This window comes from Battus philenor, unplaced genomic scaffold (genome assembly GCF_028537555.1).
Source record: "Battus philenor isolate CCGP_79_NKW_IND1 unplaced genomic scaffold, ilBatPhil1.0.hap1 SCAF_6, whole genome shotgun sequence".
NCBI classification, from domain to species: domain Eukaryota; kingdom Metazoa; phylum Arthropoda; class Insecta; order Lepidoptera; family Papilionidae; genus Battus; species Battus philenor.
In genome coordinates this window covers 1,547,648-1,669,543 of record NW_027181726.1, presented here as the reverse complement: position 1 = coordinate 1,669,543, position 121,896 = coordinate 1,547,648, and the positions used below count along the sequence as shown (strand labels likewise).

Genomic DNA, 121,896 nt, shown 5'->3' with positions numbered 1-121,896 from the left:
TAAAGGGCTAAATATATATTATTATTATATTATACTAGCTGATCCCGCAAACGTTGTTTTGCAAAAAAAATTAAAGTTTTTAATTAACAAATGTTAGATAAGGGTTAATCGTAGAGGGGTGAAAATTTAGGTTTGTATGTATTTTTGTATGCTGTATCATAATAAAATAAAAACCAAAAAATTGTCTAAAAAATCAAAAATAAAATTTAGGGGAGGACCACCCTTATCACTTAGGGGTATGGAAAATAGATAGTAGCCGATTCTCAGACATACTGAATACGCATGTAAAATTTGGTAAAAATCGGTCAAGCCGTTTCGGAGGAGTTCAAGTTCGAACACCGTGACACGAGAATTTTATATATTAGATATGTTCCTTGTAAATTTTTACTAATGGTAACTTTTGGGATTTTGATGTCTTAAGACTTGGGATGCAGAAACAATATCTGTTAGTACATTTATTTTACAAATAGAATGCATTATATATGGTCAAATGGTACGTGGTTGTCTGCGTGTAGTCTTTTTAATTTTTAAGTTATGTTTTATACATGGCTTTCATTTTGTGCGCTGCGTGGCAGCTGCGCTCGCACGTGGCGGTCGGAAGTTGCATGCGACGGGTCCTTTAGCCATTGTTTAGGCTTTTGGCCCACCTAAGTTCCCCTATCTTTAAATAAAGACTTAAAATATAACAATCCCATAAATATACAAACCCATATATGCAAGATATTTCTTTTGTGCATGAATTTTATGTTAACAATTGAAAAAGCAGAGAATATACAAAATACTTTAAAAAAACTACTATCAATGTTATGTTAAGTCAAAAAATATTTAATTTTGTTAATAATTTACTTCAGTTTTAAAAAGAATTCATATATAACAAATGACATTTAAAATGTTTAAAATTATTTAACATTTATCGAAATTTTAATACTTAATAATAAAATTATAATTACCCTTACCTAAACCAAAAAAAAAACTTTTCATAGGTAACCATCAACTGTATATCTATATAAACATTAAGATATCATTATTACTCATAAAATCAATTCATAATAAGAGGAACTTGAAAAATCACATATGCATTTGAAAACTAAAACATTGTGCATTATTTACTTAATTTTGGTTCCAAATACAAAAAATAACGTAATTATTATCAATTTTTATCTCTGGAACCCCAAAATTTGTTGTCATTATTAATTTTAGTACTTTTTTGTTATGCGATACAAAAACTTAAAAATTATTTAAAAAATCTTCCGATATACATTAAAGTATCATATGAATATTTATAAAAAAAGATGATTTTAAATCTCTTGACATTTTCTTTAACTTCAGAATAACATATTAATTGTTGATTAAAATTACATTTATATTAACATGTCTTAGAATATAAATGTATACATGTATATAAAATATTTTCTATTTATTTCGAAATTACAAAGATCTCGTAACAAAAGATTGTCGTGAAGCGCACTTGAAATTGGAACATTGCAAAATAAACAATAAATGCTCCAACTGCATAACAACTTTTACCAAAATCGCTTGTATCGCTGTCGCCCCATGCATAAACAAAAGATCCGGACCCTACGGGTTCCCAGCTCGGCACCCGTCCGCCGCACACATTGAACTAACCTACGTAGCCATATGTAATTAAGCGACGCACACACGCGTATAAACAGCTCAAGTCGCAACTTGCACAGTTTTGTTTGGTTCAGCGCGCATTCGTCCGCCGACCGCCGTGGAGAGTGCATGTATCGTGCGCTCGTATCTGTGTTGAGTGAACGTGTTTTGTGCATATGAACACAAGATGGTGCGTAGCCTGTCGCAGTGGACGAAGACGCTGAGCTTCCCCGCGAGGCTGTCTCCCAACCGCACTTCCAAGGAGAGCGTGGTGAACGTACAGCCGAGTTCCCCTGGCGTGTCCCCTACACCCAGCGCCTCTTCACTCCCGCAGGGCTCCGATAAGACCATCACGCCGATCCCCATTACCGAGATCAGTCAAATCGTAAGTACAATTTTCCGACCGGGGTGGTGCAATATTCAAGTATTGTAACCCCACTGTAGGGCATTGACATTTTCGTTTCGGAATTTGAAAGGGTCTTTATTGATGCATTCTAATTATTCGCATAATTGAGATTGTTGGTATATATGTTTTCTGTTTTTTCTCGTTAATTCTTGTTTTACAAAAAATAAACCTGTACTTTTTAATTTGCCGTATTATATTTTGATAATACTTCTGGTGCTATATCATAGATATTCAGATAGAAATAAATTTTAAAACTTATGCAATAACCGACAAAAAATTTCATTATTTATTTTTAAGCAATTGCAACGACAACTTCGTGTTTACAAATTTAAATTTTAAAAACAACTCTGACCCTTTTTCATGAACGATGTCACAGTTATTTTGTAACTGCTTACTCCATAAAGAACACCCAAATACGTGTCTAAAATGCGAACCATCCACATACCATATTAGTAAAGCTTAGTACTGAAAGGAAATGAAACAAACGTGTCTTATTTCTACAATATATATTTTTAACGTCAATTTATGACACCTCGACATTCATTGACGTTTTCGTTTCATGTTGCATCAAAATACAACGGTTTCGGCAGTCGTTGGATCAGTAACGAGGCGACGATGTCTCAAGTGGTCAATGACAGTGGTGTGCGAAGCCGGTGTCGCCTCACGTAGTTACCGTTATGTCCCTCTTGCAGTCACCTTGGCAAGGCCGCAACGAGATGCCAGTTTTTGCAAAGCGAGATGGTACCACATGACTTTCACCTTTTGATATGCCTTTCTAAACATTGTTACTTGCTTTTAAACTTATTTAGGCTAGAACTTAAAAGTAAATACTAGTAAACGGTTTACGAAAAGTTTCGCTTTGTTTCTATAAGTAGTTTATTGCATTCATTGTCTCTAATGGGCGTGGGAACGAAGACATTGTCTTGTATATGATACTTACATTTAATAGTAGAGATAAAACTTTTTTTTAACAAACTAAATTATGTTCCTTGCTTTCTCAATAATGGTTGGACATTAGCTTAAGTTTAACTCACGTGAAAAACAATACATAACAACTGTCAATAATGGGGTGATTAAAAAATATTTGATTACAGATAATAGATTAAAAATATCTTTCGTAATGCATAGTGATTTAAATCTGTATATTAAATATTACTGCGAAATGATGTATTATGTATTCAACATAATTAACGAAGTTAAAAATTTTTTAATATAATTTATTTTTAATTGTATCTGTTAAAATTTTATTAGGTAATATTGTGTCCTAATACTTTATGTATTACTTTGATAATTTTTTTAATATCCAAAAATAAATGTAAGATGTAAGAAGAATATATATTAATTTAGACTTTTGTAGTTCTATATTTAAATTTTTAGCATCAAATGAATTTACATGTTGTTTATGTCGTCATTAAAGTTTTTTGCGCGTAAATATCTGGACATGTTATAAACCTTTGTATAATTTTATATCCGTACATGTCAAAGGGCCGTATACTCAGCGGGTTGTAAATTAAGCGACTCGTAATAAAGTTTCATTGTAATCGTAAAAAGAAAGCCATCAATATTGCGGCCATTTTGAATTTATAGCGCGCGTCGGTGTCCATTTTGACGTATTCATAAAAGTTATTTGTCATTTATTGGCGGTAAATTATGTTTTGGCGAATAAGTTTTTTTTTAATGTAGATTTATTGTGGAATTTTGAATTTATTTTGCACAATGTAATGTGTGTTGTGAGGTTTATGTTTTAAGTGAATCTGCAAATCGATGTTCGTTGTTGGGAAGCGCATTCCAGGGATGCGTGGCATTAAACAAACGGTTCGTACTTTAAAATGATATTTCGAATCGTCGTACGACGTTACCATATGCATCGTAACTCACGCACGAATACGCTAATGGGTGTCGCAGCTTTTGTATCTTATTTTGTTATGTTAGAAATTTTAAACATCTAAATGCCTTTTCGTTCTTCTCTTAATCTTATATTTAGTGCACGTCAGTCTATTTACAGATTATATATTTTATTCAAGTTCTTTTATTCATATGTGTTTTTCTATTAGCGCTATAGTTTCCGCTATTGACTTTATTTTTCCGGACTTTTATCATAACGTTTGTGATCGTCGGTATCTTTGATGGTTTTAAATCCAAGTTTGTTATCACATACTATTCTCAGTGACAGTTAAATGAGTCTGCGTGTTTTATTACATAAAATCTTTCTTGTTTAATATAATTAACTTTATCTACATATGTTAATAAAACTAAAAAGTATAATTTAGACTATAGCTATGTATTTAGCAAATGTTGAATGATATGTTTTTATTAGGCATTATATAGTGTCCGAAGCGGAACGAACATCTGCGTGTCAAATTCCTCGATGCCATGTGCGAGCTACTGGTGGGAAGCGAGCCGTGCACACATGACCGATGAAAAAAAAAGTAGTGTACGTTTGAATATGGAATAGTTTGCGCCATGTTGTTATTAGCTTCGCTTTTGACGTTTCTAGAAAAATGGCCTAGTTTGGCGCCAAATGTTTTTATAAATTTCTATCTTATGTATTATAAAAATTATTATTAGTTATTACCATAGTTAAGATCTCGACATTTTGAATATTACGACTCAACAAATCCACGCTTTACGACTGATAAGACAGCAATTCATTTTTAATATTTATTAGAGATATGTTCTTACTTTCTTAGGATAACTTTAACACGATTTTATAGTTCTGACTGACTGAAAAAGGTTTGCATTTAAAGACCGCTGTGTCTCCAAACATTAGACAGTGAAGAGATATTTAATGTCTCCATGTTTAAATTTAATTTAATACTCTTTACTGTACACACTAGAATACATATAAAAAGTTTTATAACAATAAACTAAAAAGTACAATGCGGTCTTATCACACGAGGCAATCTCTTATAGACAACCATAGTATGGAAACAATATTATAAATAAAGTTTTACCTTTTGCCTAACTGTTGACAACACTTATTTTCTGTTGATGTTAGCCTGAAGGCTTTTACAGCTACATAAGAGCTAAGTTCACAGTGCGTAAGGGTCTGTGAACTTAAAAGTTGACAACAAAGTAGTATTTTATAACAATGTTATTCCTTTAATAAAGACTCGAGTTACCGTCGTGACATACACGTAATAGGCGAACACCGGTGAAATCCTTTGATAAAGGAAGAGGGGTTGTTTTTTTTTTTGTCGTCAGCTGTTTCGTAATGTGTTGCGGAATTCGAATCGGGGGGTTCCCTTATAAAGCTGCCCTGAAATTAAATGTATACGCATTTAGCGGATGAAGTAAGCACCCGTGTCCCTTCTTGATGGCGACGAAAATGATAGCCAGGTGTTATCCTGGTGGTGTATTTATATAAATACAGAGTCAATTTACAATTTTGACCCGTGAACATTGGTAGCGGTATAATTCACTAATAGGATTCTAATTCAAATCGGCGTTCGAATTTGAATTCGAATTTTTGCGCAAGAATAATTTAACTTAAAAAAGTATTATGGTCTTAGTGGCCAGCGTTACGGAGTGTTTTGGTATCGAATGACATTTTTGAAAAACTTTCATTAGTTATTTATTTTCATTGTTTTTATTTTTATCTATGTACACATTTCAACTAAAGGTAATAAAATTATTTTTGAAATATGGAACATAAAACTACATCTTTTTATTTTATTATTGAAATCTAATACGAAATAAATTATATTATTATATTGTTCAAACGATGGAAACTATATCAAGTGGATTCGATGTTATTCTTGAACTAGAGATTTTGTCAATTAAAAATATATGTTAATGTTATAAAAGGTCCCTTATTTTCATTATGTTTGACCATCAACATATATATTTACAATATACATACACTTTGTGCATTAATTGCATAAGATTGCTATTGCTCACAAACAATATTTGCAGAGGATGGGCACCAGCGTTCTCTGCATATCATAAAACCACACTGCGATCGCCAACCCTGTTACCAAGAGTGGCGATTATGGTAATCTATATCTCCCAATGTTATCTTTGACGCCTATGCTTTGAAGTGAACGTTTCTCGGTTGAAACGATATTTTTATATATATCTATTTGTATCTAGATATTTTTCGTCTTTTTACTTACTTTTATTTGTCTTTTCGTATTTTTATACGTCAATTTTTTTTATTTTCCAGTTAGAATCAATTACAGTTATCACTTTAGTTAAAACTAAGCAACCACTGCTCCAGTTATATACAGTCTCTTTTATATGTTTATAATCAATTACTTATGTTTAAAGTAAAAAACAAAATTTATTTTTCAGTTAGAATCAATTACAGTTATTACTTTAGCTAAGGCTTAACAACCACTGCTACAGTAATACATCTAAGCTACTGTTATGTTGTCTCTATTATATGATTATAATAAATTACTTATGTTTAAAGTAAACAAAAGTTACATTTGTCTTAACGACTGATATAAGATTGTGTAGGTGAACATTCAATCTTATCAAATAAGATGGAGGACAACACTTCAGATTGTATATATTTAGATCATTGTAAATGTTTTATATTATACGTCATTCACAGGATAAGTGTTTAGCTTATTTGCTGTGTGGGACAGAGATAGTGCTCTACGAAGCCGATTGTCTCTTTCCAAAGGTCTATGTGTAATATATATCGCCCGATACTGTTATGTATGGTATACCTTATTTAAAAACTAATGTTTACATAAATAAAAATTAACGTAACATAGTATTTTTTTTAAATTAGAATTAATACAAATTAAAATTGATTTTAGTTAAATATCTGTCCCTTGAAAGCTTTGTACTGGAAGAAGTTATTGCGTGTCGCATTTGAATTGTTTCAGAGTGATTACTTTATATAAAGTAATATATAGCTTTTAAACCTAAAACCAAGCACATTAATTATTTAATTATTTTTTAATTAAATTTTTCTTTTAATTTACGAAAATTATTCTAGTAATTAGTCTAGTCTTAATATTAAAGAAGAAACTAATTTATTATGCCTAAATGAATCACAGATTATTAATATTATGTATGGTGATGTGTCGCACAGATTAAAAATTGATTTTGACATTTATGCATTTCGATATTCGCTGTGGTTTATGTAAAAACACGTCCTAAATAAACGAAGGCCGTTCGCCTAGATAAACGATTCGGTGTCTTGCGAAATAAGCAAACACGGATTTGTACATAGAATATCTGCTATCACACAGGCGATTTGTCACGCATTTTTATTTACAACGTAAATACTTCAATGTTAAAGTATTAAATAAATTAATTATTGTAATATCAAATATATATAAAAAAACTATGAATTATTGTAACAAATATATATATATATATATATATATATATATATATATATATATATATATTCGGGTGTAAAAGCTAGCGTCTGAAGTGAAATCTACATTCTCATTCGAGTATTTTAAAAGTTTAGTTATATACAAACTCATAACAATATTACAATAAAGTGTCAAGATTTTTAATACATAATAAGTTAGTAATAGAGTTTGGTGATGAATTGTTCCATAACTTACTGTTCTGAGGTGATTCAATTGAGAAAACTATGCTCGGAGGTTCACTGAGAAGTCGTATCAGAAATTAGGAGGTCCGCAGAAGAACCAAGATCACGTAGACGTAGACGTAGTTGAAGAATTACGTGTCTGAAGTGGCAGGGGGCGCTCATCGCTCATGTAACCTGTGGGCGTTTTGTCCAAAAGGTTCTATAGTGTCGACCACGAGCCGTTAGACGCGGCATATGTCGATCTCCCAGTAAGTTGACCGACGACATTTAACTTGTGGCGGTCTTTGACAGAAGGCTTTTCCAGTGGGCGTGCATTGGCTGAAAAAAGGAGACGAAAAGGATGTAATTGCTTTTAATATGATTATTAAATCATATGAAAACTTTTTTAATATTCATTATCACCATTATTACGCTATAAATCTTACTAAATTGTCTTTCCTGTTGTTATAATAAAATTATTATGAATAAAATTTTCTAAATATTGCAAATTATCACTTCGTCTATGTTTGTCAGGTATCTGTCGATAAAATATATTAGAACTTCTAAGAGAACAATATAAAAAGGTTTATAGTAATCTGTTCTAAATAAAATTGAACAGTAACGATGTCAACATTAAAAAAATAAGTGATACACATACATTTATTATTCCAATACCACATATACAGTTATATATGTGCCTATATACGTGTATATAAATAAAAAAGTCTCTATGCTCTACTTCGCAGTTAGCGCGCGGGAGTTCCTATTATTTCGTATCAAATATCCGTGAATGGCAACTAAGCGGATATGATATCCGATACCAAGTAACATCCTTGTCAGTGGATAATATCAAAGCACATCTCAAGGCGAACGGATGCGCGAAAAAAAAAAGTTATCAAACTGATAAAGCCAGTGCTATAAGAAACTTATTTTTTGGATTTTCCTTTGTAAGGCTACATGCTTTTAACGTTTTTGTCTACTTGACAGTTAAAAAAAAACATAAACGAACCAAGATATCCAAAAGTATATATGTTCTGCTTAAATTGTATTTAAAATAATGTTAATTACTCCAGCATTAGTTCTTTAATGATTCTTACACGGTAAGGTATCTATTCTGCGAAAAATACTTTCGTGTAATATAAAAATCATTATTACAGTGTAAAGGCTTAAAAGGTTATCCTGTAAAAAGAATATCTGTGAAAATTATCACAGATAATATTTGTGTAAATCACGGGTAATTTTTTTAATCTGCATTAAAAAAATTAAGTATTATAATTAACATGTTTACAGTACCCGGCGGTACATATTACACATCGACCTTTGGAAAGAGACGATCGGCTAATTTCGGCTTCATAAAGCTTTGTCTCTGTCCCACACTACTTAGGTGACGTTTTGTCAGACGTGCAACAGAGATAACGCTATACGAAGCCAAAATTAGCCGATTGTCTCTTTCCAAAGGTCGATGCTCAATATTTTTCGCCGGGTATTGTTTATTCTATATCTTTATGCATCTGCCTCTAAGTTTTATTGTATCACTTTAAACACGATGATAGTGTTAAATTTAACCTAAAAAATAAATTAACCGAATCGAAGTCAATGTTAATAATAATTTAATAACTTTCATGTGTTTATTTACGCGCATCTCAGATATGCATGGACACGGTTGTAGGCTTTTGAGTATTTCTTGGAGAGCATTAATTATTTATAATTATCGTATGCTCTGTTAATCTAGAAGGTATATTATAAAAGTGAACGGTGTATTTAAGTTTCCGAAAATGATGCTAATATTCCTGTTATTCTCAAAACGAAAGCAGGTGATTGGGTGAAAAAAAACACATTCCAACGTGGCACCTGCCCGAACAGATGTGTTATAATGACAAGACAACCTTCGAGAGATTTTGAACGCGTGTTGCCAGTAAATGCAACAGCTGTTACTTCAGCCAAAAAAATCTTACCTGAACACGAATTATTCACATACGATATACGTTATACTATTTTGATTTAACACAGCTGACGATGGCAGATGGGTTCGAATTACCTTTGTTAGGTTATGTTTAAAGAAATAAACCATAGAAAAGCTTACTCTTTTGATATTTATTGCATTCAATTACATGTACAGTATACGGCGATAAATATTGTACATCGACGATGTAGTACCTTTCCCACGTAAATATATATATATATATATATACGTAGGAAAAGTACAACATAATTTCGAATAATTAAAAGATGATATGTAACATCTTATTATAAAGGCGAAGGCTTTATTTTATTCTATTTCTAGATATTTTTTTATCCTAGTGTACAAGGATCAATAGTTTAAGTAAGTCAAAGAGCAGTACTTATGTTTTATTTACAAAATCTCCAAACAAAGGGCGTCCTCCCTTTTTCGTTGCGCGTCTGTTTTGTATCCAGTGCCGTGTTTATTAGTGTTTTATCGGGAGCCCTTGTTCTCTACACAGACAACAACCTAACCTTTGATATTGTATATAGAGTGAACTATTTCTGTCTGTTACATTTTCCTACATATCCTCCATAATGTACTCATTAAAAATATGTAAACAATAACATGATATTTAAAACTGTGTATTTTGTCTTCCGTTGTTATGATAATGTTATGTAGCCTGAAATAAAAGGATACGAGGTGATAAAATTGTGATAAAACAAATTTATATGGTAATACCTTAAAGCTAAAGCAGGTAGCCAAGAGGTATAGGACAGTTTTTCTATTCTCGAGACACGATTCTATATAATTTACACTTAGTTCATTAATTACATAGGATTGCATTAAATCCTGAATTGCATAAACCTTTCATTGTGTGGACCAGTGATTCCCAAAGTGTCTATATCGACCCCTAGGTCTATGGCAACCTGCAAAGGATCTACGTCAGCGAAAAAAAATTTTGGGGGTCCACGAAATGAAAATGGGAGTCCACGATAGTGGATCTCAACACATACACTGATACTGAATATCGGTTTTTAACGGACAAAAATCCTCCGGAATTCCGGAATCTCGGTATTGTAAGCCATACCTACAGTAAATACGTGTTTAAATATTATTCTGTTACAAGAAACTTAATAACAGCGTTAAATTTAAACAAATTTGAAAATAATTATATCCAAGCTAACAATTTGAAAACGGATCATTTTCCGTTTCGTCTTATTTTAATTCGGCAATCAAATTAGACGGACAACATCGGGCTAAAACCCTAACCCATAAAACCCTCTATACGCAACCGATCCGTTATTACCAACCAATCCGTTATTACCAACCAATAAACCATTCTGACAGCGTATCATTTTGTAACCATCCTTCTGAATACATGACTAAATTAATGGTAGATTTGATTCGATCATCTAATACCTGAGACGGGAAAGATTTAAACAAACCTTTTCATTTATATAGACTATTATATATATTTATTTTTTACGTCACGTGGAAGACACTGTTGAAAACTTTTTTTTGGCTGTTAATATGAATTAAACGTTTTTTGAACAGTAGCGTTGTTAACCTACCAAAACAAGGCTTTATTTGACGGGTATTATCGACGAGTGGTAGTCCAAACCTAGATCTCCTCTTATGAACCTATGCACCAGGTCTATGGAACGCCTTCTTAAACTATTTAAGAGAATACTCGCCTCCAAATTCCTAATATTTAGTAATAGCTTTAGTCGTGTTTCCAGATCAGTATTAGCTTCTCTGAATTTTTTTTTATTAATTCTAATTTGTATCGCTAGTGTTTTCTTTTACAATATTTATCTTTCGCTTTAACTAAACGCAGACAGTTGGGAGAGGGTTGCCGCTATTTGATACGGATCTTTCTTCTCCCAGCTGCGAGGCACGACAGCGTTTTCTCTGAAATTACCAAAGTAATTTTGGTGATTCATGTACCAAAACAACGCTCTTCTGTCTACATTTTTAGCCGATAGACGCCCATTGTAAGGCATTGACCACACTTGGCAGAGGAATATGGTACGCAGAGGACGCTGCTATCCTCTAGAAACTTGTAAGCAGAGGCAAATCTATGTAATTAATGCACTTTGTGTGAATTATATAAGAATACATCCTTGAAATCGAACACGTGACCTATGATCGCATGTCTCAATTGTCTACTGCTTAAAATAACACAGTTGCTATTATCTTCTTAAATTCACCTATTAGCGTAGCAAGTTCTTGAAGCCAGCGGTTCAAGCGACAATTATTTTTTAACTGTGCCGCCGGCTCTTACCTGCAAGGATAAAATTTTATTGATATTATTTTCAACGCAGTTTCGTTGACATGTAGTTATTAAAAGTAAAAGTAAAAAAAAAATACAATCTTATCAAAGTCGCCAATCGAAAGCTTAGTAAAGAAAAGACGGTTATTATTTAATAAATAGCCTGTCATATATCACATAAATTTAAATTGTAATTCGAATGCCGATCGTCTTTTTTCAATGACTGTCAGTTTCGTGGAGCCGTGAAAGAGTATTAACAAGGTCCGTTCACGTGAGAACTGTAATTGTGATAATTAAACAATAATTGACCTTTGATTGACCGCTAAATAGATTTATGATTCGTTAACACTTTACGGAATATCGGAGTTGCTTCCGTTTCGTTTTTAATAGTATTTTTTTAATTTAATTTACTACTATTGTAACAAGAATTAATACTATTAAAGTTAGTGATGACTTTAACATTAGTTTGATCAGTTCTTGACACTTCGTGTGGTGGTGGTGTTGTATTTTTTCTGAACGCAACTATTGCATTGTACACGCAACCCTGAGGTATGTCAGATTCAGTGTAACATAACTCCTTAGGATGCCCCGTAGAGGGGTGAAACACGTGTTGAGTGGTTTGGTGGTGGCGGTTGTGTGATTCGTATTGTTTGCCGCGTGCGCATTTATCGGCGGGCTAGCGGGCGGTGCATTTGTTGCACGACGAAGTGGCTAAATATCTAGGTCCATTTCTTACTTAGATTTTTAGTTCCTTTTTTGATCACGTCTGGATTGGACAATTTTCTGTAGTAACGCTCTGTATTAATTATCGTGTACTTATTAACATAATAATTAAAGCAAATCAAAGTGCTCGTTTTATTCCAGGGATAATCCTTCAAGATTACTTGGGACACATAAATGCCCAAAGTACCAGCAAGAGATGAGATCTTTGAACTTAAAATAAATTACGTGAATTTCAAATGTTTCCTAATACAAGAGTATACAACGAACACATGAGATTTTTTTGATATCATTTTCAAACATTTCCGTAATACAGTAGATTGGAGTAATTTAGATGGTGTGCCCCCCAAAAGGTTGACTGACGACATCTTTGAAGACTATGCTCTGCTCTGCAATGAACGTCCACTGGCTGAAAAGAAAGTTGAAGTTAATTTTTTTTCAGCCTGTAACAGATGTAATAGTTTTGGGATCGCCTATTTAAATTCTCACGGTATAGTAGATTGCATGAGATAATACTCAACATTAAGTCCGCCCTCTTGATATAGGCTTTAGTAAATAAGGCTGTTATATAAAGGCGTTATAGTTATGACCACATGTCACGGAATTATTTAATATTGTTAATTGATTTATCATAGAATCTTTCGACCCTCCACTTGCTGAGGGGTCGTTGAGTTTTTAATTTACTCCTGGGAAATAAATCGACAGAATTATAAAAGCCAAAAGTGTTTTGTTTACCGAAGAAAAAATTGTTTACAGTTAATAGAGTAAGTACTTATTTATATTTGTATTTTCGTAATAACATGTGAAATCTGTTACATTAAGAATTTTAAATCAAGATAATATCTCAAATATTATTTTGTAAAAATAAAATCTATACAGTGGTGTATGTTTCACGTTTGTTCGACAAAATGGCGACCAAAAAACTTTTCTATCATTATTTTTAATATTAATTTCGATAGCAAAAATGTATACACCGCCCGAGCCTAGATTCCTGTAGAGGTCCGTACAGAGTGAATTGAAAAAGCCTTTGCGCTTTGCAAGCTAAAGGTTTTTGTAACGTTTCAGCACTATCAAAGTAGCGATATCTTAATTAAAAGAAAAATGTTATTATTTTATTAATATGAAAAAGAAAATTACTTTGTTTAAATTTAGACATTTATTTTTTGATAGTTGTGGGTATACAGATGACTGTGGAATTTCAGATATAGTTTTAGAAGTAAATCGTTAGATTTAAGCGAAGATAAAACATTCTTTGGTAAAACGTACTAGCATAGTAATAGACAAGAAGGTAGATGACCTAAGATACGTGTGTGATTCATCAACGATTGTAGAAATTGCGACGATTTAAATATTTTGAAGTGTTAGTGAAAGATGTAATAATTTAAATTTATCTAAATGTGTTTCTTGCCTGATTGAACTTGATTCTATAAAAACGACGAAACAAATTTAATAAATGTTGCCAGAATACATTATTTATTATATATTAATAGTTATATGTAATTATTTATTGTATAATATTTATAAATGTATTTCGCAAAGTCGCGATTTGTGTAATCTCACATGTATATACATACATACATATAAATATATATATAATTATATATATATGTGTGTGTGTGTGTGAAACTATTTATACTAGTACGTATATACCAGGATTACGTTATTAATATTCACAAAATAATTTGTTTGTCATACAGGCGATATCCAAACAGTCTTACTGGATATCTAAGTAAGCCTATGTCCAACAGTGGACATCCTTCGATCCAAATTATATGATAATTATGAAATTACTGGCAAAATACGGTCATTATCTTTATTATAATCTATCTCCTTCTGTCAGATTTTTTGCAGATAATCGAAGTTATTTTACTAAATGTTTTCTAGTCTTTTATGCATTTAACATTACGCTGCAAATCTAAAACGTTGCACTTGAACTATAAAAGCCCTATATTAAACCAGCGTATCTAAATCAACCGTGTTATGAGGCGCTAAAGTTGTACAGAGTGATTTAATCCAGCATACTTCACATAGTTTCCTGACCAATCTCAACGTAAGGCTTATGGGAGTATTTATACTAAATATAACCCGACAATCTGACTCACCGCACTCTGGAATGGGGAAGGATTGATATCCTTTTGTACACAAAAGAAATTCGTACTAAAAGCCATTCACACTATTATTTAGTGGTCACAAGAGATGAGACCGAAAAGTAATCATTTTGATGGTAAATACAATCAAATTGAGGTCATCTCTAATAAGATTCTTTAACTTAAAACTAAGTTACGTCAGTTTTAAATGCGGAACTGAAGAACTGAGTCTGGATTCCGCAGGAATGCAATGAAGATACCACAACAAACTCAGTTCCGTTTTTGTGATCACCTAGTGTGACATCACGACTAGTATTTCTTATTGTTGCCTTTGTAATGTTCCAACTGCTATAGCATAAAACTGACTAACCTGAATGTTACTACATAGAAGCTTTCTGGAGTTTCTTTTACTACTTCTTCTCCCAGCGGAAACGCTTTCCGGAGTGGTAGCAGTGATATTATCCAGGCAATAGCAACCGGTTAAGCCGAGCTTCAGCCCTCTCGGATTCCCTTTCTTGGAACGCTAAGCGGTTTTCGAGGAGTGACAGTCCAAGCCGACGTCTCGTGAGTTCTCTTGACCTTAGTCACTCCATGTTAAGAAGCAGCTATCTAAAAGCTCAGGGGTCTCACAATCCTGTAAAAAAATAATAAGTTGCGGCCCGAGCAAGATACCCTCGCAAGGCCTGATTTGCTTCTTTAAAAGAGGTTAGGATAGGCGCGTTTTGCACCCTGCAAGGTTATTACCGCGGAATCTAAAAATGCCATTTGGGCAGCAGTGAGCGTCATAAAAACCTGGACTTAGTGGAGGTTGTATATGTTACCTGGTCTTCAATTCTCATTTGTAAACTAGCAATGTTATAATAATCACAACAATCGATCACGCGACTCATGAGAAGTGTTGAAGTCTTTAAACACAGCTATCGCTAACAGTGGATACAAGATAAATATACTTAACTTATCTCATTACTTAGCAATAATAAGCCGAGGATGCGTTTACATGCTGGTGAAATGTCAGTCTGCATCTGTCATTTGCAGGGTGTAGACGTGTTTTTTTGGTTCTCATTTTTGTTTATATTACTGTTTATTTTGTACTGTATTCTACTTGTGATTTGAAGTGGTTTTGCATTAGTTGTTATTTAATTTGATAAATATGGCAACAAATAAGGTTAGAATTTCTCGTCAACGGACAACAAGTTGACGCATGTGTATGCATGTTTACATTATTATATAATTGTTGGCAAACAATTATCTGTCCCTTTCATTTTCTTAAGTTCGATTGAAAAAGTGATATATCCACTTTAAACCGACTACTGAACTTGTTAACCACAATTATATTTAAAGAATTTATTACAAATAGTTAAGAAGAACTTGTACATTGTTTTGCTTTGAGACATTCAAATCGTCGCATTTCCAAGTCAACACGGGCGGTCGTACCTCGGGAATAGCGATTGAGTTCGTTCATCAAACCAAATACACGCTGAGGTAACACATTGCCATCCGTGAGCGGAATCCGAAAGTCGGATTGACTCACCGAGGCGTTTGCATCGACAATTTTTTATGTATTTCATCTACAAGCTGTTTCTGCAAACAGTTTAGGCAACATTAAATAATCTAGACGTTATATAGTTTCTGTTTCGACGTGTGAACGGAAAAGCACGCGGAATTTGTATTTGTTCGACATCGAAACGAAAGTGACATTTTATAAATAACATTTCCTAACCAAAACGCAATTTTTACTTGAAGGCATTGCCTTTGCATATTTGTCCTTGAAACATTATATTGTATTTGTTAAAACTACTCCAATGTTTCTGCATGACCTTTGACACATCATCGACAACTCTCCCCTCCTCCTCCTGGAGACGTGACGAATTTTTTTTAACCCCGGATATGGACTCCCCTAAGCTCGTCACTCAGAGACAGCCAACTTCTCTACCACAGATACACAGACACCGCGGTGCAACTCCGCTTCGTTGTGGGAGACAGAGATAGCAGCGCGTTGTCATACTCCTCATTCTCCACAACTTCGTGAACATTGGAAAAAGAAACATTCGCACCTATCTCTTTCACGCAACCCACTTGCAGTTCTGAAGTAGGGTTACTATACTTCAGTTGCAATGCCGTCCATGTAAGTTGCTTCAGCGTGGGTGATGCCAGGCCTGCTGAGTCTGCGAGGTAAAACAAACCTGACTTTTGAGCTTTTAAAACCTATATATCTATAACACATATTACCCAGAGGGTTTAGTAAATAAAAATAGATGTGAATAGTGAAATGTAAATAAAACTGAAAAATTAAGCTACACGATAATGTATCAAACTGTCTAGGAACGAAGGTGAGGGAAGAAAAGTTAGTCATGGGAGATGATTTGAACGTAAAAAAAGATAGAGATTATGACAGAAGGAAATTGTAATATAAGAGAATGAGAAGGATAGAAGAAAGTGAAAAAAAGTATATAATGAAAAATTATTTACCCCTGTAACGTCCATATCCCATGCAGAGGAGAACGAGGCGTCCCCAAAAAGGGGAGAACCAGAAAACCCTGTATAAATAATGTAACTTCAAATAAGTCGTATAAATTCATCGTTTTATAATCTCAAAAATCATTTTATTACTTAACATTGCAAATACCAATAATGACTCCATTTAAAAAAGCAACATTTTAAATCAGGCAACATTAAAAGATTATAAATATATTTGACATTTTCCATGTGTACGTTACAAAAAAACACGAGTCGAGATCGAAGCTTAACCTCAACCGGTTTCAAATTTTTTAAATGTATCCTTTATTGTGTTTAAAATTCACAGCGTATTAATTATTTATGTCCGAATCTTTCTTAGAACAATTTAACTTTTTTTTTGCAAATACCTGTGTCGTGAATCTGTTCTACTTGACGTAAATATACGTTTACTTGCTAAACATTCACCCATTTACATCTTCCACATTTATAACTAATCATCCTGTACATATACGTTATCTTAAAAGTATATATATATATATATATATATATATATATATTGTTTTATATAGATAATAGATTAGTATATATTATGTTACAATATATTATGTGATATTTGTTAATGTGTTTTTTCTATTGCACATCTTAATACGATAAGTTATTAACTACAGTTGTGCCGTGAATATATGTTAATAATTCTCTTACTATATTATATTGATATTAAAAAAAAAACTGTTTCTAATTAGTAAAATCGATGGTCAATTGACCGGATGCGCGGCCATATTTAAACTACCGACCGCTATACGAATAATTTGACCATACTTAACATCCGGCGTCTTTACTATTCAATACAATTATAAGCTATAAAACTTGACACTTAAGATTTACAATTGAACTGGGGATACGGTAATAACTTTATAAGAATCCAACGCAATCGATATTAACCTTTATGTAATTGATATAACGTATGTTATCGCGTATTTGTTTTAATAATTGTTTTACATTTGTTTGCTTCTGTGGGAAAGACATTTGTGGCAGAATGTATGTTTGACGTTTGCCATTGTAGTGACTTATAAGTGGTATTATGTATCTTGAGGACCTATTTATATCAATTAAAGTAAATTACACTGTCGTTTATCCCGTATTATGGGTTATTCTAAACCTGGTATTCCTAAAAGTGGTTAATATTGGGTCGGAATCCGATTGCGATTGGTTTGAATGAAATCGTTTTTTGAGTTGACGTTATTCAAAGCGTTCTCTATTATTTATATATTTTTCGTCTTGTTTTTTGATAATTTTTAAATTAAAATTACAGTTTAATTTTTTTCTGAAAAAATATATTTTATTTTCCTATCTGTGATTAGCATTTCCTAATTAAGACTTACGTAATGTACGTCGATAAGTATTTCATATTCATGACACATTAACACTATATGTAGTATAGGAGTGAGAGTATATATATATATACATTTATATATATATATACATATATTTATTCATATATATATATTTATATATATATACTCTCAACTTTTTAACATTATTTTAAATATGAATTCAAAATTGCACAAAAGAATTATTCTCATATTACATAAGCATGGAGTCATGTGAAAAAATATTCTAATATTTCGATACGTTAAAAACAGACAGTAACTACGTGGAAGGAACAATAGACAATTGACAAATATAAAACTGACTGTCATTGCTTATATCCGCCTTTTTTATTGCCGGCGAAAAGCTCGTAGCATTCGCAAACACCTTTGTGTCAAAGACCCGCGAATTCTTTGACATAACGATAAACGAAACGAAAGAAAAATATTACATATAAAGATAATATATCAAAATAATAAGTAAAGGAACTTTTTATTTGTAGCTGTCCCTACAAACTGTTATTGTCAAAAATTATGTCTTATTGTAGTTTAAAAAAATACTTGTCATACACAAAGTGACAACATTTATTAATTAAATGTGAAATAAATACATTACTTGTAATCGAAAACTGAACAGTCGTGCAGTTGTTAAAGGACTATATAATTTTGCGATGCGTGGAACTGACACGCAAAAATTTTTTTTTTCCGGAAAACATAATGGGGGGGGGGGAGAAGTAATGTCGCTTATAAGTTAAGTTTAAGTTAAAGTTCACACGACTACATTTATAACAAGCTTTTATTTCTAATCAACAATATATTCACCTTCGTTATCAACAATCTTTTCCACAAAAATCTTGTACACAAATTTTCAATGTCGGGGCAGTAAAAATCGATCGGTTTTTCTGTAAAATATGTAGACAGAAACAACATTTTTTTCCGATCCCCCTCATATAAGAAAACTTACTAAAACTATTCCTTTAATTTTCAACATTAACTTTTTTATTATCCTGCCAAATTGCGTTATCAAAATAAACAGATTATTATTTTATTTTACAATTATCACGTCATATTCTTTGTGTTAAAAAAACTGCGTCGTGCTGCGAAAAATGCGAAAACTGCGAAAAAATCGTCTATAACTAAATACAAAGAGGTTACACATTTTTGTAAATATAAAGAAAAATGTGAATGGCTTTTATATGATATCACGAAAAGCATGACTAGACAAAATTCATCATATAATGTGTACGAAACGTTATTGTCCAACCAATAATTTTTTTTTAAACAATTTTAAGATATTGAACAAAAACTTTTCTGCGAGATCAACAAATTACCACTGTTGGGCCTTTAGTTAATGTGGAGTGGGGATCAACACAGCAAGCGCTACGCAGGATGTCTGCCCACAATTCTAGCACAAGACATTAAAAAGGGAGTCTGAAAACGAAAATTAGATAAATTTCTAATGCATAAAACACGTATTTTAACCACCATTTACACAAAAAAATATTAAAATTGTCTCAAATCTCGAATATGAATTTAATGATAAATTATCATCGTCATAATAAAAGACATTGATGTGTTTTTATTTTACTTTTAAAAAATGAGGCAGAGATCTCTTGCATCTGGGTCCGATTAAATATCCTTTTTATTGTTCCGTCGTTCCCACGGACCGCCATACATGCGAACGCGACTTTTTTTTATTCTTTTTATTTCTAATAAAACGAATAAACATCCGCGCCCGAGGCGCTAAGAAGCGGAGAAATAAAGCCCGTGGTTTCGTTTGATAGTAATTTGATGGCCAGTGTTTTTTTTACTCTGTCATTATGGTTTTGATTATCTGTGGTCGGTAACACTATCGATTTGCCAACTCTCTTTGACGTATAAAATGGCGGGAATTACCTGTAATTACTTTCACACTTTAGACTTATTGGATTGCTTTATAATTATGTTTGATATATGGTATTCTATTTTCTTCCGTTGTTCTCGATACGTATGTATATCATTGTTTACAATTTATTCACATTGTCAAATGGACTGACTAAACTTACCTATGTAATATATTGTCTATGTATATATTTGTGGTCGTAATATATGTACAATATTAAACAAATTTATTTTGTTATGTATGTATTTAGAATATTTGGAAGTAAAGTATAAATTAAAATTTAGATAGACAGATAGTACTTAAAAAAAAAGCAAGTAGTTGTAGCCTAGCGGTTAAGGTTGAGTATTGCGGTCGCACATCACGGGTTCGATTCTTCGGATAAATCTTTAAAAAATGACATTTTGTGTGTTAATAATGTAGAATTGCAACTACCCGCATAAAAGTTTTCATAGGATGGGCAGCATCGTCCTCTGTGTACCATAATATCAGATTGCGATCGCCAACTCGCCTGCCATACTTGGCGATTATGGTATATCCCTTATAGATATCTTGGAGGTCTATGCCTTACAGTGGGTATTTATGATCTGAAGCGACGACGATAGAAAAAGCAGACGTACAACATACAATGCCGTGTTGGAAATTTTATTTTTGTTACTGTAAGAATCTTCTAGAAGTATTAGGAAGTTCAATGAATGAAAGTCAATATATATATTTATAGGTATATAATATATAATTTTTTTTTAAATTCTAGGAAAAAGAATAATTATTGTTTTTTTTTTAAATAAGGCATGTAAGATGTTCATCATTATTTCCCGTTTGAAAATCATTTTTATACAATTTATATGAGGCTTTTGTGAGTAAATTGTTTTTAAACAGTACTATATATGAATTTATTTACTTGTACGCGTTTTGCGGGTTAAGGTGAATTATGACCCGAGCACCTATCTTACCTTAAACGAAATTATTAGTACACACAATTGTCGGCCGAATTTTTGTTTCTCAAATTCAACCGAAATGCAATGACACATCCCTGACGGCTTCCAAATTCAAATTCTCATTCGAATTTTTTGTATTCGCTCAAAAATGATTTAAAAAAAAAGTATTGTTATCGTGGTGGCCTGCAATAATACTTATTACGTGAACGCTACATACTTTTTACAATGTAACATCTGTATTCATGAAAGAAGGTTATATATATTTTGTAAACATCTGTGATGCGGCCATATTGCTTACGCTGTAGGAAGTGTTTCGCAAGTATCAAGACCGGTTGTGACCGAGAGGGGAGCCGATTCGCCGGACTGTACCCCGACGATGTGAAATCTCCTGACCCTTCATATATATTCCAATTATATGTAATTATATATATTTACTAGCTGATCCCGCAAACGTTGTTTGCAAAAAAAAAAGTTTTTAATTTACAAATAAAAAATAAGGGTTGATTGTAGAGAGGTGAAAATTTAGATTTGTATGTATTTTTGTATGCTATATCATAAAAAAAATAAAAACAAAAAATTTTGTCGAAAAATTAAAAAAAATTTTTTTTAGGGTGAACAACCCTTATCACTTAGGGGTATGGAAAATAGATAGTAGCCGATTCTCAGACCTACTGAATACGAATATAAAATTTGGTAAAAATCAGTCAAGCCGTTTCGGAGGAGTTCAATTTCGAACACCGTGACACGAGAATTTTATATATTAGATATATTATATTTGTATTTTGATTTCTATTTTCCACCGCTAGTCATTTAAAAAAGATATATTTTGAAAGATGGAGCTATTGCCTTTTATCTTTATCTACTTTCAATTACCTCGTGACGCCTTCAAATTATCACGATGCAGTAGTTGTAGCGAACTGAGAATTGCGATCATAGGTCGTCTGTTCGATTTCCGGGATATAATTTTACATGATTCATATTTTGTGGAGTAATGATATAGGATTGCCACTGCTTATAAACAAGTTTCCAGAGGATGATCAGTAGCAATTTCTGCGTTGCATTATCACACCGGGACTGCCAAGCGTGATTATTACGGTATACTTTTGCAGTGAAGAGAAACTCTTTGGGAGATATATGCCTTTTTTTATGGCCCGCGCTATTGGGAGCCTCTCGTACCCCCTATCTTGTGTGGGACAGGGACTATTCAACATTATTTAATTTTTTTCACATTTTTTTTCGTCTTTCATACATCGTATGAACTTTTGTTCTTTTCATTCTTGCCACAATTCTTCTGTCTTTCCCTTTCGCTTTGTAACGCCTTTCATGCATCCCTCATTACTCTTTAACATTTTTATTATTTTATTTCTATATAGGATTATTACAATATCACTTGGTTTTACATTTTTTTTCTTTTTTTTTTCTCTATATTTTCCTTACGGTGGACACCTATAGGCTGAAACTACCACGACTGTGTATTATGTTCATCAAAAATAACTACTAAAAGATATCTATTGTAAAGATAAGTTACTAGTCACTTGCTTTCGAATGAATTGCCATCACGTGGGCTTTGTTTAGATCATAACGCATTTGAAACGCGCGTAATTTTAGGTTGGATAATCATGCAAGTATCAAAAATGTTTCCGAAATTCAATATTGTGTTACAACATGAAATAAAGATGAAATGTGTTACGTCTATAACAGCGAAGGCAAATATGGTGTTACGATAAAATTTGTTTTGCATAATCAGTGTGGCATAATGGTATAGTTTTAAAAGATTTAAGGCTTTTATACTTATAATCAACATGTATTAAGTGTTTAATGGAATCAGGCGTTATTTTGCGAAAGTCCATCCTAAGTAAGAAAAGGACCAATATTTAGTCACTTCCGCACATGCAGTGGTAGTCGTGCAACAAAGTGCACCGCCCGCCAGACCGCTGATAAATGCGCATGTGGCAAACAATGCGTATTACACAACCACCGTTAAATCACTCAACACGTGTTTCATCATCTCTGTGTTAGGCACTAATCGGCGTAACATAACTCCTGAAGATGCCCCGTGGAGGGGTGAAGTGGCTAAATATTGGTCCTTTTCTTACTTATGTATTAAGTTATTATTATGAAATATGTAGCATTTTTTTTCTTATTATAATGTGACAGGGTCATTGCATCTGGCAGTATAGTCGGCAGGGACAGACAATAAAAAATAATTTAAATTTTAATACGTAATACACGTCTTACATTACTGGACAGCAATGGTGCTATATGACCCGCTTTTAAGGGCCCCTCGTACCCCTATCTTTGGGAACGACAGGGTCGATTTATTTCATTTAATATTTTTTTCACAGTACTTTTATTTGCACGCTATTTTTTCATTCTCTTTTCTCATTTCTTCTGCATTTCTCTTTCATTCCATATCATTCATTCCTCACCTCATTCCTTGGTTTTACATTTATTTATTTTATGCATTTTGTTCTTTATACATTTCATTTTTATTTTGCTTTATATACGATCCCTTTAAAGCACCTGTTTCTAATCGCCTTGTATATTACACAGATAAGATTTAGCTATTTCATCAAAATTTATGCCTAAGTTATTGAAAATTTTGTGTGTGGGTGATAATACGTTTTAAATGTTAGTTCCCGGAGACAAGGTGTTAATGGCAACACTAATGATCGGTTGTCATTAGGATTCCATATTTGAAGCCAGGTCATCTGGCAACACGCGTAGGCGCAAAGGTGCGGCGTAGCCTCTAAAATCAAAGCGGATAATATTGCCACTTTGAGACGGTGCCAAGTTCAGTTCGGTGGTTTCGTGTTGATATAATCTGTGTGTGGTAAATCGTTATCAATGATGGGCTATGTGGATTTCCTTTATGATCTGTTCGAGGTTAGTTATTTTTTTTTATTATCTTAAACAGGATGTTCTTTCGCCATAGTTGCGTTGATTATGTTCTTATCTATTCTGTGTTTTATCTGATTTTTTTTTATAAAACTACCCATATTAATATATCTTAAAATTGGTTCTTTTCATATGATTTTTTTTCATGTTTTTTAAGGTTATTTAATTTATAATTGATTTTAAAGTTTGACGGAATATTTAACATTTGTTACTCAATCAGAGTATAAATGATTATGATTTCTAACATTTAAAGTATTGTATTTTTGGGGTAAAACACAATATATATATATAATAAATTTAAATAATATTGTCCAGATGTGCAAAATTAAAATATAATACGAGTATAATCAAAACAAAATAATTGAAATCGAGGAACACACTATTATATCCTATTTATAATAAAAATGAATACAGTTATTACAATTTTTAAAAATTTGTTACATATTTTTTAGTTTTTTTTTTAATTACAATACACTTTAAATTTATATATATATATATATATATATATATATATATATATATATATTGTATATAGTATTTATATTGAATATGGTAAAGTATTATACAGTTTAAAGTTTCAAAACAACACTATTAATTACGGTCATTATATAATCTGTACTAATTTCATATTTCTTAAAATCCATTTATGAGTGACTTACCATAAAATAACACATTCACCTTAGCCTAGTTCTGAATAGTTTCCATTAAAAAATTAATTCATTATTGTGAGGTAACCACACCGTCCTAGTTGTCCGTCCGTCTGTGGAATTCTATTGACCGAAATAAGTTAAAACTAATTGATATAATTTTAATTCAGATACTTCGTTGCTTTATATGGCATGATAACTTATATCTCGAAGATACATTAATGGAGTTTGTGCAATATCAATTTGGTGCTAATTCATCAGGTATATATAACTAATATATATCTTTATATATTTGTAAGAATCAATTGTTATTTTTCGCCATTGATGCTTAACGGGCCAAAAAATCCTTCATTGAAACATCGGTAAATTGTAATCTTTAGCGCGTTTAATAATTAAGACTGTTGTTTTAACATATATATGTTTCGTCATTTCAGCCCATAGACAAGACAACCCACTGTAAGGTATAGGCCTCCCCCAAAGATATATATGACTTGATATATCATAATCGCAACGCTTGGCAGGTGGTTTGGCGATCGCAGTGTGATATTATGATACGCAGAGGACGATGCTGTACATCCTCTTGAAACTTGTATGAGCAGTGATAATCCTATATAATTAATGCAAGTGTGAATTATACAAGATTGTATTCCGGGAATCGAATGTGACACACGATCGCAAGTGTCAGTTCTCTACCGCTGTGCTACCACTGTTCTATTCAGACCATAGGCCTTCTCAAAAGAGTCAGCGTATGCCGCGATCTTTACTATATTGTCGGTAGTGGGGGCAATCTACCCACGCGGCATCTTCGGCTAATGTGGTATCTGTGAGGTTCTGACCTCATCGGAACTGGGCACGGTGCTGCAGTCCTGATCCTCTTGGTTTCTGATGTCAGCGTTCATCCACTTTTTCCGTAATCAAAAGATATAATAACAATTTATTATTACATATCTACATTTTATCTGAACGGTATTATCTAATATATAAAATTCTCGTGTCACGGTGTTCGAACTTGAACTCCTCTGAAACGGCTTGACCGATTTTTACCAAATTTTATATGCGTATTTAGTAGGTCTGAGAATCGGCTACTATCTATTTTTCATACCCTAAGTGATAAGGGTTGTTCACCTTTAAAAATTTTTTTTTATTTTTTTGACGAAATTTTTTGTTTTTATTTTTTTATGATACAACATACAAAAATACATACAACCCTAAATTTTCACCAATCTACGGTCAACCCTTATTTTTAAATTGAAAATTAAAAATATTTTTTTTGCAAAACAACGTTTGCGGGATCAGCTAGTTTATAATATATTTTTTTAATTATTAAATTACAGTTACAACTTGCCAGTGTGTACCAAATGATCTATACCGAAACATGTTCATTCTTGTCTATGGTTATTTTTTTTTAAAGACAATAACCAGTTAGTTCCAAGTTTTTTTTTTAAATTCACCTGCTTACGTTTAGCCGGATCGCGAAGCATGTCGAAACATGCTTCCCGACAACCGTCTCGACAACGACAGGAATCTCTAATGAGATAAAACTATTTAGTATACATGGATGTCCAAGTTTAAACAACGGAGGCTTTACAAAAGGCGTTTTGAGGTAAATTAAATCGATGGATAGTTTACATGTTTTGAACGACGATTTGTAATTGCACATTTTTGTTAATTTATCCAATGATTTTACTTACCTTGTTCTTCTAGATAATTATAATCCATGGAGCCTTTACTGAAGCGATCTAAGGGCTCGGCGGCATCTCAATCATGTAACATAATAGTATGTGGCGACCCAAGCCAAAGTTTCCTTAGGAACCCTCGAGCTTGCTAGGTTAAGATGTCACAAGTCTAGGCGCACTCAGTGCCCTGTTACCTCAAACCCGCGGACTCTAAGTGCCACTTGGAAGGCAGTAAGAGTCCGACTCAAAATATAAAAGCGATTTTTAACATCTTTAAATCGGTGAATGTACATCCTCATTTGCTGTCAACATATGTCACAGATTATACTAAAATTTATAGTTATAATTATGTTCTAAATTCGGATTACTGTATATTAAAATTAATTATTATTATTTCTGCTTACTTTGTCTACATATGTACTATAAATTCTCACGTTTAATGCACACCTATAACCAAACATCCTGTACAACTTGTCTCGAAAAATTTCTGAATTAATTACACTGCATCTGTCGATATCTGTAAAATATTTGACAAAAATAAAAAAAGGCGTGTTACATTACATATACACTTTTATTGGTAGCAAATATATTACGGTATATTCACTACGTGTTGTATATAAGAGTACTATGTGAATAAGAAAGCTGCGAATGTATCTGTTCTTAATGACACCTCGGAACCTATTTGTCAATGATTACTTTTATCTATCGCATGCAAATAACTAAGATCGGTTATTTGCTTCGAAGAAACGATAGCGTAGTCTGTCTGATGTCTTCATCGCGTTTTTCTAGTTTGATCGTTGATACACCTTGCTCTTAATTTAAACTAGCGGGCGTAGATTTTAACCTTTAAATGTATGACTTTTATTTATACTTAAAAATATATATCTTGCAGATAGGTACACTAAAATGCAGGGAAAAATAGAAAAATACATATATATGTAATATTTTTCATACAATATGTTACAAATATACAACACTATGCATTTACTTTTACAGCACCCGGCGATAAACATTGCAAATCGACCTTAAGAAAGAGACAATCGGTTAATGAATCGGCTTAGTACAACGTTATCTTTGTCGCACGAAATACGACTGACAAAACGTTACGTAGGTAGTGTGGGACAGAGATAGTGCTCTACGAAGCCAAAATTAGCCGATTATCTCTTTCCAAAGGTCGATGTGCAATGTTTATCGCCGGGTTATGTAACACTAGCTTTGCCGGCGACTTCGTCCGCTTGGAATTTAAAAAAAAAAAGAATTACTATTTTAGTTTTTATTTTTCGTTTAAGAAAAATCTCTTTATAACATCAGCTACCTACCAATATATGGTCCTTCAAAATAGGTCTAGCCATTTCAGATATACGCTAGAACAAACAGACAGACAAAGATTTTAAAAAATGTAATTTTGGTATCAGTATTATACATGCGAATGTATACTACATCGGGGTTATTTTAATACTACAAACATGCAATTCAGTTTCATTTATTTGCGTGTACAGGTAAACAGATTAAAAAAATTAAAATGCCATAAAAAAAGTAAGTGAAGTAAAAAGGCAAATACGAAATGTATTTATAACCTGTTGACGTCGTATTATACAGGTTTACAGAAGTGTTGTTTTGTCGTCTGATTTAAATGTGCACACACATCTATATTTCTGCTTGCGATGCATATTTGCTCGAACTAGGAATGGAATGCGTAATATTATAACTGATTTTAATCATTTCCAGATAAACAAGTCTTTCTTTTACTTACATTTATGATTAATCAACAATTTATATTTTAAATATATAAAAGTTGATTAGTTTTAGGTGTCAAAGCTATATAGGGTTGCCCTAAACAAAAATAAATGGTTACTGAAATATCGTAATGATATTATAGTAAAAAAAAGCATTTTCAAAATTCGAACTTTTAACTTTTTTATTTACAATCTGCCCTTGTCGACTTTATACTGCCAGAAGTTATTGGTCTATCAAATTAAAATAGAAAAAAAAAATTATACATATTTCAGAGTATATGTTAAAACTTTAAAGCTATTTGCTAACAAAATATAAAGATTTTAGAAGTATAATCTATCTATGAATGATCATAACAAAAAAGGTTTTATACATTTTAAGTTTTGACAATGAAATATTGAACATTGAAAATTCTTTAAACTCTTTCTTATTTATGATTTATATAAAACGCTACTACAAATTACTGAAATACAATCCTCCCAATATATATACTATGTAAAATTCTCTTCCTTAAGAGATGAGTCTAATTAAGGTTAAGTTTTTTAGATTTACTTTTGTCCATATAAACAACAAAAAAGTAACTTAAAAAAAACACAAGACAATTATCTTGATTGTTACATTTTCCTCGTCATGTATAAATAAATAAGAAACAATAAGTAATCTTGACACTGAATTAATAAATCAAACGCTGACATGATAATAACAGTGACCTGACGCGTTGGCATGACGATAAGATGGCGCCACTTCCGCTCGTACGCGGCGGTGCGATATCCGGTCAATAAACTTACTTTTATATTATCTGATATATGATTTTTTTACTGATTTATTTTTTATTTATTATTCTAAATGTGTGAATATCATAGCCTCTTTTCGTCGTAATTTTTATAGAAGTTTAAAAAATCGAGTAATCAGTTTTTATGTTTATAAGATTAAATCAGTGAAAATATTAATTATTATTCGTATTTTGCGTTGTCTATCTCTATTGAGCATAATGACGCTTTTTGGAAACTTCGCGAATTATGTTACATTATCTGTGCCGCTTTGACGGTGTGTATTGTTTTGCCTACTGTGGTGCCAGAGCATGAGGAGGCAGTCTTGTGGTCACCATCTATCTACCGTTCAAATCAAAAGTTTTAATATGTTGTCACCGTCTTTCTTTGCTTTCTTTGTCTATACAGCGTGGACAATCTGAGTTCTATAAGTATTGTTACGTGCTTTTAAATGCAATTACTACTAACTACAGTTACATTAAAATAAAAATAACTAATTACTAAATGGTAAAAAGAGGTGTCGTTCACTGATTAAGAGTTAGAAAGGGAGGTCAATAACTTAGTGGCTCGTTGAAAATATAACGATTTGTTGAATAACGACTCAACAACATCGTAAGTGAACCCGTTAAAAGACTTAACGTGCGTTCTATGTTATGGATAACTCATTTCTCGTGGTTTAACTTTTATTTGGCTTTAACTGGCTACATTAAAATGGCTTATAGACGTACGGAAGGGATATTTGTTTATATTACACAGACGATAAAGAGAAATATGGCGGGAAGCAAGTGTCATTGAACTTTTTTTTTTAATTTTAGGCAAAAGAATTTCATTATTACCGATCGTTATGAAAAATATTTATTTATTTCTTTTAAATAACTATTGACGTTTATTTATATAAATAAATTGTTATTGTTAAAATCAATAACGTAAATCTGTAGTTAACAAAATTGCTGTTTGAACTTTCGTTTGAATATACAGAAGACTTTATGCGAGCATTAGTAAAAACAATTTAGCAAGCATAGATAAGACTAAAAATATAATTGTATTGTTATTAAAAAGTTTCCACAGATAAAAAATGTTATTCTGACAACGACGATATTATAATTAGAGGCATAACTAAGGGCATAGATTATTCTTTTGTTGATGGTATGATAATCGTGAGTAAGGCACTTAACATTTGACATGTCGGTTTCCGGTGCATTCGGAACGTGATCCCAATTGATTTAAAATAACATTTCAATGGAAATGAATCAACATTGTTTGCGTTGATAAGAGAGATGAATAACTTTATGTGTAAATTACATCTAGTCGCGTTACTTCAATGATAGTACGGGGTGATTGTAAATATGTGTATAAGATTTAAAGAGATGAATGTACAGCTTAGCTGCTGGTAATTAATAGTACAATATATCCTTAAATCAGTTTCAGAAATAATAAATAACGTAATGATAAAGTTAAATAAAGCGTTTTAAAAATTCACTACATATTAAACTTAATTATTGTTTTCTATATGTCCCTGCTGGCGTTGCACTGCCAGAAGGTATTAGCCTGTCGCATTCTAAATTTAAATTAATGTAACTTGAGTGATTTATACAGGATGATTGGAAATATGTGTAAAATCATTAAATGTAAAACTTTTACTATCTATAATCATCATGTATATTAAAGTGATTCTTCACATATTTATTCACATGTCAATTTTGTATGACTTTAAACTGTCTGTCGATAATAATCCTTTGATATCAACCGATTGGGATTTGGTTCGGTTCTCACGGATTGTAAAGGCAAAGGAATCCTTTCCAAATATAATTGAAGATATAAATCAGCTAACGCAGTAGTATTTAATATTTCGCTTCCGTTGCCGTCTAACTTGTCTACTAAATTTAAACCGTGGTAATATTTGTTACTTTATTAAATTACCGGAATCATTATTATTTAAGCTGTATAAAGTCCACCGCTGGACGTGGGAATTTTCATAGATTTCCAATAGAACCAGTTGGATGTGGCCTGCAACCAGCGTTTTCTAAAAACCTTATCAAGGACATCTGTTCTTCAGCGCCGTTGCCTCCGCGTTGGCATCTGTTCTGCGTGCTATGTGGTCTGTGCACTGTCACTTAAACCTAAGTGATGTCGGTTACATATATACTTCTACGCATCTCATGTCGAACATAGCTGTCTGTTTTTTTAAATAAATAAATAGATTTCATATATTGGTATGACAATGATAGGGCGAAACTTCTGACCTCTGTCTCGCCTGATGTTAAGCGATGAAGAGATCTACAATCGTACTTGTGGGCCTAGAAGTAATCTATTCACTCTTATCTTGAAGAATTCTAAGTTATAATTGTCTGGAAACAATGATGCCATTGGCTGGTCGAACTATAAAAGTAATAGCGAAACGCTTAGTGTGGGTGGAAGTCTTTTTGTCTGATAGAAGAAAGGAGATGGTGGAATTATTTGGTGTATAGAATACGGATAAACTGAAAATTTTGCCGATGCTTCAAGTTTCGAACCTTAATTTTTAAAACAAACCTTTTGTTTTAAAAATATAAACAATTTAAATTGTAACAATGTACGTACATAGAAGAATGATTAACGTTCACCATACAGTAAATAATCAACGACAGAATGCCGTCGGTGGACCGGTCAGTTACGGGTAAAGTGAATAAACCTCGGTGAATCATACGGAATGCTATTTGGACCAGAAATGCCAAGAATTCCAAATACATTTAATTTTAAATCCGTGATGTGATATGCAACTTTCTTTTTTACTCATGTACAATATTGTACATGTTTTTTTGTCTTTCATTATTTTATCATGACATACTTTTCTGACCGTTATTTTTGAATTTGGAACTCTTTTTTTTTCTTTTAATCGAATACCTTACTAATGTCAACTCTGCATCACTTGTTCTCTTTTGTCTTATATGTATTAACGGTAAGTAAATTAATATTTTGTGGCCAAATTTCTCAAAGGAAAATCTCGGCTTCGTAGAGAATTAATATACTTACATATTTATTAATTAATATTACCAATGTGATATGTTTTGACTTTAATGCGGTGATCACCGTATCATCTTTTCAGGCATAGGCTGCACTCAAAGATCCTTAAGATGACCAGTCCTTACCTTAACTTTGTCGTCCGTTCATCAAGAGGCAGATCTACCCATGTCGCGTCTACTAGCTGGTATTCGCTACTCGTGAAACTTTCGGCCCCGGCGGCCAAAGGTTGCACGAGCGAGGTGTCCCGCCCTTTGTCACTTCAGACCAGCAAGTCTTACGAGATATGTTGGTAATCTTAGTTCTACTGCGGATCTCATCATTTCTGATTTGATCTCGCAGCTCTCTTCATTGCTGCCTGGGTGACCTTGTGCCTTCTTCTGGTATTTTAACACATCTTCCTCTTTGCCACCGTTAAGTCGAAATGCTAAACCTTTCCTCTAGAGAGCCTATGCAGCTGGGTTACTCAACAGAGAGCACGTCGAAGCAATCATTGAACTTGATTGCCACCCGGTTAGGTCATACTGTATATGGATGTAACGATCTGGAGTTTCCAAGGGAGTCCCCGAAAGTATGTTACGTAATCGAGGTCCAAGCGAAGTTTATTCCACGCTCTACTCCATCAAGTCCACGGAATCCAAAAATTCGTGCCCAAAAGTTACTTTGGATACATTTTAAAATAATTTTTTTCACTACATATGTGTATTACGTTGTTGTTATTTTTGATTGGTGTACTACTGTAATCAAAAAGGTAATGTGAAATTTCTAGTTTCGTAGAACTGTCTATAACATTTGCCAAGCGTCTGTTTATCAAAATTTGAATTATCATTTTGTTCAGCTCAAAGCATTTTAAAGAATGTTTTGTGTCTCAAACGCATCAAGTTTCGATTGGTAGATGTCATACTGCATTGGTTCATCGCTACTTTGTTTTGACAAAAACTCGACACATATGTGCAACTTTTGGCAATTAAGTAAACTCAAAAGAACAAAGCGGAGACGCCGAAATGTAGAAGGTTTTTAAGGCTTTACCGGATAAAGATTATTCCAGCTGTTTCGAGAACTAGACGAAGCGTTGGCAAAAGTGCGTTTTATCCACCGGAGATTACTTAAGAGTCTGAAATTAATTTGAAAGAATAAATAAAAAAAATCAACTTGCACAGTATTATATAAAGATAATGGATTCATTTTGAAATCAAATTGATATTTTGTTTTAATATTACCAATATGATTTTTCGTACTAAAAAAATCTCAATTGTATTTTGTACACATATATACACACACATATATGACTATTGATACATTTTATAGCCTCACTTAAGTTAATAAAACGGGTGTAAGTTTCTTTTTAAAAATCACAAGCGTTTATTAAATATGTCTAACACAACAGTTGCGGCAAGAATCTACGAGCGTGAATACCGGAGATTCGTTCTGTTAATTTTTTTAAGACAATATCTTCACGCTTGCACAATATTTAGTGTATTTCAGACGTTGCATGTTTTTGTACAATTATATCATTTATACTAGACTAGACTATGTGTTTGGCACTCATCGGTGTAACATAAATCCTGAAGATGCCCCGTGGAGGGGTGAAACACGTGTTGAGTAATTTAGCGGTGGCGGTTGTGTGATTCGCATTGTTTGCCGCATACGCATTTATCAGCGGATTGGCGGGCGGTGCACTTTGTTGCACGACTACCACTGCATGTGCGGAAGTGGCTAAATACTAGTCCTTTTCTTACTTAGGATGGACTTTCGCAAGGTAACACCTGATTCCATTAAATATATCATATATACATATACATAGGACCTATACCTTGAAATGACCCCGAGTGATAAGAGCTAAGAACTAACTTGCTATCGTAGATTGTGAGTTCGATTACCGGGATACAATCACACTTTGTGCATTAATTATATAGGATTGCCACTGCTCACAAATAAGTTACCAGAGGATGGGCAGCAGCGTCTTCTGTGTGCCATATATAGCATAAGTTTTATCCCACACAGTTAACCAAATGGTTACTATGTCATAACTATGTTTGCATACAAAAATGGAATTAATAAATATAACTTAAAAAACTTCAACGACAACATAGTAACTGGCCAGTGAGAATTACTCTGTGATTATTTTGACCTCCCAATAAAAGGAAATTCCAATTCCGCCAGCAATAATGGCGGCTTCCGGTGATCGATCAATCTGCGCGGGATCATCGCGGTTACTTCGTTCAGGGTTGCTACTAGTAAAAAAAATTTGTCTATTTTTTTTAGTCCCAAATGTCAATTTGTTAACAATCTTTTCATAAAAATCATAAGACGCTCACCGCTGGTGATAAGCCGCTTGTGATCTGCTTTTATCCAGCGTTTTTCGGCTTTAAGAAGGTTGTCTGCCCCACTTATCACGTCACACGTCCCACGTTGCGCTTACCTATCCGTAGTCTTGACTCCAGAACCTTATGGCCACAACGGCTAATTTCTGTGTGCCATATGACCTACCCATAGCTACTTCAACTAGCCAATTCACAGAGGTATGTCGATTACTCATTCATCTACTAATTTCTTTATTTCTGATTCAACTCTTATGAAAATCCTGGACATAGCCGTTATTGGTTGTTAAACATCAATTCCGAAATATATGTATGTACCTTGAATTATGTTCCAAATAAACTATATCCATAATAAATACCATTTTTTCTTATGAACAGTAGTACTAAATGAAATACTTTTTATAAGACTTCATTTGTTTTTCATTACAAGAAGCCGATAGATGCACATGCAAAGTATAAGTCAACCCTAAAGAACATCACAATAACCTAGCCCTGCACTGCCTCCATCAAGGAAATTCACATGACTTTAACAATGTTGGTTCCACCTAGTGACGCGTCTATTCTCGTCTCGTGTACGGTCTCCTGGTGGCCACTTAAACCCTTCCCGCCCCAACCGCCGTTGGTTGCACGAGCGATAACATCACTGCCACTTCAGAATTACGATGTGTAAAATTTCTTGATAACCCAATGACAGTTTTATTTTTAATTCTGATAAATTATGCAATCGCAAGCGACAACCCTATTACTATTAGTAAAAAAAGATTCACGACAGTCAAATTAGAGAATTGTTTTTATGTTATACACACAAGGCTCAAATTAGCTTGACAACCTTATTATATAGACGATTTCACTTTGTATCGGATCTGTTACCCTTTAGTTCGAAGCCCATTATCCAATTTATTTCAATCGGTTAGTGACTTCTGAGCTGTAAGGTCACACTTGTTGAATGAATTGTCTTTATGGTTTGATTATTATTACATTTTAAATTAAATTTTTCTTAATACAATGCTATTTAAAAAAAAACACACACACACAGACAACTTCAAAATTGATGACTGGCAACTACAACATACACTATTTTAACAAAAAAAAAGAAATTTCGAACATAAAAATCAACTGAATTTATTTATCTACATCCCTAAATTTAATTTTTAAAAATAAGTAAGTAATACTCTTTTTCAGCCGACGGAAGCATATAGACGAAAATTTTCTAATAAATAGCATTCTATAATCACTAAAAGATTGTATCGATCCCCAATACGTGCCCAAACATTGTTTTTAAACCCATATCTTTATCAGTCTTGGATTTCACGATTTAAAATCTCGGAATAGCCAAAAGTATTCGGATTTAGCTTCTATTAAAGGCTTAGAGAGCCGTGACGAATTGAACCAGTTTTTTAGACATTTACATTCTACTTCGTTGGCTGACTTTTTTTAGCATAACAACTTTTATTTAAAAAAAATTATAGGTTTTTGCAATGGGAATATTTAATTACTAACTGAAATAAAAAATATACATTATTTATTTTATATATTCGTGTAATTTATTATTGAACAATGGTTGCTTAACTTGCAACTAACGCCTGATTCCATTAAATATATCGTATATACATATACATAGGACCTATACCTTGAAATGGCCCCAAGTGATAAGCGCTAAGAACTAAGACTTGCTATCGTAGACCACGGGTTCGATTCCCGGGATGCAATCACACTTTGTGCATTAATCATATAGGATTGCGAAAGCTCTCAAAACTTCCAGAGGATGGACAGCGTCCTTTGTGTACGATTCGGTTTATTTAGTCTGTCTTTTATTCTCTCTATTAATCTATTTCTCTATGATAATGATTTAAAATAAATATGGAAACTTATTGTTAACTTTATTAAGAATTTCAGACTTATTTAATTAGAACAAATAAATTTAATATTTATTGTTAGTTATTTGTGCAATAGATAAATTTTTTCTTCGTTGAATTCTAAAGTTTTTTTATTTATTATGATTTTTTACAAAAATCGATTATTTCGACAGTGTTGAATAGTTAATCTATATATTTAAAATAGCATTATATTTATTTAAAATTTTATTGAAGAGCTTAAATAGGATTTTAGAAATACTTTTTAATAAGAGATCCACTGACGAGAAATATAACGCGACATGCATTCGTCACGTTGACGGACGTACTGATTGATATCATGTTTCGATGTCGGATTAAGTGTTCCATTTTCAAATGCACCCTTTAATTGCGGCGCTTTGAAAAAATAAACAGTTCCATATTTGAACCGTATATTTTTTTTATTTCGTAACATTAAACCGGTCAATGATGGATGACGTTAAAAAAAGGCGAAAAAACGTAAATATATCTTTACAAATATAAGTTTTCACTGTTAAAAAATTACTATTTTTTAATTTGGCAGTTAAGTAAACAAACCTAATATATTTTTCAAATTTAGAACTGTATTTAAAGTAAAAAAATAGGTATGTGTTTACATTCATTATTATTAATCCTATGTGCCAGATAGGACTTAAACATAATATAGGTAAGTTTTTTTTATTGTTTACAAATAAGTCTGCTGTCAATATAATCTATATTTGAACAAGAATAGCGTTCACACACACTTTGAATAACTTGAAGTATCGGGAATGTTATTTTTAAATTACGAAATCCCGGAATTTCTATATTATAATATACGTAAAAAAAATAAAGCGTATTAGAGAAAAGGAGAAGATTATGTGGAATTCCTGTTTCGTCCTCCGTACCATGGAACGGGCCGTTAGAGCTCCTACGCAACTCCTAGATGCCTGAGTACTGTGCCAAAGTATATGCGGGGAAAAGCTGATCCTTCTCCGGCATCCTCGCTGTACTGCAACAACACCAGATCATTTCGCGATGCTGCCTTCCTCGATTTATATTTAAGAGACAATTAAGAACCCCACTCTCAACCCTAGCCATATTACAATGAACCTTTTAAGTCTATTATCTCTGGTAAAGTGGACTAATAAAAATATCGATTTTTCAATTTCGTAATCGATTTACGTAAAAGTGATTTTTTTTCGTCCTCCGTACGTTGAATAATTTAAACGCATTCCTTACTTAGAACGTAAGGCATCCGTAGCACAGTAACACAGTGGTAATTACAATTGTATTCGTCATTACGTATTCGGTAATGGTCGACCGCCTCGCTGCACGGACTTCGAACTCGTTTCCGTCCACTGGCCACGCATATTTGCCTCTTTCTCCAACCACGCGTTTTATTATTCACACCTGTGTTGCTATACGCTATAATTGGATGATTTATTAAATTATTATTTTCTATTGGAATGCGCCAGGTATATACCTTCTGGCAATACTAAGTCAATAGGAACAGATAGTAAACAATAATTAATTTTAAAATCGCTTTTTGTTACTATATTATCATTTCGCTGTTAATAATTTCTGACGCCAATAACTTTTCCAAACCAAAGACTTCATTGAAATAAATTTATATTTGTCATGTTCTTTACATTCTTTTTAATCTAGCAGATGTATTAATTGATAAAAATAAGTTTCATTTTTTTCAGAATGAAGATTTTAATCAAAAAGTATTGTGTACCTATTGATCTATATATGTGCTAAAATGTTACGTATGTGTAATTACGTACATATAGTTAAAATACAATAGATTTTTTGTCTCAAAATTGTTAGCAAGTGTTCTCCAAATTACGTCCCGTGGCTTCAAGAAAAAAAAATATTATTATTTTTAAGTAAATCTCACCAATCGTATACATTTTTTTAAAAATAGGGCTGGGTAACATTGTAGTGTTGTTTACATTCCCACGACGGCGGCAATCGATAACTTGAAAGGTGCCCCCAACTTGTAATAGTGTAAAATGTTCATTCAAATCAATTTCAACTTTGTTACACTGGTATCAAGGTGGAGAATACATTAATCGTCTGTGTTAACCTGACAGGACCTGTCAAGCGTCAATCAAGCGGTGTTACCTGAACAAAAAAAGAAACCATAAATTTGTCAAACTATAAACAAACATACTAAACATGTGCAGACGATGTCTTTGACAAATAGATATATGAAAGTATGTCAACAATTGTCCATTTAAATATATTATGTAATATTAAGGACGTGCTATCTTTTGAGGTTACCAATTTCAATTAGATCAGAGACAGAGTTATCATTACTAATTGCTGTTATAAATTTACCGCGAAATATTTCCCGCCATTTTCCTAATTGGAGCACATTTATCATGACGGTGTTAGTATTATAAAATGGCCGATTGTTAATAATTATTGTTCCAATTGCATCATTTATATCCTGCTTTGTTTTAATTTATCTATGTCATATAACGCGTTATTTATTAGTATATTTATATTTAACCTTTTAGAACTTATGATATATAAAATCTATTTTTATTTTTATAAATATAATTAAAACTAACGTGTTAGGAGGTTAAATAAACTTAAATTGACATTCTTAATCCTTAAAAGGTCAATTTGTTTCTTTTAATATACATTTTTTTTAAATTTACAAAACTGAGTCTACAAATTTTTTTAAGAGTTTTTATTTCGGATAAAAACAAAATTAATTTATTACAGTTATATAATTTTTGAGCTTAATTTGGAACAAGCTATTTTTATTTTTACGTATTCATCGATGTTAAACATTGAATCCATTTATAGAAAGTTCGAAAGAATAATTCGAATTTTAAAAATCTATAGTCGGCTACCTTTGATATTTATTTAAAATATTGATTTTTGTCAGAAATTATTATAACGTTAAATGGATGTTTCTTATTAATAGCGCATGCTTATGTTCATGCTTGATGTATGGCTTCAATTTATTTTGTCCTTGATAAATGCTGTAACTCTGTTGACATTTATATCTTCTTTCTCTTAAGTCCTTTATGGCTCCCTTGAGAGATTCGGTTTGAACTGCTACATTATTTATTTGAGAGTTCTGAAATATCCATCAGGTTACCAGTACCTATATATGAGACTTATACTTCAAATGCTTATTTCGAACGACAATGTGACCACATATTGAAATACATTCTACTAATAAAAAAAGTTATAGGTTATAGCATTATAGCAACAAAAGCTATATAGCAATTTAGCATTTATTATATATTAATTTAAATAAACATTAGTTTTAGGTGTACAGTACCCGGCGATAAATATTCGACTTTTGGAAAGAGACAATCTGCTAATTCCAGCTTCGTAGAACACTATCTCTATCATCAGACATAGATAACGCTCTCTCCGAAATTAGCCAATTGTCTCTTTCTAAAGGTCGATGTGTAATATTAATCGCTGGGTACCGTAAAAGCTATAAAGAGGTAAATATATTGCTTATTTGTTAGCAAAAAACTAAAGCTTCTACAACTGTGTCCAATTACTCTGTATAATCTGAAATATACTACACTAAGTATTTTTTTATATTGGAATGCGACAGGTAATCTGACAGTACAGTCTGCATAGACAATAATTAATTTCATCTTTATTTTAAATCTTTTACACTTGATAGCAAATACCTCTGTCATTAATTTTATTAAACAGATTATAAAAGTTGATCCGTTAAATTTTGTATCGTCTCCCGTCATTCAATACTTAACCATATCAACAAACATAAGTGCCGAAGGTTAGAATGTCTGGACGCGTGGGTGACATGTCGAAATGTAATTATCGTCCTCTGTAGGCGTTACTTCGTGTTGGCTCGCGGATAATGTTTTATATGCCATATACTAACACCAACCGGTTGGGAGTTCTAAAAACGAAGTCCATTTCACAAGCATCCAGGCGCCAAAGTACCGAGAGATACGGCAATACTCGTGCGTAATAAACGTTCCCTTAATTACATCTCGGTTACGCAAAACACATTTAATTGCACCGTAAAGTCTAAAACCGTAAATTGTTAAAAACATAAATAACTTGAAATATTGCAGTCAGTGTAAACACAAATTTTTTATTTACAATTCGTTGACGATCTAAAAGTAAGTGGAACATATTTAAGATTGTTAATTTTATTTATTGATTTAATACAGTTATACAATTTATAATCTGTATTATAATTTCATTGTATTGCTTCAATACACGGAGATGTTATTATACTCTGTGGTTATTATAGGAAAAGAAGAGTGTAATTTTTATGGATTTTTTTGTTTAATAATTAAATTTTATAGATTTTATTCATTTTTCTAATAGTTACAATAGCATAAATTGTTAAATAAAAGCTAAATGCTAAAATAATGCTAAAAATTTCATTCATTTTATTTCTTAATAAAAAAAATTATTTAGTAAATCACGTCAAAAACTAAGGTTTTTATTTTTGGTAAAATTATGTGGGTGTAATGTATAACAAGGTCAAATATTTATTGTGTAAACATTAGTGTGGACGGTGAATTTATAATTTGTAAGTTTAATTAATTTCATCCATTTAAGTCGCAAGACATTGGCATGTTTAATATTAAAATATTAAGTTTGATTGTAAAACATTCAGCGTTGGCACTGATATTTTACAAATGGCGTAGCGACATCCTGAATTTGAATCTGTCGTTTTGCTTATGGCGGCGTTTCGCGCCAAAAGGGCTCAAGTGACAGCTACGTTGGAGAACCTGTGACGTTCTCATCCCATGTTTACGATACATCGTGTTCTATAATTGAGCGATGCGGGAGAGTTCAACACATCGCGGTCCATCTTTTTAGAATACGACACAAATAACATTCTATATTTGTAGTTTTATACGCACGTTTGTATGCACCTAACTGTTTATAGATCCCCGGGCAAATAACAACTCTATGTATCAAATATAAGGTGCATTCTTGCAATGTTTTGCATAAAACATAAGGTTCTTTGTTTTAGGTGCAGGAATATAGATCTTAAGGTGGTACGGTTATGCGGCAGCCATGCCGATGACCACATGCATCAATGTTTGTAAATAGAACGCTGAATACCACAAAACCTCTTTGATGCATCACTTATAACCATATTCAACATCCATTGCTGGTTTTATTTTTCATTAAACATCTCATGGACTTTAAAAAGAATCGATGTATATTGTGAATTATTTATTTCTCATATAAACTTTGTATTCATAGTGTAGGTCGGCTTTGACATCTTTGTGCTTCCTTCAAAATGTTTTAGATGTTACGCATCTTTTGCAACAATGTTTACAAACAACATGAATATATGCCAGTTATATATTTTGTTAAATTATTAGTAAATAAATGGTTATTTTAACTTATATCAGCGAGTTTTTAATTATAAAATTAGTGCGTACGTGTTAAAATAGCGCACGGGATGGAATGTAAGAAGTATATTTGCCCGTTTCATTACGTAGATGGTTTGGGAAGTGAAAAATCACGCTTATCTAGACAAACACAAGGGAGCGGTTCGCTTCAGCCATCTGTTCGTTGCACCCATAAAGATAACGAAAATGGACTAGCTGGGATAGTCATTTGGTATCGGGCCCTTGGCGCGGGCGCTTGTACGATTTATAGCCCGCGAAAAACAAAGCGGCCATTTTGCGAACACGATGTGTTCCATTTTCGAACGAACGGTGCGTACGAGCGTTTGATATTCTCTTTTCGTGATGTGGTTTATTTTTGATCACGTTGTCCTATTTAATCCGTTATATGCGCTGGCGCTTCCATCAGTCTCGTTGGCGACCGTTGCTTCTGACGTTGTTTTCAATTCACCGTCCGAAATGTTTAAATATATACTCAATAAAATTAAGAAAAAGGTGTTCATTATTACCCTATATATATTTATATTTATTACTGAACAATTATATATTATTTAAATTTGTTTTTTGTTTGTTACAGATATATCCTGATCCGGAATCGGAAAAAGCGATAATGGGGTCAGTTGTGTATTGCATCCACCACAAAGAAGGATGCCAATGGTCAGATGAACTACGTAAACTCAAGGTAATGTGTACTGAAATATCAAATATTTATTTTGATAGCGTTAAGTGAGTAGATTGTAAAGTGAATGATCTGATTGACATGATTTAATTTTTAATATTCATTTAAAATAAAATTTTGTTATTTTCATATTTCTTTAAAATATTTTACGGAACAGTTTATATTCTTGCACTTAAGTGACCGCTATTTAAATATGTGCATTTATTGCCGCAATAAATATTTTACTAGCCCTCAACGCCACAGAATCTCATTTATTATTGCGTTTGTTGAACTAGGGCAACACTGAACGGAACATTAGCATCATAGATAAATAATATTGATTTGTTTTTTATACCATAATCGTATCGAATTGTAAATTTTTTTAAATGTTGTACAATTTTTTAACACATACGAAATTATTTATTCAGATGTAGTTATAAAGAGACAAAAAGAAGTCTGCTCTCTTTTAACAATATATGTTTATATTTAATTTTAAATATAATTAAAATGCAGATGGCGTCCATTCAGGCTTTTTCGAAATCTCCTGGACCTCTATATTTGGTGATGATGATGTCAATTTCAATTATATAAATTATCAACCCTTTTGTCGTAATAATATATGTATTTTTGCCTGTTAAAGCAATAGTTTATAATAATATTATATGGTATGTACACTAAAATTTAGGTTCAGAATTATTCGATTTTTTAAGTGAATCAAGGTAAATTATTTACTACAGTTTCAGTAATAGATCTCAATTAAAAACACACTCAAACAAAGATAAATTAGGGCGATATAAAAATCGATAGTTAAAATCGGTTTCTTTAGTCAACTCTTGTTTTCTCTCTTTTATTCTACTTCTCGATTATGGATGATAAAATTAAATCTAGAATTTAATATTAACTTTATTGAAGGTATTAGAATTTTCTACAGTATTTTTAATGATAGCACGTTTGTGTTTGCAGGCGCATTTGAACACCTGCAAACATGACGCGGTGCTCTGCGCTGCGCAATGCGGGGCTATGATCCCGCGGGTGCTCATGCAGGACCACCTGCGCTACACCTGCCCGCGTCGTCGCGCCACCTGCGACCATTGCGGAAAGGAGTTCTCCGGCAGTGCTCTCGAGGTAACCATACGCTAAATACTTACATGTAACCGAAGTCGACTTGGAACGCTTTTTATGCTTATTATTTTTAACTTTTGATCTCAGTGTTCACTTTTACGACAAGGACCCTTTTTGATAAAACCCAATTTTTAAATTTGGATTACAGATAGAATTAAGTATTTTTATGCGGAATTTTGATGGCGTAATTTTGTTGTAGGAAATAATTTATTTTGTTTAAGAAAATAACAAAAAAGTGTTTAATTTATTTAAAATTTTACAATTAAATTATTACTCATTTTTCGAATTTATTATTTTTGTAATCGGTTTAACAAATTTTTACGATTTTACAAAAAAAAAATCGATCTTTAAAACGATCTTGACTATAAATTTCTAATATTTCTTTCTTGATAGTTTTTATTCTTTTATTAAGTTGTTGTTTATTAAGTTGAGTTCGCTTACACACTAATTACAAAAGTAAATAATTAATAAGGCAAAAAATCGACAATACAAATGCGTGGCTGCAGGATATCACTGTAATTTATTCCAGTGGAATACTAGGACTTCGGGCAGATGTCAGAAAACAATGTGTAGAATCGGCAAACATGTTGATATTACTGTATTCGTTTAGTTTCATTGGAAATGTTTTTCATAAAGATTCTTTATTTAAAAAAAAAATTGTCGATAGAAGTTGTCAACCTTTCACATTACATATTACAGGAGCATCAGGGTAACTGCGGCCACGAGCCAGTGTACTGCGAGAACAAATGCGGCGCGAAGGTCCAGCGACGCCATACTCACCAGCACGCGCAACAACACTGCAGCAAGCGGCTCGTACCCTGCCGTCATTGCGGACAGAAGTACACGCAGGTTGGTGCTGTTTAAGTAGCAAGTTTACCTCGCGAGCACCACAAACTCGGTGTTTGGTAAATCGTGACACTAGACTTATAAAACATTTCATCTTTACTTATAAGAGTGATGACGACATCTAAGTTCACAACGCCTCCATTTTGTACCCCGTGCTATTTTTTGTACAAAGATTTATACTTTCTATAATAATTTTTTTTAATCTTTTCCCTTTCGTTCTTCACATTATCATCCTCTGATTGATATAAGCCATCAACCCTTGAATCCGCGGATGTTCCAAACACCCACTAGTTTCAGCGACTTTGCTAAGTGATGGATCGACGTGGTTCCAATCTATCATGATAGCACCACAAGATGTATATGTGCAGATATCGGAGCCCCGAACAGGGCAGAGGGCAGCCATTCAAAGGATTTTTGTTCATTCCATATAGCCTTATTTTTCCACCAGGATATCTTGAACATTCAGATCATATGAGATCTCATTCACTCACTTCGATTTACATAATTCTTCCATCTCGTCGAAAGGCGCTTACACGTCATTCACTCCCTAACTTTTGTTTACTGTCCCCCCCCCCCCCATCTGTATCCTACTCAACAAATGATGGAAGCCCACTGTCAGTTTACCAGTTATGTGTCAATGTGGATAATTTATAATGAAATTTATGTCCAATAATCTAATTTCGACTATTTGTAGTTAGTACTACGCGAAAGTACGTTTCATCTTTTATAACATACTCGCATACCGAAGTCCGATTTGACCGAATTTTAAATGTTAGCCTTGGAATCGTTTATAGCAATTTTACAGTCTGTAGGTGTTTACGTCAATCCAAAACTTAAAAATTATTGATTCGGTTTATAGTTATGATCAAAAGAGAATTTTATTTTTTTATTTCGAATTACGACATATTAAAATTAATTATTTTTACTATATATCTCTGCAAACTTTGTTACTGCCAGAAGCGGTGCCTATCGCATTTTAATAGAGAAAATAAAATTAATGTTATATATTTTTATGTCCTCCGTTTTTGGAGACTTCTCGTTCCTTCTATAATATTTTGGACAGATTTTTAGTACAATATTTTTTTTTATTAGCATTGTCACTCCCCTACACTTTTTTCAATCTTCACATTGTTTTTTTATTCTCTTCCTTTCACATTGCCTTATTTCTTCGATTCTTTAGTATTAGTTTGAATTAAAATTGCAAATTCCCATCGTTATTATTATTTTTAATATTAATCCCTATTTTACATTTTCTTTTATTTTATCGGTCTTATATTTTTATTAATAACTTCATTTATAATTTTTCTATTATATAATATTTTATAAATCTGTAAAGGCGTTCTTTGTTTCTTATTAGGGAGGCGATAGTGCCACTTTCCACCCTTACCTCCAGCTCCATCTCACACTCCGATCTTTCTCATAAAAAAGAATAAAATAGATACTCAACGAATCTTCCACATATACACGGTGATTTTGAAATAATTTAAAGCATTTTTAGCTTTTACACCTGTAACTTCGTCCTAAATATGACTTTGATTAGATACTTTTCATTCGCATATATACACAATGGTCATAATTTTATAAGATGTACTTTTTTGAATAGGATTGCGTGGCTGCACATGGGGCTTCCTGCAGCAGGGCTCCGGTACCGTGTCCGCAACGCGGCGCTGGATGCGCTGCGCTGCCGGCACGTGATGAACTAGACGTGCACTTGAGGGAGCATTGCGCAGCTGCGCTACCTTGTCCATACCGCGACGCCGGCTGTCGCTTCAAGGTAACTATTTACTTCGATTCCTTTGTCAGATGTATCTCTCTGGGCTCGCTTTTAAGAACACAAAGATTATAAAATATTAATGAAATAAGATTTTTATTGTTGGAGTAGCTTAAAATTTATCATCATGATCATACCGGTGGGCGGCCAAGTCACTGGCCTCTAAAGATCGCCACAATATGCAGCCTTCACCTTGACTATACCCTCGATCCACCAGACGGTTACCTTACCACGGTCGTCACTCGAGAACCTACCCCAAGGCCTTCAGTTACAATAGCGATGTTTTTATTTCTTAGTAATTATGGATGCAGTAGTCCGTTTGCAACTGGGATCTATTATTTCGAAATTTGACCACTACAGCACTTATACATATATAGTATTTGTCCGTGCACAGCGAGGACGGTCAGGGGGGAGTCCCGAATCACCCCTCGACACATACACATCACCAAAGTGAACAATAACAATTAGTTTGTGTGTAAACTCCTTTGGATATCTGCTTGCAATCTGACGGTATTTTGATAAATTTGCGAACCATTTTGTTCCGTGAACTCTGTACTGACGAAGCTATACGGAGCCTTATAAGTTAATAGTATTAACATCAACAAAACCATGAATCTGTAACGTCACCATTTGTCAATTGCATATATATAAATAAAAGTATAATAATATATGTATAATTGTCCTTTTTTATACTCCGAACACGGTCACTTTTTACCTTAAAACTGGACTTTGTATTTAACATAAAGTTCTTTTCACCAGGGAACGCGTGCGGCTGTGGATAGACACACAGAGGACAGCTGCCAACAGCACGTGGCATTGTTGGCAGCGGTGGCAGGCCGTCAGGCACGTCAGCTGGATGCACTGCGAGCGGCTGTGGCGCGCTTGGCTGTTAACTGCTCCGGCGCGCTTGTGTGGCGCGTATCCGACTGGGCCGCCAAGATGGCCGACGCAAAATGCAAAGATGGCGTCGAATTACTATCTCCCGCCTTTTACACCAGTCAATACGGATACAAGTTGCAGGTAAAATAACTATTATATAACATGTTATATAACATTTAAATATAAAAAACGATAAATTTTTCAAATGACAGGAATACATACATCGATTTTTTTGGTACTTACCTTTTTCTATATTTGCGAGATATTTGAAATTACTTCAATAATAAATGCTATGTAAAATGTACAAGTATGTATCAAGCGGAATAGATTGTAGGAAATTTAATAATTAATTATAATCTGGAATTCTATTGAATTTACTTGAGGCATACTTTATTCTATTTTTAAAATTAAACTTAGAGAGAATAATGTAGCATGCAATCAATAATTTTAAATTTGAGAAAAATAATCAAAAAGTAAAAAAACTTAAAACACACATTGAAGATTGAAGTTTGCCATGATTTTTATTTAAAATTTTCTGTGTTCAATGGTAATAAAACTAAAAATGAAAGAAATTTTTAAACTCGTTTAACCAATTCAAACAAGAAAAGAAAAGAATTTTATGCAGATAGTTATCATACGTCACCCACCTTAATAACTTTCAAGTTTCGGGAATTCTATTTCTAAATTTATATATCGTTCGACTCCACATATTTCAATTAGAAAAAATAACTTTGTATAAATAATTTCATAATTGCGCAATAAGCCAACCAAGCCTTGAAAAACTAATATTGAAAAATGAATCACTAATTTGGAGTCAGATGTTTTGGGAGCAACAATTTAAAATTTCGAATAACGCGCGCAATTATGCATCAACTCAGGAGATGGCCTCGGGAAACTTTTCTCAATAACAGAATTCTTTTTTTAAATTTATAACAAAATGGCTGGCTGTTCAAATTGTGACATTACTTTTGCACCACCTGTTAGGTCAATTTTCATATTTCCTCCACTTATTTATTTTTACTTTATGATTAAAAAATAATTTTCTATAAATTATTCCATATGAAAAATAATGCGAATATAATTATCTATAACGAACTCCCCACATTTTTTAAATTAAATTCATTACAAGTGATAAATAAACAGTAAAGTAAATATTAAAAGTATGCATAATCGTCATATTTACGACAGGGCGGTTCGTGTGTAAACAAAGAAGAGGGTCTGGCCGCGTGATTAATATCGGGGTTAGTCATCCGGGAGCGAACGCGGACGGATTTAGTGTCGCTTAGTCACGTAATGGACTTATTAACGCTATTCGTGATTTCTAGAGATTTATACCTACCTACTGTATTAATACCCTCTGTTTGACATACAACCGAAGACTCAAACTTATGCCATTACATTTCATTGTGTTAATGTTTTAATATGTAGTTGATATCTTTGTTTTTTAAATACAATGATAAACATTCACTCAAGATCATGTGAATTTAATTTAGTTTTTAATTAATGCTAGTCAAAATATCCAAACAGGTCACACCATGATGTGTTACTATATGCACCGTTCGGATATTTTAAGAATACACTAGAAAAAAAAATTACCTTAATATTAAATCTATGTACATTACACATTTTCACGGATTTCGTAAAATATTAGGGGGACAAAGTAATGTCGCTTAAGTTAAATTCACACTAATCGACAATACATTTATCTTCGTTATCAACAACCTTTTGCCATCTAGTATACAAATTTTCAATGTCTGTGCAGTAAGAATAAATTTGCTTTTCTGTAAAACATGTCGACAGAAACGACATTACTTTCCAGTACACCTAATATGTAATTCTAATAGGTATAAAATATATTTTCGTCATCGTCGTTTCAACCTATAAGGCCATATGCAAGGCTTCTTTTCAAAAGATATCTATGGAATATACCATACTCACTTATGTAAAATATATTGAGCAAATATTATGAGCAGTGGCAAAAGATTGTATCCTGCGACCTATGATCGCAATTATTCCTCTGCGGATGGACTCTACAGTTCGGATATACTTTAAATATATTCAAATTGTTTTACGTGTTTTTGTCTTATTAAAAATTCTATAGTGATTTATTTCTTATAACAAATATATCCATATTAGAAATTATTTTAATCACAAGTATAGTTGTTTTAAGGCATATATTCTCCAGCATTTGCACATTTAGTTGTATAGAGCCACAATGCATGCCTCTTTCAAGCTATAAGGGTCTTACAGCATTAAATATATTACGACCTTTGGAAAGAGACAATCGGCTAAATTCGGCTTCATAGAGCATTATCTCTGTCCCACACTACCTATGTGACGTTTTGTCAGTCGTGCGACAGAGATAACGTACTATGAAGCCGAAATTAGCCGATTGTCTCTTTCCAAAGGTCGATGTGCAATATTTATCGCCGGGTATTGTACTTGGAGCAGCAAAGGGCTCGTTCGTCTCGTTATTAACTTATAATTACTTTGTATTTTAATATTGAGTCACTATGCATTATATCCAAAATGCTAACATCAAACTGAAATATTTCATTTTAAAGTTGTATGTGGTCTATGTCCAAAGGAAGATATTGTTTTGTAGTGATAAATAATAATTAATGTACTTTCTTCCAGGCATCTCTATTCCTGAATGGAAACGGAGCTGGCGAATCCACCCACATGTCCGTGTACATCAAGATCCTGCCAGGGGAGTACGACGCTCTCCTCCGCTGGCCATTCGCCCACTCTGTCTCCTTCACTCTCTTCGACCAGAGCTCCAGCCCAGACCGCGCCTGCAACATCGTGGAGAGCTTCGTTCCAGACCCCACCTGGAAGAATTTCCAGAGACCCTCCAAGGAACCAGACGCCCTCGGCTTCGGGTTTCCACGCTTTGTATCCCACGAGATGCTAAAGAAGCGTAATTTCGTTAAAGACGACGTCATGTTTCTTAGGGTCAAAGTTGATCCCAGTAAAATAGTAGCTGTGTAAAATAAACTTTTTTTACTGAGGTCGTTGACCCCAGAGTGTTAGTCATCGTTATTTAGTGTTAGATAATTTAAAAGTCATAGTGTAAGTAATCTAGTACACGTTTAGGGGTGGCACATATTTACATTAGCACAAAGTTTCGATCAAAAAAATAATTGCAGATATTATTGAAATTTGACACCCCTAAATGTCTTCATATAAAACTGTAAATATTAAGGTTGTAAGAGCGTTTACGCTGAATTGTTATTCTTTCACTGAAGATCTCTTGAATTCCATTGCCGCTGCAAGAACGTAACAAATCAATCGGTGTTTCAAAGCAAATCACTGCCTTATCCCATCGCAATAAAGTCGATAATTCCCATTACACATCTGTGTACACTAGTGCCATATTTCTCTAAGGTTGTTAAATCCGTGTCGAATACACACATTTTTATAGGATACTGCAAAAACTGTGTGTTGTCCTGTAAAAGTTCGTACGCATTTTTGTTGGCCTTAACTCTGAAAGGCGATTTGAAAAATGTTCGAACATCAAATAGAAATATCGTCTTTGAGACACGTTTGCCTTTGTTGTATCGGCATATCTTTGTATATATATTTCCTTATTTACTTTATAACTTATCTTAAACATTCATTTGTAAATAAATTTGAAACGTTTACATGTATATAGCGGACGTTGCTTTAAAAGAAAATAAACAAGAATGTCCGCGTTTCTGTGTGTTACGAAGCTGGAATTAGACCAAAGTTCTACGATATCTTTGCATTCGAAGCCATCGATTATTCGAAATTCGGCAAAGTTATCCCATATATGAGAAACGTTTAACGCGGCTAAAGCTGACTGTTGATATATATATTATTTGTAAATAAATATGTTAGAATACGTCTTCGATATATTCATAGTTTTCCTGTAAATATTCCATAGCCTACGGTTTCTTGGAGAGATATGTTCAAAAATTAAGGTGAAATTGTCATTAAAAACCGTCATAAAAAATTGCATGAAAATCGTCGATTGGCCAATTAAACGAGAATCCCTGATTATGTTGGAATATCGTTTGGCTCAGTCCAAATTTTTAAAGATGTTTTGTGTCTCAAATGCATCAAGTTTCAATTGCTGAAGATGTCATACTGTATTGGTTCTTTGCAACTTTTTTTTTCTCAATAACTTGACTCATGTTGTTGGTTTGGCTTCGTGCGACTTCTGTCTATTCAATAAACTCAAAAGGCTAATACAGGAACGTCGTTTCCAATGAGGAGATAAAAACAGAATGGAAGGTGATGAAGGCTTATAGCCTTGGCTTAGCCGGAAAAAGACTTCTCCGACTTTTTCGAGGACTGGAAAGTGCATTTTATTGGACGAGGATTACTTTGGAGGAAATGCTTTGGAATAATCAATAATTTATATTTTAGAAACAAATTCACCTTAATTTTTTATCACAGTTATGTCAAAATTATTAGCACAGATTATAAAACTTTAATGTTATCTGTAAACATAAACTAATCTCATAATTTATAATCTATCTCACGTTGCTTTCTTTGTAAAAATATATATTTTTCAATGTCATTTAATCAAAATTACAATTTAATTATTTTGGAAAAAATAAAAACATTTATTTAGATCTCTGAAAACGCTTGTATATAATCTCAGATGTAATGTTACATTCCATTTAAAAACATTATTGTAAGCCCGGTTTTGAACGTGAATATTTATGTAAAGTCGAACATATATGATTTTAGAAATACATTCAGTTATGAATAAATTATTATGTTTAGGTTATAATAGCATTTAAATATATTCGTCATATATTAAAAATTCATTGATTTTTTTCTTCATTGTACATTAATAAAACTTACTCATGTAGAATGCATCAAATTTTGATCAAACTACTGCCATGTCATCTGTCCAAAACTTTTTTGTTCGCTTCTCTTTTGATAACAGATTAAAAAATAATTAACATTATCTACATTGAACCGCCGTAAATTTAGTTTTTAATATATAGCAATACGAATATATAGCAGATAGCTTAGCTAAGTATTAATTCAAGAAATATATTTTTAGTACCTTATCTATAACAGATATAAGACTAATAACAAATAGCAAGTAAGTAAAATTAAAATTAGCAAACTAAGCTTTTGTATGTTAGATTTATAAGAGAGGAAGAAGAATTAGAAAATTTAAGAAGGAAAAATATATTTTTTTTTTCATGGAAATCTGTCTTTTATTGTTTCATTATTTAATATTATTTGAATATACTATTATTGAATAGTAAATATGAGTTTGATTACAAAATGATAATTAACCGACCGTTAATAATGTTAGTGAGGGTTCTGACTCGAAATGAAACACCACTGGTTTACAAGGAGTCCTTCATTCACAAATCAGATGGTCACCCTACTTGAACACAAAGTATATTTTCGCTTAGTCCAAACTACACTTTTAAATCGCTCAAGAAATCACTGTCCAAATAACTCACCAAATAGTCATTTTGTGTCATTGATCGTTGATAATCTTATAATTCGAAAAACAACATTGAACTGTCTACATGGGGAGTAAACCTATTTATACCACTGATAAGGTTCTAAGATATATGGTGTTCCTCGAGGCCCTCAATTAGGTCCTATATTTTAAACCTATTTAATGACCTCCCTCTACTTTTTAAGAAAATTTATGTATGCAAACCGTCTTAATTGGAGATGAGAAAAGAAATTATTAAATTGTTTTGTGAATTAAATAACAAAAAAATTATTTAGCAGAAATTGCTTCGACAACTTTTTTTTACATTAGTGTATTAAATACTGAAATACTGTACCAGTGTAAAACATAGAATTTATTAAAATCCAAAATATCATCATCCAAATAGTAATTTACACGCGCTTTGAATCTTCGATTATTTTAGCATTATAAGCAGTAAGATACCACCAGCTTGGAATGCTATATGGAGATCACCTACAACATAAAGAATCAGCTGGGTTCCATGAAGACTTAAGTTGGCTTGTGTAAGGCTAACAACAAAATGAGTGTAATGCTGCTTGGTTGCAAAAACCAGTCCGCAGAGACAAGATAATGTATAAAGTCAAAATTATTGATTACTTATTAACAATCAAGTAACACTTGCGACACTTGTAACTCTTGTTGACTGGTTTAATGGTTTTCTTTCGCATTACTTTGGATAAAAACCTTCAGTGGAACCCATCACAACTGTCTCGGGTAAACCCAGCCCGACTGTCTTGGCAATTTAAAATTTTTAAATTTTAAATATAAAATTATGGTTAATGCGACCAGAAGAGATGTAATTAAATAAATTAATATTCCAACGGTTTCTTCGCAAATAAATTTTAATAGCATATTATATATGTGCAATCATTTAAAACCTTTTATGAAAAATAGTGACAGACATATGATAAACACAAGAAATAAAAATAAACTTGTTGCACCTAAATTATGTCTTCATATATCTTCGTTGGTATGGATGCATGCATATATAAAGCTCCAAAAGATATCTTAGACTTTCTGTTACTCTACTTCCATATTCACATCTTTCATTCTCTTACCGTTCATTCACATTTTTTCACACTATGCCTCTCTTCCTTCGTCACAGCCTTTTGTTAATCACTGTACAATTTCAATTTTGATTTTTATTTCAAGACTTTTGTTATTTTCTGTATTTGCTTTATTCTAGTTAACATTTTTTTATCTATATCTATCCCTTCTTTACTCCCAACCTTTGTTGCATTTTTACTTATTACTCTCCTTTGGTATGCTTATTGCACATTACATGAGGAAAACACTATTTTAAAGGATTGTGAGGATCTCCAAGCGTTTAGATTGCTTTGATAAACGCTCCATGGAGTGACTAAGCTTAAGTGACCTTACTAGGGGACCTCGGCGTGGGCAGCCACTCGTCAATATTACTCTCTTAGCATTCCGATACCAGGGCACCTGAGAAGACCAAATCTCCACTTGGCCGGTTGCTATTGCTTGGCTAATATCACTACTACCTACTTCGGAAAGGGTTACCCCCGGGAGAAGAAGTGGAGGAAGAAATACCAGCAATGCTTCTATCTAGTAAGGTCCAGGCTGGTAACTTTTATGCTATGGGAGTTAGAATATTACAAAGCTATCAATAACCAACACTTGCCATGGCTAATACAATAATTGTGTGCTATTCAAAATTTCTCGATAAACAGTCTGTCGTAAACAGTATTTTTCAACTATTGTGCTATCACGCCTTTCTAAATTCTTACGCCCATCTATGTAACATATATATTTTTGTATATTAATGAGTAAGGTTATATTCACGTTGAGTGAACTTTCGACTTACCCCCTGTGGGGAGACACTAGCCTATAAGTTTTTTACAGTAGACTGTACATATTTTGCAGAAAATGGAATGGAATAATAACATAAAAATTATATATCACAAATGTAATTTGTATAACAAGAGAAAAATATTTACATTATTAACAAAAATTACACCTATCAAATATTTTGAGAACTTCCTGTTGCCGTCTGACTGAATGTTGAGTTGTTTAAACTTGAAGGCATTGTCTTTCTGGTCATCTGAAAATAGAGACAAAATGGCATTTTATCTTGGCCCTTCTCCTTACAAAGAGAACATTGGTTAATGATAGGCAAAGACCTGAACAAGGAGTTAAATCTCTTTGAGAAGATTTAGTATGTACTACACTACTCAGGTCCAATGCTTATTGGTTAATCATCACAATTTTCTTCACTAACAACTTAATTAATTGCCCCTTTAACATAGTAGATTCTTCTAAGTGTCATATGAAAACAGGCTAAACAAGAATAAAGGAGTGCACTCATATGACCCTCATATAATGTGATGGTTTACATATCAATCTTTGTGAAGTCCTAGCAGTGGATATAGTAACACAAGGACTAATTTGGCAATGAAAAAAAACTAGTTTGAATGTTTATAACAATAAAGAGATAATGAAGTAAAAATTGGCCCACAATATTTTATAATTACTGTAGATTTCATGTAAATATATTTTCTAGTATCTTGGACTGTAGAATCCTGTCATAAAGAACTTATACATGTCAATGTCAGCTGGTTTCACCACATTTTGTCATACACTTATATTAGGACAACAAATTTCTAAGATTAAATAATATTAAGACAGATAGGCCAGCGTGGGTGGGCACTCCACTAGGTGGAACCTAGTTAGGGTGGCAGAAAGTTGCTGGAAGCAGGTTCCACAGGACTGGCCATCAAGGCCATCTTTGGGGGAGTCCCAAGCAAGTGGGCATCCATTGGTTGAAAAAGAATAATGTATAAATGTAATACTCAGTATAAATGAGAATGAGTAAAATACTAAGTATAAATGAGATATTGTAAAGTATGAGTATTAAAAAAATTTGCAGATTAACTTGTTTTTTTTATATTATATATGTGTATATATTTATATACATATGTATATACACAAACATATATAATTTTAAAAATACTTCAATATTAATAAACAAATATACACATGTATTTTTCACAGTCAGTGGTAGAATTATATAATTTATTAATTTACCATTTTAATCCGGTGTAGCTCATCCATGGCCTCAGGAAGCAATGGTTTCACCGAATTAATCTCCATCATTGTTAGATGATCCAGCCTACCATAACTTCCTCCTGACTTCATCAGGGCATCCATGGAGGTTCTCAGTTTAGACATCCTAATATCCCAGATGTCTTTTATAATTGTCTTAATTTCTGAAGCCCTGGGTATGTCTTCTGCAGCCGCACCCAATATTAATTTAGCTTCAACCATGTAATGCTCATTGGGCATTTTTGTGAAAAACCTGAAAATGAAAAAAATTGAGTATAGACAATAAACAAGACAATATAATTTTGCATCATGTTGGCCTTAACCAAGCCCAAGCCAACTCCTTGAGAAATCCCTGCAGACCCATGATGATGCTGGCAATCTCGAACAGGCACCTAGGTGATCCAACATAGCTCTCTGGATGTAAATGCTTTTAATGGTTGAATGTAAAGCTCTTCTGATTAAGAAAGGGACTAATATATGGCTACTTCTCCTTTGCAGCAGTAGTCATGCAATGAAGTGCACCACCCTATCTCCTTTTGGCACTGGTCGGTCTAACATCTCGTGATGCCCTGTGGAGTGGTAAAACACATGTAGAGTAGATTAACGGTGGTAGTTGTGTTTTGCATTGTTTACCGCACGCACGCTTATCAGCGAGCAGGCAGACGGTGCACTTCATTACATGACTACAGTTCCTTTCTTAGTTAGGATGGACTTCCGTGAGGTAACGCCTGAATCTATTAGAAGCTCTTCTGATGGCAAAGGTTTCAAAAATAAAAACTTATGTAATTTCAAAATTCAGTTAATTATAAATCAAAATTAATTATTGTTTACTATACATCCCTGCAGACTGTGTAGCCTAGTTATTGGTCTGTCCCATTGGAATAGAAAAAAAATTATGTGTAATATTTCAGATTGATTATTTTATACCAGCCAGTAATAAGTGAAAAATCTTTAAGACCTTTTTATGACAAATTTGCTAAACATTCACATCTATTAACTGACAATAAACCTTACAGATCTATATTTTAATTAGCATTAGAGAGAGTTATGAAATGAGGTTTTAAATAATGATGTGTTTTTGTCTATGTTATAATAAGTAGCCATCTATCTCTTTAGCTCACATATTTACAATCCAGGTATAATGATGAATGTGTATAATGTTTCAGCTTTATGCATTTGTATATCAGGTCCGAGGAGTAGTTAGTTCTTTTGCTCACACATGCAAGTACTTCTAAACCTCACTGCAAACCTTATTCTAATGTTCTGTTTAGGAAATATTTAATAAATATGTAATAGAAATATAATAGTTTACTTTAGGTGTTATAGACAGTCTTCTGCGCAGGGCATGCCTAAAGGAGAAGCAGATTACTGCTCACAACTTGGGTTAAAAAAGTGTATCCCTAAAATCGCCAATGATCTCCAGTTTCTGCTGGGATTTCTCAAGGAATTGGGTTGACTTGGGTAAAGCTAACCCTGCTAAAACACAAAATAGTATTAATCTATATCTCTATATAGATTAATACTATTTTGTGTTAAATATTAAGGTCATCAGAAGACAATGGATGCAGACCACTTCCATCTGATCTGATCTACGGGGTGTTAGTTCAACAGTGGACATAATACAGTTGACGTGATGGTGATGATTTGTAATATGTCCGTCACTGTATATGACTGTTATTGGTTTCATTGGTTACGAAAAAGATACGTACGTTTACTGTTAATGTTTCTTATAATAAATATATATTTTATTTCTTTATGATACACATGTAAACATGATTTTGGTTAAGTTAAAAAGAGTTGCAAATGTGTGGAATGGATAACCAACCGTGATTTCTTCTCCTCTTCTTTGATAATCTCTAAGACTTCCACATCCATCCAATCAGGGGCGACGATCCTACACTTCTGCTTCTGTTTTAACATCACGCCTAACCACAGCGGCACATTTGTCGGCAGCCCCGCTCTGAACGGTCCGAACTCGCCACAAATAAGAAATATTTTGTCATGCGAGAAGTTTGGTATTACACTGACGATTCTATTCTCACCTATGAATTCTATTTCATAGGGATCCATTGTAATTTGGTTATTTTGCAATAATATTAGATACAGATGAGAATAAGAACGATTTATTAAAAACAAACTTTTTACCGCTTTTTTTTGATTTTTGAAAGGTAATACGTTCAATTTTGACAGAAGGCAAAAGTAAATTGGCGATGTGAAATTTGTTTACGAAATATACCCATGAATTTTTTAATCGGAATTATTGTATTTTCAATTGTTTTTAATTTTGTAACTCATTACAAATGTTAAAGTATTAAAACTTTTAAGGAATAAGTGCTCTGCTATCGCTTATTTTTAACTAAGCGCCATCTATTAAAGCAATCTAACAACAATCTTTGTTAAGTAGTTAATTTTTGTAGTACCGTTAAGATGGCGCTGAAGAATAAATATTTATTAGTTCATGAACCCTTCTGTTCCGTGAACTCATGTCAGATGAAGCCGTAAAAGCCTTAGGACTAACAGCATTAACTTCATGTAGAAGTAATGCAGTGGAAAGCGTTATCAGAATGCAATATAAGCCGTACTTTTGTATGCAAGTTACAGGGGCAGATAATTGTAGTTTGAGCGTTAACAATAGTAAAGAAATGTAAAGATGCTTGTACGAGAGCTTCTTTTTAGAAGACACAAATAAAAAATTGATCGTTGTTCTAAAATTCAGTATTATTTGATTCACTGTCATCTACTTTGTTTTACACGTTATGGTTCATTATATTCGTTTTTTGTTCTAGTTACCCTTTAACGCTTTTTAACCACAGTTCGCAAAATACGTCACAACGTAAAGTAAACAAGAACTGTCAACTTAAAAATAATAGAACGTAAACACATGCTTATAACATTATCACTAATTCAGTGGTGTACCAAGAACTTTTGCCGCCCGGGGCGGTCTCCAATTTGCCGCCCCTTCTATTATAATTCAATCAAATAGTGGTTTTTTATAAATTGATACACATAAATAAATTATTAAGTTATTTAATCAATATTAATTAATACACAAAGTAAATTTTTTTAGACATATGTGTATGCACTCGTAAACATATTTATATAATATCTACTCTTCTTTCTAGCTTTCATACTAGAAAAATCGTGTATAATGCTCTCAAAATTAAAATTATTTGTAATTTCTTGTTCTATTGGCAATATTGCAAGAGTTTTTGGTCCTAATTGACTCATTGTAGAACGAAGATAATTTAATTTATTATTCAAGAAAGAAAATAAATGTGATGAATATGTTGCTTTTTACAACTATAAGTAAATTTAAAAAATGCCGCCCCTAGGTAAGTGCCGCCCGGTGCGGACCGCACCCACCGCCCCCCCCTAGGTACGCCACTGCACTAATTAATAGAATAAGCTGTATATTTTTCAGTATTTACCTTTGCCTAGCGAAACAGTATACTAGTGTTAAATTAGTCAACTCAATTTAGATTGAATTTTTTTTAAATATTTATTCAAATTTCGGTAATTGTTTTTCGTGTTTCATTTTTAGACACAAGGAAACTTTTAACTAAAAATCACACTTTTCTTTTCAAATACAAACCACAGAGTATGATTACAAGTATATACCTGTTACTTCGGGTACTATAAAACTTACATAATCATATACGTAATAATGAGTTAATCGTTATTATTTCAGCCATAACATGTAAGCTGATGTTAACTGAATTATACGTTTCATGTGGTCTTTCAATGCGCGAAAGAGAAAACTACATTTTTAAATAATTATTGTTTATTATAACGACTTTAAGTAAATAAATGAACAGATCATTGTGTAATACTTTTATTTAATTACTTTAATGTCTGGCTTTTGCTTTTGCTGCTTTAGAATAAAATGTTACTGTCAAACTTTGACAGTTCAAAGAATGCGCGGGAATATAGCGTTAAAAAACGAAACATACAATATTCGATCAATACATTTTAATTATCAATAGCTATGACTGCCATTATGAAGTGTATAAATCGTTTCTTACTGGGAGTTACGAGCACGATCGATGCAAATCGTTTTGGCAAAGTGCAAACTCCTAATTACTAGCCGTAAATTAGGGTGGCCGGTTGACAATGTCTCAGACGGGTGATATTTATTGCTGCCCGCCGACAGAGGACGGAGTCCGGACTTTTGCCTCCCTCGCTTGTCATATATATCAATAAATAATGCTGGATAAGGATTGTTACAAAAGCAGCTATGAACTTAATGAGATTTTAATTAAATTTATAGCGTGACTTTTGATGTTTTTGAACATTACCAAGGATATATGTATTCATTGATGCTATTATTGCAGAAGGAAAAAGCGTGATATTGAAACTGCGACGACATCCTTAGCTCCTTCTGGATTATTTATTATCATTTCAGCTATTGGATGTCCATTGCTGAACATAGTCCACCCCAATAGATTTCCAATAGAACCTGTTGGAAATACTCTGCTTCCAGCATTTTCCACAGCAAGGTCGTCTATTCATCATGCGGGCGGACTTTTTTCGCTCTTCTTGCTGGCTCTTGGTCTACTATGGCCATTTCAACCTGTCAATCCGCTATATCGGTAACTTTCATTTATTTACGGATCTTCTCATTTTTGATAAATCAATATTAATTTCAGCTACACAAAGAAGTTAATGAAGTGTTATTTTTAATTTTGATACATCCTATAATCATGGATATATATTTCTCGCAGACGCGTGGTTGCATGAAGAGTTTTAAGTTTATTTGATATTTTCAGCTTACGTTACTTTTATGCGATTCTGTCACTTTTTTTATTAATCCAGACATTAAAAATTGCAATGAACTAACGCTACAGCCATTTTAAATTCAAGAAACATTTAGGTACCATAGACAACCAATTTCAGATTATAGCGGTTATATTATATTGATTAATCATAAAATTAACAGCCACTACCAGTTTAAATCCATAGGATCTACTATTTGCGTAATTAATATTTCAATTCTATTTTTATGCCTTTTAGCTTCTTTTTAATCGGAATAGAACACCATTTTTAGAACGTAGACGTACAAAGTAGATATTAAAATTTAAGTAAATATTTTAATATTCTATTACGAAAATCATAACTGCCTAGTATAAAATCTTAAAAGTAAAAGCTTTCTTAAAGCAGTTACGTTGTTATCCGCTAGATGGCGATACTTGTTACTTACAGCCTAGTTGAATTTGAAAGTTTATAGCCACAGATACCACCATATTGTATTTGTAAATATCTTAATTATAATTTAAAACAATAATCATTTTTTAAAATTAATTTTTCATTATTCATATTAGTACATGAAACTATTTCGTTAATATCATTTCATTATAAAATATATTTTAATTAAAAAAATGGAGGTTGACGGGTCAAATGCTCCGAAGCAAGGATAAAAAATAAAGCAAAAGACTGTCTGGTACTCTATGGACGAGGACAGAAGTCGGGATCGAAGAGCCAAAAGTGGGGAGGACCAACTGAGAACGATCCTATGCCCCATATGGCTTAGGGTAGTAGGTTACCGAAGGTATTGAAAGACGTTGGAGGAGGCCATTGTCCAAAGGCACCAAAAAAATAATGTAAACTAAATTTGTTAATGAAAAGTATACGTTCATATATCATCATAATATTTAGTATATCAGAGATAATTTATTATATTTTTAACACGAATGTGTTCAGAAGTAATAATTGTTTCAATTTATTAGAACTTTTTTTTTAATCCTCTTTGGTTAATGTCATTTTCATTGACATTCTTTGGGGTAAATTAAAAAAAAATATGTCGTTATTATTTTTAATTTATATTATCATAAGAATTGTAAATCAAGATGTGGACTGTAATTTGGATAAAAACAAATTACATTTGCGGTTACATTTTATTATAAAATTGTTTAAAACGTTCAATAAATAAACATGATTTGTAAGTTCAATTACGATGGCAGCTGGTAATACAAAACGTCCCGCAAGTGGTCAATTCCGTTCAGCAAGTGACGCTCTAGTGTAAATGAATCTCTCGTCAATTACCCGCTAAACTGTTTTGATGAACGACCTTCTATTAAGGTCGCACGTCCCGGAATTATGCGTCCGACATGACGTCGATATAACACGCTGTCGGCCAAACACGCTGTCGACTTAAACACGCCGACGAGACTAACACGCTGCCGGCTAAATTCAACGCGATCACGCCATCAGTCAACGTACGAAGTATATTACGGACGTTTAAGCTGTATTAGATTTACCGCTTTGATGTGGCAATATGTGATTTGTTTGGTTAATAGTCAGTGGTATAACAATCGTATAACACGTCATAATCAATTGAATCTATTACGTTAAATAGTAATGTTCCATTTTTGAAATAAACGTTTTTATAGCGAGTGCAACACGGTATATATAACATAAAGTTAATTAAGTTACTTTGCTTATTAAAATAATTACATATCCTATAATTACGTATCAAAACACAAGCTTTCAGAACCTTGTAACTTGAAAGATAAATGTAAAATTAAATGAGAAACCTTTTGTGTTGGACTGTTCAAATTATACATTTAACACAACAATGTACATACGAACATAAACGCATACCACATCTATAACTAGAAGCACAATGTAGTAAGAGCGAAGATTGTCCCAGAAGTGGGCCAGTCTGTGGTGGAAGTAATTGTGAGTTGTCCTCTTTTTGTCTCTATCTCTCTATTATTCTGTTATTAATATTATAAAAATACATATCTATAATATGTTAGTAAAATTTTACCTCACATATCTTTCTAGAGGAGAACCAACATATGTAAATAGATTTACATAATGCAATTATTTAAGCAAATATAAAACCTTTTTGTGCGCGATTATCTCAAATCTAAAGTTTGAATGAATATATCGAATACTGTGGTGAATTCGAAATAATCATAGACACGAATCAAGGAAGCACAATTTTTTTTTAATTTCTTAGATAATTGCTTCATTTAAACTTTACAATTACACAATATTTTTATACGTTTAATTCCCTAGTTGTGTACTTTAAAAATTAATAAACAATTTTGTCATATATGACTCAGATATTTTTAAATCAACCTATGATATATAAACTTTCTATTGAGACACTACAATTTATTTTATTGTTATGATCTATATTTTACAGATAATTAACGTCCGTGCCTTTGTTTTACATTCACGTTTATTATTTCTGATTTGTTTTTGCTCATATTAAGCATGTTACAGTGTTTAAGTGATGAAAGTATATCTCCTAATCTATCTTAACGACGCCTTAACAATGTCTAGGTTTTAACCATACGATAAGTGCGACCACTTTCTCATTTTTACTCTATATTACCATCATTAGGATGTTACTATGGATTTTTAAAGTAATATTTTATTTCACCAAAGTTAGAGGTTCATGTAATGGTTGTCCAATTTGATTTGATCAACAAAGATGCGAATTTAATAAAAACAAAATAAATACTAAACGAAAACTTTGTATATTTTTTAGAATAACGCTTCCATGGGCAATGAGATACAGAAACGCATTAAATTTGTATCATAAACTTGAACACGTATAAAAGCGCGTCCGCGAAAGAAACCGAGCGCAGGCCGAAAGTTCTGGAAAGTTTGAGAATAATCCTTATTTGCGGAGTTCATTATTAAGTGAATTATTATGATTACAGTTGGCCTCTACAAGTAGGATAAAAGTTTTAAGTCTCCCTATCTCATATCGCTGGTGTTGTCAACCTTTGGTACATTTGCGTTTTTAATTTTTTATTATTGTTTGTTGTTTTTATTTGCCGATTTAATGATGATTTTAAACGTAAAAGATTGATATCTTTAAAATGTCCATTGGTAAGTTAATATCATGTTTATATTATAACTTATTTTATCAACATTAAATATACTAAAATTATCAATTTATGTTCGGTTTTATATAAATTGTTTAACTGTGCATTTTCGTTTTTGAAAAGTAAAAATGAACAATGAACGTATAGAATATTTGTCACTGTGATTAATATATATTAGGGGGACCTGAAATTAATGTTGCTCTCTTAAGTTAAATTCACACGACTATGTTTTAACAAGTTTTTATTTCTAATCATCAATATATTCACCTTCGTTATCAACAACCTTTTGCCATCTAGTATATAAATTATCAATGCCGGTATTCCTGTAAAATATGGTGACATAAACGACATTACTTTCAGGTCCTCCTAATAGATGAGGCATAAAGTAACGTTTATAATCAGTTTTGTTTTGAATTTTTGGTTTTGGTTTAAAATATCCTTGAAAATTGTTTTAATTTCTGGATCGTCGGAAAATTGACGCCTTGAATATGTGGTGCTGGAAATCGATGCTTGAAATCCCGTGGACGGCGCATTGCACCAAAGTTCCGATCCTCAAAGAACTCGACATAGAACAGAGGTTATTGTCGACTGTGCAAAATATTCTTCAGTTGTTTGAAACGTTTGGTGGTGGTGCGCAAAGCGGAAGGCAAGTGATCTCGAGGGAGCCAGAGATAATATTGAAAAAATTTTATTACAAAAGGTTGCGGACCTCTGCACGATATTTTTAGGTACAGCAGCTTAACGCGCCGGCCTAGACTTATCTGCAACAGTCCAAATGTACTTAGTTCAACCGCATTATTGCAAAACGCCTACCGGGCGCAATTAGCTCCTACAAAATTTCTCTTAATAAATTACCCTAAGCCATTTAAGTCATTGAGTTTTTACGGTATTTAAAAAAAGTCAAAAACGCTTCGACTTACTGTTTTGAGATTCGTTTGGGTATTCTACATTTTTGCCTGTATAAATAATAATTAATTGCAAATTTGTTCCTAAGAGGAACATTTCAGTAAATCTGTACGTACCAATTCGGATATCTTTAATCGTTGTTTTTTTATTTCTTTAAGTAAGCGAGAAAAAAAATTGCCAGAAAATTTGTCAAAATGTAAAAAAATTCTGAATAATTGACTTTTGATGCGTTAAAAATTTGAAGTTCGAATGATCTCTGTATCTATATGGTTGACAGCTATTATTTATATATGTATATATATATTTATATGAATAAATGTAAATTGAATACCGTGTTGGTAAATTAATTAATCAGAAGTACATAATTTCGTGAAGGCACGAAGAAGGTTTTTATCAAAATGAAAATAAAAATAAATAACGAAGGAGACATTGAAAAATTATTTTCTTTTCCATAAAAACACACATATCACATGTAGAATTACCATTATGAATTATATATACATCATCAGGACGTTCACTGTTGGACATAGACCTCTTCTATAGATTCAAAATAAGACCTGTTAAAATTGTACTGCATTTTTAGTCTTTCAACTATGACATGATCTGTCACTTTGGTAGACATCTTGATTATCTGTGGTCAATAGTCCTTCGTTGGAGTACCGGTCTTCATGGTACGTGGAACTACTGAGAGCTTGCCTTTGTGTCCCGAAGTATAAGATCACGATTCAAGGCAGTATGTTCTCATATAACTGGACTTTCACTGCTGGTCATCGGTCTTCTCCATCCAGTCATTTTAGCCCACAGACGCCCACGGGAAGATAAAGACCTTCTCCAAAGATATCTATAGGGGATATACTGTACTTGCCACGCTTGGCTGGTGGCTTGGCAGACGCAGACTGGTATTATGGTACATAGAGGGCGTTACTGGACTTTTTCTGGAAATATGTTTGTGAGCAATGGTAAACCTATTTAATTAATTAACAAAAAAAATTCGGTAATCGAATCTGCGACGTACGTTAGTCTCAGTCCTCTACCGCAGGGTTACCACTGTTCAAACCACGTCCAGAATTCTTTAAAATTACATTAGCGGAGTATTATCTTGAACAAAGCGGTAGTTTTGAATAGAATATATCATTTGTTGTAATACATCCCATGGGCGTAGCTGTGGAGGGAAGATATAATGTTATGAGTGGCAAAAATGAATCGTCTGGTAACTTTGGCGATTATCATTGATGTATTCCAGCGTAACATCGCCTAACTGCGCTCGTTCGATATGCCCCGTTTGATTGTAATGGTTAATTTTATTACAAAGCGACTGTCGGAGCGCGACCAAATCTAATTTATCTGTTTTCAATCCCTTACGGAATTAATTCTGTTATTACACCACGTTGAAGTTAAGTGCTTAATATTAGCTAAGTTATTCGCGTTTAACGGTGCGTTGTAACTGCTATATTTTACAATCGAATCGACTATTAAATTTTATTTACTTTACTATACACCATAGATAATAATTAAAAAAGAAACAATTTATATAAAGGCATACAAGAGGCGATCTCTACCAGACGACATTTGAGTGGTGATGAGAGATATGAAGGAGAGGGCAGTTTAGGATGTACGTTCATACAAATACACAAATTACCATACACACACACGTATATGTACATATATATACTAACACACTTTCCAAGTATATATACATATATATACGTAAACATATATCCAAAAACATACATTACTATACATACATGGATGTGAATATGTGCATGCAAAAATACTAAGTTGTTCAACAATAAAAGATTTTTTTTTTAATATTAAACTTAGATATTTAGTAAGATAAGTAGTAATTTTTAGTAAATGCAAAATAAATAAAAACACTTTTTTTTATTTTAAGGCACTTTATCATAATTATCATCATTAAATCACCTGTAAGATGTCCAAACCTGGACATAGGCTTTCTACATCTCCAGTTGGAGCGGTAGGATGCGACCTGGATCCAGCTTTTGACGAACTTATCGAGGTCGTCCGTCCATTTAAGCTTGGGTTATATAAAAATATCATGCTTGCATTATTACTGGAAGTCTTTTTAAAGGTGTAACAGATTTAAAGAGTCGGATTTATGGCTTATTGCCTCATTTGCCATCAAAAAAATTAAAGCTTTTGCATCTATTGATCGACATTATGTATTACTTAATAACTCTGAAAAATTAATTAATATTATGGAATGAGATAGGCCAATAACTTCAGGCTATATAAAGTTTTCAGACGTAGATAAGAAACGATACTATATTAATTTTATTATCAATGCGAAGTTTTAAAACCTTTCTATGTTATCAATAAGCTATTTTTTATATGGATAAGGTGTACCATACATCGATTGATAGTAGATGAGCTATGCATAATACACATACACAGAAACATATATATATATATATATATATATATATATATATATTTCTGTAATATATATATATATATATATATATATACAAAAGAAAGCGACGAAGAAGAATTTTATCCTTCTAATACGGGTTTGCAATATTTGCCGTTTTATTATCATATGATAGAAATATAGATGGTATCTAAACGTTGAAGATTACCAATGTACCTCGAAGAATTGCTCGTAAAAAGTGACAGTGGGCAGGCCACACCGCTTGTGTTACTGATGTTAGTTCGTGCCGAAAGGTTTTCTAGTTGCAACCACGAGCAGATCGATGCGATGTGGGTAGGCTCTCTACTAAGTCGGACCGGACATCGTGGCCATCTTTCGAGGAAGCCTATACCTTCCAGTGGGCATCCATCGGCTAAAAAACAGAAGATATATTCGAAAGAAATTTTAATATAAAGTAAACATTTATTTTATACCGCATTTGCACACAAATGTAGACATATAAAATAATTAAAAAGAAAATTTGTTTTGATAGATACTTGTGTTGATGTGATAAAACAAAGATTTTTATAGGAAAGCATAAGCCTTCCAGTGTTGTAATTTCAGATTCGATCGCATTTTTTTTTAATTATTTTGAACGTGTTTTTTTATTAGTGGTTTAGTATTAAAGAATGATGGCATTGTCCAATGCTCTAATAGAACAGTACGAATTTAAAATTCGTCCCGCATTCCGGCGGGCGGGGAGGGTACAAATAATAAACAAATGAAAGCAGATAAAAACAAACGGCAGCGCTAACCGGCCCACGTCACACGTTCAAATCATCCGATCGCGTGAGTTCGTGACGGACACGCGTCCCTCCGAACGTGACCGGGGAACCGAACCTAACGCAAACTATAAATCGTCCGCCATCGTCCTCGGCAACCACTATACCTGTACCCCTCATCCTTCTTCAACACACCTCACCGGCGTCCATTCCTAAAGTGATCAGGGAGGGAATGGAAGCTCAACGCAAATTGGCGCAAAAATTCGACTACGTCATTATTGAGGAGTGTTATTGGTGTTATAAATAAGGATCTCGTGTTATTGAACGGATATTAAAATGATTTTTTTTTCCTTCTGTTTTGTGTTTGTCTTCAGTCGAAATTGGATTGCGGCGTAGCGGGTCTACGAGTCTACGGTGCTACGAATTATTCCACTTAATGTCTGTATATATACACATTTGTCAGCAGAAATATTAATAGGTTTTATACCTATTTTCAATCCTTCTGTATAAACTGAATGCTCTGAAATATGCTACAATATTCTCTTCTAATTGAACTCTGACTGGCAAATAACTTCTGACAGCATTAAGTCTGCTAGGGCAGATATTAAAAAATAATTAATTTATAACTAATGTAATCTGTATTAAGATTGAATGATATGGATTTCTGAATAGGATGATACATTAATTGACATCACATAAGCCATACATTAAACCTTTAAAAGCTATTTTAGACTTATAACAAATCATTCTGTGTGTAAAGAACCAAATAATTCTTTTTAATTAAACAAATCTTTTACCTTCTTAGTGTTTTTTTTTGTGAGGATTGAACGCGAAGAAACAAAAAAAAAACTGCAGACGAACGACTGGCCATCCGTAAAGATTTAACAACGGGGAATTCCCTACCTGTTCTTCCAAGAGACAGACGCCTGACAAACCGCCGCTAATTAAACTTAAAGCCTTCAAATGCCTCCGGGTTTTGCGTATATACATTTGTCCAACCGAGTTTATTCCGATGTTGATGAGGTAAGATGATGATAATAAAATCAGAAGGCTGCTTAAGGCTTTAGTAAATAACCTTGTGAAATATACTTGATTGATTTTTTAAGCGCTGTAGCTTTGGCGCCAATGATATCAAGGTGAACTAGAAATATATACAAGCTTGTATATGTATATATATGGTATAATGAAGGCTTAAAACTTTTTTATATTATATTTATTACCTAAAAATTTATAAAATAAAATACGTTTATAAAATTGAGTATAATTAATAAGTTTTCTTAAAATTTTTAAGCAGCAAGTAACCAGAAGAATTTTTATAATTCAAAATGCATAATTTACCAGGGAGAAACATAAAAAAAATCTAAAGAGTTTTCCTTTCGAGTACAATTTACGTAATTAGAAACCTAATTGCTTAAATAAAAGAAGAAGCGACGAAAGTAAATCATGGCACGAATTCAAACACGGCTTCAGACGGAAACACTAAAGAAAAACTAAACAAAAACCAACAGAGCTTCGACATCCGTCGCAAGGAGGCGGGCGGGGCCACCCCCTCCCCCCGGTGAGGGGGAAACGGGCAAAACTATAAATTGTCCTTTAATTACCCCCGGGCAGCGTCACATCATGGATCCAGACAGTTTTATGACGATTTACGGCACATTTCGACGCGGGGACCGGCCCGCTTTGGGATTCCAAGCGCCCGACCGACAGGGACCTCCCGCCCCTCTTTCCTTCTTCTTATTTCAGAGTGACTTCGGCGAAGGAGGGCTCCGTCGGAGGCTCTTGTGCCGCTGGTCGGTGTACGTCACCTTTTACACTGCTGGGGGGTTTTAAGGCCTCCAGTTCTTTATGGTAATGAAATCTGAGCAGGGTGACGTGCCGAGGTGATGCTTCTGAGAGTTTTTGTTGTGCCTCCCTTATTTATCGCACGTCTGAGGGCGGGGAGAGGTCTGTGCAAAGTTGTACGGCCTTAATGTGCTCCGTGCTGATGACGTCGGATTGCAATGTCTCTACGACCACTATTTATTTACGTAACATAACTATCAGTTCTGCATTAAACATTTTATTTTTATAAACATTTGAAATTTTTATACGATAACATATGTAATGTCATCTGTAATGTTTTACTTTCAGATAAATATCTTTAACTTTAATCAAGTCGATCGATATATTAAAAAGTTAATAAAAATAAAAGTAAGATTCTCATCAACATTTTTAAATCGTTATATACTTTCCTATGTTATTATATATTTTAATCTAAGCCTGCATAATAGAAATAAATGTTTTGTGTTTAAATTAATATGTTTGGAATATAATAATCGTGTTTAAAAGAGAATATGAATACTTTAGTTGAATTTACTTTAAAAATGTATATGTATAAATTATACTCTTTCTACACGTGTCTTCAAAGTTTATGTATAGACATAAATTAGGAATGTTTTTTATGTATGAGTTGAAATTATGTATTTTAACTCAATGAATATATCACGTACTAATTGATGAAACAGATATGTTATTCATTTTGCATTCAAGGATTCTGAAACGTTAAAAGTGTGAAGTGGACAAAAGTGTTACAGTGATCGTAATTTAAATTTTTAAAGTGGTTTTTATTTTGCCTACATTCCAATTTTAATTACTTCACTTTTTTATTCTGTTTTAATTATAGAAGTTTTTGTTACTTATGTGCTACATCATATAGTCTAGTTATGGTTGTAAGTTTTAGTATGATATATTAAGAGGACCAGAAAGTAACGTCGTTTCTGTCGACATATTTTAGAGAAAAACTGTTTCATTTTAACCGTTCCGGCATTGATTTTGTATACTAGATGGAAAAAGGTTGTTAATAACGAAGGTAAATATATTGTTGCTTAGAATAAAAACTTATTAAAAATGTAGTCGTGTGAATTTAACTTAAGAAAGCGACATTACTTTCTGGTCCCTCTAATATTTTTTTTGCTATTTATCTATTTCTAATTTGTAGCCGTCTCCTTTCATTTTATTATTAGGATCTTTATTCCATAGACATTAGCGTACATGCCTATGTTATATACATACATACACACACATATATATATATATATGTATATACATATATATATATATATATGTATATAATACATAAAAAGGCTCGCCTTTTTGCATACAGTAAACTAAACCGTAAACTATGTAAAACTGAGTTAAGGTAAATATAATAGTTACGATTTTTTAAAATTATTGGTGTTTTGATTATTTTTAACAACGCCCTAAAAGTGTTCAGTTTTTATAATTATGGTTCGTTCGACCACTTCCTCATCCCTACCCCATATTGTCACCCTTAGGTTTACTATCCCCTACTGTCATTAATTAATTTATATATTTTTATTTAATAATTATGCTTTATTATAGTATTTTATCATAGATACAAATAATTATACCAAAGTCTATAGATATATAATATAATACTGTGATATAAAAGTATGATATGCTCGTTGATAAAATGTAAATTCCTTATTTATTCTTTCAAATTAATTTCGTACTATTCAAAGTAATCATCGTTCGTTAAAACGCACTTTTGCCAACGGTTTTACTGTCGAAACACTCCAAATAGTGTTTTCCTGTATAGCCTTCAAGACATTTTTCGATTCGGTTGTTATCTTCTCAACCGTGTTAAAACGGTATCCCTTCATTGGTCTTTTGAGTCTGCTGAATAGCAAAAAGTCAACAAAACTTTAGCTCGATTTACAAAATTGAAGCATTTGACTAATACACGTGTAACTCGGAGATAATTAAATTTGACAAACAGATGCTTGGCAAATGTTATAGACAGTCCTACCATCCTAGGAAAAAAAATACCTGCTTTCCTAATACCCGGGAGTTTTAAATAACAATTTCACCTTACTTATTGATCACAGTGTATTTATAAATTTATATATATTGTAAATATTTCACGAATGATGAATGAAGTCTTAAAATGAAACTGTTTTAACAAATTAAAATTTAAGTCATTCTTTATTCAAATTACAATAGATTACATCTCTGATTGACGTCAAATTGAGTCTACCACGTGTCTGTATGATATCCCTCGAACCTGACAAGGATAGCCTATGCATATCAGAGAAGAGTGGAAGTTTTTTATCACAGTAAATGCTATAGAACACACGTATACAATTTATATAAATTTGGTAATGTAATATGATAATCTTATCTATATTATCTTGAGATAATTGTAGAATATTCTTTATTAATAGCTTATTGAGACACATAGGTTATAAAAAGGTGATAAATAAGCTTGGGAATGAATGGCTCTAGCTCATCCTGCCACCCGAAGAGTTTCCAACCTTCGTAGCTTTAGAATATCAGTCTCGGTTGCAGGATAGGATCAGTGAAGACACCATTGGTGAACAAATCAAGATACGAGTAGTCGTTGGAAGCTTTCGGAAGGTAATAAAATTGTGTATAGAGAGGAAGAAGCAGTTTGGATATACAAATGAAAACCAGAAAAAAAACGAACTGTGATAGACATATGTATAAATATATATATATATATATATATATATATATAATTATGAGAAAGTGAAAACACAAAAATAAAGTAATATAGACAAAGTGTTAACCTGTTAAATTCGATGAGTGGTAGCGACGAAAGTGAGGTGAGGTATGAATGGAATAAAGAATAAAAAAGAATGAAAGAATATGTCAGAAATAAAAGAACAAAGAATTGTTGACATTAAGATAGAAGAAATATGATTATATAAATAATAGAATTATGTGAAGAAATTATTGTTACAATATCCCTGTATACACAAGACAGGAGAAGAAGGAGATGCCAACAAAACAGGAGCCATTAAAGAATTAAAAAGAAAAACCTTTGTAACTTCTAGCATTTTTACGTGCACACGTGATGTTAATGGTCGTAAGTATTTAATAATATGTACAATTACGTAAACGATATAAATTAGATACGTTATAAATAAATAGACGTGTAAATACAGAACCATTACACTAACAGCAGGTTAAGCTCAAAAATGATTCAAGCGCAGAGCCCAAATATCCGTTCGCAATCATAATCGTTTAACAGGCAATTTTATCTGTCGATACAGTTCGATTTCAACGAGAGTTTATAAGCAATATGCGCGCAAACAGACGTTTTGGCGTAACATAAAATCAAATCAACAGTTATCCCGTGAGCCTATATCACAATCAGGTTTAATCGCGTATGTGACAAGTTGGCTCGTTCAATTCACCGCCCGAAACCGTTCGAGCCCCGGCGTTGAGCTGGTTCGCCCCTATGCCCCCTTCCGATCCGCGCGGGCCGGGCGGCGAGGGGGCTCCCATCCGGCTGGGGGCGTACGTAGCACGCGCTTGGTTCCCGATATCGCTTTGACTGACGGACAAGTATGCATTCAAATGGGTTACTTTACTCGCTTCCACCCCTTAGAGTAAACATCGGGCGCGATTCTGGCTCCTCCGCCAATTTGGTACAGAATTTGTTGTGGAATGTCAAAATGCTTTTTGAGGGTTAAATTGCATTTAATTTGCACTAAACAACGCTCGGCTTCGATGGAATCGGCTCTGAAACGGAGTCGAGCGCTTGTCGGAATGAAATCTTTAGCAAAACAAATTTATAAGGAGTATTCGGTACGATTGCTAAATAGATTCAAGTTATCTTTCATGTTATTTAATGGTCTATTAATCTTTTCTATAGATATATGTACTCGATATATGTTTCTATATTAACCCTTTGAACTCATATATATATCCTTTTGTAAGTATACTATACTTGGGCTATTATTTTATCTATTTATCTTTCTACTCGAAATTTAATTCAAATGAGATTTTTTTTAAAATAAGCTAATATTGCATAGTTAATACACTTAGTGTGAAAATAAAATAAAAATTTGGTGTAATAAAAAATCGCTTAATGTTTGAACTTTTGTGAGAAAAAATATATGACAGTATTCAGTATATCCACTATATATAATTATATTATACAGGATTGTTGGAAATATCTGTAAAAGCAATAAAGGGGTGAATTCACCTATTTCCAATCACCTGCTGTAAGAAAATAAATTTATAAATATAATCCTATATATGTTATATGTGTATAACATATATATATCTATATATACAAATACACACACATATATATATACATATATATATATATATATATATACATGTGTATAAGCTAGGTATAATAAATATAGCTAAGGTTGTTATACCTTTCTCTAGGCTTTATAAAAATAACACTTGTAGGCTACTGTGGAGGCTTTTACAATACGTTTATTAATTTTATAGTTCGCGTACCACCCCGCGAGGCTTCAGTGTTGACTTCAACAGAAAGAGAGAGAGGGAGAGCTAGAGGAGAAGAGAGAGAGTGAGAAAGAGAGAGACAGTGACACATGTAATATAGATTTAAGTTTTAATTTAACTTAAGTTTAATTTTTAAGACTTCAATAACCTTAGGAATGAATTGCTCTACTTCTCTATAAGGGATATTATGAATGTGACGACAAAAAGCCTTCTGAGTTTGTTGAGGACTTTTTCAGTTCATTGCGAATATGGAAGCCTAACTTTAAGCTGAAAGACGACATAACGGAGCTTTCCTTTTTTTTATATTAAATTAACTCTTTTGTCATTATTTTTATCATTTTGTTTTTTTTTTTTAATTATATCAGTATTGGCAGCCAGAATATGTACAGACAAAGTTTTCATATATTGATAAACAATGTTTGCGAATTTATAGGGTGATGTTGTTTAGGGTGGTAATACCCGCGCATTAAAACAAATAAACAGTAATATTCGAATGATGCAAGGGGGTTCCCCTTACGCAATAATGACACGGTGGGGGCAATATAACCTGAAACCCATCATTCGTGTGATGGAGTGTATTGAGTATACCACGTAAAGGCATAGTGTATAATAAAATATTTTATTTAGTTTATATTATCAAGGGTATATGTATATGTAATTTTATTATTTATTTAACAGTAAAGGGTTATTGGTTTAACAGGAACCAAGGTAACAGACGCAGCTCGAAGTTACGCATCTGAAGTGAAGACAGGGGGGCTGGGTAAATTGCTTCTGCAGTCGCTTATCGTTGGGGCCGAAAGGTTCTCGAGTGGCAGACCAATATTTGTGGCAATATTTGGGGAAGATTCCCAAAGCTTACCACGATGACCAGTTTTAAACTTGAACCAGTCATTCAGAGACCTCGTGGGATCTTTACAATATCCTCGGTCTACCCAGTTGATATCACGCCTTTATAGAAAGTTATATTTTAATATTTTCGGAATTTTAATTAAAACCTAACGAATACGATACAAGGTTACGAATAAGTGGCTAATATTTTAAAGAAAGTGTAACATAGCATATACACAGAAGATAATCCACAGGAATGGAACCAGAATTATATAATATATTTTCGTCTATTAGAGATGAGTTAAATGTAAACGTATTTAAAAGTAAACTGCAGGATTAACTCACTGACAGAGGCTTTTATTATATTATTAAAGTTATAATTAACGTAATATTATGAAGGTGATATAATTTGAGTTATGTTATATTTTCACAATTCACACGGTAGACAGAAGATTGGTAATATAGAGCTGTTTTATCATATTTTACTTAGAAAGCTACTAGATGGCGCTAGTTAGTAAGGCTCATAGTACTGATTTACCGACGTTTTGTTCTTTCGTTCGTTTGTATGCGTGTAACAAGTGCTCTAAAAATAAATAATTATACATAACTAAAATTAAGTTTTTGTCTTCATAGATTTTGAAGAGGTTGCTACCATCGTCTGCAGCGACATTTTTGAGGTTTTCTGAGGAAACTGGATGCAGACAGTTTTCAACAGGTCCTATTGTAAGTCCATGGGGAAGGCCAATGTCTAGCAGTGGAAGACCTTTGACTGAAACGGTGATGTTGATGACGGTGTCCAGTGAGTGTGGAATATGACATCTTTACATACATGTAACCGTGTATCATCAGCGTTGATAGAAAGTGGCGTAGAAAACTCAAGCTATGGTTTTATCATTTACGGTCAAAAACTTGATGATTTGCAAGATTGACATTTGCAGCCAGATTTATCGAGGTTTTATTTAATTATTGACATAAATGTAAAGTTTTAGGTCATTTTTTGTAAAAAACAAATAATAAAATTCGTTAAAGTAGATTAGAGAGACAGATGTCACGGATATATCCGCGAAAACAATAAAACTTCACGAGATCCGCACAATAATACTTTGTTTTAAGCAAAATTGTGCTTTTAAAGTTAATATTAACGGTATTTAAGTGCATACGCGGCGGCCATTGCCGTACGAAGCAATTAGACGTATAAATAAATTCGTTTTACAAGCGACAGATGGCGCTAATGCGGCAGCCATCTTGCGCAGTATTCATAGATAGGTGATCTTATTAGCCCGCCAACGCAAGCTATGTTTATTTTCGAATGCTTTAATTACAATTTTGATAATAAACACACTTTATATAGTCGAGAATGTAGGTTGTGTGTGCTGGCAAATTTCCTTTTGTTCATATATAATTATTTATTTTAGTTATTCCTTTTTAAAACATTTGTATGTATGTATGTGTTGTTGTTATGTGTGTTTTGTACCATTGTTTAGTAAAAATAAGATAGTTATTTATTATTTAAGTATTATAAACAAATTATTATGAAATAATTTTATTTTGACGTATCACAAAGTATTAGTGGTAAGTAGCAGGCAAACCAAAGAACGGATGACCACTTGGTCTGCAACATAAGACACTTACAATGTCGTCATATAACCTAATTAAGACTGTCTACCAGAATTATCACATCGCACACATAAACGCGTGCGATGTAACTGCACCACACTTCATAGAAATCGATGCGAATAGCGATAGCGAATCGAGGTAGGATTAGTATCCTAAGATTGCCGGGTAGTCCTCCTTGCCGGACAAGTCGTGTAAGAGTGTACAAACTGAAATATGAATGTCTAGTTTAAATTTGAATAGTTCACTGACTCTTCCGTTACATGAACCACTTCGACGAAGCTGTAAAAGCCTTCAGGGTGAGCATTAAAATCATCCAAAACAATAAATTGGAACTTGCTGTATCAATATCGCTTCCAATCGGTTTATGATAAACCTATGATGAATTTGAGATGAAGACATCATCATTTTTTACGGATTAATGGTTGATGAATTTAAGTGAATAAAGTTATGTATGATAAACATAAGTGAAGAATTTAGAATAATTTTTGTTTTTCAGCATCATTGGAATTCGACATAAATTGCTTTATTGTATATATGACTAACAGATTATTCTTCTAAGTATTTTTATAGTCTGTGGAATATTAAAAGAGAAGGTAGGGAATACCGCCTTATTATCGATATCATTGAGCAGCAATTTACGGGAAATAGGGCTTCACCTAGATGCCCCGCCGGCCAGCCCAATGTGATGATTTTAAAATTAAATATGAATTAAAAATAGACGTTAACATAAAAAATTATAATGTTCAAAAAGTTTATTAAAATGTAACATGTAAAAGAAATTATTAACAATACAGAAGCGTGTACAAGATGCGAATAAAAAATTTCCGATCAGTTTACTTGCTCAAACAAATTCTGCAAATCGAATATAACAACTGCCTTTGAAACACATTAAGGTCCCTACACATTAGCCTCCTAATATCCAATTAGCAAGCAGGTAGCGTAAAAAGACGCAATTACCGTTAAACAACGTTTCCCGCCAAAAAGTACGGCGGCCATCTTGACCGGCCATGTGCCGTGAAGAGCGCGGGTGCGAATTATTGTCTATTGCTGCATATGTGATGTTGTTTATGGTATTAATTTCGGTCATTGTTCCTTTCGCTGCTGTTTTCCGTTCGGGTTGGTTGTTTATGGATTAATTTCCTGCTATCCCACTCTAAGAATTGAGCGCCATAACGTCTGTCTGTTTAGGAAAATTATACACGTAAAAATATATTATCATTATTTTATTATACATTGCCGTTTTATTATTTCTTTACTTTCTATATTTAATTATAGACATATAGAAATTTTATGTTTACGTCACTTAAGTACAAAAGTAATCAACTTTACATGTATAACAGTAACTACTTGGGTTTTAGGGTTCTGGAATTTAGAAAGATAAAACCCAATGTACGAAACCCCATTTTAAGAAATACGCTAACCCGGTATTATTGTACATCTATGGTGGAGACATATGTTCTGCAGTGGACTTCCTATATAAATGTAAATAAAAATTATTTTCATTTTTAAAAGATAATAACATTTATGTTTTCCTAGTACCGTTTGTTTGTCATAGGCGTTATGTGTAAAGCGATCCAATGTTATGGTTTGACAAAATTACAATTACAATGGGTGGCGTCCCATTTGCCGTAATTAGAAAAGTTGGATACGTTCTGTAAAAGTAGAATTAGTATTTTGTGGCGTGACTTGCTGTAGACCTGCCATTAAAGCCGTTAACGGCCGCCGTACCACCGTCCGGAGGCCAAATGCCACTGTTGGGCCTCAGCTAAAACAAATCTGCGATCATATCCCACTACTTTTCAATTACATATTAAACAATTTCGTTTGTTATAGGTACATACTTATTCCTAATTTTAAAGAATATTGAAACATGTATTGTTAATAGAAGTTATTATAAATAAATATACATGAAAATATGGTTTAAATAAATGTTTAAGGTAGGAGCGAAAACTCTCTAAAACCCGCTGAAAGACTCAAGCCTTTCAAAAGTGAGCTTCAGCTTGTTTCTGGACCGGCTGTCAAAAGCAGCTTGATTATTTAACATTTGGTTAGGTAGGGAAAGGAGTATGGTCGGTAAAGATGAAGAGAAATGTGCCGGATATGAGGCTTCACTAAGACCCCTGGGGCTTGGTTACCTTAATAAAGTATTTAAGTTTTGCGCCCTATCAGGATACAGCCACTTGGGTATATATTTCTTTCTTTTCAGTCGATGGACGCCCACTGCCAGGTATTGACCTCCTCCATAAATCGCCTCGATGACTGATCTTGCACTGCCCACAACCTTAACCACTTACCATGTTGTCTGTCCATCTATTCAGGGCCATAGTGGCTTGGGTAGCGGCGAGGTCAAAAATAAACTATGCATTACAACATGACCTTCTTAAACCTGTTATGCAAGTTGCAACCTTCATCGCAATGGACCCAGCTCGATATTATAAGTAAATGCGGTAGCTCTAATGGTATCCTCAAGCTTTTCCAGGAATATGAACAACTTATGATCAATTTAGGGGTAAAATTCAAGTTATGTTTAACCATAGATTAAACGTCGATTTAAGATCGCGGTGCGTCAGGCCTGTACCGTGAAAAGTTACCGCTTTAGTTCGAAAGCAACAATTTTGACGGTGTCCGGGACAAATCCGAACGGTTTTATTCTTTATGGCTGCGACTACAGTTAATTGCGTAAACCCTCGTCTATTCCGCGATCTAAACGACAATTTATGCTGAATATACCCGAAGGATGTTAATACAGGATGTTTTTATATTGTAATATTTTTTCTTAATCTAAAAGGTGGCAATGCTAATAGAATTGTCACTTCTTGTAATTTAATACTTTCAATTCTTCTTGATTATTTGGATTAGTTAGTAATAAAGAAATATCTTTATTTATAGATCATAAATTATTTTTGACATAGAGAAGATCGTAAGTTAATAAAAGCGAGCAGTTCAAGACTGGTATTTGTTGCGTTCTTTCGGGAGGGTTTTTTGAGGGGCGAAGTGGTTTGTTGAGGTTTGATTTTTTCTCGGCTATCTTGGGCTCGGTGATATTGCTATATATGTTTAATGATAATAAATCACCACCATCATCGTCATTATTTTAGCTGCAAGACGTCCACAGCTGGGCAAAGACCTTTTACATATTTTTTATTAAGATCGGAGCGGTCTACAACCAGCATTTTGGGACAAACCTAACGAGTTCATTTGTTAATTTGTGCGAGCCTCCTACCCTTGGTGGTCCGTGGTCTCCACTTCAGAACCATAAGAATCTAACGGCCATATGTTCTGCGCACTATGTTACTGCCCACTGTTGTTTCACCCCTTCAAACTACTAGGCTAAAGCGGTATTTTTCGATTTCATTTTGTTGGGGAATCCCGAGCATAGGCTTTCGTGGGTTGTTAAGCGACTTTGAACTTGTGAACCCTTCTCAGATGTGCCGAAAACCCAAACCTAATCGTAACAGAAGAATCAAGATCACCGACATTGCTCGTTTGAAATGGCAGCGGGTGGAGCACATCGCTCGTGAAACCGATGGCCGTTGAGGCTGAAAGGTTCTCTAGATGACATGGTTAAGGTGGCAGGAAGTCACTAGATGCGGGCAGAGCAATACCGGTCATCTTGGCGATCTTTAGAGAGGCCTATGACATGCAGTGTAGGTCCGAAAAGAACTAGAATAGTGTATGTATAGCAATAAACATTAAGAACATGTATAGTGCACGACAAATTTATGTGATATTCGGAACACCCTAGTAGTGAAAACGAATTGTGCGTTGAATTAATTTTATATGACAAACTATTGTTTAAAATTCAAATTGTACGTGTGAAATCTTGCTCCAGCTTAATTGTATTGACCAACGAACCCTACATAGGGGTATGGGGAGATGTCTGATGGCGGGTCCGGGGTCACTCTCTATTCGTGTGAGGAAACACAATAACAGCGTGATCTAAAGTACGCCCCCTTCATCCTAATGGCTTTAATAAAGGTACGGAATCCGCGTCGCCTTCTATTTATGATTTTATTTCGATATATTTAATTAAAATTTTAGACTAACCGTTTTACCCAGTAACTGGTGTAATTTTATTACGTTAATGCTTATGTGAGGATTTTAATATTCGATTGTATTTAATTTTAAAATTCTAGAATGTTTTGAGACTTTTAACTAGGAATATCAAATAACTAAATGGAAACCACGAGGTATGTTGACTCAGTCATACAAAGTTACTGCACAAGACTGATTATCGTAGAGATTTTTGAAGAAAGTCTATATCTTGCAGAGATTGTCTATCGGCTGATATTATTAGTGTCTTTATAATGATATAGTTTCAAATGATCGTTTGTGCCGTTAATAAGAAGAAAAAAACATATATATTTAATTAATTAAGGGTAGTGAATGTTGGCATTAAAAAAAGGCACACAAAGAAAAATATATATGTATTTAATTATTTAACTAAGGGTAGTGGGCAGAAGGCCTGGTCTAATTTTGCACCGCAGTTCGGTACTCCCCTGATGGTGGTGGTAGCCAGCCGCACGATCTTCCAGGACTGATCAGGCGGCAGCAAGTCGAGAGCAGGGAGCGCCGTTAGGTTGCAGTATGTATCGGTTCCGGTGCACGGTGATATAATTTCAACAGTGTAAAACTTGCAGTGTAAAACTTGCAGTCTAAAACTTGCAATGTAAAACTCGAAGCGTAAAACTTGCAGTATAGAAGTCGCAGTGTAAACTTTGCAGTGTAAACTTGCAGTGTAAAACTTGCAGTGTAAAACTTGCAATGTAAAACTTGCAGTCTAAAACTTGTAGTATAAACTTTGCAGTATAAACTTTGCACCCCTTTGGGGTGCGAGGCGATGTAAAGGTTGTGGCGTGAACTAAATGATGCCCGGAGAATGAATAGGACCAAGGCGTGAATTTATAACGTAAATTCTAATTGGCCCCGGCGCGTGTGAAGACACATAGCTGGTGAACGCAACCGACACAAAGAGTGTGCGTCGATGCGTGAGACGACACCTAGCTAGTGAACGCGACCGAGGCCTGGATCCTTCTTCCGAGCACTGGTGTAAACTCTGTGTGCTGGTGCGCGGGCGCATTGGAATTTTTGTTATAAAACAAAGATCCGTTAAACCAATAGCATGCTCCCACGACCCCACGCCACTTGAGATGTACCGTTACCCGCTAAGGGTTGAACAATTTTTTGCTGTATTGCGATTTATGAGACGTTTCTCGTGATAATATTTTTTTGGTTAAGATTTGAACTAAGATTTATGGGACGTTAACTTGCAACGTTACACGTTTTCAATTATTATACGACCTTCAATATTTAAACTTTAAATCAGAGATTGATTGTATATTATTAAATAAATCTTATTATAGCATTCATGAGTTTTTATTTGATCGAAATATGTGGAACTTAGTTTGTTGACTAATTTACATGATTGATATTAAATATTGAATGGAATCAGGCGTTATCTTGCGGAAGTTCATCCAAAGTAAGAAAAGGATCAATATTTAGCCCCTTCCGCACATGCAGTGGTAGTCGTGCAACAAAGTGCACCGCCCGCCAGCCCGCTGATAAATGCGTATGCGGCAAACAATGCGAATTACACAACTGCGACCGTCAAATCACTCAACACGTGTTTCACCTCTCCACGGGCCATCTTCAGGAGTTATGTTACACCGATTAATGCAAAGTTCCGAAAGACGCTGTGTTTGGACGCGTGCACTTTGTTGCGCGACTACCACTGCATGTGCGGCAGTGGTTAAATATTGGTCCTTTTCTTACTTAGGATTGATATTACAATGTACATATCAAAAATTGTTAAATTTCATTTAGAAGAGCAACTGTTGAGTTTCTGACCGGCTCTTCTCAACAGAAGGTTTAAGAGGATAACTACTTATACCTTCTGTTTAGAAGAGACAGAACATAAAACTTAATTATGATATCAAGGCATATGTTGTTATAAGATTCGAAGTTTTTATTCCATCTTAAATCAATTAAAACCAAGGAAAGAAAGTGGGGTATGAGTACTTCTCTTTCGGACAGGAGATAAGATAAGATAACGCGTACAATGAGAAGCTAAACTTGTATATATTAATAGAAAATACGAAGTGTTTATATGAGTAAATAAGGCCGTCACTCACACCGTACGTACGACGTCTAGGGGATTATTAAGCCGATGGCATATATTCAAAGGACAGAGACGTACAGGCGCGATAATGTTTGGGCAGCGGCGATGCTAGTAACAGGTGGACGGAACTGCCGGTGTGACTAACGGTTATATTTATGTCCGTGTGTTCGCACGATCGTAACTCAGCGCCGGTGCATCGGAACTGGCTGCTCGATTATTTATCGATGGGACGTGCGACGGTTTATGATCGTTCGATAGCTTCGTTTTTTTTTTTTTAATCGATATCCAACTCGCAACACTGGCTGGACGGTTATAAATACGATTCGGATGAAACACAATAAAAAAAAAAGTTTTAACATGCCAAATTATATTTGATTTTCGAATATTATTACTTGATATTAATCTGGTAATATTTGTATTGGTTATACACATATAAGCCTTTGTAATGGCGTTAGTTTTACACTAATTAAAGAAAGTGAGAAATGGACCAATAAATATTACCAATATACATGAATGATTTGTTATTTTTTTGAAAACGAAATTAAGGCGTTACAAGTTAAATTTTATTTCTTGTATTTGTCATTTGTATGACAAACCAAACCTAGCGGTGGACGATCACTGCAGAAGTGAAGGCAGTTGGAATGACGTGGAGCGAAGTAAAGCGCGAGGCTCAAGACCTCTCGGGATGGCGACGTACTGTGGACGCCCTCTGCCCCATCTTGGAGACATAGGAATAAATGATGATTATATTTGTCATGTGTCTGTCACAATTTTTTATATAAGATTTTAAATTATGGCACACATATATGTTTTTATAAATGTATTGTGAAACCAACCATTAGAATAACAATTTCTTTAAAAACATCCCCAAAGGAATCTTTCGCCTTTTAAGTTATTATTGTTTTATCTCAGAAAGTTTATAACACTCGTAAATGTGCTTTTAGATTCGATACGATATAAGATTTATCAATGTAATAAATACATTTAAAAAACTTTTAAGTTAAACGGTTTTTTGATACCCATATTGTGGTGGTTGTGGAAAAATATGTACCTAGTCCGCCATATTGGAACGGCGTCCATATTGAATTTTAAATTTTGACATAATCATCGTGTTTTACTAGTGTAGCCCTTTCATTTGATACATTTTGTATCGGCGGCCATCTTAGATTTATAATGTTATTGATTTTATTATATTGTATTGTCATCTAAATTAAATGTGTGTACCAAATTTCAGATCAATCTGACAACGGGAAGGTGCTTAAATTTCAATTTCTAATTTTGATCCAAATGAATTCCGTACGGGTCGAACAAAATAAAACCGTTTAAAAATAGTTACAATTTTTTAATTCAAAATACTACATAGCATAGCTTTTAGTTATTAAAACTCAACACAGAGACATCTATAGTCCAATCAACATCTTAAAATCCTGTTAAATATTAATTCAAACAAACACAAAACGAATATTAAAGTTGAAAAAGCCAAGTAACAGATCGCCATGAACAAAAAAGCCGGTTGCCGTATCAAACATGTTTTCAATTCTCATCAAAAAAGTAAAAACGTTATGATGTACCTAATAAAAGACATCGCAATATTCCCCGCACTCGCAATATCGTAATGAACACCCTGTATACACGGCGGCCATTTAATCTCGCACCTGAATCACACTGTATTCGATCGTCTCCAAGTTACGGGAGTCGAGCGAGATACATAAAATATTATTAAAATTATCAACATGCTTATCCCTTAGTAGCCTGATTTACGAAAGTGATTTTTTTTAATATTACTGTGTTTGCTTGAGGGTGTAGATGAAGGGAAAAATAGATTTTTTTTTTAATTTCGTTCGAAAGAATATTATACAACAGTAAATTACGTGCAGCCAACCTATAAAAAACTTATAGTAATGTGAACATTCGGTTTAAAAGATTGGTATCAAAATTGAAACTCTAGGTTAAGATTTATAGACACCCACTGCAAGGCATACCCCCAACACCACCACGATGACTCGCTTTCACCGACTAAATAAGTGAAGGGCCAACACAAGCCGCGTCTACCTGGCTATATACAACATGGTGTGTAACATGTTGGTATTGTTTTTAACAAAGTGTAGTATTGTTTAAGATTTTGACGAACAAGAAACATTTTGGATATTTAACCTTCAACAAAATGCGTTTTAAGTTTTAATTGAAAATAAACAAAATTAGTGCCCTATGCTTAAATTGCGTCACATATGCTTCTCGTGTTTTTTAAACCTATCATAGGTTTAATTACGAAATGTTTCACCGCTTTCATTATTTATTAGTTAAAATGTAAAAACTTTAAAGGAGTTAATGTATGTCTAGTTCCTTTGCTGCCTATTTATTTATCTTACAATATTGTTTCAGAAATAATTGATAAAGTAATGATAGAATAAGAACTATGAATGTTATAAGAATAAGAATAAGATAGAATAAGAACTATGAACTATGAATAGGGACTAGGAAACTACTAGGAACTAGGAACTAGGAATATCATTTATTGTATATATATTATTTACCCCTCCGACTGTTTATTCAGAAATTATTGGCCTATCGCTTTTTAATAGATTAAAATAATATATAATTTATTTCAGAGTAATGGATGATTGAGAATATATGTAAAAACTTTTTACTGATAAAGGAACTATACATTCACCTGAATTTACAAGAGGACTGGTTTCTATTTAAATGTGTAACATTTATGTATAATACCCGGCGATAAATATTACACATCAACCTTTGGAAAGAGACAATTTGTTAATTTCGACTTCGTAGAGCATTATCTCTGTCACACATTACCTATGTGACGTTTTGTCAGACGGTCGATGTACAATATTTATCGTCGGGTACTGTAGTGCAGTTTTATTCGTTTCCGCTACCGCTCCCGCTATTGCTTATGCCTTGTAACGTAAGGATCGGACCGGTGGCTAAACGGTCGGCAGTTAGCTTGTCCTAAACAAATACGTCCACCCATCTGCGTAAGGGAGTTTCGTGAACATTAAAACATTGTTTAGGCGTCCAACACATGTCATTAGGGCCGCGATACGCTGACGGTGTAATAGGCGAGCTTTTTTGGCAACTGTTTACCTTAGCAGGTGGACGTGATGAGCTTTATCGTTGTTTCGATGTTGACTTGTTCGTTTTCAAAACCGTACGGATGATTTTAATTATTTTTTTCTCTCTCGATGAAATGTAATATTATTGTATTCATCTAGAAGGTTTATTTAATGCCATATGAGAACTTTATTTTTTACGTTTACGTAAGACGTTTAAAGATATTTATCTTCGATATTTCTTATCATATATCGACAATCTTCGAGATCCCATATACTTCTTCTAGCATAGTTAGGCTTCAATTATAAGTAAATAAGTTTGTATAAGGGTTACAACTATAATCTTTTTTCTTAATAACTGTCCATTTTTAGTAGTCTATAGAAATATGTATATGAGTCCTAAAGTATTATTTTGTACGTATTTTAAATAGATTTTTGTCAATATGAATTTTTAATTCTCTTGTTGTTACACATGATTAACAGAAGCAAATTAATTTATATGAATATCTATAGAATTTAAAAGCATTTAAGATAAAATGAAATTTAATATTTATTAAAGGCATTATGAATCTTTAATCTGAATGCGTCCATTACAGATTTCTATATTCAAAAACTTGCCTTTATCTGTGCGACGTAACTTTCCCGCCAATCGCAATTGTCCGATGTCAATGTCTGCGGTGAAGAAATTAAAAGTTAGTCAGTTCGCCCCGAGCATTCGACGACGCCGGTCGCCTACAAGATAGCTCCGCTCACGAAGACTTTGATAGACATATTTAAAGAAAACTTTTATTATTTAGGTGCAATCCTCTATTTATTAGAGAAAATAAAATAAATAATGACCACCATTTTGAATTTAACCATGATGATCGTAAATAATATTTATTTTGAAATAAAGATCGGTTTGTATAGCATTGCATTTCGAATTGATTAGACCAGAATACATTTTATACTAACTTAAATGAGTATAATCAGAACTTTCCTTTAAAAAGTCTGTTTTTATATTGGTGTATCTTCACTTGGAAGTTGATAACTTGGCCAACTTATAATTTGATGAGCCCTGCCGGGATCCTTGTACAAGTTTTACGGTATATGAATATTTAATGGCCGATGTTTTTGGCGCTCATCGTGGGACCTTTTCATATTTTCCGCTTGTTTTTTTTTCCGCGTGTTTCGCGCCAGTGATTTGAAGAGATAAAGGGAATAATTTAATCAATGTTCGTCAACATTTTATCCCTTCGTTCTTTTTTGTTCGAATTTATTTTCTAGAGAGATCTACATCATCGTTCCTTAGTATTTTGAGGTTATCAATCGAAATGTTTTTTTTTCCTCTTATTCCCACTATTTTAATCTATGTCGAGGTCTTGACTTACGAAATACTTTTTTTATATTTTATTCTTCATTTTTATTCTTCTATCCTTCAAATAATCTCCTATTCTTTCTTCTTTCTTCTTTTATAATATCTTTCACTCTTTGACCTTTAGTAATTTGAGGTAGCCGAGAGAAACTTTTGTATGTGTTTATTCCTACTACTTGTCCAAGAAATAAACTAATTTTCATGTACACAACAATAATATACGCGAAATGTACTACTTATGTATAATATCATACTCTCTATATATACAATATAAAATATATGATCCAACAATGAAAATAAATATACAACAAAAAACATTAAATATTTCTATGTTTTTTTTAAGTGTTAGTACAAATGTGGAATGAATTGCTGTATCACTGGCGAAACTTATACCCAGCCTGAACGTGTTTCAATTGCTACTATTGTATAGTATAGTGTGGTGCAGTAAAGGCTACTTATTCGCGTTTTCTTCATTAATTTTTACTATTCGCAGATTTAAAAAATGCAACAAGAACCCTATATTCGCAGCTGAAATTTTCTTTATTCGTGAAACTTATAATACGTATATAATTATAAAAGGATTCCAATAGGTATCTTGGGTTGGATAGCTATTGGAAAATCATTTGTAAAATGGATTAATAAAAAAGTTATGTTAACAGCCCATTGACGAAGAGGCTTCAACAAGCACTGCAAACATAACATTTAATTTGAAAAATCATAGTGAAGATTTAAGAATGGCAAATGAACTTTGCGATTTCTTTATGAACATTGATCAGTCTATGGAACGAAGTCTTATTTTCAACAGGCAAATTGCTAATACGATCGCTGCGTATCAGGAGCTTTTATAAACAGCCAAGCAATAGAAAAATACAAATAAGAATAAGATAATTAATCAAAATGATCAAAAAGTTCAATTGAATTGATTTTTTTTGTCATCTACGAACGTAGCCCCAATAGTCACAAATAAATTACCATTCCGTATGTACAGTTTCGGCATTCAGGGTAATTATGTAACATATAACCCGCGAGTAAAGCACTTCATTGTACTTAATTTTTGACAATTATATTGACTCAAAACTATGCTGAGGAGGCCCAATCAGAGCAGCCTTCAAAAGCTAGGCCTCTCCTAGAGGTCGCCATGATGACCAGTCTTGTCCTGACCACATCGTGACTTCCCGCGTCCTTAACTATGTCGTTAATCTACCTAAGGGAGGGGGGGAGGTCTACCCACGCCGCAACTGGTATCTCTGGTGTATAAATATTCTTTTCATTTCTTGCAGAACCGTAACGTAATTTGTATGAGATAAGGTAATGTTACCTTGTATTTTCATAGTAAATGTCTAATACGGCTGTACAATGAAACATTTGTACGGACGGTTTCATAGACGCTAGTTATCGTGTGCGGCCATTAAATAAGCGTGCAATCAATATACTTGCAAGAAATCTTCTTTAATAAATTAATTATTGTTATATTAATTAAACCGACTTTATATATTATTTATTTGATCTAAAATATAACATATTTTATATTTATGTCTATGCTAGACTCTATAGTTATCTATAAGTCAACATTAAGTTTCGTGTACAAATTATAGGTTTAAAAAGGTATTAAATAAATTATTAACTTGCTATATGAAACGTATTTCATATATCTCATTTTCATGTTTGTAATTTTTTTAGGTACGTTTTGAGTTGTAAATATCAAGGTATGTACGTAGAAAAGAAAAAGTAAGAGAGGCGACGGATTTTGGTGCTTTTAGGGTGGGGGCCTATATCGTCTACTCAAAAAGAACTCGAATAGGGTAGCGACAAGAAGTGTTCTCGTATTGCTGTAATGAGATGTATCTTTGTACAATACTGACGCATACTGCCATGTCCCATACTGGGTCCTGTTTCGCTTCCAAAGGTATAGAAGATTATCCCCGAAATTTTTTTTAGGTAAGAATCCAATATGCAGAACCCTGCAAAACAAAATGTGTAAATCCAATTGTCATAATTGGTTATTGAGAAATCTATCTGTCATTTCTTTGCATTCGATATTTTCGTTTATAATTTATACAATTACAGTAACTATAAGGAAATTTCAATCATTTACTATTTAAAAATAGAGAGTTACCTCAAAATAATTAATTAAAAAAATTAGTTTCTTAAACTCGCAGATTTAATGGCCCCATAATAATAAAAGCGCCTCGCGTCGGGCTCCATCAAACGGTAGGAGCGCCCTGGAGAAATCAGGGGCGTCGATATGTGACGGCTAATGAGTCCGCCCGCCTCGCGCGCTCGCCTTATATTTGTATAGGATGCCTGATGGAGCGATTAAAACGATACGTTGGTATTAAGAAAAGTCTGGAAGGTATTGTAATAGGATTGCGTGCGCATATACTGTGCTATGTTAGTACGGGACATTTATAATCCAATTTTACTTGTTGACTTACCGATCTATATAAAAGGTTGTCAAATATCTCCCTTCCTCCTTTTTGTCTTTTGAATTTCGCGGCTATGTACAAAGCGCTACAGAGCTTGAAGCAGGCGATCGACCATAAGCGTCCAGAATTGGCCAACAGAAAGGGTGTAGTGTTCCACCAGGACAACGCCAGACCACACACTTCGTTGATGACTCGTCAGAAGCTACGGGAGCTCGGATGGGAGGTTTTATCACATCCACCATATAGCCCGGACATAGCGCCAAGTGATTACCACCTGTTCCTGTCCATAGCGAACGCCCTTGGTGGTGTAAAGTTGAACTCAAAAGAGGTTTGTGAAAAGTGGCTGTCCGAGTTCTTTGCAAATAAGGAGGGGGGCTTCTACGAGGGAGGTATTATGAAGTTGCCGCCTAGATGGAAACAGATTATCGAACAAAACGGCGCATATTTGAACTAAATCCGATCACTGTAACACTTTTTATAAAGTATTGAATAAAGAGCAAAAAAGCGGAAGCGCTGCGGGATGAACCAAACGTGACCTCTTTTTATGGGACACCATGAAAGGCGTTGGTCGCTCATGACAGCAGAACGGTGGCCATGGAAGTCGGAATCTGTTAAGGAATGTGCAATGACTCACCTGACGAAGCAACCAGCCCTGAAAATTGATTGAGCTGAAGCGTTTTTCCTATACACTAGCTTTCATCACTAACTTTCATTTTTTAATTATTTTTCTTCAATACGGCACACGAGTAAGAAGAGCGCGGCGGAGAGAGCAGAAGGGTCCTGCCGTGAACCCGCCTGGAGCCTCCGTCGGTGCAGATCTTGGTGGTAGTAGCAAATACTCCAGCGAGGACCTGGAGGACTGACGTGGAGAAGGGTTTCGCGTGAACAGAAGTTGCTTGCAAGTCAGACCCTAAGCTCGAGTAATTGGCCAAATGTGCAAAATCTTAAAATAGGTTAATATATTGCTCATTTGTTTTATATGGTATTGTAAGGGTGTACAAAAACCAATAGTTTCATATATAATAAATACCATAATGATAATGTAGTAAGAAAAAGCGTTTAAAAACTTGTATTACTACAAATTTAAACTGTTTAGTGTTATATGTTTTGAATCTATTTCTGTAGCCTTTTCACTGTCAAAAGATATTGGCCTGTCGTATTTAAATAGACAAAAATAATTAATGACTTTGACCACTTTTAACTAATATCCCGTAAGGCCGATTTGTTAAATTTTGTCATTTTTGTAAATTGATTATTGTGTGTGGTGTATGAATTTTAAGTTTCTACGTCATAACTTGCGCTTGCTGTTCCATGGTCTCCACACGAGAACTAAGCCTCAGTGGATATCTATTCTGCTCGGCCCCTTTGAACCCGCGAAACCTGCAAAATCACTTTACAGAAGCGCGTAAGGTAGAAAAAAAAATTTAAATTTATTTTTGTGAAATGATTTTCCGAAAAAAGAAATTCCTATGCTAAAGTTATGTTTAGTTTAGTAAAAATAAGGCAGACTTTGCTAACAAACATCACTAGAGAGGAAAATTCGGTTGAAAAAAAAAATTCAGACAAGTAAAAAAATATTTCGCTGTATACGATAATGGCAGTGTAGGCTTGATTGGTCCCGACATTCGGCTTCAGCAGACGGAGGGTGCATCCGTACAAAGGTACAGAAATATGTGGCCGGTACTAAACATTAACGATAATAGTAGCCAAGTCACTTCTAATTGCGAGCGTGGACCGCTTTATGCAACAACACACAAGCAATAACACAATATTTTTTTGTGTAAAAATTGTGTTTGAATTTTATTAACGATATAAGATTACATAGTAAATTAATCAATCCATAGTGTTTCTCAGTGTAATTGTCAAAATTTATTTCATAAATAAAAATACACTAAACGAAATTATTCGACTTAAAGTTTAATTAAAGTAAATCAGAACGCTTATTTGATTATTAATTAAATATAAAATATTTTAAACTGTATTAGGTATATTTGATCATTTGATCAACATAGTCGTTTCAGCCCTTAGACGTTCACTGCAAGACACATGTCTCCCCCAAATATATATATATATATATATATATATATATATATATATATATATTTGGACTTTCTGTGGGATTCTCGTTTTTGATGCGCCGTTGACGATGACGTAATGCTGCCTCTACAAGTTCTTGATGGAGCTTTAGTAGATGGCGCATGTTACATACGTATGTTTGTGAATTGTTAATTTTCTTATGGAGTTATATGTAACTTTTCTTAGAAGTTGAAAAGTAATTGTAATTTTGGTATTCTTGCATAATACCATCCAAACTAATTGTAAGCGCACGTTATCGCGAGACAAACGCGTCGCTGCGACGCATAACCGTTAGCACTTTTTGGTTTCGAGAAATTAGCGCCTTTTTGCATTGTGCCGTCCCCGCGATGATAGCGGCTGCAACGCCCTGCCTGCCCATTCTTTGTTATATACCTTTTTGCACAAACATCGAGTTGCTTAATTGGTTGGCGGGTGTTTGGAAGGAAAATATCATCAACGGGTGATTTTCGATTATATCATGATCATTTATTAGCAAAATGCTTTAAGGCGTTTATACTTTCATCCAATCACTAAAAGTTATCACTCAGTCTGATAAAATATGAAACATTTATTATTTTTTTTATAAGTATGTGACATATCAAAAGCTTTAGGCGGTGCAATCTGCAGAGACAGTCTGGTAAATGATAATTAATTTTAACATGCAGTATCCGTATTTTTAAACTGCCTTTTCTTACTATATTTTCATTTCTTAAACTATTGATTTTTAAATAAGTATCATACATGAATTGATAAGAAATAAGCTATACTTTCATACCTTCAAATCTATTACACCTAAAACCAACCATCCTGTGTATAAACATATAATTCTTAGTAGAGATGAAAATGCAAAACGAAACATTTTTCATACATATCATTCGTCAGTTTTTAAAAAAAAAACATATAAATAAAGATTTAGAAAAATATTATTCAAATGAATCATACCACCCATAGCGTCTTTACTTCTATAACCGTAGAGGTAGCTTCATACAGTCAAACTTGATCGTCATAATTGAAAAAAAACTACCAATCATTTAAATATTCATTTTTGCTCGCGGATATGTGATTTATGAAGATGTATAGGATTGTATGTAACCCCTATATTACCAGTTTTTTTGTATGGAAGAGTTTTTTTTTTGAATGGACTGTCACTGCTGCCCAGATGGAATTTGTAGATTCCTTTCGTGGGTATAAGGTAGCAGGGCGTAGAGTGCTGGCTTCCAGGAGCTTTGGCTCCGGATGTAACTTGTAACTATTTTACCGGATTAGAAGGCTGCCGAGGTTTTATATCGCTTCAGTGAACGTTCTGTAGAGTGACTAAGGTCAGGGGCCCCCAATACGGGATCTCGGCATGAGCTTTCACTAGTCGATAATTATTGAAATTTATGAGATTAAATATGTACGATTCGTGACGGAATTGTTCGGAGACGAAACCTCTAGTCGTACGTGTGTAAGCTGCCTACATCCAGCGACTTCCGAAGACTTTATTAAGGTCCATAACCCTAGTATCTTTACGTCGAAATCGTCTGTACATACAATATAAGAGTAATACTTGTTTTTCATTTTATGAAAATAAAAAAAATGTATTCGTTTCTAAAAAGATCATAGTATGTTTCAGAGTTTTGCACACTTGAAATAACTAAATGTTTACAATTCTAACATACGAAGCTGTTATGTCGCGAAATTTTTTAATTTTTTTTAAAATATCTTATACTTTCCTTAGTTCTTAGTTTTATATTTCAAATTTAAATGATATTATTAAATAAATCTTAATATTCTATTCACAGACTTTTCATCACTTACTCAGACACTGCTTTCGATTTGAATCCAAAAGACGTAACCACGTGACCTTATGTGAAAACCTTAATATACCTCCTTTCAACTTATCGGACCTTCTCAAGAAAAAATCTACAGCAAAATCTTTTGATGAGTTGGCCCGGCACATTGTCCTAAATCTCAAGGCATTTAACCGTCTGTAGCGCTTGGGCAGCGACTTGAAATAAAATAATGTACCAACTAATATATAATTGAGTAAAACTTATAAATTTAATTGTTGATATGTATAAATTTTAGCTGTATTTATCCATAAGAGAAAATTGTGTAAGAAAAATTGTAAAAATTATAAAACGCTGTCGTGCCTCGCAGCTGGGAGAAGAAAGATCCGTATCAAATAGCGGCAACCCTCTCCCAACTGTCTGCTTTTAGCAACAGCGAAAAAAAAAATTGCAAAAAAACACTAGCGATACATATTAGAATTAATAAAAAAATTCTATTCAAGAGTTTTTGATTGAACGAATTGTGTGGAACTCATGGTGTGAAAGAGTCAAACTATATTTTTGTTATACACAATTATTTATTTTTACAGCACGTGTAACACGCATACAGAGTGGTTTTAAAGAGAACAAAACGTGGGGAAATTAGTACTACATCTATGTGGCTTACCATATGATATACAAAAGTTTTTAAATGCTAATTACATAAAATAAATAAGAAGAAAAAAAAACATTAAAATTTAAGTTTTGCAAAGACAATTATATTAACTTAATTAAATTATATATGTAATACTTTTTAATTCGCCTTAATAAACCCAAAAGAGGAAACATTTCTCCGCATTTCAAATAAGCCTTACTCGTATATTGTAAATGAAAATTACCAAGATGCGAAGTAATGACACGCCTCCAGGTTTTCATATTTTGAAATGTCCTTGTACTGAATTTTACATAATTAAACTTTTTATTATCAGCTTTAATAAGAGAATAAAAAAATATACAAGAGAATTGTCTTTAGATGTTAAAACTTTAAAATTGATGAATATATTGCTCAATTGCTGTCAAGTAATGTATGAAACACATTATTGAATTATCAATGATTTCGGAAATAATAAACAACATAATCTAATAAGAAAATACGTATTCAAAATTCGAATCGCTACATATTAAACTGAATTACTATTTATTTAATAGAATCAGGCGTTATTTTGGGGAAGTCCATTCTAAGTAAGAAAAGGACCAATATTTAGCCACTTCCGCACATGCAGTGGTAGTCGTGCAACAAAGTGCACCGCCCACCAGCAAGCTGATAAATGCGCATGCGGCAAACAATGCGAATTACACAACTGCCACCGTCAAATCACTTAACACGTGTTTCACCTCTCCACGGGGCATCTTCAGGAGTTATGTTACACCGATTAGTGCCAAACACAGAGTCTCTACTACTATCTGTCAATTACAATTTTGTACTGCCGGAAGATAAGCTAATATCTATCGCCTAAAGACGCCCACTGCAAGGCATTGACCTCCTGCTAAGTTACGTATAGAAGGATATAACATAATCGCCACGCTTTTCAGGCGGGTTCGTGATCGCAGTGTGGACACTGCATTCCATTCTCTGGAAGCTTGTTTGTGAGCAGTGGCAATCCTGTATAATTAATGCACAAACTGTGAATTGAACAAGATTGTATCCCAAGAGTCGAACACACGAGTTATGATTGAAAGTCTTGGTACTCTACCGCTGGGATAGTGGATAGCTATAGCTCGTATAACAGGGCTAGCGTGGCGGTATATCCCCTCATAGATATCTTTAGGGTAGATCTATGGCTCGCAGTGGGAGTGTATAGACTGGAACAACGACAGCTACCCAAGCCGAGGTTTTAGAGGCTTCCAGTTTTAATATCTATACAAAAAGTTTTAGGCTATGCGTCTTCACTCTGTCCATTATCTAGACACAGTAAATACCAGTAAAACTTTGAATTAGTTAGTAAAGAATATTTAAACGTAAACCCTACAAGTATTACGCTAACGTTGCTTTGCAAAAAAAATTAAGTTTTTATTAACATATAAAAAATAAGAGTTGATCGTAGAGGGGTGAAAATTTAGGGTTGTATGTATTTTTGTATACTGTATCATAAAAAAATAAAAACCCAAAATTTAGTATAAAAAATAAAATTAAAAATTTAGGGGTCCACCCTTATCACTCAGGGGTATGGAAATATATAACATAATAGATAGTAGCCGATTCTCAGACCTACTGAATACGCATATAAAATTTGGTTAAAATCGGTCAAGCCGTTTCGGAGGAGTACGGTAACTAACATTGTGACATGGAAATTTTATAAATTAGATATATATATAAATAAATGTATATATATGTCTGTCTAATTAAATCAAAGCATAAACAAGTTCAGATTTCATATTAATTAATTAAAACATTATATATTTTAAAACTACGTAGTTACTACGTACATTAATAATTTTTGATCCATTGTAAATTGGTAAAGTTTCGATCCTAGTCCACGGGTTTCGGCCGCGGATTAATAAAGTTAAGAAGTGTCATTCCGAGTGTAAAACGACGCGCTATCACTCTACCTCTTTAATTAACATTCCCTTACACCTCGATGTCAGGACGCGCGAAGTGAACCGATATCACTCCAACACTTATTGATAGACGCTTAGAGCCAGGGCTGTCGGCATAGTTTCGGCGCAGTACATATTTACAGCTACTGAAATTCAATTCGTAAAAATATAATTATACTAAATCGATTTTATTGGCATTCTTATAGAGCGGATTGAAATATATATATATGCTTAATGGAATTAGGCGTTACCTCGCCGAAGTCCATCCTAAGTAAGAAAAGGACCAATATTTAACCACTTCCGCACATGCAGTGGTAGTCGTGCAATAAAATGCACCGCCCGCCAGCCCGCTGATAAATGCGTATGAGTCTGTAAACTCTGTGTTTGGTACTAATCGGTGTAACATAACTCCTGAAGATGCCCCGTGGAGGGGTGAAACACATGTTGGGTAATTTTTTTTATTTTTAAGGCATTGTTTGCCGCATATGGATTTATCAGCGGACTAGCGGGCGGTGCACTTTGTTGCACTACTACCACTGCATGTGCGGAAGTGGCTAAATATTGGTCCTTTTCTTACTTAGATATATATGCATTATTAAGGTTATCACGTATATCTTCTTTTCAACCAGTGGACGACGACGACCGTCACGTTGATCGAACCTGTGCTGCTTGCACCCAGAGACTTCTCGGATCCCACGCTGCATCTACCGGTTTTCGGCCCCAACTGGTTGCACAAGCTATGAGCTCACTGCCAATTCAGACAAGTAATTTTCTAGTTACGTCAGTGATTTTGTTTCTTGAAATGTTTAATTATGAACTTAGTTGTTTAAAAAGATAATGATATTGTTTTACATTTTATTTCGTTGTAAAATCATACAAAATTTTAAAAATCCAGATAAGGTTTTATTAATAAAGATGTTATTTAAACGCGAGAGTAAACATGGGCATATATATACTACATATATAGTTATTGCTAGTGAAACGGAATGAGAAAATTAAGCCCCATATTTGACACGAATTTGTATTAAGTTACCTAGAAAATAGAAGAGCTGTTTACTTCTCACTTAATTCTAACTTAGAGTAAAATTTAAAATTTAATTTCCCCGGAAAATATCTAATACTATGTATAAATATTTCAGTAATTATTTTTTTACTGAAAATGTGAATGTAAAATTATTTGTACATCACTTTTACTTAAACGTTTCTTCTGGGTTAAAGTTTGGTATCCCAACAGTGGGAATACAAAGTTAAGCACATCATTTAATTGCAAAAGAAACACTAAGTCACTGAAATTGAACAGCAGTCGTCAAGAACAAAGTGATAATTACTTATCATAGAAGATTAGTAGACACAATAGTGTTAAAGTTATTATATGCACAACCTGTAAAGGTTTAGTATTATTAAATAGGTGTAAACTTTTCCTATCAAGAATTGTATCAATTTAATTCTGTAAAATTTAATTCCAAATTCAAAAATAACAATGTACAATGTTATCCGATATATTGAATGGAGTGTGCTTAATTTTAAGGAAAAGCTTTACTTTTTTTTTCAAAATTAAATTCTTATTATTTTGCGTATTAACAGCGTGTTGTGCAGACGGCACATCCCGGGTTTAGTCGCAAGACGAGCGTTCGACAGGGCCCGTTACCAGATCGACGCCGGAATTCACTATATTAATGTACGTTCAACTGACAACGGTGCAGCGTTTTTTTAATTTTAAATTCAATTTTATTTATATTCGTCAAATTCGTAGTAAGGTGGATTATAATGAAAATGATAGTGTTAGAAATGATATAATTAATGACATTGAAAAGTCTCGGATTGCACATTGCATTGTCTAGTCATTAATTATTGCTTGTTTTCTTCTAGCTTTATAATCAGTAATCAGATACCGTTGAGTTCGTAATATGCATTTTTATCTGTTCAAAATATAAGTAATTTATATTAATACAAGTAATATTCAATTAAAAGAGACCTAAGTAATAATAATATACTTACTTAAAATTATAATTTTTTTTTGAAAAAAAAAGTATGTTGGATATTTGCACCTCATTGGATCACTGAGGTATTTACACATAGATCAGAGATAACTGCCACAGATTAAAATTTACGCACGAAACGATAAATGTAAGTAACCTTCTTGTGTCTCATATACTATTTTGTTAATGTTTTTTTTTTTGTTTTCAATATGTAAACTTTTGGGAGAACCTCTCACGTAATTCGAATCCACTACTTAGAACCAGAAAACACAGAATCAATTTAGGTGAGAATTATAATTGTCGCAAGCAAGTGGTAGTTAGAAAATAAATATTATGCCTGTGAAGTCTTTTTTTGAAAAATGGTTCTCGAACATTTTTCAAATACCTGGAGAGAACGGATGAGTTCATAGATTGTATAACTTAAGTTTAATTTAAGATTAAGTATGGCCATGTTTATTCCGTCGATTTTTAATGAAAGTTATCAATTAAAAAATATATAATAAAAGATCGCACATGTGTTAGTCGAACGAGTGATATCTCGCAACCGTATTAATGCGGCCAATTTGTAAGAGGGCGCGGTGCGCTCATTAATCGAGCGGAGCGGGTAGCGGGGCGGGCAGCGGAGCGGGCACGTTTGTCTGTTCATTTTCAACGCTAATTTGAGTTTAATTAAACAACGAATCGAGCGTTCGTTAAGATCTGTTAGGAAATTAACGGCGCCTATTTCGCACGCGCCTTTCTTACATCCACAGATGCGGGCGGCCCATTTGTAAACACTCAAGAATCATTTAAAACTCTTATAAATACTAAAGAAATTATATTTACTTTTGAATATGCCGGTAAGCGCAGCGTGGTTATTTACGGGCTTCATAAGGGGACTCGGAGTTTCGTCTGCAAAATTAAATCAGAAATAAATAAATCGGCGTAAGAACCAAGATCACCGACGTACCTCGACGAATTACTCGCCTGAAATAGCAGAGGGCAGTGCATCTCACCCGTACAACTGGTGGCCGTTGAGGCCGAAAGGTTCTTGAATGGCGACCGGTGTATAGACACAGCATCGGCTGGCCCTTCACTAAGGGAACCAACGACATAGTTTAGGTAGGTAGTTCGGGAAGTAGCGATGCGACTTGCAATGCCTTTCAGTGGGTGTTCATCGACTGAAAGGTAGAAGTATAGCGTAGCTCATCTATCCACAAGGTAAACACACGACCTTGTTAAGGCTCTATTGGAAATGGGGAATATGGAGTTCCATGTCCTACAAGGGACGCTGTAAAATAACATCTACTTTTCAGCTGACAATCGCTCACTGCAAGTCATATGCCTCTCCCAAAAATCGCTACGATGACCGTTCTTGCATTATACGCATCAAGCGACCTCTATGGACTTTTTATAATGATGTAGACCAAACTAGTGGACTTATTTACTCACACCGCATCTACGAGCTTGTACGACTCTTGTCAGAGTGGTGGTGGTCATGCCTCAGTAGGTTCTGGTTACTGCTGATCCCATTATGCGTCGCCATGTAGCTAATAATGGTATATTGATAGTAAATGTTAAGTTAGAAATAGTAGATTTTTATCAGCTACTTTGAGATCACTAACACAATGATTAAAACACACATCTAGTTTCGTAAAATTCTTTTATATTCAACTAACAGCGCAACAACTTCTTCAGAGATTAAAGACTTTATTCTTCTTTGTGCTATCAGTGTTTCGTTATTTATACCAATCAACAAAAGTCGTCGTTTCAGTCTATTGACGCATATCTAAAGCATAGGTCTTCTTCAGAAATATCAATTTAGAAATATACCATAATCCCAAGGCTTCGCAGGTACGCCGGCGATCTCAGAGGTTTATGGTACGCAGAGGATGCTGCTATCTATCCTCTGGAAACTCGATTGTGAGCAGTGGCAATCCTATATAATTAATGCACAAAGTGTGAATTATTTAAGATTACATCTCGGGAATCAAACCGCAGGGCTACCATCAATCCCAAATAATTACATTTTTAACGATTAGTTGTTTACAAAATATATATACTGTACAGTAGACAATTGTTACAAATTACGTGATTATTATAACAGGTGGTTGTTAGGGCTTTAAGATTATAAAGACCACGGAATCAGTCCCATTTGTAATATCTGCCGGAGGTATATGTCCAGATGTGGGCATGGAAGTCTTGCGGCTAAAAATGGTGATGATGATTACGGGATTTTATCACACGGTCGCGTCTTTATTAATGTTAACAATAACGAGGTATAGAATTGACAAGGTGTACACTAATTATGTGAATAAGTTATACTAATCCTTGTAAAGGACGATAAGGCTGTGTAGACAATAGCGAACACTGATAGGCGTAAAGTTTGAAATGAAACTGTAACAAGAGAAAACTCGTTTATCCACCTCAATACAAGGCGCGCCGATATCATCTAAATGCCATCAGCGAACTCATAATAAAAGGACCCGAATGCCGATGTTCGAAGAATTAAATCCACTAGATGTGACACCAATATACTTTGTATACAAATTAAATTTTAATTTTTATATATAGCTACAAAGCACGAGTTACAGATCCCCCTAATCAATAAACATCTACCCTAGGATCTAGAAGAACCGTAAACACACGTGACCTTGAAGTTATTTATAGATTATTGTGTACGGTTCTCGGAAATTCTAACCGATTACTATCTCGAACTTACTAGAACCTTATCCGTAGTATAAATAGGAGTACTCCCCATGTCGACAATTCAATGTTGTTTTTCGAATTAATAAGATTAAGATCTACGATCAGTGATACAAAGTGACTATTTGGTGAGTTATTTGGACAGTGATTTATTAAGCGATTTGGAAGCGTAGTTTGGACTAGGCGAAAGTATACTTTGTGTTAAAGTAGGATGACCATTGGATTTGTGAATAAAGAACTCCTTTTGAACAAATGGTGTTTAATTTCGAGTCAGAACTCACAGTACGTAACAATGCTTCTTTTCAATTTCTTAACCTTTTTTTGCGTGTTCAGATTTATTCTCTGTTGATATAGTTGCTGTTAGCCTGGCAGCTTTTACAGCTTCAACGGAACTGAGTTCACGAAGCGGAAGAATCCGGGAACTTACACTTAAAACAAAAAAAAGCTACCGTGCGCGTATCAGTTGCATGAAGATGTACGCGTGTAGGAAAGCGCTCTACCCGTGTAGAGCTGTGTCTTGTTTGTGTTGGTGTTGTGTGTATGAAGCAGTGTGGTCCACAGGCAAGCCAAGGAGGGTTCTGGTTCCGAACCACGGTTCGCCCATGCTGTTCGCGGTTAGGAAGCGGGCGGCTGGGCTGCTCTCTAATAACGTTAGGTTTTATTGTGTATCTGTGATCTGTGTAGAGTGTCGCAGGTGCATTAGATGTGTTAAGAGGTGATAGGTTATACAATCATAAAAGTGGTAAAGGAGTAAATGATTACAATGCTTAATTCTCAGCAAAAAGCTTCAAGGCTTTCACACCTATTTTATTCTATTTAAAGCGGCAATTCTGAAATATGTTACAATAACTTATTTTTTTGTTACACTGCAAAATCCACAGAGACAGATTGTAAACATAAGTAACTTTAATATTGTGTTATTATTACGTTGTTTATTATTTCTGAAACCATTTTTAGATAGGGTGTAACATATATTAATTTGCAGCAAATGATCTACACATTCACTCATTTAGTGTTTATATCTATAACCAATCATCTTGTATCATTTTAAATAAGATTGATAGTGTCTTTTTATTTTTATTTATTTATTTAATATACTTCATTGTACACGCTAGAATACATTTAAGTAGTTTCACACACACACAAGGCAATATCTTACAGACAACATAGTATGGAAACAGTAGAAGTATATACACATATAAACATATGTATATATAAGTAAAAGTGTTATTTCTAAATAGCCACTTCCAGACTATTTAATATAGCTTAATCCGTTATTTAGCACGGTATCGACTAGCACTGTTAATCGAGCTGCGATATGCGAGAATAACAAAGAGATCTCTCGATACGATCCAACGGCTGACGTTAATATTGGAACAGAGTGGCGACCGAAATTTCCAGAGCTACGTTGATTTAGACATGGCCTTCTTATTTCTTAATATTATCTAACTTTGTGAGATTATATTTTAAAATAGCGTGTTATATTTTCATGCTATAAATCGTGTTATAATAGCGCTAAATTCGAGCTGCTATTTAACGAAATAACATTTGCGTTAAACAAATCTAATATCTATTTTGATTATATTCTTCAATATAGATTTAGCACTTATTAATTAATACAATATAGTAAGAAATATATTTATTTAAATATTATTTATAAGACATACTCAAATTAATTGTGAGTCAATTAAACTGACATACATTTAATATATAATTTATTATGTGCAATCGTCGATAGATAACGTCATATACAATGGTCTAAAGTCTAAAGTCCATTTGAGACTTTTTTTTAAATGGGATATAAAATAAGGTTCCCGGTGCAAGCACCTGCTAAACAGGAAAAAAACTGCAGGAAAATCCACTAAAGTGTTGCAGAGATGCGCCATCAAGGTGACAGGTTACTGGACCCTCACTACTCGAATCAATGAAAGGTCGAGACAAATGTAGAATAACTAAATTAAATATATAGTTGTGGAAGAGAAGAAGAATTTTCGAAAGGAAAAATTTACTTACAGAAAGAAGCCACATCGCATTTACTAGCCCTAAGGCTTTTATAGCTTCATCTGAACTGAGTTCACGAAGCAGAAGAGTCAGTGAACTAAATTTAAAAACTAAAAACTAAGGCTGGTAGAGCGCCTACGAGTGACACGGGGACGCTCGCACGTTGTTAAGGCTCTTCGCGGTAGACCTTCGACAGGGTGTGTTGCTGGAGTGTGTTTGCGGCAGTGTGGACCACAGACGAGCCGAAGAGGGATCTGGATCCAACCACGGTCCGCCCTAGTTGTTCACGGTTAGAGAGCGGGCGGCTGGTCACTAAAAACGGGTGTTTTGGCGTGGTGGGTGATGTTTTGTTCTGTTGTGTAAAACGCAACGACCTGTGTAAAGTATTGGAGGTGCAGTGGTAGCTGATGTTGCCGAGTGTTTTGCGCTTGCAGTGTTGTGCTACTCACTTTCATAATTTCTTAACTTAGGTTACTAATAACCGGACTTCACTCTTAACGGGCCCCCTGTGCTGATAAGTTGAAGCCTGGTTTTTGCGTTTTGAGATGCCTAAGATCTTGGTTTCAGTTCTCATATGCGACCATTTCTGTTTGAAATTATTCAGTTTACATTTGGTATGATATGCTTTTTAATATAAGTCTTTATACACATTTTTTAATTGGTTTGGTGAAGGTTTATTCCATTTTCTTATATTTTATTTATTTAATATTCTTTATTGTACACGTTAGGATACATTTAAATAGTTTCATAAGAATATACAATACAATATACAAAAAAGTACAATGGGCGGTCTTATACACAAGGCAATCTCTTACAGACAACCTTAATATAAAAAGGTAGATGTACTAATAATGGAAATTATTGTTAGTACTTCTATTCTTCATCACTGCTGTTAACTAGTCAGTCTTTGCTTGCTACGTCGTCAGCTACCGTCTATCCTATTTTAATCCTGCCACTCTCTTCTATTTCTTAGCTTGCATTTCACCGGCTGTCTTCATAGCTTTAAATATGTAAGACTGTCAGTTTAGACTTTATTTGTAAATCCATCGGGTATATATTATATTTGTAGTTTTCTTACTTTAAGTATACTACCTTATACTTCTTTGTGTTGTTCGAATTGTTCCATTTTCAAAATCCAACAGAAAATCTATAAACATACAATCATCTATTCGATTCTAGAATTGTAAATATATTCAGCGTTCCCCATCCTGCCATTTCAGGCCTATTCGCTTACGTTCCATTAATTCGGAGAGTTTCTGGAACGTATCGGATCGGCATTGGAAACTTCTCGAACAATACACCTTGTTTGTTAACGCGAACCTGTTATCTCTAAAGAATCGATTTTTCTCGATTATTCGTCGGGTCACGTGACAATCGTCTATTTTTTATTATACTAATGTAGGTTAACAAAATTTCAGTGGCTGGCAACTATGTTTTTTTAACGCTTTCTTGTCCGCCATTGATCACCAATTCACCTGGTAAAAAGTGATGATGCGATTGAAGATGATCGAAGACTCAATAGATACTTATTCACTCCGACCCTAAAGAGACCTGGGTTATAATTATTGGGAAATAAGGAAGCCAGCAGTTCCATACTCGAGCTATGAAGATCAGGAAGGTTGTGTAAAATCGCTTTATGCCTCTGACCCTTAACAGATTTTTTTTTTAATAATACATTAATATTCATACCACTTGACTTTTAAGACCCAAGGATGCCAACAGAAAAAACTGAACAAGCGTTCGAAAATTAAGAAATTACCTAAACATTCACATACAAATGATTACTTTGCGTTCAAAATTGATGCCGCTATTTTTTTCTTAATTCTGATGTATCTCTACAGATACATTATCAAGAAAAGGGTTAAGGCAACTCCGCAGTGTAAGGTATTAGGCCGACTTCTTATAGTGAAACGGGGATATTGGAAGGTCGTGAGTCATGGCAAAAAGTTTCAAAGATACTATTCCATTATCACGTACAAGTCGAAAAGCACACCGTACCGAATCAAAAGCTTAGCCAAGCCATACCAAAGGCGGCAGTAACATGGTCACACATTTCGGAACCTATGCTTGATATAGATAGATATTATATTTATGTAACTTACTGTAATATACACTCATGTAATATATTATCCAAGAATTACCCAGGGTACGTTTAATTGACGGTAACAAGTGTTTAAATGTTTAAAACAAAACTTAATTAATGCACACAGTGTGAATAATAAGGTTGTATATTGAATCGAATCCGCAACCTACTATCGCAAGTCTAAATACTCTACCACTGGTCTTTATACATTTATATACAAGTATATATACTTATGTATATAACTAGTTGTTTGAATATAAAGCAAGCACTCTCAATACGCCTGTGACATCTTACACAGGCTACTTAAACAATGCAGTCAGATGTTTGCGCAGGAGGCAAGTTTAAGGAGTAACCGTGAATTATGGCACAAGTTGGAGTCTTCATATTGTTTACCTTGTCGAGTGCCCGTTTACCAATGTTAAGTGATTAAGAATGCTGTTCTAAGTATATGGACACAGTGTTGTGGAGTCGTTGTTACATTAAAACATTTTATTTATTTTTTTGTTCATTCTTATTTCTAGACTTGTATTTTTCAACCATAGCCTTTCTAAAACTCTTACGCCACCCCTATGTAATATATATATATAGTTTGACATTAATGTGAAACAGTTAATCTCGTGTTAAGTTCATTTTGAAACTGCCCCTTGTGGAGAGTAGGCTCCTTGTTGGGAAATACAGATATAAACCCTTTCTCTACTATCAGATACTACTAAAAACTATTTAAAAATGACTTAAAATAAATTGAAGGTTAAATAAACGATCAAAACTCACTTTGTCTATTTTTCACCTTAAACTTAGGAGACTAGTTAGATCTCTCAAATTTTCGATCTTCTTTTACGTAACTGAACCTTGGACAACACAGAAGACAAAAGAGAATCGACGCTTGTGAAATTTGGCGTTGGTTGAAGATCCTACCATGGACGGTTTGGAGGATCAAGTAATCTGATGAAAAAATAGTGTTATATAATTCTACCATAAATCTAAGATTAACTAAATGTAACGAATAGAGATTAAGGAATGAGATGAAGAATGAAAGATGATTAATGAAAGAAATGAGGAGAAAGACAAAAAATAAAGAATGGTAAAATTTGTGACGAAACGAAGAAGAAAGAGTGCCTCATCTTACGAGGTGTAAAAGTTGAAATAATATAAGGAAACACTGAAAAAATAAATCTTTATCATATCCTTAACTTTTTATACGCTGGGGATTTATTTCAGGGCATAAAAAAACGGGAAAAAATATATAAGTTCCAAGGTAAGTTACGTCTAAAAGTTAAACATGTATATAAATAAGATTAGATATAAAAATGTAAAATGAAAACGAAATCACAATTAGAAATAAAAATAAAATAAAATGTAAATGAAAGTTATACATAAGCCGAATAAACTGTGATACTATAATCTGTGATCCAGGAATGACAACGAGGGAAGGAACGCGATGCGTGAAAGACGATATGGTTGTGAATAAAGAAACTAATTGTGAAGGGCAAAAGAAAAGTATATAAGAATGATAATTGACTAAGTAAAGAGGTTAAAAAGAAGGCCCCAAAAAAGTAGACATAAAAAAGCGCAACAGGGCGTGGAACCTACATGATATTATTCCTGCAGGTTTATTAAGACTAGCATTCTGTATGCCATATAGTTTACTTATACACGCCCTTTATAACATATAGAACAGAGTAAATAAGGTTGTTTGCTTCTAAAAAATAAAAATAAAATCAACGACTACTCCACGCCACCCCTGTCCGGGTTCGTGTTACGAACTACACAAGATACAGTTCTCTACTCAAATTCCAAGTTAAACTGAAGTAAGTTACGATCGCCGATCGCCTTTGTCGTTCTAAGCTGGGAGGCAATTATCATTAATTATTATTAAATGTGACAAGCGCTTGATAAACGGCCGGTGATAACTTGAGCAAATAACTCAAGAGGGCCGCTGAGCCTTCGTGCCACCGCGCCTCCGGTCCTTCGGGCCTGCGATGCCTTTTGATACGGCATTACTTATCGAATTGATTGCGAATATTAATTTTATTGTTACTATAAACATACAAATATAGTTTCATGGAATAACATTTGATTACAGAAGTAGACAATTTCATCATCAATTCAGCCGTAGATGGTCCACTATTGGACATTGGCCTACTCTATAGGTTTCCAATAGGACAGGACGGTAGCAGCATGCATCCAGCATTTTGTCAAAATATGTATGAAAAATGTTGTAAAAATATCGTCATCTATAAGCGTTATTGTAAATCTATCCGGTTTAAAGATAGGATAAAAGATAAAACTATAATATTGAACATTGGAACTTTTAACAGGACTTTTATTGATCGTCAGTTTTTTTAATTCTTTCTTCTCTATTTTATTTTTGCCTCTACTCTGCTTCGCAAGGTGTTATAGTTGTGGAGAAGAAACAGAAAGAAACTCCATAACAAAACATCTCTGTAAAAAAACTTATGTAGAATTATGTATGTATATATATATATATATATATATGTATATTTATAAGGCTTTAGTAAAAAGCACCAATATTGTCAAAGAGTCTTGTCATTAAAATATTCTTTTATATAATAACATATAATATTCTCACCTATAGACGGTTCATTAGTCTAGTGTTATAGAAAACGCGTTATGAAATTATTCTCATATAATGTGGTCCTCGTATAACGCGTATATGTGATTTACTGCTTACTTTACTCGTTGCAATGGTTTTAAATAGACCATAAAGAAACTATCTTATGTTTATTAAAACAAAACTTAAAACTTTTATGTTTACATTTGTAACTACAAACAGTTAATTACAAATTGTGCTTAGATACTCAAATTTCATTATAAATACAAAAAAAATCACAGTACATAAATATGACTTATTCAAACGGAGGAATAAGAATTTTTATGTAAGGCTTTGCAATTAATATCAGTACTGTATTAAATATATTGTTAAGGTGACCACAAAAAACCCGTGTGAGTTTACTGTGGGCTGTTCACAGTTCAGTTGAGTTATATTTTAAATTGGGCGCCTCTGATATTATTTTTCGTATACAAGTGATCGTTGCAAATGAAGCTACATAAATATATATTAACAAACAATGTTAATGTTATATATAGAAATATTTTAATAATATTTCAGAATCGCAAATATTTACCGAAACGATTTTAATATAAATGCGCTGCATTATTTGGAACGTTTAATTTTATTACGCGGCCGGCGCAGCGGCGAAGCACTTTATTGCCATTACAATTAATAGTTCATACAAATAAATCGGGGGCTGCCTTATCTATCACACCTTTATCCCGTAGTAATCATAATAAATAACTGATAAGGTTAGCTGAGTGTTCCTGTATTAGCCGGGGAGACCTCCATTAGCATTAATATAAAATATTATTTACTGTTCGCGGTTTTATTTCCTCAACCAACGGCCTATTTGCGGCGATTATACCGACCAAAAATTGATAAGATACTATATTTATACATCGCATTATTTTAACAAATGAATAAGGTTGAAAAACTAAGAAAAGGACCAATATTTAGCCACTTCCGCACATGCAGTATGCAAAACACAGAGTACAAATCGGAGCAATCATCGGGCACTAATCGGTGTAACATAACTCCTGAAGTTCCCGTGGAGGGGTGAAGCACGTGTTGAGTGATTTAACGGTGGCGGTTGTGTAATTAGCATTGTTTGCCGCATACGCATTTATCAGCGGGCTGGCGAGCGATGCACTTTGTTGCACGACTACCACTGCATGCGCGGATTTGGCTAAATATTGGTCCTTTCCTTACTTAGGATGGACTTCCACAAGGTAACGCCTGCTTCCATTAAATAATTAAGGTTTCAAACATTAGATTCATTCAGGTATTCTTCCGTAGATTTCCAATAGGACCTGTAGTAACTCTATATCAACATCTGATGACTTTCAAAAGGTTGTTTTTTATAATTATCAGGATCAATACTCCACAGAAATAAGGATCCGTGCCTTTGTTTTACATTTACGTTTGATATTTACAAAATTTTTTTGCTCATGTTATAATGTTTACTAAGTTTAATTTAACGACGCCCTAAAAATGTTCAGTTTTTAAAATAACGTTTTGTGTGACCATACTTTCAAGTTCATTTGCTCATCTTGTGGGTTGTCGTCATTACTTTAAGTTCCAAGCGGCCATAGGTCATTCGCGTTATGTTGTCTACCTACTGCCACTTCAACTTGAAAATAAATAACCGATGCCGGTTTCTTTTGATTGACTACAAATATCCTGCTGATAAAATCACATAGAGAAATCATAGCATGGATTATTGTAGCATTTAACTGTCTAAGGAAATAATTTTGACAGTTTTAAAATAAATTATGCGTGTAAATAGCACAATTAATAAAAACTTATTATTAACATACATTGCAAGGCATAGATCTACCCCACAGATCGCGAAGATGATGGATTTGGCGATATCCACGTTCTGCGACTTCGCGTCCCTATGTTGTTGGTCTACCTAAAGGGAGGCACATCTACGCCGCGTCTACCGGCACGTGGTTCTAATTTCTATACGCATTAGTAATCTTTTTACAACTTAACTGCTTTTGAGCTATAGTCAGTAAATAGTTACAATCTTTCTAGCGTTCAAAACGTTTACAACAATTTTCTTTCTAAAATAAGACTGTTGATTTTTTTTTTTTTATATAATTTTTTTAGATCGTATATCGCAAACACTACTACCTTTTCTCACCAATCCATTTCATAAATCTTTAAAGTTTTAAAGGCGAAAGTTTTTTTTTAAATAGAACTATGACATCCTTTGTCTATGTGGCTTAAAAGGGTCAAAAGCCTTAAGCAACCATATATCTCGATTGTATCAATAGCTGAAATTTAGCCGTGAATGGCTCATATAGATTATGAGAAGCATTTTTGGGAACGTTAAAGATTTTGAAACGTCAATTATTAACATTATATAAATTCCGCTATCGGGGCTGACGACCCGTAATGCATCGGCGTTCATCTTTACAAACCAGACCCTTTTCCTTACCTAGCTAAATTTCAGAATTTTTTTAAATAAGCTGCTGTTTATTCTTGACAACTCTAAATCATCAGTTTTTAAAGAAATTTCGTCTTTATATCTCACGCTGTTACCGAAATAGACTTATTAATTTTGCACTATGATTAAAAATTTTCATTAAAGGGTGTATGTGAAACTATTGTGGACCTCATTCTCTATAGTATATTAAAATATATTTTAACATAAATTATATATTTTATTGAAAGAAAAACAAAGTATTTTTGAAAAAAAAAATTTCAGATTTTGAGATGATAATTACTCTTGGCGTATATCATACAAAAGCTCGTTAGTGACGATGTTAAATTTAAAATAACTCTTTGTCTCTTCAGCAATAACGTTACCCCTCAACGATCCAGTTAAGGGTAAGATGACACCGAATGGCCGTAATTATGCCCAGTTAAGGGGTACGCATTCGTTCGCTGTTTTCGTCAAATTTACAAGTCGCTCGAGTTCCATTGTTTATTAAAGTTTTTTATGGTTATTATTATTGGTTGTGCGCGCCTTAATTGCATCTCCCTTAGATTAACAGACATGAATTGTTCTATACATGCAATAAGTATATTCTCTCTACTATATTTACGTCTATACATATACAAAAAGTAAAATTATAACTTATTTGTCAACAAAAAACTTTTTACACCTATTTTAAATCATTTTATATAAAGAGATCACTATGAAATATGTTGCAGTAATTATTATTTTTTATATACGAATCCAACAGACCAAAAATTTTTGTTTGTACAAAATCTACATGGACATATATTAAACAGTAATTAATTTTTAAATTTGTAATTATCTAAGTTTGAAAACGTTTCTTATTATTTTATTGTAATGTCTTATATTATAATTACCTTATTTTTTATTATTAAAACAAATTAAATAAACAAATGAGCATACATTCACTCCTTTAAAGTTTTTACATATATAATTATTCATTTTGAATTTTTAAGGAATTTTCTAGAATTAAACGCTTGATTTTTTTAAACTTATTTTTATTACACTAATTATAAGCGTCCGTAAAGGAGTCCGTTTAGTCAAATGAAAGGTTTAGGAAAAAGAAAGCTTTTAATAAAACAAAGTCAAATAAGATTTTAAAATACGAAACATAAAATAATTATATTTATCACTTACGAAACTAGATGGCGCTAAATATCATATGACCATATTTAGATAAGACCGGCTTTATATGTATCTAAGGCAGTAAACCCACCAAATTAATTTTCTCGGAAACCACTACTTCGCCGATGATTTCAAATAGATTGCAAGATTTTAATTTTGAAGTCATATTCACTAGAAAAAATAACCAAAACTCCATTTTAGAACAGTTAATTCCTTGTTTCAGCCTATAGACGACCACTGTAAGGCATATGCCACCCCAAAATATTTATGGGGGATATACTATAGTCGCCATTCTTATAAGTCGATCGCAGTCGGGAAATATAGTATAATTAATGCACAAGTGTGATTTATATTAGATTGTTTCCTGGGAATCGAACTTGCTACTTCTGATCCCTCTAAGTCCTCTTTAGCTGGGCTACCACTACTCGCAGACCATAGTTTACTTGTTTACTATAATATAATTAAGAAGTAATGTATAGTTCACAGTTTTAGCCGTTAACTTCAAAACAATGTTTGTTTGTATATTTTTGATAAATATTGTAGTTATTTCTTATATCTATTACTTATAGAAAAATTATTTTTTATAGCTTTTGTTTCCACGGACGTGATTTTTTTCACTCTCATTCTTGCTGGACAATTTTTTATATATGGGTGACCCCGATGTAATATATGGTTAGCGGGTGGTGGTGAGATACCTAAGAATGTACTTGATTCTCCTTGATGGCGTTTATCCTGTGTTTGAAGGACTCCGCTTATATTCCGAGGTCAATATAGGGAGAAAGATAGAGGGAGCAGGCATCGCCTTCATAATGAGCGACTACAATCGGTGCTGTACATTCCTTGAGGATTATAAAATAGTAAGAAAAGGACCAATATTTAGCCACTTCCGCACATGCATGCGCGGAAGTGGCTAAATATTGGTCCTTTTCTTACTTAGGATGGAAGTCCATCCAAGCGAAATAACGCCTGATTCCATTAAATATTGTAAAACAGTGTTGCACATTACTATAAATAGGAATAACACTCAAGAGTAGATACTAAGGGTCGGTAAGATTCGCAGGAAATAAACAAAACTGTGACAAAATTAAGATAATTATTTAAAAAAATATAGTTTTCAACTCTAATTGTAAAACTAGAAATAAAATGTATTATAAAAACAAATAATCATAAAAATCTCTGAAATGTTATTTAAAATTTTAATCAGAGAATGTTGATGAGGGAAGAAAAGGTGACGTATAGAAGAATATTTGCAAATGAGGAAAGATAGAACATGTGTAGACAAAAGGAAGGTACAGAATAAAGGATAATATAAAAAAATATTTCAAAAAAACAAGTAAAAAGTAATTTACCTGAAATATTACGACCTTATCCCATACATGGAAGGGGGAACGAAAGGTCCCCAAAAACGGAGTCCATATGACGAAAATATCTGCGATCAACGGGTGAAAGTTTATTACGTGCTCTGAATGTATCTGTTTCTTCATCATGATATTCACAACGACAGCGGCTACATCACTGATGATGTTTGAAATCAAATCAACTTTGAATTTCGAACGCCAAAGAATAATTCAACATTAAAAAAGTATCATTTAGTGGACAGCAATAAGCGTGAAGGCTATATATATTTACGTAACTACATTTCAAGTTGTACAACAATCCACCTCCCACTGATTACGTAGAAATCTCTCTATAAATACACGTGACGGGTGTTTCAGTCATGCGTTCAGACACCGTCTATATTTATAACTCATCGACTCTTCAGATCTGGAGCAATCAGTTCGACAGCGTCGGCCTCCATCAGGTACGCGCCGTCGAACACCACTACGGGGACGAGAATAACATACCACCGTAAACATCTTTATAGACGCATTATTACTCTACTGTATTTAATATTTTATTTAAATTAGACCGTTAAGTTAAATTATTGGGAACAAGTAACATAGCTTGGACAAGATAGAAGGCTGTACCTTCCAGTTCTGGAGTAAAGATCTTGTTAAAGTCGTCACAAATCTAAAAAAGAGGTTTTACTGCTGAAATCACGATGATGATAAATCAAGTTGAATCGTTCAATGTGTTGCTCGGAGAAAAACTCAAACGTTTCGTCCGATTCGAATTTTTAATTTTACAGGGAGATATAAATAAAGTAAATTTTGAGAAATATACCCAAAGACATTAATTTTTTATTCACCATAGAAACCATATTTGACTTCTTTCAAAATTAAAAAAAAGGATTTCAAGTATTATTTCTTAGTAAGTACTATTATTATTTTTCTGTATTGTTTGCTGAATAACCAGAAGTCGCACGGAGCCAAATCAAGTGAAAACGGTGGTTGCGGAACGATATGACTCGAGTTTTCTGCAAAAAAAGTTGCGAACAACTATTGCAGTATGACATCGACCAATCGAGGCTTGATGCGCTTGGGACACAAAACATCCTTCAAAATAGTTTGGGCTGAGACAAATGATATCCCAACACTATCAGCAAGTCTCTAATTCTCAATAGACAAATCTTTGAATTTTTTCGACAATTTTATCTTACTTTTTGTTATGTTTAGTTTTTCTACGTTTCTTACGACTATTTTTCAACAGATGGTAGACTCAACTTGATCTCAATAAATTATTATATCTGTATTTTATTTATAGTATGTTAAATAAATAATTTATTGAATTTAAATTAGAGACAGGTATCGATAAAACCAAAATATGTCTATATGGTAACATTGCAGCCCGTAATTTCACTGTAAACCATCACAAAGCTACGAAACAATAAAGCATAGATATAGACAGATGTAAATAGGCAGTCGAAACTAGTTAACAACGAATAGGCCGAAGCTCTGTATCATAAGCGCAGTAAACAAATTCGACTGCATCCGCTTTGGCCATTCGCTCCACCTGGCCGCACAGAACCATAAATAGCGAGGAAGAAAAGCAAAACGTATGTGCTCTATCGACGGCAAAGCCCCGTACAAATCTGGCCAGTGGATAGCGGGTCTGATCGACAAATCCCGCAGATTACTCGCTGATACAGGGGCATGTTTATGAGACAGTCGCCCGCTACGCCGGACTCCATCGCTAGGGCTGTCACATAGGAGAAAATGTGAAATACTAAATTATTATACTATCAATTTCAACTAGTTCATCAACCTTAATACTCTTAACTTGGCTCGTCTAGGTCTTCTTACGACGCTGGATGTATGCAGCCTTTTACTGGTTATATTGGAAATCTATGAGGGAGATCTAGGTCCAGTTGTGGGCGGCCCATGGCATAACTAATGATGACAATGAATGTATATTTCGACTTACGTCGAAGATATCCTCATCTTTATTTTTAACTTCTTTCTTTCTTAGCTTCAGATATTCTCTACAGTCCATAGACGCACATTTTACGGTACAATCTTAAATTATTCACATTTTGTGTATTAATTATCTGGTATTCTTGTGTTTTTCGTTGATTACTGTTTACTAACAAGTTTTAAGAGAAAAGCGAACATGCGTATTACATACCACAAAGTTACAATAAATACACAATGCTTAGCAAGCTGACGGAATCACAGTAGTTGGATTTTATTATCTATTTATATAAATAGTACAAATATGTATGTATATATATACATATAGTATAAATATGAAATAACTACAGTAAGTAATTATTTTCCTTTCCAATTTGATTTCACTTTTTTTTGGACATTTATGATATTACCTTATTTCACCTATCTTCATAATTTATCTCTGCACCGCCTAAACGGTTAACTGGTAGAGAATGTCTGTCATAAATGTGTAAATGTTAAATAAATAAATAGTAAATGTGTTGGCAGCCCTAAGCCCGATATAGGTAGAGGGAAGGTAGTGGAATAATATTTCGGCTCACAAAACGAGTCCAAGTTTTAATAGTGTTGCGTCATGTTTATGTTATGGGTACTGAAAACGAAGAGCGCTGCCCTCGGAGACTTCGTCTGATGGAGTGTTCGGTGTTAAAAAGCTCGCCTCCAATCTTTTACTTTTAGATCGTTTTTGAGAGCCTTTGTTTGTTTATCGAACTTTATTTTACATACCTTTATATATGTCCCTGTATATTTTGAGTACGTTCAGTACATTACTGTTATAATATATACCATAACATAGTCAGATATTTACGTTTTGTAATAACAAGAAAAACCACTAGGTATATTTACTTGTAGCTATCATAACTTTAATTATTTCAGCAAATGAACGGCCACTACAAGGCATCGGCCTTCCTCAAAGATATTTCTGGATTGATATACAAAAATCGCCACGCTTAACAGGTTGGTTTGAGATCGTTACGTGGTATTATGGTACATAGAGGGCGCTGCTGATCATCTTCTGGAGAGTTTTTTGCGAGCAGTGGCAGTCTTATATCATTACATACATAATTTTCAGCCATCAACTGCAAAGCTATCTCGTAATTTCAGTAGCTTTTAATAATAATAATAATAAAGCCTTTATTTGAAATCAATTTTGTATACATTTCAAACGTTAAGCTACTAAATTTAAGTCATTTTTTTAAATTCATTGATGTCTTGGCTATTTTTAACGAAGATCTACATCTTTACGTGACTGATACGTTTATATGACGGTCATAATAAATAACGAAAGGCAGACTCCTAAAAAACTTTCATTGTGATATCTTTGTACATTTACAGTTGTACCTTGAGGTAGCAACACATCGAGGACATAATTTCCTGTACTACCGGCATATCTGTACCGGAATTATCTAGAACCGTACCGGCTACGTTCGTAGCGGGTTACGCGCCCTACCAATTTGTGCTACGGACCGGATATATTTAAGCTATTTTATATATTTTCAGATACAAAGGACCTTATCGGCGGATGCGTTGCTCTATGTCAAGTTCTGATTAGGATACTTATTTATTTGCAAAATTACTAAACATTATTAGTATAATAAACAAGTTACAGGTGCAAAAGTTTTTAAAAGGCGAATGTAAAACTTTTGTCAACAAAGTTTAAAAGTCTATTTAGAATCACGCAATATAAAGTTATCACTTTAAAATATGTTACTTCATTTTATTTTTTACATCTGGCAATTCAAAGTCTCCATGGACAGATACTAAACAATAATTAATTTTATAATATAGTGATCGCTTGGGTAAAATCTAAAATCAAATCGCAATACTCTATCTCCTGATCTAAGATCATTAATAAACCGACACTTTTGTGGTTATCACTTTAGCAAATATATTTTAAAATAATAATTAACCATAGAAACAAGCATTACTTGGACATTAATTTTTATTTTTTTACACAACTGAAAAAAATACTATTACATTTACGTGTTTATTTATTTCTCATTACAATGATAAAATGACCCATAAATATATTAACTATAATAATAATTAAATTAGTACCAAAAAAAGTAAAGCTACAATTATAAAAAGAGAAACTTTTAATGCTACGATGCATATCTCGCTTGCTACAACGCTACGAACACTGCTACAGCGCTACGAGTCCTTTAACAGATAAAAAATACCATATTATAGTATACATTCATCCATTTAAAGCCTTTACACTCATATTAATATAAGAATAAAAAATAAAACACATATAGACATATATCTATATATATATACACCCACACACACACACCCACAGATATATACATAAATACGTATGTTTTGTACACGTGAACTACCCATTATTAGTACTTCTATATTTTCCATACTATGATTGTCTGATAGCCTTGTATGATAAGAACGGCTGTTGTTCTTAAAAAGGTAATATATACAGATATAAAGCCTGTCAATCTGGCTACAATAAACAATATGTTATGTAATATAAGTGTATAATATTTACATTGGGGTTCTAGTATCTCAACTAGGCTTAGCTTTTATCATATATACCAGAGTTTCTAGGTATTTTATAGAAAATTAAATATATATTTAATATATTAAGAAAAAGCGTTATTAAAATTCGAATTATTACATATACGTTACAGCCTATAGACGCCCATTGTAAGACATAAGCCTCCCTCGAAGATGGGCATGGCTGATGAATTTTTTTTATTAATTCTAATTTGTATCGCTAGTGGTTTTTTTTTAATAATATTTATTTTTCGCTTAAACTAAACGCAGACAGTTGGGAGAGGGTTGCCGCTATTTGATACGGATCTTTCTTCTCCCAGCTGCGAGGCACGACAGCGTTTTATAATTATTAACAATTTTTTTTACACAATTTTCTCTTATGGGTAAATACAGCTAAAATTTATATATATTAACAATACAATTTGGAATGCTCAATTACATATTAGTTGCTACATTATATTATTTCAAGTCGCTGCCCAAGCGCTACAGACCGTTAAATGCCTTGAGATTTAGGAAAACGTGCCGGGTCAACTCATCAAAAGATTCTGCTGTAGATTTTTTCTTGAGAAGGTCCGGTAAGCTGAATGGAGGTATATTAAGGTTTAGCAGTCGCAGTTTGGTATTATGGTACGCAGAGGACGCTGTTGTCAATCTTAGCAAACTTTGTAAGCAGTGTTTAATTAAGGCACAAAGTGTGAATTATTTAAAATTGTATCCCGATAATCGAAGCCGCGACATATAATCGCAAATCTCAGTCCTCTACCACTGGGGTACTGTATACATAATACTTTTCTTTTTTACTATCTGTACCTACATTTTTTGTACAGCAAGAAGATATTGGACTGTCACATTTCAATGTAAAAATAAAATAATGTAACATATTTCAGAGCGATCATTTTATATAGCTTGATTAGAAATAGGTGAGGTTTTAAACTTATAAAACGTATTGCTGACAAAAAGCTATTACATCTATAATATCCCTGTGTACAAATATATACAAATAAATGTAATTGGAGTGTCTGTTTGTAACATTAAAACACCCGCTTTATAGCCAAACATGTGAATGTATATACATACAGTACATATACATAAATATTTTTTTTTATTTTTGTCTGTCTGTAAGGTTGTTCTGGATAATCCCTGAAATGGCTGAACCGATTTTGACAGGACTTATACGTACACGTGGTTGATATATTGAGGAGTAATATAAGCTAGTTCTTTTTTTTTAAAAAGCTGAATAAAGTAATTATTTTTATGATTAAATTCCACGCGGGCGAAGTCACTAGCATTTGTATAAAAACTAACAACATTTAATTAAAAAAGTTATTCGTTAGCGAAATTGCCAATTATAATTTCATTGGAGCGTTACAATGTGAACACGCATCGGAGGTTGACAAGCTGGCAATAAACAAGGAGTCTCATAGAGGCCGCGCGCTATCGGACGTTGATGGGCGTACCGAGGTAGTTTTGAACCATACGCGACCCTCCACTACCCCTAGCTGTAACTATACACACCGTTGTACAACCTTTGATAATATAATTGTGAACAGGATTACCTTTGCAAACTTCATTTATTTGAATTTTATTTCTGTGAACTGAAACTTCCAAAACAAATAGTGCTATAGATTCATTCTTTGGTAATAATTTAAATAAGTAATTAGCTTATTATATTATTTATTTAATCATTACTTTTACAGCTATTGCCATATAGGACTTTATGCCTTACATACATTCTTTACAAGTCTACCCAAATTGATTAGTAGGCAAGTGTATTTCTGGGTGAAGTGGGCAAGTTTGAAGACGATGGTCTTTGACCAATGTGTGTTGTCGGTGATCACTTAATGATTCGAGACGTGGTCACTTATGACGAGGCTGATAAGAAGGCACAAGGTTACAAAAAGCAGTGGAGAGGGCTATGCTAGATTATGAATATCTGATAGTTATACACTAATGTTTCTTAAACTGTGTAGTTAATCTGTGGAGATTACTTTGCTATATCGCTTTTTTAACCTTAAAAAAAAAATTATAAAAATACCACGGCCCTACTAAATTCCAGTAACTATAGGATATAACAGTAGGTGCAAGTTTCATAGTCCGTCATGGTAAATCGGGCGCCGTCGGGATAATCTTCGATATTTAAAAGCACATACCCTGATATAATAATAGGAAATCCCCGTATAGGTGATTCCCCAAAAAAAATATTTTTTTATGATTACACTGCGAATGTTCGGCCATAGCAGACAGTTGTCGATATGACTTGATGCCGAACCTGGCATAGGAATTCAACTTTCATCAATAAAACCTTATATCAATTCTTCTTTTCATCTGTGGTAGTGGTCATATAGATTGTGCGACGCATATAGTACAATGTTTGGCCGAGGGAGAGCATTCATCTATTGACTTATTATTATTATTTACATTTGTGATAATAAATAAGCTATATTGTTACAAAGCACGAGTTACAGAACCCTTTAAACAATAAACACTGTACCCTAGGATCAAGAACACGCGTGACCTAGAAGTTAATTATAATTTTTTGTGTACGTTGCTCGGATATAACCGAGTACTTTCTAGAACTTACTAGAACCTTATCCGTAGTGTAAATAAGTGTACTCTCCATGACGAGAGCTCAGGTTTGTTTTTCGTATTATAAGATTAAGATCTACGATCAGTGATACAAAGTGACTATTTGGCAAGTTATTTGGACAGCGATTTCTTGAGCGATTCGGAAGCGTAGTTTGGACTAAGTGAAAGTATACTTTGTGTTAAAGTAGGGTGACCATCTGATTTGTGAATAAAGGATTTCTTGTGAACCTGTGTTGTTACATTTCAGAATCCAAAGTACATAACAATATTAATCATTTTATTAAAATTAAAATTCAAAAGCGCTTTAAAGGAATACTCACTTCCATTATAGACCACATACAGTGCAGAAGAGGACTCCCCTGGGACGTTTTTTTTTAAATGTCTCCTTCTATCCCCTCGTACCCCTAACTATTGTGGGACAGGGGCTTTGTTATTATTTAATAATTTTTCATGTAATATTTTTATTTTCACGCTCTTATATCGTTGCTCCTATGATCTTTCAACCCTTTACCTTCTTTCTTTCTCTTCTTCAGAGGCTTTAAGCTTCTGGAGTAGAGACCACAGCCTCGCAAGTAAGCAGGGTGTGGCAGGAGACGACCTTTTTAAGGTAGACGAAAGGTACTGAATGCGGTTCGGTTCTAACCTGTCTAACGTCAACTGCAGAACAGCAGGTGAAATTATAATACTCTATTTATTTGCGTATGTATGTTTAGCGTAATTATTTAGACTAAATTTTCCATTCACATAGAGAGAATGGCAATTGATTATCGTTAATTCAGCTTCCTAACTGCCGGGCTATATCTCAAGACGACATTGGCCTATCAATAAAGCCGCTGGTCCCCGCACGCGTTGTAAATTGGGCGGCTCGATTTACGAGCTATGTTCCTCGCAGCTCAAGACGTCGGTACAGACCGCCCTGTCACGGATAGATTGAGAGTCGATGTTGCCACTGTCCATCTCTAATTGCTTAGGGTGCTTCTGTCTTGTTTAATCGCTGCACTATTTGCGTTTGGTTACACTATGGGTGATTGTACAGTCAATCTAACTGTAATTACTTTTAAAAGAATTTTCAAGGAAATTTTGTGTTGCGATACTTTTTATAATAATTTTTCCTGTCAATTGTAATTCTCAAACCGGATCAATTTTACATATTTTGAAACTTGCGCAAGATTTTGGATATTTTTGCAATGATTTTTCGTGTCGATTATAATTCTCTAATCGGACTAACTTATTTTAAATATTTTGAACAAACTTACGCAATAGTTTTAGATATTTTTGCAATGACTTTTCGTGTCGATTATAATTCTCTAATCGGACTAACTAATTGTAAATATTTTGAACAAACATACGCAATAGTTTTAGATATTTTTGCAATGACTTCTCGTGTCGATTATAATTCTCTAATCGGACTAACTAATTGTAAATATTTTGAACAAACATACGCAATAGTTTTAGATATTTTTGCAGTGATTTCTCGTGTCGATTATAATTCTCTAATCGGACTAACTAATTTTAAATATTTTGAACAAACTTACGCAATAGTTTTAGATATTTTTGCAATGACTTCTCGTGTCGATTATAATTCTCTAATCGGACTAACTAATTGTAAATATTTTGAACAAACATACGCAATAGTTTTAGATATTTTTGCAGTGATTTCTCGTGTCGATTATAATTCTCTAATCGGACTAACTAATTTTAAATATTTTGAACAAACTTACGCAATAGTTTTAGATATTTTTGCAATGACTTCTCGTGTCGATTATAATTCTCTAACCGGACTAACTAATTTTAAATATTTTGAACAAACTTACGCAATAGTTTTAGATATTTTTGCAGTGATTTCTCGTGTCGATTATAATTCTCTAATCGGACTAACTAATTTTAAATACTTTAAAACAAACATACGCAATAGTTTTAGATATTTTTGCAATGATTTTTCGTGTCGATTATAATTCTCTAATCGGACTAACTAATTATAAATATTTTTAACAAACTTACGCAATAGTTTAAGATATTTTTGCAATGATTTTTCATGTCGATTATAATTTTTTAATCGGACTAATTATAAATATTTTGAACAAACTTACGTAATAGTTCAAGGTATTTTTGCAATGATTTTATGTTTTGATTATAATTCTCTAGTCGAACTAAATAATTGTAAATACTTTAAACAAACTTATGCAATAGTTTTAGGTATATTTGTAATGATTCTTCGTGTCGATTATAATTTTTTAATCGGAATAATATTAAATATATTTGAACAAACATACGCAATAGTTTTAGATATTTTTGTAATGATTTTTCGTGTCTATTATAATTTTCTAATCGGACTAATTATAAATATTTTGAACAAACTTACGCAATAGTTCAAGATATTATAGCAATGATTTTGCTTGTCGATTATAATTCTCTAATCGGACTAATCAACTTTAAAATATTTTGAACAAACTTTCGGAAAAATTTAGATATTTATTGCAATATTTTTTCTAACCAATGATGATTCTCAAATGAAACTCGTCTAATTTTAAATGTTATCTGATAACATTGGCACAAATTTGAATATCCTATGCAATTATTATTAGAGTCCATGATAATTCTGTAATCAGACTGACTAATTTTATATACTTCCTAATGACTTTCTTAAAAGTTTTGAATTCTAAAGAATAAATAATTCCAATTACTTTCAATCTAGGGCGAAAAAATTTATATAAACTTTTTAATAATTTTCGAGTCGATGTGATACCTAGGTTAGTTTGATTCAAAAATTTTAGATAATTTTTGGAATGATTTTAGGACAGTTCCAAAATTAAACTTCTATTTTAACAACTGCTAGTTTAGCGGTTAGTTAGCCGATGTGCGACTGTGCAATCAGACAAAACAATTTTTTTTTTGAAACGCATGTACAACAAAATTTTGCACAATAGTTGCATTGTTTTTACGATTTGTGGGTTATTCTGCAATCAATTAAATTTACTTTCGCATAGGATATTTTTAAAATAAAACCTGTCTTATTTAATAGCTGCTGTATTGTCGATAAGCGGTAAGAAAAGCGGTCGATAAGCGGTCGAACCTGATAAGCGGTACTGCAATCTGCTTACGAATAATCTATTATTACAGATAAACAATAATACCTTACGTTAAGTACTTTGGAGAATGTGCTAGAACAAGTTGAAATAAGATCTACTAATTCATAGGCATTTTGACTAAGATAAGTTTTGTTTTTTATCACGCTACGAAATAATTTATAC

General features: G+C 33.4%; 2 protein-coding genes across 2 annotated transcripts; one reads left to right on the top strand and one right to left on the bottom strand.

The window, feature by feature from the left end:
• Positions 1–1,651: 1,651 nt before the first annotated feature.
• Traf4 (TNF receptor associated factor 4) lies at positions 1,652–51,931 on the top strand. Its single transcript, XM_068773727.1, has 7 exons — positions 1,652–1,999; positions 42,046–42,150; positions 43,090–43,251; positions 43,948–44,097; positions 45,698–45,868; positions 46,625–46,885; positions 49,382–51,931. Exons 1-7 carry the CDS (start codon positions 1,802–1,804, stop codon positions 49,733–49,735), a joined length of 1,401 nt encoding a protein of 466 aa, XP_068629828.1. The 5' UTR covers positions 1,652–1,801; the 3' UTR covers positions 49,736–51,931.
• A 2,270-nt stretch (positions 51,932–54,201) lies between these two features.
• Positions 54,202–57,434, bottom strand: Psf2 (DNA replication complex GINS protein PSF2-like protein). The gene is made up of 3 exons (XM_068773726.1): positions 57,112–57,434; positions 55,269–55,539; positions 54,202–54,285 (listed from the first exon to the last, which is right to left on the bottom strand). Exons 1-3 carry the CDS (start codon positions 57,354–57,356, stop codon positions 54,205–54,207), a joined length of 597 nt encoding a protein of 198 aa, XP_068629827.1. The 5' UTR covers positions 57,357–57,434; the 3' UTR covers positions 54,202–54,204.
• Between the last annotated feature and the right edge of the window lie 64,462 nt (positions 57,435–121,896).

What these genes read in the sequence shown, in the direction of transcription:
- Psf2 (XM_068773726.1), bottom strand. Translation starts at nt 57,356, where the DNA reads ATGGATCCCTATGAAATAGAATTCATAGGTGAGAATAGAATCGTCAGT. An exon ending in GAAGAGGAGAAGAAATCACG is followed by an intron (nt 55,540 to 57,111) that starts GTTGGTTATCCA and finishes TTTCATTTTCAG; the next exon opens with GTTTTTCACAAAAATGCCCA. An exon ending in AGCTACACCGGATTAAAATG is followed by an intron (nt 54,286 to 55,268) that starts GTAAATTAATAA and finishes CTCTATTTTCAG; the next exon opens with ATGACCAGAAAGACAATGCC.
- Traf4 (XM_068773727.1), top strand. Translation starts at nt 1,802, where the DNA reads ATGGTGCGTAGCCTGTCGCAGTGGACGAAGACGCTGAGCTTCCCCGCG. An exon ending in ATGAACTACGTAAACTCAAG is followed by an intron (nt 42,151 to 43,089) that starts GTAATGTGTACT and finishes TTGTGTTTGCAG; the next exon opens with GCGCATTTGAACACCTGCAA. An exon ending in GCGGACAGAAGTACACGCAG is followed by an intron (nt 44,098 to 45,697) that starts GTTGGTGCTGTT and finishes TTTTTTGAATAG; the next exon opens with GATTGCGTGGCTGCACATGG.